This window comes from Lepidochelys kempii, chromosome 24 (genome assembly GCF_965140285.1).
Source record: "Lepidochelys kempii isolate rLepKem1 chromosome 24, rLepKem1.hap1, whole genome shotgun sequence".
NCBI lineage: Eukaryota > Metazoa > Chordata > Testudines > Cheloniidae > Lepidochelys > Lepidochelys kempii.
Window position 1 is genome coordinate 9,889,615 of NC_136403.1, and position 126,937 is coordinate 10,016,551.

General features: G+C 53.5%; 2 protein-coding genes across 4 annotated transcripts; one reads left to right on the top strand and one right to left on the bottom strand.

Moving 5' to 3' along the window:
* Positions 1-35,439: 35,439 nt before the first annotated feature.
* KCNJ9 (potassium inwardly rectifying channel subfamily J member 9) lies at positions 35,440-60,938 on the top strand. Of its 2 annotated transcripts, XM_073323008.2 has the most exons (5): positions 35,440-35,711; positions 44,908-45,048; positions 46,392-47,370; positions 59,593-59,889; positions 60,252-60,938. In XM_073323008.2, exons 3-5 carry the CDS (start codon positions 46,437-46,439, stop codon positions 60,308-60,310), a joined length of 1,290 nt encoding a protein of 429 aa, XP_073179109.1. In that variant the 5' UTR covers positions 35,440-35,711; positions 44,908-45,048; positions 46,392-46,436; the 3' UTR covers positions 60,311-60,938. The 2 variants fall into 2 exon arrangements, with proteins under 2 accessions (XP_073179109.1, XP_073179108.1); XM_073323007.2 differs by lacking the exon at positions 44,908-45,048.
* Positions 60,939-78,917: 17,979 nt separating this feature from the next.
* IGSF8 (immunoglobulin superfamily member 8) lies at positions 78,918-98,602 on the bottom strand. Of its 2 annotated transcripts, none has more exons than XM_073322747.2 (7): positions 98,116-98,602; positions 89,122-89,496; positions 86,151-86,618; positions 85,059-85,472; positions 84,184-84,588; positions 83,478-83,626; positions 78,918-81,915 (listed from the first exon to the last, which is right to left on the bottom strand). In XM_073322747.2, the coding sequence occupies exons 1-6, from the start codon at positions 98,174-98,176 to the stop codon at positions 83,511-83,513; spliced, it is 1,839 nt and encodes a 612-aa protein (XP_073178848.1). In that variant the 5' UTR covers positions 98,177-98,602; the 3' UTR covers positions 78,918-81,915; positions 83,478-83,510. The 2 variants fall into 2 exon arrangements, with proteins under 2 accessions (XP_073178848.1, XP_073178847.1); XM_073322746.2 differs by having other exon boundaries at positions 78,918-82,106; positions 98,116-98,601.
* Positions 98,603-126,937: the final 28,335 nt, after the last annotated feature.

Here is a 126,937-nt window from a genome sequence, read left to right on the forward strand (position 1 = left end):
GCTCCCCAATGTGTTGCCTTGGAAAGACGCAGCAGCAGGTTCCAGGAGAGGCGAGTTCATCCCAGGGGCCCAGCCAGGCAAGGAGGGTGGAAAGCGCCGGGCAGGGAGGGTTGGGTCAGTCGGTCACTCCCCGTGGGAGAGAGGTGTACGGGAGTGTGTGTGTGTGTAACCTCTCCCCGTGGGGGGGGAATAGGGGTGTGTGTATCACCTCTCCCCGTATGAACCCTAAATCCTTAAAGATAAGAAGGTAAATAGAAAGAATCCAATTACGCAGTATTTCTTTTTAACAGGGGCTCAGTCAACTTGATGTTAATTTGAACGTTTGTCCTGCCTAGTTCTGACTGATTGCCGTTGAACTCGCTTGAATACAAGTAATTTTACCAAGTGTCCCATATTCAGCATAGGGAAATGGGGTCACCCTATCAGCGGCCAGCCAATCAAAATCACCCCCCTCCACCCCTGAGCCTGTAGCCCTATGGGGCAGGCTGCCCAGTTTAAGGGGCAAGCGTCATTTTTAAGCCAGTAGATGAGAAACAAATTCCTGCCTTTGGCATAGTGTGGCCAGAATTGCCTCAACTCCCCAGAGCTCAGGGCTCCTCAGTCCTGCTCCCTTTTAAGTCCATAGAGGTTTCATCTCTGCTTTCAGAGGGAGCTGAATTGTGGGCCCTGAGTTGTTACCCCAAATCTGCCAGGACAGCAGGCACATCTCTTGCAATGGCCACAGGATGTAATTCCCCCTCAACCCAGTGCAGATGGTGAGCACAAGGGCTTAAGAGGGATTTAAATGGTGTTTAGGCTTCCTGCAAGCCCCTCTGTAGTGGAGTGGGGCTGCCCTTGCTGTGTGACCTTGGAAACGCCACTGCCCCTCTCTGTGCCTCAGTTTCCCCATCTGTAAAAGGAAAGCAATAATATTTCCTTCCCCCGGCAGGGGGAATTCACCCTAGGAGCTTAACTCTTCTGCAGGGAGATTCGCGTCAGACGTTTATTTCAATGACATTATTGGGCTCTTACCCTGATCACGTCCGTGGCCATATTTCAGCTCAGGTTAGGAGAGGGAGGTGGGGTGTCTGGCTGTAGCACATGGGCTGGCAGTCAGGGGAGAGCTGGGCTTGACTACCTGCTTTCTTACGTACTCCCTGTGTGACCTGAGGCAAACCTTTTGTACTGATGGTTTAGCAACTGGTCTAGTTGGATCACCACCATCCTGTGAGGTGGACATAGTTAGACTGGTGTAAAGGCACTTCGATCGTTAGAGTGTACAGATGGAGACAAAATTAACTGTGTATAGCTACATCTGGAATCTCTCTGGGCCTCCACTGCAGTGCTGGGCTAATACACCTTCCTTTAATGTCTTGTTTATTTAGCTTGGACCAGGCCAGAGACATCTACATCCACCGTGGGCCTGCACAGCACTGCCCAGCTCATACATAGCACTTTGTATCCAGAGAGCTCCAAGCAAATAGCATATCCTGCCCTGTAGTGGGGCAGCTGCCCCACTCCGCTAGGCAGGGGTTAAAAGCAGCCAAGCTAGGCTGATTGGGGAAGCAGCCACAGCTGTGGCCAGCTAAATTTGGGCCCAGCTGGCCCTCATAAGAAGGCTGTGGGCTAGGAGCTGGGAGGAGTCTCACTCTAGCTGTGGAGTGGGAAGGGTTACCTGCCTGGGAGTAAGGCACCTGGACCAGTACAGTGCAGGGGGAGCTCCAGCCTGGTAAACCCCCAGACTGCAGGCCTTGGTGAAGGCCTACAGAGGTACTGGAGATACAGAGATACAGCCTGGGAATAGGCAAAGGCAGCAGGTCCTAACCCCTTGCCAATGATGAGTGGCCATTACAGACAGCAGTCTGCCCCAGTGAGCGTAGGGCTAGATGATGACTGGCAGTAGCCACTGAGGCAAGGTGGGTTTAGAGGGTTGGAGGTTCCCCTGGGAGGGGAGACCCAGACAGTGGGTTACTGCTAGGGGCAGAACCCTGAGGTAAAGGGGCACCAGGGTCTGGGAGGGACATGCGGGGCCTGAGGCGGGTGAGCCACCGGCCTGAAGAGGGTGCTCTGGGCTGGAATTGAGCTAATTCCCAGGACAACTAGCAGGAGGCGCTGTGCCGGTGAGTTTTCACTTTGCTACATGGCCCCATTTTACAGATGGGAATACTGAGGCACATGAGCACACACAGCAGGACAGCAGCAGAGCTGGGATCAGAACCCAGTCTTTTGAGTCCCAGCACCATTCCTTAGGCATAGGACAAGCCTGCCTCTGGAGAGGATTTTGTACCTCTACTACTTCAGGCCTGATGGCTGACTGCCCTCTCGCTCAGTGGAAACCGGCACTGGAGGTGTAAATAGTGCTCAAGGCCATGGGTGAGAGGCAGCCTCCAAACCCATGCGAGGGGTGATGTGAGGTGGAGCCCAGTCAATTGAGAGAGCTGCTCAGGATGGGCTGTGAAGACAAAGGGATGATAGAAAAGGGCTGGAGAAAAGAGTAATGAAACCCAGAGGAGGAAGAAGATGAGAGCAGGGAGCCAAGGGGTCCGTTTCTGTTTCAGGGATAATTAAGTACTTAGGTTCCTGGTACAGTGACAGTTAAGGAAAACAGAGAGCACCAGCTGCAGGAATGAAGAAAACCACAATTCATGCAGCTCCACTCTGCTGAGCGGCTGGCACCCCTTGTAGGGATAGATCCTTTAATAGCAGGATTCTCCCCTTGCTCACATTCAGTGGGGGTAATGCACTCCCCTACGGGCCCAATTTCCTATTGCCCTGCACCTTCTGACCCCACCGGAGCTGGGGTAAATAGTAAATTCATTGCAACACGCATGTTTCGGAGAACTGAAACGATTCCCAAACGTAACACCCGTTTGCCGAATAGTTTCAGCCAGAAAATGATGATGTTGTTTTTTAAAGGACTGAAGCACTGTTCACCAAACAGCTGGAGGATGACAAGATGCCGCGTGCCCAGCCATTAGCACTCGTTTGGGCTGGGGAAAACTGGCCTGGCATGGCCTCACTCTAGCTGGCGTGGAGATGGTGTCTGAGCTCCGCTCTCCTGCTGTGCAGCTGAGGGCTCTGACCTAGGGAATCTCTCTTGAGCTCTCCTGGTGAAGCTAGTCCACTGCCTATAATCATTAAACAGTCATTTGTCCAGCAAGCGACCGAGAGAACAACTCTGCAGCCTAGTGGTTAGAGTGCTCGGGTAGGAGACCTATGTCCCTGCTCCACTGACTAAGTATTTGTGCTCTGAGTGGCTAGTCAAGGTTGGGGGGCGGTCCAGCTGGGTGCAGAAATTGGGGGCAGTCAGGTATGTCTCTGTCCTGGTCTACACTAGGAAAAAATCTACCCCCTGAGTGACACGGTTAAAGTGACCTACCCCCAGTGCAGACAGCGCTAAGTCGACGGGAGAATTCCCCCGTCCACCTACCTACCACCTCTCAGGGAGGTGGAATACCTAGGGCGACAGGAGAAACCCTCCCGTCAGCATGGTCACAGATAGCGGTGCTGCTGCCGCGTTTTAAGGGTAGACAAGCCCCCTTTTGTGTATTTCCAAAGAATGTACCGAGCCCCATGCCTCTGAACACAGAGGGAATCAAAGAGCAGGAACCAGCTTTGTTTGCTCCCAGAACCAAGAGCGCCCTTATCTGCTTGCACCCGATCACCCACTTCCTGCTAGTTTCTGAGCAGATTCGATGAGCCTTAGTTTTAGGGGTGGCCCCTTAACTCGCTCTTACAACTGGCTGAAATGGGGGACTAGTTCACACATCAGTTTAAAGAGGTTTTAACTCAACCCGTAACAAGTTGTCACCCAGCTCATAACACCCTGGGGCAGCTTCAGCCAGAATGACTGAAAAAGCGCCCCTCCCCCACATAGCTGGCAGTCTGGGGCCCCTTTGTATAATGTATGAGACCCAAGTTCCAATCCATTCACTGCATTGGGCAGAGGGGGGAAATGAAGCTGAGTCTCCCCCAGGCCAGCTGAGGCCCCTAAGGAGGCTGGGTCCTCCTCCCCATTGTGTGAATCTAGCTCCTAAGAAATGCCCCAGAACAAAATGTTTCAGGCCGGACAACACATTTTGTTCCCCCTTAAATGGACTGTCACAATTCACCAAAAGGTTTCTGAATTTTCAAATTCAGTTCAACCCAACCAATGTATTATTTATATTTGAACTCCCAGTGAACCAAAATATCAGTTATTCTCCCAGCTCCGACTGCCACCTGTGCAAAGTTGGTTGGGACAGTCCGGCTGGGGTTAAGGAGGCAACGTGCAAACAAAGTGGCAGGAGTGCTCTGGGGTTCGGCCAAGGGAAAACATCCCCTTCTTTTATCTGGGTCATTTATCGACAGGACTGCGCCTTGGTCAGGATCCAAGCTCCCTTCCTTGCCCAAAGAGTCCCCTTGTCCCACATACGCTCTCACTGCTCTAGGCCACTTTCCACATGAGTTCTGCCTTCCTGCGTGGCTGCAATCTCAGTGCTGCTGCCTGCAGGTTTTCTGAGCACTGAGAACACCTGCCAAAGGAAAACACTTGATTGCTCGCTGCCCTGTGTCTTGGGTGGATATTTAATTTTATTTTACACAGTGAGCCAGATCCCCAGGTGGAGTATTTCAGCCTAAATTCACTGAGATCACTGGGTCTGATTGTCATTCGCGCTAAGGCCCCTTGACCCTGCCAGAGGGGTGTAACGAACAGGGTCTTACTGTGACTGGGAGTCAGGCCCGATGGGCTGATGCTGATTTACTCCAGGGGAGGAGCTGGCTCATTTCAGACTAGTGCTTATGTCAGCTAAGCACACAGAAGGGGGAAGGATTCTGTTCTCACTCCACTCCTGGTGATGAAACACAGGTTAAAGGCACCTGGTAGGAGAGCTGAGTAAATAACGATTTTCTTGGTTTAGGGCCCAAACCAAAAAATGAGAAGAAAAAAAAAAACTTGGTTCAGATCAGGTTTTCTCCCCAAAATGAGAAATTCATTCTGGAAATGCCATGTGATGTGGCCAGGGTTAAATTTGCAACCTGGGACAGGCAGCTGCTGAGTGAAATGGAGGCTCTTGGAACAGCAGCCATGAAACTGACAAGAATGTGAATTCCATTCAACACTGCAGGGGCTAACTGGGTCTGCAGCACTGAAACAGCCCAGACCCATGGTCATTAACAGAAGGGTTTTGACTCGTGGGGCAGCCTGGAAGCCCTAGTGTCCCCCGCAGAGCTGCCCCAGGACCACAGACCAGGGAGCTCCGGTCAGGGTGGTTCTTGGTGCTTTCAGGGTCCCTGCTGCAGAATCAGGAGCCAAACCCATTACAGTTGGGACTCCCAGCCAAAAGCCTGAAAGCCCTAGCATGGCAGGGCTGCCTCAGAACCAAGGACCAGTTTTGTTCAATATCTTCATAAATGATCTGGAGGATGGTGTGGATTGCACCCTCAGCAAGTTTGCGGATGACACTAAAGTGGAAGGAGAGGTAGATACACTGGAGGGTAGGGATAGGATACAGAGGGACCTAGACATATTAGAGGATTGGGCCAAAAGAAATCTGATGGGTTCAACAAGGACAAGTGCAGAGTCCTGCACTTAGGACGGAAGAATTCTATGCACTGCTACAGACTAGGGACCAAGTGGCTAGGCAGCAGTTCTGCAGAAAAGGACCTAGGGGTTACAGTGGACAAGAAGCTGGATATGAGTCAACAGTGTGCCCTTGTTGCCAAGAAGGCTAACGGCATGTTGGGCTGTATAAGTAGGAGCACTGCCAATAGATCGAGGGATATGATCGTTCCCCTCTATTCGACATTGGTAAGGCCTCATCTGGAGTACTGTGTCCAGTTTTGGGCCCCATACTACAAGAAGGACGTGGAAAAATTGGAAAATGTCCAGCGGAGGGCAACAAAAATGATTAGGGGACTGGAACACATGACTTATGAGGAGAGGCTGAGGGAACTGGGGATGTTTGGTCTGCGGAAGAGAAGAATGAGGAGGGATTTGATAGCTGCTTTCAACTATCTGAAAGGGGGTTCCCAAGAGGATGGATCTGGACTGTTCTCAGTGGTAGCAGATGACAGAACAAGGAGTAATGGGCTCAAGTTGCAGTGGGGGAGGTTTAGGTTGGATATTAGGAAAAAAATTTTCACTAGGAGGGTGGTGAAACACTGGAATGCATTACCTAGGGAGGTGGTGAAATCTCCTTTCTTAGAAGTTTTTAAGGTCAGGCTTGACATAGCCCTGGCTGGGATGATTTAGTTGGGGATTGGTCCTGCTTTGAGCAGGGGGTTGGACTAGATGACTTCCTGAGGTCCCTTCCAACCCTGATATTCTATGACCCTGGAAGCACTGGGATGCCTGACTCTGGGGCAGTCTGCCTGGCAGGTCAGCCCCAGCCTATCAGCCCCAAGCGACCCAGCTGGAGCCAGGGCTCCAGATCCAGGGGCTAGCAAGTTGCCTGTTACAGAATGTAGAACTTAGCAACCCCAAGAGGCCAGCTCTAGCCAGGACTCCTCGACTGGCAGGCTCCCTGCTGTGGAGCTGCAGACCCTGGAACACATGGGAGACCTGCCTGTGGCTCTGTGAAAGTTTTGTCAAATCTGCAATAGAATCAGCAAGATATTTCAGTTCAGTGAATGGGCATTTTCTGGCTAAACTTAGTTTTGTTATTACCTGATTTCCAGCCCTGCCTCCAGTGGCCAGTCATCCCTTGCTAAGGAAAAGAACTTTGCATGGTTACAGCCAGGCAGCAATAATGATGCCTATTGCACCTTTCATCCAGACTGATACAAACGTAACTTTCTTGATTGTCTGCTATATCTCAAGGGATCACTTCACCCACCACTGAAATGCAGCCACCTCTGAGATGAAAAGCAGCAGCTGTTTAATAGTGTGCAGCAACACCATGAATCACCACCATTCTGCCAGGATGGCTTTTATATGACCTTGCACTGGTGTCGATAACTGCATGAGGGGACGGAGAACAGGTCCGGGCACTTGCTGCCATGCACCGGACCGGCATAAGCCTGGCTTTTCATTGGTGCAGCCACTCTGTGTTAGGAGCCATGGGAGTTTGGTGCCCAGCTCCAGCCAATGCTTTGAAAATCCCAGTGCAGGTCTTTGCACAAGTGCAATGCAGTTTCCCGGATAAAGGCAGGACCCCACACTGCCAGTTGTCCCCAGCTATTGCTGGTATAAGCCAGTGGAGCAGGCTCTGGGTTTTAATCTTTTGCTCTATTAATTAACCCTGCGAGGCCCCCGGATCTGCAGCTGGGATGCCAGCCCCTCCGGCAGAGCCGAGCTGTGTGGTTTGTGGTTTTCCTCATCCTTGAATCGTGGGTGCTGCCTCAGCCCCTCTGGATGGGAACCAAAGAACACAACTGGCCTTGAAACAGGAACAGGGCCCTTGGCTCCCTCCACCTGCCACTTGTGTCTTCTTCCTCCTTGGGGTTTCATGACTCTTTCTCCTTCCCCTCTCTAACCTCCCTTTGTCTCCAGCCCCATGGACTGGGCGCAGGGTATGGTGTGACTCCATGGGAGTGAGGACACTCAGCTAATGCAGCCAAGGGGAGTTAAAACTGAGGAGCCAGACTGCAATAAGGAGGCATCTTCCTGAACCTGGCCCCTAGCCCGACCCTACAGACATTGTTTGCCCTGGGATAGGTAGGGTGTGTGTGACTTTTTACCCCTAGCATGGCTGCAGTTCTACTGGTATAAAGGTGCCTTTTACTGGGATAGCTTATTCTCCTTCGAGCTCAGGGATAGCCATGGCAGCCTAAACACATTTACACCGGTATCACTGCACCCACACCAGGGGGTCGTGCCATTTTAACGGCATTTGGCCATATGATAGTAAAGTTGCAGGCAGCCACCAGAGTCTTGTCTACACTAGGTCTCCCACCATTGCTGCCATAGCGGGAGTTGCAGTGGTGGTAGCAATAGCAGGGAAGTTTAGGGCCAAATCCTGTAGTAAGAGGAGGCTGGTTCTGTGGCTCTCACCCTCAGCTGGGACGCAGGAGATCAGCTTCCCTTCCTGGCTTTGCTACAGACTGCTGAGCGACCTGAGACCAGTCACTTCTAGCCGGACCACTCAGTTTTCACTCGACCCTGAAAGGAGCAAAATGGGTTAATGAACTATAAGTTCAAGGCACCTGTCACCACCTGGTTTCTAGCCCTGTCCCCAGTGGCCAAACATCCCTGGCTCAGGACAGGAACTTGCGGCCAGGCAGCAATAACAATAGTATTTGTATCTTTCATCCAGATGGATACAAATGTTTCTCTCTCAGTTGTTCACTATATCTCAAGGGATCACTTCACCCACCACTGAAATGCTGCCACCTCTGAGATGACAGGCAGCAGCTGTTTAACAGTGTGCAGCAACACCACAGAGCAGTTCAGGACAGGAGGTGAAGAATTCTGTGTCGTCTTGTGCCTGTCAGGGTCTGCTACAGTTTGGCAGAGATACTAAGGGTAACACTCTGGCTCTTTGGAGGAAAATGCATTGGGATCTTCAGAGACCAAAAATGCCTGAGACCTCGATTTATAACGCAGCTGAAAAGTATCCCCTGCAGCGCCCCCTATCAGCATGCTGGGGCATGGATTCAGTGTTGTGTCAGCTCCGTGCTAGGACATCGCCCGAGCCCTGTTGGTGGAGAATCATTTGACCCTGGGTGTGAGGAACAAGTGCCAACTCCCTGACAGGGTCGCAGGGGTGAGAGTGAGCATGGCCGCAAAGGACTGGAAAGAGAAGCGAAGCCATTTTCCAAACTAGTTTCGTTTTCAGCCACAGCAGTGAGGGCTCCGCTGGGGGTCGGGACCCTGCACCGGGCACAAAAGAGAAGGGGAATCACATCACTACGTGAGCTCTGCACAGAGAGCAGAGCACAGGCGGGAGCTGAGGGGTCATGTCCCAGGCGAGGTAGCACAGGGTTCATGTCCCACCTGTTTCTTGCATAGGCCCCCAGGCTTGCCAGTGCAGGGATCTTAAAGGAGTCATCCTGGGAGCCTATCCCTGTGACTTTTATCACCCCACATCCCGGCTCCTTAAAGGGGAGGGTTCCAAGCTTACACACTGCAGAAACCAGCATCCCCAGGAGGCATCCACCTCACCTGTTTTTATTACAGTAGTTCCGAGCTGCCTCAGCTGAGATTGGGGCCACAGGGAGAGGCAGTGCCGGCTTCCCAGAGCTACCCATAGAATCATAGAATCATAGAATATCAGGGTTGGAAGGGACCCCAGAAGGTCATCTAGTCCAACCCCCTGCTCAAAGCAGGACCAATTCCCAGTTAAATCATCCCAGCCAGGGCTTTGTCAAGCCTGACCTTAAAAACCTCTAAGGAAGGAGATTCTACCACCTCCCTAGGTAAAACATTCCAGTGTTTCACCACCCTCCTAGTGAAAAAGTTTTTCCTAATATCCAATCTAAACCTCCCCCACTGCAACTTGAGACCATTACTCCTCGTTCTGTCATCTGCTACCATTGAGAACAGTCTAGAGCCATCCTCTTTGGCCCATCCACCTAGACGAGACGGACAAAGGGGGAGGGGTAGACAGGGAGTGTTAAACGGTGACCTGGGTGCAGCAGGACTAGATGACTGTCCAAGGGCATGCAGGGAGGGGAGGCTGTGGTGAGCCGGGAAGGGAACTGAGCCACATGCCCAGCCTTCCTGGTAAAGGGAGGTTCCCATGCCCGCCTACCACCTGCGGCTCCCCTGTGCCATTTGTAACCTCTGTGTGTGTTGTGGGGGGTGGACGCATTCGCCTTTAGGCAACAGCTGCCCTGCTTGACATGCTAGATAAGGGCTTCACTGTGCCTGGGAACTGGTTCCTGCAGGATTCCAGTGACATGAGAATTTATTGTCTGCACAGAAGAGAGAGACACGGTGCTTTTAACTGGCTGGAGTTGCTAGGACAGAGATGGAAAGGGCTTAGGGATCAGGGCTAGCCTCCCCCGCAGGTCAGCGCTAGGACAAGGCATCCAGGCCAACAGGGTCAAACCTGGTTGCTTACAGGTAGACACATAAAAGTGACCGCAAGTCCGGCAGATGGTGGCCTCATGGTTAAGGGCTCAACTGGTGATCTAGAGCTCTGGCTTCCACTTCTAGCTCTCCTTGGGCAAGTCATTTCACCCCGCAGCTTCCCCCTTTGTACCAAGGGCCTAGTAACCCTTCAGCTGTCATTTCTGTGTCGACTCAGGCAATGGTCCTGCTTTGAGCAGGGGGTTGGACTAGATGACCTCCTGAGGCCCCTTCCAACCCTGATATTCTATTATTAGAATCATAGAATCATAGAATAGCAGGGTTGAAAGGGACCTCAGGAGGTCATCTAGTTCAATACCCTGCTCAAAGCAGGACCAATCCCCAACTAAATCATCCCAGCCAGGGCTTTGTCAAGCCTGACCTTAAAAACTTCTAAGGAAGGAAATTCCACCACCTCCCTAGGTAATGCATTCCAGTGTTTCACCACCCTCCTTGTGAAAAAGTTTTTCCTAATATCCAACCTAAACCTCCCCAACTGCAACTTGAGACCACTACTCCTTGTTCTGTCATCTGCTACCACTGAGAACAGTCTAGATCCATCCACTTTGGAACCCCCTTTCAGGTAGTTGAAAGCAGCTATCAAATCCCCCCTCATTCTTCTCTTCCGTAGACTAAACATCCCCAGTTCCCTCAGCCTCTCCTCATAAGTCATGCGTTCCAGTCCTCTAATAATTTTTGTTGCCCTCCGCTGGACTCTTTCCAATTTTTCCACATCCTTCTTGTAGTGTGGGGCCCAAAACTGGACACAGTACTCCAGATGAGGCCTCACCAGTGTCGAATAGAGGGGAACGATCACGTCCCTCTATCTGCTGGCAATGCCCCCTATTTATACATCCCAAAATGCCATTGGCCTTCTTGGCAACGAGGCCACACTGTTGACTCATATCCAGCTTCTCGTCCACTGTCACCCCTAGGTCCTTCTCTGCAGAACTGCTGCCGAACCATTCTAATGACCGTTTCTCTCTGGGCACCTGTGCAGCAGCCAGCATAACAGTGCTTCGGCTGGGGTGCTGCCGTACCGCGTGTAATAATGATCCCTTTCAAAGGTGACGAGCTCCTGCAGCTTGGTCCATGGGAGCCGCAGATGCTGACAATCAGGGTGTCTAAGCGTCGCTTTAGACACCTGCCCTAATAGTCTATGACAGTGGTCTCCAAAGTGGGGTGCGCCAGAGGATCCCAGGGGGTGCGCGGCAGGAGGAGTGTCACCGGAAGGCACTCCACCTTCTCTTTTCTTTGGCGGCAGCTCTGCACGCCGGCGGCAGGTCTTCGCTCCTTCTTTCTTCGGCAGCACCATGGAGGTGCACGATCCAAAAACTTTGGAGACCATTGGTCTATGAGACTTGCAACGTTTCTAAAATTCCTGGGATTGTCTTAGTCCTGGGGGCAACAATCATCGCTCAGCTACTGAGGAAGGGCGAAGCACTTGACCAAGGTTACACACTGTAGCAGGTCAGTGGTGGATGTAGGAACAGAACTTTGCCACTACAAGCTCCGGCATGAGCAGCTGGCTGTTCTAACCACTAGACCACACTACCGCAGCCGCGAACCATGCTTGCTTTAAACAAGTGACCATTATAGTACAACTCCGAGTGCAGATAAGAGTGAGACGACCAGGCGTATCGAGTGACTTTGGGCTGGACGCAGCTTCTCCATCCATTTGCCCGTGGGCCCAGGGGGATCGCAGGAGATGCTTTCAGAGACGCGTCTGTCTGGGACCCTTTAGTTGATCCAACCCTGAAACCCGAGTCCCTTTCAGTGAAAGAGATGAGAAGAGATGGCCTAAAAAGCAGGAGTCCCTGTGAGAAAAGTGACAGTACAACAGAAAGAAGGGGCCATTTTTCACCAAAAGAAAAGAGGACAAATGGATCACTCCTGAGCTATGTCTGCTCGGATGGCACCTTTTCCTGGGAACCCTTCATGCCAATTCACTCGGATACAGGATCCTTTCTTTCCCCCAACTCTTGTGCAGTGTTGCTGTGTAGCTTTTAAGCAGCTGTCCTGTTCCACCCCAGAGGCAGCTGCATTTCCTTGCTGGCTGAGTGATCCTTGTAGTGTTATGCAGCCTTGTAGTGTTATGCAGCTGTCAAGAAGTTATATGAAACATGCTCATTAGTGCTATGTCAGGTTGCTGGTTCTACTCCCATCCCTCACTCCTTGCATTAAGTGCTTAAGGGAGTTTGCATTTACCCCTAATTTTTCAATGCATCGCAGCAGCCATAGCCTGGGGCAGGTACAGTGACGGCTGGCTCAAGAGGGACGGAGCCAGAGCAGTCTCCAGTGCAGGCCCTGCCCCACTCCTATGGTCCTGGGAGTCCTCTCACTGAGGCAGGAGCATGAGCTAAATCCTGACTGCCTGCGAGACTGAGGTCAATGGGGTTGTGACAAGAAGAGCAGAATCGGAGCTGTGAAATCTCCATGTGTGGGAAACAGGGTGGTTGAGGCTGTAGCCATGGCTCCTACAGATGTAGGTTCAATTCCCTCTCCTCCAAGCTGTCTGTGTGACCTTGGCCAGTCACTTTGCCCTGGTGTTCCACGGGGGGATTGCTCTGCCCCACAGGGGGGGCTGTCAAGAGACACAGTAAAGGTGGTGAGGTGCTTGGGTACCTCAGGGAGGGGGCCAGGTAAGTACTTAGATAGAAAGTGACCTGTTGTCTCTACTAGACACAAAGCTGGACAGCGCTTCAGCTCTGATGCACCAGTCAGGCTGTGCCGGCCGAGGGGAGGAGCCACATGCTGGGACGGAGAAGAATGGCACAGACGAGGTTTGTCCCTGGAATGGAGTCCTTGTTTGCTAATGGGCTGCTCGGGGAAACCTGGGCAGAGAGGCCAAGGCCTGACTGAACCCCCATGTCACCCCCCCCCCCCCGGGAGACCCTCTGGTCTAGTTGGGGGAGGTGTGCTGGCTCTGGAACTGCTGGAGCTGTACCCCCCCCACATGTAAACAGTGAGTGCCTGCCCATCGCCACAGCTGTCAGGCAGCTGCCTCCCCTGCCACCCAGAGAAATAAGAAACCCAGAACGGTGGCTGCGTCTCTCTCTGGCCAGGCCGGTGGGAGACAAAGAACAGCTGGGTACCGCTGCCACACACATGGATCTGCTGCCAATTTGTCCCTACCTCCCTGTGCCTCAGTTTCCTCATCATTACGAACACGGGTGGTGCTACCAGCTCCCCAGTGAAGCTGCGAGGGTTAACTCAGTGAGGTCTGTGAGGCACTTTGAGCAGAAGGTGGTAGATCCTTATTGTCGTCACTGTCCGGTTCTGGGCCCCATTGTGCAAAGACATAGTGAGTGTCAGGGAGCCCACAGGCTGAACAAAGGCAGGGGACAGGGAAGTAACTCTCCCTGTTATGGGAATAGACCTGAGATCCCCTGAATCCCAGTCCAGTGCCCCAATCATTGGGCCTCCTGACCCCAGAGAGATGGGCAGTGTTATTATTCCAGTTGATGGATGGATAACCACGTGGGAGAAAATATTCCTTGATTCCAGCACCAGAAGGGACATTGGAATCATGTTGTCTGATCTCCTGGCTAACGCAGGCCAGAGCAAGGCCCAGCAATCTGGCGCGAACCTGATGGGACCCAATAAAAAGTGCAGCCTCCGGGTCAGCCAGATCTTCTCAGGCTCGGGTTGGCTCTCCAACTCCTGCCCCTGGGGTCGTGCCCTGCTCCTGCCGGCTGCCACCTCCTGCCCCCCTCATGTGCTGAGGAGTCTTTGGGCCTCCCCTGCTGCAGCACACAGAGCGCAGCCCGGGGGTGGCAGGTGGCAGGAGCAGGGTACGCAGCCATCGGTGAATGCAGCTTCCACCAAGCCACGGGCAGGAGGAGAAGAGATGACGCCACTGGCAGGAGGCATCGTTTGACTTCTCTATTTGGGGTGTGTGTGTGTGTGCAAGGAGCCTAATACTATTAATCACAGGGATAGGTCCAACCGACCTGGACGCACGGAGCGCCTGACATCACTGCTCGCCCCCCAAATGTTCCTCCACAAGGAGGAAGCAGGACCAAATAGAAGGGAGAAATCTGGGCATCCCACCAAGCGTTGCCTCTGCGCTGTATCCAGTTTTGGGGGGGCAATGTTGCCCTATGACCCCCCCAATCTCCACCCGTGGCAGGAGATGTTGGCACTAACTAAGGTATGGGAGGAAGAGCCAGGTCAGAAAATGACTCAACCCTTGGGTCGAGTGAGCCTGGGTCCAGTTCAAGTCTGGGTCCCGAGCAGACCTCTCAGCCCTAGGACTTCCCTGAATTAATTCCCGGTTGAACTGGAGTAGATCTGTTAGAGAAACATCCCATCTTGATTGACAAATGGCCAGTCATGGAGAATCCCCCACCGCCCTGGGGACGTTGTTCCAGTTGTTCCCCTCACTGTTAAAACTGCACACGTGATTTCCAGTCTGAACCTGTCTTGCTCCAGCTTCCAGACCTTTGATCTTGTCCCGCCCTTGTCTGCTAGACTGAAGAGCCCGTCACCCAGTTTTTGTTCCCTGTCTAGGTACTTCCAGCCACCCCGCAACCTTCTCTTTGTTCATCTAAATAGACTGAGCTCCAAGTGTCTGTCGCTCTCAGGCAGGTTTTCTCATCCTTTCATCATTCGCGTGGCTCTTCTCTGACCCCACTCCAATCTAACACCATCCTCCTTGAATTGTGGGCACCAGAACTGGACACAGGGATTCCAGCAGCAGCTACACCAGTGCTAGATATGGAGGTAAAATCACCTCTCTGCTCCTACTCCTGATTCCCCTGTTTGTCTCCCAGGATCCCATTAGATCTTTTGGCCAGAGCGCCGCGCTCATGCTCAGCTGATCGTCCACCACACGCCCCAAATCTTTTCCAGAGTCATTGCTTCCCAGGATAGAGTCCCCATCCTTATGGCTCCATTCTTTGTTCCTAGCTGTGTACATTTACATATAGCCATGTTAAAACACATATTCTTTGCCTGAGCCCAGTTTACCAAGCCAGCCAGATCTCTCTGTGCCCATAGGCGCCGACTCTGTGGGTGCTCCGGGGCTGGAACACCCACGGGGAAAAAATGGTGGATGCTGAGCACCCACTAGCAGCCCCCGCATGAGCTCCCACCCCACCCCCTGCGCCTTACGGCCACCGGTGGACCCCGCTGATCAGTGCCTCTCCCTCCTTCCCCGCGCCTCCTGCCTGGCGCAATCAGCTGTTTCGTGGCATTCAGGAGGCTCTGGGAGGCAGGGGGAGGAGCGAGGATGCGGCCCGCTCGGGGGAGGGGATGGAACTGGGCGGGAAAAGGCAGGGCAGGGATGGAGCGGGGCCGGGAAGAGGCAGGGCAGGGGTGGGGCCTTGGGGGAAGGGCTGGAGTGGGGGCGGGGCCTGGGGCAGAGCCGGGGCTCAAGCCCCACCCCCGGCACTTTGAAAAGTCGGCGTCTGTGTCACTGACCTGTCCTCTTCGTTATCTACCCCCCCACTCCCCCTCCAAATCTTTGTGTCACCTGCAAACTTTATCAGCGACAGTTTTATGTTTTCTTCCAGGTCATTCATAAAAATGTTGAATATCGTGGGGCCAGGAACCGATCCTTGTGGGACCCCTCTTGATGGTGAGTCTGAATTTACAGTTACATTTTGAGACCTAACCGCCAGCCAGCGTTTAACTCACTGAACATGGGCCCTGTTCATCTGATCCCGTTCTGGGTTTTTCATGAAGATGCCTTGCGGTACCGACTCGAAGTCTGCCTATGGGCAGCAGTCCCAGAGTGCAGCCGAACAAGCAGCCCTCCATAATTTAGCGGGGTGGACACAAAACCACTGTTGTTCCCAGTGCTTGGATTGATCCCAGGGCCTGAGCATTTGAGAAAGGGCCTCGGCTAGGCTTTGCTGCTTTTTGTCCCGCTCAGGAGGATCTCACCCGACATGGCTTTGAGTTTGATCTGGAGGGTTGAAAAGGAGGAAATCGCCCTCCTGTTGCAGCATGTGAAGCGAGAAACATAAACAGCCTTTCTGTGTACTGAGCTGGCCGGGGCCCATGCCTGGCGGGAGGCTGTCAGCCCCAGTCATCTCGTCGGCTCCCCTTGGAGCTGGCCAGAAAAGCCATCCCTTACCCTCCCTCCCCCAGCCCCATCAGCCCCCTGCCCGGCCCCTGGGAACCGATTCCACTCTCTCCTCTCAAGGCTCACTACCTTGGATCTCTGTGGATCAAACTCTACAACCCTCAGGGGAAGGATTCCCCAGCTGGCACTTGCCCCTGGGCCAGAATCGGGCATGGGGCTGGCGCTGCTCAGGGGCTCACTGCCTGAACCCATGACTCTGGGTGGGCGGAGCTGCCCTGAGTGTAACCGATGCTGCGACACTGCCTGAGTCTGCAGAGAGCCTGAGCCCGTCGTTCTAGGGAGCAAGGACTTTTCTGCATGTAAATGACGCAGCAACACTGCCTGAGTCTGCAGGCAGCCTCCACTGGCGGGAGGAGCAGCAGCTGCTACAGCCAGGGAGGAAGCCACCTGGTCCCACACCTGCCACCTGTCAGATCAGGCCTCTCTTGTTCTTTGGTGGGGACCCTGCTGTCACTTTTGCTGCTGCTGGGCGTGGGGGGCAGTATTCTAGGTTCAGAGGGGAGGGAAACCTCCCAGCCGCTCCAGGCATCAGTGTGGGGGAGGGGGAGGCTTCTGGACACAGCGACTGCCATTGCTGGGTGTGGGGAGCTTGTGTAGGGGGATCTATCTGTCTGTTGTATCAGGACCAGTCATGGTATGTTGGCCCGGAAATGTAGTATCATAAAAGTCATCTCCCCCTGGGCTCTGCGTACCTATGGGTCCAGCAAGGCCTGCCCTGGTTTGGACAATGAATCCTCTTCTCCATATTTCAGAGCAAAGAGTGTTATTGTGGCAGGAACGTGCTCGGTATTTCACACCTGCCCAGTGCCTGTTGTGAGGAGGAGCTGGGGCTGATACCTTCCCATTGGAGGGCTGCTCAGTGCAGTGAGCTTTGACAGATCTCAACACCGTTTCTTTCTCTGAAGCTGCGCTGACCCCTGGTGGCACCTCCTGGGCAGTGAATGCACAGGGGGGACCTCGGCCTCACACACCCTCTGCTGCAGGTGGGCGTCCTGGTTCTGCTTGCACCGGCTTCTTTCTGCCAGGAGTCGATCACACTCAGCCTCTCTCTGTGTCTATCTCCCCCTGCAGCTCTCCCACCATTGGCTTCAGCAGGGCTTTGCTGGAGGCACTAGCTGCAGGATCTGGCCCCCCGTGAAAGCCCCTTTGCTCTCACGCAGCGTCGGCTTTATCGTAACTTCTCCCCAACCGAAATTTGCTGGGTCTGTTTCTCGAAACAAAATCAAAGGGGCTTTAATGGCAAGAAACAAACGTCCCTTTCAGAGCCCTGGGAGCTCAGCGCCTGACAGATTAAATCAGGCTGCTTGCTTTCTATCTCGCCTTCTTTCCTTCTTTCCTCTCTTTGTGTCTTTATCTTTTTTTCCTCTCTGTCGTTCTGTTTCTTTTTTCTTTTCTTATTCTAGCTCCCTTTTTCACTCTCCTTCTTTTCTCTCGTTTCATCTTTTGGATTCTTTTTCCCTATTTTATCGTGCTTTTTCTTTCTTGTTTTGTCTTTCTTTTTTCTTCTCTCTTGCTTTTTCATTCTCAGGCTTTTACTTTGCTGCTTCTGTTTTGTCTTTATTTGTTTCTTGTTCTATCTGGCTAACCCCTATTTCCTTCCTTCCTTCCTCATGGCCAGCAAGGGGAAGTTGCGCCCGGTGGGGCAGTCCAGTGAATCCTGGTTCCTTCTCATCCTTATGCAATTCTCCCTTCTGCGACTTGGCCTGTCCCCTACCCGCCTGCCTGCTGAGCTGACAGCCGTCCTCTGCACTTTTATGCTAAGCAGCAAGATGCACTGGTGAACGGAGAGCGGGCCAGAGATGATCAATATTGTCCATTCCTAGGTATGGGCAAGACATGGCTGCAATGCAACCACCTCTGGGGTGGGACACAGCCACTGTTTAATAGCAACATTGCACAGCTGCTGAGAACACCACATCCAGCTGGAGCTGAGGGATTTTGGGGGGACAGGTTGGGAAAGGAGACAGCAAGGTGCTGTGGGGTGGGTCACCCAACCAGTTCTAAAGGAACAGGGAGAAAGCCCAGTGCAGCCCCCTGGGATACCAGGGCTACTCCTCAGACGTGCCGGGGACAAAAGGAGGTGGCGACAGCAGGAGGCACTCTCATCTTACCAGACAAGGAGGAGGGGGAGCTGTGGGAAGCCCTGCTGCCCCAAGCTGGGGGCTCTCCCTGTGCTTTTAGCTGGGCTTCCCCGTTACTGTACCAACTGGGTGAGCCCACCGAGGGCTCACCTGCCGACGCTGGCCTGGAACGGACACCTGGGAAGCACGGAACGGAGTGATGGGGTAGGCTTGTTTTGTGGACTCTGCCCTGGGCAAGGGTGGGCAGGGGGGTGGCTGAGCTGAGACCCCCCTAACTCATTTCACTTAGGACAATCACCCAGCAGCCTTGCATGGGAGTTGCCAGAGGTGAATGGTCACAGCTCAGCCACCTCCAACAGGATGCTGTGGGTGACAGGGATGTCTAGTTGCTGCCCGCAGGGAGGCAAAGGGGTCTCCCATTGCTGCCAACTGAAGATCTCCTTTAGCTCAAGGGTACTTGTGGAGTTGAACCCCCCTGGGTCCTGGTCCCAGTTCCCCAGGTGTGACGATGCTGCCCATGGGAGCCAGCTGAGGTCACTCAATCAGGGTGAACTGCAAACAGAACGGGGCAGACAAACCCCAAAAGCTGGTGGATATTCCAATATTTAGATTTACCAAGCCCTCACAAAACAGCTTCTATAGTACCTCCCTGGTTACTTGGAAGTCCAGATAATGCAGTTTCCTTAAAGTACCCAGACTCAGGCCTCTATCCAGACACACATGTCAAATAGGATGATGATTACAGATGATGATTACATATGATAAATATGATGATTACATATTTCACCATATAAAAGAAAAGGTTCTCCTGATCCCAAAGGACCAAGCCCCAGACCCAGGTCAAATGATAACTTAGATTTTACCGAAAATACACGATTATAGTCAATTCTTATTAACTAAACTAAAATTTATTAAAAAAGAAAAAAGAGAGAGTGTTGGTTAAAAGATCAATATTCATACAAACACAAATTCAATTCTTGAGGTTCAGATACCTGGCAGAGATGACAGGTTTCTGAGTAGCAGCCGTGTTAGTCTGTATCTGCAAAAAGTAAAGGAGGACTTGTGGCACCTTAGAGACTAATAAATTTATCTGAGCATAAACTTTTGTGAGCTACAGCTCACTGCATCGGATGCATGCAGTGGAAAATACAGTGGGGCGATTTATATACATAGAGAACATGAAACAATGGGTGTTACCATACACACTGTAACGAGAGTGATCAGGTAAGGTGAGCTATTACCAGCAGGAGGGTGGAGTGAACCTTTTGTAGTGATAATCAAGGTGGGCCATTTCCAGCAGTTGACAAGAACATCTGAGAAACAGTGGGGGGGGGAAAGCGGGAAATAGTTTTACTTTGTGTAATGACCCATCCACTCCCGGTCTTTATTTAAGCCTAAATTAACTGTATCCAGTTTGCAAATTAATTCCAATTCAGCCGTCTCTCATTGGAGTCTGTTTCTGAAGTTTTTTTGTTGAAGAATTGCAACTTTTAGGTCTGTAATCGAGTGACCAAAGAGATTGAAGTGTTCTCCGACTGGTTTTTGAATGTTATAATTCTTGACGTCTGATTTGTATCCATTTATTCTTTTACATAGACACTGTCCAGTCTGGCCAATGGACATGGCAGAGGGGCACTGCTGGCACATGATGGCATATATCACATTGGTAGATGTGCAGATGAACGAGCCTCTGATAGTGTGGCTGATGTGATTAGGCCCTATGATGGTGTCCCCTGAATAGATATGTGGACACAGTTGGCAACGGGCTTTGTTGCAAGGATAGGTTCCTGGGTTAGTGGTTCTGTTGTGTGGTGTGTATGCTTGCTGGTGAGTATTTGCTTCAGGTTGAGGGGCTGTCTGTAAGCAAGGACTGGCCTGTCTCCCAAGATCTGTGAGAGTGATGGGTCGTCCTTCAGGATAGGTTGTAGATCTTTGTTGATGCGTTGGAGAGGTTTTAGTTGGGGGCTGAAGGTGATGGCTAGTGCGTTCTATTATTTTCTTTGTTGGGCCTGTCCTGTAGTAGGTAACTTCTGGGTACTCTTCTGGCTTTGTCAGTCTGTTTCTTCACTTCAGCAGGTGGGTATTTTAGTTGTAAGAAAGCTTGACGGAGATCTTGTAGGTGTTTTTCTCTGTCTGAGGTGTTGGCGCAAATGCGGTTGTATCGTAGAGCTTGGCTGTAGACAATGGATCGTGTGGTGTGGTCTGGATGAAAGCTGGAGGCATGTAGGTAGGAATAGCAGTCAGTAGGTTTCCGGTATAGGGTGGTGTTTATGTGACCATCACTTATTAGCACCCTAGTGTCCAAGAAGTGGATCTCTTGTGTGGACTGGTCCAGGCTGAGGTTGATGGTGGGATGGAAATTGTTGAAATCATGGTGGAATTCCTCAAGGGCTTCTTTTCCATGGGTCCACCTACTTCCCACAACCAGCCCAACCCCTTCCTCCATTCCCTGTCCTCACTGCCCCACCCCTCTCCCTCACTGCCCCAAAACACCCCTCCCTGCCCCCCCAGACCTGTCACTGTCATGTTTGGGGCGTTATCCATGAGGGACTGTGCCATCACTTGCCCTGTGATCCCGTGTGATCTGCTGCTGTAGCTCCCTTGTCTGGAGGCCCCCAGCCAGCCGGCTGCAGGCACTGAGTGTCCGTGCAATAAGCCGCCCTGGACCGCCTCTCTGACTTCAGCAGCCTGCTTGCTACACCCCAGCCACCCTCTGGCCTCCTGGTTACACCTGGCAAGAACCCAGCACCTCCAGGCCCCGAATGCCCCCAATCCATGTGCTCTGCAATGTCCAGTCCTGCCCTGGACCATTGAGAGGAATAATAAGGTTTGTTTGCTTCTCTAAACAACAAGGACAAGTGTAGAGTCCTGCACTTAGGATGGAAGAATCCCATGTACCGCTACAGACTAGGGACCAAATGGCTCGGCAGCAGTTCTGCAGAAAAGGACCTAGGGGTGACAGTGGACGAGAAGCTGGATATGAGTCAACAGTGTGGCCTCGTTGCCAAGAAGGCCAATGGAATTTTGGAATGTATAAATAGGGGGCATTGCCAGCAGATCGAGGGACGTGATCGTTCCCCTCTATTCGACATTGGTGAGGCCTCATCTGGAGTACTGTGTCCAGTTTTGGGCCCCACACTACAAGAAGGATGTGGAAAAATTGGAAAGAGTCCAGTGGAGGGCAACAAAAATGATTAGGAGACTGGAACACCTGAGTTATGAGGAGAGGCTGAGGGAACTGGGGAAGTTTAGTCTACGGAAGAGAAGAATGAGCGGGGATTTGATAGCTGCTTTCAACTACCTGAAAGGGGGTTCCAAAGAGGATGGCTCTAGACTGTTCTCAGTGGTAGCAGATGACAGAACAAGGAGGTCTCAAGTTGCAGTGGGGGAGATTTAGGTTGGATATTAGGAAAAGCTTTTTCACTAGGAGGGTGATGAAACACTGGAATGCATTACCTAGGGAGGTGGTGGAATCTCCTTCCTTAGAAGTTTTTAAGGTCAGGCTTGACAAAGCCCTGGCTGGGATGATTTAATTGGGGATCGGTCCTGCTTTGAGCAGGGGGTTGGACTAGATGACCTTCTGAGAGGTCAACCCTGATATTGTATGATTCTAAAGGGACCCACTGCACAGCTTATCACCTTAACCAGCGTTAGCGAGCATTTCAGTTCAAACACAGCCCCCAGTGGGTTTAGATTACAAGGAAAACAAGTTTATTCACACAAGGAGAGAGGATTATCAGTGAGTTCAAAGACAGAGTTAGAAATGGGGGCAAGCCATAAAAGCGAGACTAAGACGTAACAAAGCTGCAGCCTTTGTTCAAGAAGCTTCCTTACCAGTCCACCTTCCAGCCAGATGGCTGATCGCCCATCTGCGCAGGTCTCCCATGGAGTCCAGAGTGCTCCTTTGTCATTTTTTGGTGAAAGATGGCTTGGGGTTCCCTCTCTTTCGAGTCATAAGACCATAAGAACGGCTATATTGGGTCAGACCAAAGGTCCATCTAGCCCAGTATCCCGTCTTCCGACAGTGGCCAATGCCAGGTGCCCCAGAAGGAATGAACAGAACAGGTAATCATCAAGTGATCCATCCCCCGTCGCCCATTCCCAGCTTCTGGCAAACAGAGGCTAGGGATACCATCCCTGCCCATCCTGGCTAATAGCCACTGATGGACCTATCCTCCATTAATTTATCTAGTTCTTTTTTTAATCCTGTTATAGTCTTGGCCTTCACAAAGAGGCCATTCACAAAGAGGCCATTGGCAAAAGAGTTCCATAGGTTGACTGTGCATTTTGTGAAGAAATACTTCCTTTTGTTTGTTTTAAATCTGCTGCCTATTAATTTCATTTGGTGACCCCTGGTTCTTGTGTTATGAGAAGTAGTAAATAACACTTTCTTATCTACTTTCTCCCCACCAGTCATGATTTTATAGACCTCTCTCATATCTGTCCTTAGCTGTCTCTTTTCCAAGCTGTGAAGTCTCAGTCTTATTAAATGCTCCTCATATGGAAGCTGTTTCCATATCCCTAATCATTTTTGTTGCCCTTTTCTGAACCTTGTCCAATTCCAATACATCTTTTTTGAGATGGGGCAACCACATCTGCATGCAGTATTCAAGATGAGGGTGTACCTTGGATTTATATAGAGGCAACATGATATTTTATGTCTTATTAGCTATTCCTTTCTTAATGATTCCCAATATTCTGTTTGCATTTTTGACTGCCGCTGCACATTAAGTGGATGTTTTCAGAGAACTATCACAAGGACTCCAAGATCTTTCTCTTGAGTGGTAACAGCTAATTTAGACCCCATCATTTTCTATGTAGAGTTGGGATTACGTTTTCCAATGTGTATTACTTTGCATTTATCAACATTGAATTTCATCTGCCATTTTGCTGCCCAGTCACCCAGTTTTGTGAGATCCTTTTGTAGCTCTTCGCAGTCTGCCTGGGACTTAATGAACTTGAGTAGTTTTGTATCATCTGCAAATCTACAAAACTGTTTACCCCTTTTTCCAGATTATTTATAAATATGTTGAATAGGACTGGTCCCAGTACAGACTCCTGAGGGACACTACTATTTACCTCTCTCCATTTTGAAAGCTGACCATTTATTTCTACCCTTTGTTTCCTATCTTTTAACCAGTTACCAATCCATGAGAAGACCTTCCCTCTTATCCCATGACTGCTTACTTTGCTTAAGAGTCTTTGGTGAGGGACCTTGTCAAAGGCTTTCTGAAAATCTAAGTACACTATATCCACTTGTCCACATGCTTGTTAACCCCCCTCATCAATTCTAGTAGATAGGTGAGGTGTGATTTCCCTTTACAAAAACTGATGGAAGCAGAGTTAGGATGAGCTCTACCCTGACATCTGGTGGCGAGTTGTGGCGGGTTATGGAAAAGCACTTCAGGGGCTGATCTCATTTGCATAGGCACACCCACACCGCCTAGATGGTCACTTTGGCTGCTGTAGGAGCCCCAGTTTCTCTTTTATTGGAGTAGGAAGAACAAACTTTTATTATCCTGATTATGTGAATCAAGGACAGTGGAACTGTAGCTGACCTTCTGTTATGATGGAGGGACTCTCCATCAAGAAAGTAGCACTCGCTAGGCAAAGGTCATGGGTTCCAAATCCTAGTGAATTGAAAGAGGCTGGGGGAGGTATGGGCTGGTTGTAAGAGCCTAAAACACCATTTGCACTGTCTTCCCTTTCCACTGTGGAATATCAGAGCTAATTTTGATTCTATAGGAGTCTAGTTACAGGCTGCTGAGCTGAATCCATTTTGGGCCAATGGTGCACCAGCACTCAGGCTCTGCTGCTGCAAGCTGAAATCACTGAAGAGCTAAAGTTACTAAGAGCTGAAGTCACTGAGTGCTGTGTTAAGTAGTGGGGGTGGGGCATGAAGATCTATTGTGGGGTGGCTGACGGAGCGGAGTGGCTCGTGGGATGGCTGGTGGAGCAGAGCGGAGCCCCATGAAGAGGCAGGGCAGTTGGCTTTGGACCATGTAAGGTGCCCCTTAACCCCTCCCCCCAATTTCCACCCAGGCTGGGAGTTAAAACTCTGCAGATAAACTTTCGAACTCAGGGGCTGCACTGACCAGGGACAGAGACTTTTGGGTTGTTGGACTTTTGGGACTTTGGGTGACTTTTGGGTTGCTGGTCTCAAGAACCAAAGGCCCAATTTGCTTGGGGTGGGTTTTTGCTCATGGGCTGTGTTCTGAATCCTGTTGGTGGTGTTTCCCCAACATAATGCCACCTTGTCTCTCTCTGTTATTAAGAGGCTTTTGCTACACTCAGACTCTGTGCTTGCGAGAGGGGGAGTATTGCCTCTTGGAGGCGCCCAGCGGGGGTGGTATATATTTGTCCCAGGTCACTGGGTGGGGGCTCGAGCCGGTTTGCATTGTGTTATTGGAACGGAACCCCTAGATATTGAACCCGGCCCTTGTTGCTGCCAACTCTGACCGACAGAAGGGTTACACCATGATAAAAAACTACTCCAGATAGTTAAGTCCCAGACAGACTGCAAAGAACTACAAAAGGATCTCTGGTTCCCACAGGCAGACGAAGCTTTCTGATGCCCCCTGATGCTGCCTACACAGACTGGGGGCAGCAGCTTCTTTGATGGCTGTGCACTTCTCTGCTCAGGCTGGCACAGGGCACAGAGTTGGGGGGACCACCCCACCCATGGCGTGACCATTTTTGACTGGCCACAGCCCAGTTTGGGACAGGTGATCCAGCAGCTCCAGGGAGGGGGCAGGGCTCTATAAGGGGAGATGCCCGCCTGCGTGCTGGGCCGAGAGCCAACGGGAGAGCGTGTGGAGCCAGACCAGCCCCACAGGACAGGAACTGCTGCAGGGAGAGTGCAGGGTGGGTTTGCTTGTCACCGCCCCCTCAGGCCTTCCATCCTCCCTTGAGCAGGACCCGACACCCCTGTCCTCTGGGCATCCCCCTGAGACAAGACCCTCCTCCCCATGTCACACACCCTAGGGCAGGACCTGACCCCCCCGCCCTGGGGCCTCCCTCCACCCCATTCCCCCCCACACATCCACTCACTTCCTGATTGACTGCAGACTATATATATGCATCCGATGAAGTGAGCTGTAGCTCACGAAAGCTTATGCTCAAATAAATTGGTTAGTCTCTAAGGTGCCACAAATCCTCCTTTTCTTTAGACTATATAGTAAAACTTGAGTTCTGCTTAGCTATACCTTAACCAATCATTTTCCTGAAATTTAACTAACCAATCCTAACATATTGTAACATGATTATGTAACCAATTATATCCCACCACCTTAATTAGTTTATACCCAGCAAAATTAATTATACAGCAGACAGGAACAATCACAGAACCAGACAGAGATTATACAGACAAACGATAGCAAAGTGGGAACTATAATGACAAAACAATACAGAAGTGAGGATTTCACATCCCAGCTATTGATAAGTGAGTTCTTGCCAGACAGGATGCTATCAAGCTAAGTTTCCTTTTACATCTTCTAGGCACTTCCCTTTCTCTGGAGGCGACAGGCATTATCAGGACAGGATTGTATCCTAACAGCCCAATAGCACCTTCTTTCAATGTGACTGGTTTGGGATGTGAGGAGGTGACCGGTCGCTTCCCCACTTATGGCTGCCTCTGTTGCTTAGCCAAAGCCCTTAGCCTAAGACCAGGGCCTCAGACTGTCACAGTAAGAGAAGGCCCTTACACTGGCAGACAGTGATTTTGATTCTTTCTTTTATACCTCTAACTAGCCAAGTGATAAGAATACACCTAAATCCTTAGCGTACTGGCCTTTGCCGACAGGCCTGAATATCTGTATCCTAACAGGCGTGTCTCAGAAATACTGCTCCAGGCACTGTGCCGAGAGGCAGGCGTCCTTCCTCAGGGGTCAGACGTGCCCATGGCTCTGCTGGCATAATGAGATGGGGGGGGCAACTGTCACTGCCTGAGCCTGAGGCTTTGCCACCCCCTCCCCTCCCTCCCGAGCGGTGATTGGCAGCCATCCAGGGCACCTGGTGATTCATCTTCATCTCTGACAAATTGCAGCCTTAACAGGGTCCTTAGCTGGCTGTGTTGCATGTACAATGGGGGGGGGGCAGCTCTGCACCCCCTCCCCCAGGTATGGGGATGAACCCACTGGGAGATCTGGGGGCATCAAGCTCTGGTTTGTCCTGGTGAGGGGTATGGGGGATGGGAGAGGGGTGGCGTGACAGACTTTGCAGGAGAGAGTTGGGTCTGGGGCGGTTGGTGGGAGTGGGGTAGCTGGGTCCTGTGAGAGCAGAGGAGATGGGAATGGAGTGCATGAGGCAGTGGGGTTGGTGTCAGGGAGGGGTTGGGATGGGTGTGGGGCAGTGGGGGTAGGTATGGGAAGTATGGGCTGGATGAATGCACCATAAGGTGGGTAGAAAGCTGGCTAAATTGTCGGGCTCAACGGGTAGTGATCAATGGCTCCATGTCTAGTTGGCAGTCGGTATCAAGTGGAGTGCCCCAGGGGTCGGTCCTGGGGCCGGTTTTATTCAATATCTTCATAAATGATCTGGAGGATGGTGTGGATTGCACTCTCAGCAAATTTGCGGATGATACTAAACTGGGAGGAGTGGTAGATACGCTGGAGGGGAGGGATAGGATACAGAAGGACCTAGACCAATTGGAAGATTGGGCCAAAAGGAATCTGATGAGGTTCAATAAGGATAAGTGCAGGGTCCTGCACTTAGGACGGAAGAACCCAATGCACAGCTACAGACTAGGGACCGAATGGCTAGGCAGCAGTTCTGCAGAAAAGGACCTAGGGGTGACAGTGGACGAGAAGCTGGATATGAGTCAGCAGTGTGCCCTTGTTGCCAAGAAGGCCAATGGCATTTTGGGATGTATAAGTAGGGGCATAGCGAGCAGATCGAGGGACGTGATCGTTCCCCTCTATTCGACATTGGTGAGGCCTCATCTGGAGTACTGTGTCCAGTTTTGGGCCCCACACTTCAAGAAGGATGTGGATAAATTGGAGAGAGTCCAGCGAAGGGCAACAAAAATGATTAGGGGACTGGAACACATGAGTTATAAGGAGAGGCTGAGGGAGCTGGGATTGTTTAGCCTGCAGAAGAGAAGAATGAGGGGGGATTTGATAGCTGCTTTCAACTACCTGAAAGGGGGTTCCAAAGAGGATGGCTCTAGACTGTTCTCAATGGTAGCAGATGACAGAACGAGGAGTAATGGTCTCAAGTTGCAGTGGGGGAGGTTTAGATTGGATATTAGGAAAAACTTTTTCACTAAGAGGGTGGTGAAACACTGGAATGCGTTACCTAGGGAGGTGGTAGAATCTCCTTCCTTAGAGGTTTTTAAGGTCAGGCTTGACAAAGCCCTGGCTGGGATGATTTAACTGGGAATTGGTCCTGCTTTGAGCAGGGGGTTGGACTAGATGACCTTCTGGGGTCCCTTCCAACCCTGATATTCTATGATTCTATGATTCTATGGGGAAGGGGTTGGAGTGGTTTTGGGACAGTGGGGGTAAGTGTGGGTGGGGATTGGGATGGGTATGGGGCAGTGAGGGTAGAGGTTGGTGACATTAGGGGTGGGAGTCAGAGTGGGTGTGGGGCAATGGGGGTATGTTTGAGGGGGAGGTGTTGAGCAGTTGGGGCAGGTGTGGAAGAAGGGTTTAGAAGGGGGTGGGGCAAGGGGTGGGGGTGGTTTGGGGGAGTAGGTGTGGCGGGCTTTTCCGATTTTCCAACTTCCACCCAATGTCAATAGGGTCCTGCCCATGGATGCCTAGAACGTTCCCTCAGATTGTGGAATTGATCAGATGTGGCTTTCACATGTCACAGACACCAACAAGATGAGCACCAAGGCTGCACTGTGCTTGGTCGGCTAAAGGCCCCAGCCAAGAGTGTGTTCCATTGTGCTGGGCGCTGTATGTATGTCTGTTATTATTTGTACTGCGGTAGTACCTGGGAGCTGGTTATTGAGCAGAACCCAAGCCCCCGGCACAGTACATAGTGAGAGACAGCCTGTGCCCCAGAGAGTTTCTCATGTTACCAGACAGAGGGAGGGAAGTGAAGTGGAAAAGCAGCTTGCCCCCGTTTCATTCAGCAGGGCGGTGGCAGAACAGGGAACAGGACCCCCGCCCTGACCCTAGTGCAGTGCAGCGTGTCCCAGACCATGCTCTGTCCCTGGTAGGTGCATCTATGCAGCCATCATTTTCCAGCTGATTGCTTTGCATTCCCTAGCTGAAAGGTGCCCTGCATTGTGCTCTGATGAGGATCGGCATTGCCCACGGCAAGGGCGGGGGAGTGTCACCTGTGCCCACTCAGCACTGCTAAAGACTTTAGAGAGCTGCCTGGAGAGGGCTGGGCAAGGCAGGCTGTGGGGGTTATTCTTAGCTTCTGTGGAAAGAGCAGGTCTAATCAGCCCCGAGAGAAGGGAAGGGACTCTCCCAAGGTCACACAGTCAGACAGTGGCAGAGCTGGGGCCAGCATGCAAGGGCATGATTCTCATCTCACAGGGCACAAGCAGGATACAACGTCCAGGGAAGCCAATGGGTGACACCTGTAAGGAGCAGGTGAGGAGAATCAGGCTCCAGGTTCCCAGCCTCACTGTTACCCTCTAACCAGTGGCCTCCACTCCTTTCCCAGAGTCTGGAATAAGACGCAGGAGGCCTGATTCCTAGGTTCCCCCTTCTCTAGCCCACCAACCCCAACTACCTCCCCGCACTGGGAATAGAACCCAGGAGTTTTGACTCCTACGCCCCCCTTGCTCGGCAGCACTTTCCCCCACACCCAACCTCTGCGACAGGCTGCGCAATTAATCGGAGCCATTTTCTTTTCTGAGTGAGCTGCCAACACCTCAGATTCTCCCCCCCCCCCCGCCTTCCCTCAGGAAAGTTCCTTTGTGGCACACGGATTCTGAACTCTCCTGTATTTAACACGGCAGCTTTATGCAATGCCTGGCACCTCCCGCCAGGCAGCAACAAGAAAATCAAACTGCTAAAGCCAGCAGGAGCCCTGTGCCAAACGCATCCCCCAGGGGCCAGTGCTGAGGCAGCGGGGAAGGGTTATTTATACACCCAGCCTTAACCAGGCCAGGCCTATTTTAGTAGCTGGATTCATCACCTGTTATCCCTGCCTGTCTCCTGTGATGCTCCGTGCTAGCAAGCTCCTTCTCATTAGAGCAGTGGGGCGGGGAGCGGCTCCCGCTGCTAAAGGCTGGCTCTGCCGCTCACCCCTCTGCCCCCTGGGCAGTGCACAGAGCTTTCTTTTCTCGTTTGCTCTCCCCAGGGTGCCTAGATTATTGTGCTGCCTCCACTGGGCAAAGGACGGGCAAAGGGGAATGTTTCGATTCAGACTCGTACGTGCTGGAGGCGGTGGGTGGGGAGCCTGGACACCGGGGTTCTCTTCCAAGCTCTGTGTGACCTTGGGCAAGTTACCCTGACACAATCGCCCCATAAGACCATAGAACATAAGAACGGCCCACACTGGGTCAGACCAAAGGTCCATCTCGCGCAGCATCCTGTCTTCCAACAGTGGCCAGTGCCAGGTGCCCCAGAGGGAATGAACAGAACAGGAAATCCTCAAGTGATCCATCTCCTGTTGCCCAGTCCTAGCTTCTGGCAAACAGAGGCTAGGGACACCATCCCTGCCCATCAGATGACATCTGTGAAATGGGAACGACTCATAGACTGTAAGGCCAGAAGGGCCTGTTCTGGTCTCCTAGACTGAGCTCCTGTATAACCCAGTGCAGAGAATCTCCCCCAGGGATTCCTGCATCCAGCCCATCATGTCCCGTGGAGCTAGAGCCAACCTCTTGGGAAGAGACACCCACCTTGAGTTAGAGACTCCAGGTGATGACAGTCCTTAGCCAGCTACCCCAATGGTTAATTCCCCTCACAAGTAAAAATCTGCACCTTATTTCCAGTCTGAGTGTCTGGCACCAGCTACCAGCCACTGGCCCTTGCTCAGCCTCTATCTGCTAGGTTAAAGAGATCTCCACGCTCAGAAATCTCCTCCCTCCAGAGGGGTGAACAACCACGAGCAAGTCACGCCGTGGCCTTCTTTTCAATCAGCAGCATAGACTGAATCACTTGCTCTCAGGCAGGCTTGGCAAGCCTTGAATCATCCTTGGGCTCTTCCCTGGCTGCCTCTGCATTTCACCCTGGCTAAGGATACTGGCCTTTCTCTGCCAAGCATGTGGAGAGTTGGGGTGAAAAGCACTATGTGCCAAATAGACGCAGAGTTGGCTGCAGCGTACCCAGCCCTATAGAAATGGCTGGAGATTTCCCCCTGACACCAGGGACAAATTTGGCCAGTTTCACCATTGACATGATCCTTGTATTGCCAGTAAAAAGGGGATGTCAATCAGATTGGTTCACTCTTGTGGGTAGGACCCTGGGTGGGGACACAGGATACCTGGTTCTATTCCCAGCTCTACCACTTCCCTGCTGGGTGACCTTGGGTCTCTGTTTCCTCTCCCACTCTGGGTCTGTCTGGTTTATTTAGCCTGGGAGCTCTTTGGGGAAGAGACCATCTCTCACTCCATGCAATGCCTGGCACAATGGGGGTCTGGTTTCCGATGAGTCTGTGGTAATACAGAGAATTATTACTCCATGTGAGATGACATGGATGTAGCTAAAATGTTCACCTCCTGATGAGCATTGGGCCCTAGCTGGTGTTGTGCCATTAGATGCTGTGTGTCTTGTCCCAGGCAAACAATAAACAAGCATCTTCAGTGCTGGTTACTTTTATTTTAAACAGAAGGAAAATCAAAGAAAGAACTAATGTAAAGTCCCCAGGAGTTGAGAGCCCAGTGTGGGACTCGCCCCACAGCAGCGGCAGCTGTCTTGAACTAACCAAGATTCTGCAAGAGCCAGTGCCCTGAGTGCCGCATGGGGCTCCAGAGCCGGAGGCTGAGTCTTGCTAGCATATCCCCAGCGATGATTCATAGAATCATAGAATCATAGAATATCAGGGTTGGAAGGGACCCCAGAAGGTCATCTAGTCCAACCCCCTGCTCAAAGCAGGACCAATTCCCAGTTAAATCATCCCAGCCAGGGCTTTGTCAAGCCTGACCTTAAAAACCTCTAAGGAAGGAGATTCTACCACCTCCCTAGGTAACGCATTCCAGTGTTTCACCACCCTCTTAGTGAAAAAGTTTTTCCTAATATCCAATCTAAACCTCCCCCACTGCAACTTGAGACCATTACTCCTCGTTCTGTCATCTGCTACCATTGAGAACAGTCTAGAGCCATCCTCTTTGGAACCCCCTTTCAGGTAGTTGAAAGCAGCTATCAAATCCCCCCTCATTCTTCTCTTCTGCAGGCTAAACAATCCCAGCTCCCTCAGCCTCTCCTCATAACTCATGTGTTCCAGTCCCCTAATCATTTTTGTTGCCCTTCGCTGGACTCTCTCCAATTTATCCACATCCTTCTTGAAGTGTGGGGCCCAAAACTGGACACAGTACTCCAGATGAGGCCTCACCAATGTCGAATAGAGGGGAACGATCACGTCCCTCGATCTGCTCGCTATGCCCCTACTTATACATCCCAAAATGCCATTGGCCTTCTTGGCAACAAGGGCACACTGCTGACTCATATCCAGCTTCTCGTCCACTGTCACCCCTAGGTCCTTTTCCGCAGAACTGCTGCCTAGCCATTCGGTCCCTAGTCTGTAGCTGTGCATTGGCTCTGCCCCCTCCAGGCCCAGCAGCGTGTGCTGGGATCCATGTAGGATCCTGCAGTGCTCAGCAGTGGGAGGGCAATGGCATGCAGTCCTGTCCACCACAGCTGCCGGACCTTTGGTCTTCTCCTGACAGAGGCTGTCATCCAGGCAGTGCCCCTTTGCCACTCGGCTCACAGGTCGGGGAGCAGCAGCCGCTGCCTGGGAGGGAACCAGCACCTCAGCCTACAACACAACAGCCGGTGATGGGATAACCGGGATTGTTACTCACGAGGGACAGGGAGATGGCACTGGGCATGGGGCCTCTGCTCCAAAAGGCTCAGCTGTGAGACTCCCCGCAGGGTACCAGAGACCTCCTCACCCATCCCCAGAAATCTGGGGAGTGGGGACCCCAAAAGTGTCCTGGGAGCTTCAGCCCCAGCCCACTCCAGCTCGGAGCAAGTGGAGAGAGCCTGGGGGAGAGGGAGGGAATGGGGGCAGGAGAAGGAGAGAGGGAGAGGGAGAGGAGTAGAGAAACAGAGCAAGATGTGGGAGGGGGCAGAGCCAGGCTCAGGTGCTTGGATGTCTCAGGACCCTGCCCCACTTGCCAATCAACCCCTGCTGCTCTCTTGCTCTCTGTTTTGGAGGGTGGGATGATAACCCCTCTGACCCTCTCAGATCTGGGCACAGCCCACACCCTCCACATGGGCACATGCCAGCCTGCGTCTCATGGAGCCCCAATGCCACCCTGGCCTGGCACTGAGGAGATATTTATAGAAACCAGGCCAGAAGGAAGATGCTATTGGCGATGACCATGAAGTGCACCCGTCTCCTCTTACCAGGTGGAAGGGAAGAGACCCCCCAGGCCTATGCTGGCAGATAACTCTGCTCCTGACCCGCTCCCCCAAATCCACGTGTGCTTTGCCAAACTGCTCGTTCAGTGAAAGAGGCTGCCCCTTGTTAACCCCTCAATCACACTGTCCTCACCTTGGGAGCAAATCTCTCACCCTTCCCCCTCTGCCCAGCCTTCCCTGGAAAGACCCCCAAACGGCTGAGCCTGTCGCATTTTCCCTTCGTTTCTATATATAGTGGCTGCTGGAGGGGAGGCTGTGGATCAAATGCTGTATGAAGAGAGCAGCACAGGGAGAGCTCTATAAATAGTCACTGCTCCTGTAGGAGGGTGTGGATAATGCACTGGGTATAGAGAGGAGAGAAAGCTTTGTAAATAGTGGGACTGTGGGAAGGTGTGTGTGTCTTTGTCTGTGTGTAGAAAGACAGGCAGAGACACAGCGAAACTGAGAGACTCACTGGAGATACTGAAGATCTTTTTTAGAAACACGGTTCAGACATTTGACTTTGTAGAAAGAGACATATAGGAACTTGGGAGATTGACACTGAAAATTGTGGTGGATGGAGGCTTATAAGGAGAGAAATTATAGATAGATGGAAAGTGATAGAAAGATGCTGGAGAGATTGATAGAGGGAGAAATGGACTGAGAGAGAGAGAGAGAGAGATGGGGTGTATAGGGATAGATAGAGAGATGATGCATGCATGGATGGATGGATGGATGGATAGAGGAGGTATATGGGGATAGACGGATGAATGGATGGAGGCAGTGTATGAGGACAGATACATGGATGGATGGATAGAGGAGGTGTATGGGGACAGATCGATAGATGGATGGATAGAGGACAAGGTATATGAAGATGAGTGGATGGATGGATAGAGGAGGAGGTGTATGTGGATGGATGGATGTATAGGTGCAGACTTAGTGGGTGCTCTGGGGCTGGAGCACCCATGGAAAAAATAGCAGATGCTCAACACCCACCAGCCACCTGCCCATGAGCTGTTCAGCGGTCCCCTGATCAGCTGTTCCACAGGCCCCCACCGATCAGCTGTTCTGTGGCTGGTCCTGATCAGCTGTTTGGTGGTGGGTGGTAGGTGGAGGCGCACATGGGAGGAGGAGGAGCTGGGGCAGGAAGAGGCAGAGTGAGCACAGGGCCTCAGTGGGCGGGGATGGATGGATGGAGAAGGTGTATGGGCAGATGGATGGATGGAGGAGGTGTATGGGTATGGATGGATGAATGGAAGAAGTGGATAGAAGAGGTGGATGGATGGAGGTGTCTGGAGGGATGGATGGATGGATGGAGGAGGTGTATGGATGGATGGACGGAGGTGTATGGGTAAAGAAGGATGGATGGAGGAGGTGGATGGATGGATGGAGGGAAGGATGGATGGATGGAGAAGGTGTGTGGGTATGGATGGATGGATGGATGGATGGATGGATGAGGTGTATGGATGGAGGTGTCTGGAGGGATGGAGGGATGGATGGATGGATGGAGAAGGTGTATGGAGATAGATGGATGGATGGAGGAGATGTATGGATGGATGGACGGAGGTGTATGGGTATACAAGGATGGATGGATGGATGGATGGATGGGTGGATGGAGAAGGTGGATGGATGGATGGAAGGAGGTGTATGGGTATAAATGGATGGATGGATGGATGGATGTGTCTGGATGGATAGATGGAGAAGGTGGATGGATGGATGGACGGAGGTGGATGGGTATGAATGGATGGATAGATGAATGGATGGAAGAGGTGGATGGATGGAGGTGGATGGATGGAAGAGGTGGATGGATGGAGGTGTCTGGAGGAATGGATGGAGAAGGTGTATGGGGATAGATGGATGGAGGAGGTGTATGGATGGATGGACGGAGGTGTATGAGTATAGAAGGATGGATGGATGGATGAGGTGGATGGATGGAGGTGTCTGGAGGGAGCGAGGGAGGGAGGGATGGAAGAGGTGGATGGAAGGAGGTGTCTGGAGGGAGGGATGGATGGATGGATGGAAGAGATGGATGACAGAACGAGGAGTAATGGTCTCAAGTTGCAGTGGGGGAGGTTTAGGTTGGATATTAGGAAAAACATTTTCACGAGGAGGGTGGAGAAACACTGGAATGCGTTACCTAGGGAGGTGGTGGAATCTCCTTCCTTAGAAGTTTTTAAGGTCAGGCTTGACAAAGCCCTGGCTGGGATGATTTAATTGGGGATTGGTCCTGCTTTGAGCAGGGGGTTGGACTAGATGACCTCCTGAGGTCCCTTCCAACCCTGATATTCTATGATTCTATGATGGAAGGAGGTGTCTGGAGGGAGGGATGGATGGAGAAGGCGTATGGGGATAGATGGCTGGGTGGCTGAATGAGGTGTCTTGAGGGATGGATGGATGGAAGAGGTGGATGGATGGAGGTGTCTGGAGGGAGGGAGGGATGGATGGAAGAGGTGGATGGATGGAGGTGTCTGGAGGGAGGGAGGGATGGATGGAAGAGGCGGATGGATGGAGGTGTCTGGAGGGAGGGAGGGATGGATGGAAGAGGTGGATGGATGGAGGTGTCTGGAGGGAGGGAGGGAGGGAGGGATGGAAGAGGTGGATGGAAGGAGGTGGATGGAGGCAGGGAGGGAGGGATGGAGAAGGTGTATGGGGATAGATGGCTGGGTGGCTGGATGGAGGAGGACTAGGGGTATGGGGACAGACAGCCCGTCTGTCAGTCTATGGCTCCGTGGCTATGGAACGTTCTCCGGGCTCGCACGCGGCTCTGCCCGGGGCCGGGCGGCTCCAGGCTCGGCTCAGCGCCGTGCGCGGGAGCGGGGCGCTGCCGGGATCCGGGGCTGGGGCGGACCCCAGCGGGCCCGAGATCCCGGGCCGGGGGGAGCGGATCACCCGGCAGCCCAGCCCAGCCCAGGGAGGTCCGGCGCGGTTGCCGTGGCAACGGCCGGGAAGCGGGGGTGCCTGGGAAGGGGAGGACACAGACACACAGACACGCACAGACAGACACACGCACAGCTCCGGCTGCAGTGGCGGCCGGCTCCCGGGCGCTCCCGGGTTGGCCGCGCTGCGGACCATGGGCGGGCTGCGGGCGCCCGGCCGCGGTAAGTGATCAGCACCCGGGAGCCGGACAGCTCCGTGCGCCGCCTGCCGGGGCGGGCATTGGCCGGGGAGGAGGGGCCCGATCCCGCCCTGGGGCCCTTCGCCCGGCCCCGCTAGCCCCGGGGGCTGCTCGCTGCAGCCTGGCTTCCTCGGGCGCTGCTGGAGCTGGGCTCCCCCGGGCTCCATGGCGGCTCCCCCCCGGCCCCAGGGGCTGCTCACACTTTGCGGGGCGGGGTGGGGGGTGGGGGGCAGCCCTGCGGGAGGGGGGATGTTTGCACCGGGCCCTGGGCAGTGGGGTCCCGGGGGGAGGGTCTGAAGAGAAACCAATGGGGTGGGCGGGTTCATTTCTCAAACGCGCTGCCCGCCCCCTTCCTCCGGTCCCGACTCGCCCTGACTTCAAGGGTCACCCAGCGAGCGGGCCCACCCGGACTTCGGATCCGGTCGCTGCCGTTTACACCTGGGGGTGGGGGGCGGGAACTCGGATCCGGTGGCGTTTTGTTCCCACCGTGCTGGTAAGTGACGAGGCAATGGAGGGTCAGATCCCCCCAATCCCCGCCCCTGAAATCTGGGGACGCTCTGATCCGGAGCCCAACTTTGGAAGCAATTCTGGGGGTGGGGGGCAAGGATAGGCTGAATTTATCCCCTCCCCCCTTGTGGAGGCTCAGGGAGAGGATCCAGGAGGGCGCTCAGGGCTAGGAAGTGGGACTGGCAGAAGCACCAGGCGAAATCCCGCCCCCGTCAGGCAGCGGGCGGCCAAGGACACATCTGGGTCAGGGGAGAGCCGCGGGGGCAGCCTGGAGCTATGGCTTTGCATCACTCCCAGCTGGATGGTGACTGGGTGGGGTCAGTCTGGATGGGGCCAGAGTCCCTCTGGTGGAAGCTGCAGCTGGATCAGCCTGCAGGAGCCTGAGCAGGGCTTTTCTGAGAGCCCCAGGCCTGTCGAAGGGAGGGAGGGCCCAGCAGTGAGGGAGCTAGCCTGGCCTGCGGGCATCCTGGGTCCAGGTCCCCACTCTGTCACAGACTCCCTGTGTGACCTTGGGTAAGTCTCTGTGCCTCGGTTTCCCAGCTGTGAAATGGGGATGATGGCCATGTCCTGCTGCGGGGGTAGAGGTGGGGGGGGGGGGGCAAGATGAGGCTAAATACATTAGAGATTGTGAGATGCCCAGATACTAGGGTGACAGGGCCAGCTATGTACCTAAGATTGGGAGCCTGAGGGTGAGATGCATGGCCTTTGCTGAGTGCTCCGTGGGCAGGCAGTGGGGGGGGGGGGCTCTCTGCCCCTCACAGGCCCAGGACACAGCAGTGGGATATGCTGTTACAGGTCCCACTCTGATGATGCAGCATAGAGCTTCTGGGGCCAAGCAGGGGAGGAAAGTGCCCAGGCTTCAGGTTCGGTGTGGGCAGGGATGGGGTAAAGCTCCTCTCTGCCCTCCCCGGTCCTGGCACAGCTGGTTCCTTGCTCCAGTCATTTGGAGCAGCCTGGGAGCTGCTCTAATCTCTGCTGGCTGCACACAGCAGAGATCAGCAACATCCCAGTTGTGGCCCTGTGCCCGCATGGCTGCTTCCTAATGGGTGATTAGGAATAATGACTCCCTGAAATGTAGGTCCTGGTCCAAAGCTCCTTGAAATCCACAGAGAGACTGTGGGGTAGCCTTATGGGGTCAGATTTTCCAAGGCTCAGCTCCCACAAGGAGCCCCCAGCACCAGGCATGCCGAGCGCCTCGGATCATCTCCTCTCTGTGCTGGACTTTCCTTCATAACAAATCATTGCACTTTGAATCCCCAGCTGGCAGCTCTGCGATTTGTCTTTAATTACCCAGGAGACTTTGCTCTTTATAAGTCAACTGAGCCTATACTGGGCAGAAAAAGTCCCCCAACTCCCTGAGGTCAAAGGGCGGGATGGCACCTCCTGGCTTTGTAGGCTAGCAGCAGGCTATGGTCTGGCAGTCATGTCTGGGGAGGACACCCCACTCCCAGTGGGGCTCTGCACTGGAGCCTGGATCCCACTGCAGGATTGGGGACTGGATTTGTAGCTCTGAGTCCCCCTGCTAGGGTTGACTCATCCTGCCTTCTTTCCTAGCTAGATAAACTGACTAATCCCAGGCATGCTACAAAGGGCCTTTTCCAGTAGGCCATCAGCATCCCCACTTCTGTCTGCTGCTCAGCCTTATTATTAATAATCCCAGCACATGCTTCACAGTCCTAACTCTGAGTGCTCCCTGCCTGTCACTCTCAAATTGTGGGATGCTACATCATCCCAGGAGGGGTGGTGGAACTAAAACACCAGAGAGGGGAAGACGTCACAGGGCGAGTCAATGACAGAATCAGGAATAGAACCCAGGCATCCTGATTACCAGGGCACTGATCTGGAGCAAGTGAAATTCACCAGGCTGTTGCTCTGCATCTCCCCAGTAGCTAGCCTCTGACTGCTACTAGCTGGTGGAGTTGCTTCTTTAGCTTAAGTGATAAGGGGCAATGAAGCTGGGGTGGCATTTTCAGAAGTGCCCAGTCGTGGCCCAGTTCTGCTCCACAAAATTAATGGTAAAACTCCCACTGACTGCCGAGAGAGCAGCATGAAGCCAGTGCCATGTGCTTTTGAAATTCCCCCTCCCCATTACAGCTAAAGGTCCTGGTTCTAATCCCCCCAGGGACGAATAAGGAGGGTCCTTACTCAAGGACTTATGTTTTTCTCTGTGGCCAAATTGTCAATTTCCCTGGTGCACTGGCAGCTGTCTCATACCCCTCCCATAGGGCTGGGTCGTGTACTGCCTCTATGTACAGTACAGAGAAGGGTTTTGCAACTCAAATGTATGGTAAGATCTTATCATCTGTCCCGTGATTGGTTCAGAGCCCACTGTGGGTAAAATTGCCAGTTATGTCTCTGGCAGACGCTGCTTTCCAGCCGCCAACCCCCAGAAAAAGACACATGGGGTTGAATAATATTGATACAACACAGCAAGCCTCAGACATACCTAGGGAAAGCTCCATCATGGGCTAGAGCTGGGCTGGGGGGCATGAGTCACGGGGATGGGTGTGAGATCAGTCACCAGAACATTTCATGAGGCCCAAATTGGTAAACCTGTCTTTATTCTGTGAGATTTCGGGATGCTGAGCCTTTTCCCATGGAAGTCTGTGAAAATAGTGACAGGATGTTTGTGCTAAAAAATTAATGCTCACAAGTAAGGGTGTGCGTGTTTGGGTATGTTTGTGTGTGTGTGTGTGTTTTGTGTGTGTATATACATACCGTGTGTGTGTTTGTGCTATTGTTTGAGTATGTGCATGTCTGAGTGCTGTGTGTGTGTTTATTGTGTGTGTTTATTGTGTGTGTGTGTGTGTGCATTTTATCTTTCTTTGTATGTGTCTGTATATTTTTGATTGTGTATGTTTTGCTCATATGTGTGTGTTTTGGTTTTGTGTGGTATGTATGATGTGTGTGTGTTGTATGTCAGTGTATGTGTGTGTGCACCCTAGCGGTAACCAATTCTACTGCATTTAGCACGAGGTTGAATATTTTACCAGTGGGGGAAACTGAGGCACAGAGTGGTTGTGAGTGGCAGCACATGAGACCTGACTCTGGCCCTGACATACTTGCCCGAGGCCAAGATCCAGGGAGTCTCCAAGCTAGGACCAGGGCCTAGCACAGTGCTCTGGGCTGCCTCACTGCTGGAGGCACCATCTATTGGATGAGGGACACAGACCTGGACACTATGGGGTGCTGACTTCCGTGGGAATTGCAGGTCCCAGCATGTCAGAGGGGCACCCCCTAAAAGATCTCATTGCTCCAGGGCTTGGCAGATGGTTTTCCTGCTCAGACTCTTCTTTGCTGCTCCACCACACCCAAGTTTCAGTTGGAGAAGTTACCCCTCAACTTTTTCCTGCCAGATATCCAGCTTTCAGGCAGCGTTGCTGTGCGCTGTTTTGCAGCTTCCGCTGCACTCCCCAAAGGTGGCTGCATGTCACTGTTGGGCAAATTGTTCTAGCTGATACTCAGTGTGTCTAAACCAACTCTCGGTGTGTGTGTGTCTAATGGAAGCTGCACTTCGCAAAGTTCTGCTGTCTTTGTCAGGACCGGAGCCGCTTTAGAAATGCTACCAGGTGGTTTTTAGGCTGGGCCAGTAGCAGCCACTGTGTGGGTTTTTTGCAACGGAATTGGTTGCATGTAATCGACACTGGGAAAGCCCAGTGGCAGGAACCTCCCAAGGACTAACCGAGGGTGAGAAGTAATGTGCGGGGGGACAAATGCTGAGGCAGTGGCATGGTGCCTGGGTGCTTTTGCAGCATAAGAAGCACAAACAGCCCCATTATCTTCATATGCAAAGTCAATATTTATTACCAAGGCCCCAGGCCAAGCTTCCCCAGCTGGACTCTCCTCGTTATGAAAAGCGTGGAATGAATGTTCGATGCCGTGTCCCAGAGCTGAGTTCACTGCACCACAGAGCACGCCGGGCAACCTGTGGTCATCCCCTTTCCCCTTCCAGCAGGGGGTGCTGCTGAGTATCATGTACCTGGGCAGAGGTCAGCATTGAGATGCGTGGATGGAGAGCCCAGGACAGGCATAGTGAGGGGGCCAGGGCTCAGGATTGAGGGGGGCCGGCAGAGCTCTGTGTATATGGAGCTTAGGGCTAAGATTGCAGGGGTGGGGCTTGAGTTGGGATTGAGGGGCACCAGCAAAGCTGTTGGCAGGAACCCAAGACGGGAACAGCAGGGGTTCTGCAAACCTGGATTTTGGAGCATCAGCCGAGCAGGAGTGGGGGGTCAGGACAGGAATAGCCAGGGTACTGGGCGTCAATACCATGAGGCACCCACAGTATTCCCCAGCTCTAGCCAGCGATACGAGTCCTTTGTTGTCATGAGTGTATAAAGATTCCCCAGCGCCCGAGTCTGGAGGATTTGACTGACATTTGCTCCTTCTCAGCCCCCCATCACTAACTTGCCCACGCTGTGCCCGGCGCACTGGGGCACGGTCCCAGACCAGACCTGGGGGAGCCATGTCTCGAATGCTAGAGGTCAGGATGCTCTGCAGGGGGCAGAGGGGCTTATGGCCCTCCAGTGAGGCTTATGGGTCTGTACTTCACTGTCATCAGAAGAGACTGGGAGGTGTGGCTGGATCACTGCATCACACCAGAGAGTGGGGACGTGGAGGGTGGCTGGTGGGGTGTTCCATGGAGCCCTGGATGGGAGTGGAGGAGCGAGTCCCCCAGCTCTAGTAGCTTTTGTAGCCTGCACGGTGGCAGCTCTCCCCCTGCAGGGGACTTGGAGACTAGACAGGTGTCCCACCCCCCTGCAAAGTCCCTGCCTGTAAGTCCCCCTGCCCTGCCCCTCTGCACGGTGGGCTCTTGCTGCGCCCTGCAGCTCAGAGAGAGAGGGGAGACTTTGCCCCGCAGTGGTGACCCCTAGGCAGTTCGAGGGTTGGGTTCGCTTCTGTCTCCAAAGCACTTTGGCCTGGAAAAGGGGTTGGAAATGGCATGAGGTTCATGCTGAGATGGGGTGACCTCTCCAGGGTAAGGACAGGGGGCATCAAGGCCAAGTGGGAATTGACTGAAAATAGAAAGGGGTTGGGATCTGGGCCAAAGCTGCAGCTGGCTCTGAGTCCATCTGAGCAGCTGCCTCCGCACAGAGCAGTAAGCTGCAGCCTTGAGCCCTGTTGCCATCCGTGAGGCAGCAGCTTCCCTCATCGCTGACCCCAAGAGGATAAAGGCTCTACTACTGCTGCTGCTGGTGACTCAGGGAGCCCTCCATTAGCTCAAGCAGTGGAGGCCTGGGCTTTTGGAGATGCGGAGCCACTGTTCTAACCCTAGCTCCTATTGTTTGTTACAGTGCAGATGGGGGCGCTGAGCCAGGCTTACAATGAGGAGTGGGGCAAGGTGGCTCCAGGTGTGAGCTCTGGGTCCAGGCAAGGCTGAATTGGCTTCAGGCAGGTGGGAGATGTTAGCAGGGAGGGAAGTGGGGGTGCATCTGCTCAGCATGCACCTCTCCTGAGGGAAGCCCCCTCTCCAGAGGATGGCCAGTGAAGAACACCCCTGAGCTCATGCTGAGGAGAGGGGGGGCTGGGAGGACAGACTCACAGCCAGCTAGTGGCCCCTGGCTGTTTGTGACCATGGCTCACTCCAACCATGCAGCCTAGCGGTGCCTGCAATCAAGTTGCCTGGGTCCTTGTCACAGGGTTGAGATCTCCAGGCCTCCCTCCCTGCAGAGAGGTTGTCATCCTCCCTTCTCCCCACCCCCTCCCACCGCTGCTCTCAGCTCCCTGCGGGTTGAAGGGAGTCCAGCTGCAGCTCATCTCTCCAATGAGGCACTCAGCCGGTGAGGAGAGACAAGGAGGGTGCCTGAGCTGTGTCTGGGGTGGGGTGGGATGGGAGGGCTCTGGACCTGGATGTGCAGCTGACAACCCCCTCACCTGTGTAGCCCAGCTACTTGGGCTTTGCCCAGGCCCCTCCCAGTCTTCAGCTTCCTCCACTCAGGCATATGAAGAGGCTCATTCAGTGAGGCTTACAAGACCCTGCAAAGATCCATCCAGTTGTAGCCTGGTTAGTTCTCCAGCTAAGCAGCCTTGTCACTGTGTGGAGGGGAGACCGCTGGAAGACCTCAGGAACTGCAGGAATTGGTGCTGGTGATACAGTAGGGGGCGCCCTCCCCTCTGAGCCCCTGCTGATCCCAGTGCAGTGAGAGGGGACATTGTGCTGCAGACAGCAGGGGGAAGGCACGGGGGAGGGATGCTGTGTAGCAACACTGGGGAATCAGTGTGTTGCAGGGAGCAATTGTGGGGGTTGCTAAGCAGCAGTTCAGAGGGGCCCAAACCTCACCACTGTGTTACTGACATTGGCGGTTATTAAAACAGAAAGGTCTTAATTCTCCCCTCCCTTGCACCCAGCGTGGCTAGTGGACAGAGCTCTAGACGGACACTCTGAAGATATTTGCTTTATTCCTGGCTCTGTCACTGGCTTGCTCAGTGATCTTGGGCAAGCCACTTGGCCTCCCTGTGTCTCAGTTTCCCCACCTGTAAAATGAGGAGAATCATAGAATCATAGAATATCAGGGTTGGAAGGGACCCCAGAAGGTCATCTAGTCCAACCCCCTGCTCGAAGCAGGACCAATTCCCAGTTAAATCATCCCAGCCAGGGCTTTGTCAAGCCTGACCTTAAAAACTTCTAAGAAAGGAGATTCTACCACCTCCCTAGGTAACGCATTCCAGTGTTTCACCACCCTCTTAGTGAAAAAGTTTTTCCTAATATCCAATCTAAACCTCCCCCACTGCAACTTGAGACCATTACTCCTCATTCTGTCATCTGCTACCACTGAGAACAGTCTAGAGCCATCCTCTTTGGAACCTCCTTTCAGGTAGTTGAAAGCAGCTATCAAATCAGTAATGATACTGACCTCTTCTGTAAAGTGCCTTGAGACTACTGGAGAAAAGCACTATGTAAGAATTAGGTGTTATTATTACACCTGGGCAAACTTTATGTAAAACATCATCAGCTCATCAGTATGCAGGGCCGGGGAGAGTCAAGGCGATACCGCTTGTGAACGCTCCCATTCACTGTTCGCTGTGGATGCTGTTTGGTTGATTTCATAGAATATAGAATCATAGAATATCAGGGTTGGAAGGGACCCCAGAAGGTCATCTAGTCCAACCCCCTGCTCAAAGCAGGACCAATTCCCAGTTAAATCATCCCAGCCAGGGCTTTGTCAAGCCTGACCTTAAAAACCTCTAAGGAAGGAGATTCTACCACCTCCCTAGGTAACGCATTCCAGTGTTTCACCACCCTCTTAGTGAAAAAGTTTTCACTAAGTTTTCACTTAGTGAAAAAGATTTTCTGCAGGTCATTCAGCTGAGGGCATCCTAGTCAGTTTCACGGTTGTCTTTCTGGTCAGTTGCACATCCTGGTTCTGTGGCACACCAGCCTAGAGATGCTGTGCTCGGGATCATAGAATCATAAAATATCAGGGTTGGAAGGGACCTCAGGAGGTCATCTAGTCCAACACCCTGCTCAAAGCAGGACCAATTCCCAGTTAAATCATCCCAGCCAGGGCTTTGTCAAGCCTGACCTTAAAAACCTCTAAGGAAGGAGATTCTACCACCTCCCTAGGTAACGCATTCCAGTGTTTCACCACCCTCTTAGTGAAAAAGTTTTCACTAAGTTTTCACTTAGTGAAAAAGATTTTCTGCAGGTCATTCAGCTGAGGGCATCCTAGTCAGTTTCACGGTTGTCTTTCTGGTCAGTTGCACATCCTGGTTCTGTGGCACACCAGCCTAGAGATGCTGTGCTCGGGATCATAGAATCATAAAATATCAGGGTTGGAAGGGACCTCAGGAGGTCATCTAGTCCAACACCCTGCTCAAAGCAGGACCAACCCCCAACTAAATCATCCCAGCCAGGGCTTTGTCAAGCCTGACCTTAAAAACCTCAAAGGAAGGAGATTCCACCACCTCCCTAGGTAACCCATTCCAGTGCTTCACCACCCTCCTCGTGAAAACATTTTTCCTAATATCCAACCTAAACCTCCCCCACTGAAACTTGAGACCATTACTCCTTGTTCTGTCATCTGCTACCACTGAGAACAGTCTAGATCCATCCTCTCTGGAACCCCCTTTCAGGTAGTTGAAAGCAGCCATCAAATCCCACCTCATTCTTCTCTTCCGCATACTAAACAATCCCAGTTCCCTCAGCCTCTCCTCATAAGTCATGTGTTCCAGTCCCCTAATCATTTTTGTTGCCCTCTGCTGGACGCTTTCCAATTTTTCCACATCCTTCTTATCGTGTGGGGCCCAAAACTGGACACAGACTCCCAGATGAGGATCTGACATTTCTGTTTGTGCTGAGCTAAATCCTGAAGTTTTGGTCCAGTTCTGATGCAGGTTTTTTTTTTTTTAAATCACTGTAGCTCAACAGGAGTTTTGCCTGTGAAGAGACTAAAAACTGGATCCCCAAAATCTAGCTCATTAAAACTCATTTCCCCCCCTTTACAATATCTAAATTTTGGGCCTAATCCCAGTGGACACACTCCAAAGCATTTTCAGTCAGTGGTTTACGTGCTCTCTAATGACTGAAAGTCACCTGAGCCTCACGGCTGCTCCATGGGCTCAGTGCAATGAGTTTGTAGGTCTCAGTTCAGTCCCCAGAGCTCGGTGATGGGAGGCGCCATGCACTGGAGCCTCTTCACATCAGAGTTTTATTTTGATCCGTATCCACATCACAGAAACTACTGTGATAAATGACCCCCCTCGTCTGAGCTCTGCAGAGGGTGCTTCAGGAAGCAGGACTCCAGGGGCCCTGGAGATGCTCTCCAGCAGTCCGAGAGGAGATCAGCCTTGCCCCAGCCCTTCAGAAGTGAGGTGGGGTAAGTGGGTAAATGACGTGTACCTCTGCTGTGCAGAAACCCAGACAGTGCTAGAGGATCTTAGGATGGAACCCCACCCCCTGCTAGTCTGCATGCTGAACAATGCCAATTCTGCTGCAATGCCGGCTACCCCCTGGTGAGCTCCTGAGTACATTAGCCAGCTCAGCCACGGGCGCTGGGGAGGGGCTGTTGGGGACGGCCACTGGCTTCTTCCTCCCGTCAAGGCTCTGCTAATCATAGAATCATAGAATATCAGGGTTGGAAGGGACCTCAGGAGGTCATCTAGTCCAACCCCCTGCTCAAAGCAGGACCAATCCCCAACTAAATCATCCCTAAATGTCTCTGCTCTGTTCACTCCTCCCTCTACCCCAGAGTGCCCTGAGCAGCAGGATGAGTGCTATCACCCTCCGTTGCACAGAGGGAGGGGGAAACTGAGGCACAGGGACTTTACCCAAGGCCAGGCAGCCAATCAGTGGCAGAGCCTGAGGCCCTCACCACTGAGCCATGCTGGCAGCCCATAGCCCAGGAGGGGTGGCACAGGGCAAGTGTGGGGGCAGCTCAGGGAAGGGAGCTGGCAGGAAGCCAGGCCCATGGAAGGGGAGCGGGAGCCAGGTTGGGGCTCTGAGGGGCTGTATTTTGAGTGGGGGCTAGAAGGCAAGATCAGAAGTTGGGAGGGATTTAGGGGGCTATGGGGAGTGGGGGGCACCATGGAGATAATCAGGAATTGGGGGTGGACCTGGAAGGGTGGTTATGTGGAGTTGGAGTCACTGGGGGCAATCAGGGGTTAGGGGTTGGTCTGGGGTTGAGTGGAGTCAGGGGGCACCAGGAAGGCAATCAGGAGTTGGGAGGTAAGCCTGAGGGGGTTTAGAGGAGTTGGGGGTTGCAAGAGGGAAGTCTGGAGTTGGGGTTGGGTTCGGGGGTGATGGGGTTGAGGGGAGTTGAGGGTCACTGGGGGGCAGTCAGGAGTTGGAGTTGGATTTGGGATGGTTGAGGAGAGTTGGGGAACATCCAGGAGAGCAATCAGGAGTTGGGGTTGGGTCTGGGGGGTTGAGGGGAGTTTGGGAGCTGCTGGGGGGCAGTCAGGGTTGGGTCTGGGGTTCAGGGAAGTTGGGGGGCACCAGGGGAGCAATCAGGAGTTGAGGGAAAGCCTGAGGAGTAAGGGGAGTTAGGGGTCACCAGGGAGATAATCAAGAGTTGATCGAAGAGCTGGGACACCATAGTGGGGGGTAGAGGGAGCACTGGAGGTGGGTCTGTAGGTCCTCAGCGCTATAAGAGTTAAGTGTCCTTACTGGGAAAGTGGGGGGTGCATCTATTTATCCCCAGTGTCCTGCTTGCTCCCTCAGACTCTAAGGAGCTTGGCCAGGGCAGCTAGCCTCCAGGGTGCTAAGATGGCGAAGGAGAACTCTGGCTTCTCCACCATCCCCGAGACTCCGGTGAGTGAGGCAAAGCCCCCGCTCTGTTCCCGCCCGTCCAAGGCCTCAGCGCGGCTCCGCAGGGATAACGAGCGGGAGAAGGCCGAGAAGAAGAAAAGGCGCCAGCGGTATGTGGAGAAGGGCGGCAAGTGCAACGTGCAGCACGGCAACGTGCGGGAGACCTACCGCTACCTCACGGACATCTTCACCACCCTGGTGGACCTCAAGTGGCGCTTCAGCCTGTTGGTCTTCACCCTGGCCTATGCCATCACCTGGCTCTTCTTTGGCCTCATCTGGTGGTTCATTGCCTATTGCCGTGGCGACCTGGACCACCTGGAGGACCACACCTGGACGCCCTGTGTCAACAACCTCAATGGGTTCGTCTCGGCCTTCCTCTTCTCCATCGAGACAGAGACCACCATTGGCTATGGTCACCGGGTCATTACAGACAAGTGTCCTGAAGGCATCATCCTCTTGTTGCTGCAGGCCATCCTGGGCTCCATGGTCAACGCCTTCATGGTGGGCTGCATGTTCGTCAAGATCTCCCAGCCCAACAAGCGGGCCGAGACCCTCGTCTTCTCCTCCCACGCCGTGGTCTCGCTGCGCGACGACCACCTGTGCCTCATGTTCCGGGTTGGGGACCTGCGCAGCTCCCACATTGTGGAGGCCTCCATCCGGGCCAAGCTGATCAAGTCCAAGCAGACCCAGGAGGGGGAGTTTATCCCCCTCAACCAGACGGACATCAACGTGGGCTTCGAGACGGGCGATGACCGCCTCTTCCTGGTCTCGCCCCTCATCATCAGCCACGAGATCAATGAGCACAGCCCCTTCTGGGAGGTCTCCAGGGAGCAGCTGGCGAAGGACGAGTTTGAGATTGTCGTCATTTTGGAAGGGATGGTGGAGGCCACAGGTAAGATGTTTTGCCTGGGGTCCCCCAGGATCATACTGGACTAGGATGGGTTTTGGGCCTAACCCAGGCTAATGCTGGTTTGGGGACAGGGTTTACCTTGAATCTGCCCCAGTCTTGCCCTGGATCTAGTCCAGATTTGGGCCTAATCCAGACTCTCACTAGTTCTTGTTCAGTTTTGGGACCATATTTGGACTGAGTCCGTTCTAGTCTCACACAAACTCCAGTCCAGGTTTTGAGCCTATCCTAGGTTCACACTTTCCCAGCCAGTTTAGGGACAAGGTTCAGAGTGAGTTCCTCCTAGGCTCAGGCTGGATCCAATCCAGGTCTTGGGCAGCATTTAACTTGGGAGGTGAGCATGTGGCTGCTCCACTTGCACCCCTGAGCAGCTGCACTGGGTCAGAACACATCACTTACAGGGGCGGGGTGTGTCCTTTTTTGCCCATAGGAATCCAGACCAAGACTTTTCCCCAGGCTGGGCTCACCTGGGATTCTACCTCAGGACTGCTCAGCCCACACCCTAGGTGCTCCCTCCCCAGACAGCCTGCTCCTATTTGTCTTGTTTCTGGGCGGGCAGTGCCTCCTAGCTTCAGTGAGTTGAGAAAGCTCACTTGCCATTCCCCAGCTGGATCCACAGTGGGGAGTGTGCCAGCCTATTACATTCCTCCCCATGCCGTCTGGTTTCCTCCCCAGATATGTAGCCTCTTTGCGATCCAACTCCAAAGAAGCCTGTGGTTGTCTGGTGCTCTGCCATCTCTGTCAGCCGCACTCCTGATCTCCCCTGGAGCTCACCTTCTGCCTCATTCCTGGTCACATCTCATCCATATAGCAATGGAAGCAACAGAGCCACTTAAAGGATAACAACCTACTACTCCTGACAGCTAATGGAATTATTCCTTTTGCTCAAGAGGTTGAGAGAGGTCTGTGCTGCAATGCTAAAAGTGGGATCCAGGCCACTGGTACAAAACCCTCTGATAACCCATGAAGGTAGAGGTAAAATGCTTACACAGATCATGGGTACAAGGCACTGGCTCAGAGCTATGTGATCTGGGTTCAGTTCTGGCTCTGCCACTTACTCCCTTTGATTTTTGGGTTGGTCACGATCTCTCACTGGGCATCAGGTTCCCCAGCTGTAAAATGGGAATTTACACTGTGAGCTCTTTCAGGCAGGAACTGTCTATCCCTGTCTGTGCAGTGCCTGGCACGATGGGGCACTGATTTCGGGGAAGGACTGTGTGCAGCGCCTGGCACAGTGGGGCCCCACTCTCAGTCTGATCTTGGTTATGTTCTGTAAGCACGACCTTTATCCAAATAATATGTTGGGTGCATTTGAGTTAGTTAATTAAAAACGAAAAAGAAAAAAAAAGGGCAGCTGGAAGAAATAGGAACCCTAAGAGAAGATCATTAAATAAACAGCAATTCCTGTTTGATTCAATCAGTAGGGAATGAATCACCATTACTCTGAAGAAGCTAAAAACAATTCTCCTTTATTCTGAAGCTTCATGTCAAGTACAGGCAATAAACCATCACACCATTGACAGAAGCTGGTGGTAGGAATGCGTCATTTATTCCCTGTTAATGACCTGGAGCCTTTGTGTAAATGAAATCTGTGCTACTCAGGGTGCTGGAGGCCTTCTGCTCTGACGCGGGCACTTCTGTGCTGCAGTGCTAGCTAGCTGTTCTCTTCGCTGTTACGCACCAGTTCCATTGGCCGCTGATCGATGTAATCGAACAGGACGTGCTCTGTAGTGAAGAGGGCTCTTCGGGTGGCAGTGGCTGTGTGATTAAGGCACTGGACAGGGGCTCGGGGGATCGGGATTCAATTTCTGGGGCTCCCACAGGCTCCCTGCGTGACCCTTAAAGACACATAGCTCTTAGTTTTCAGCTGTGACTAATGGCTTTGAGTGCTGACCCCCCCCACCCCCGCAACTGAAAATCCAGCTCCTGTCACGAATTCAGCCCCCTTCCCCCACCAGATCACTTCTCCCTTTCAAAAATGTAAACCCTGACCTTTCCGCACCTCAGATTCCCCATCTGTCACACTGTGACGATTATTATTTATAGTAGGGTAGTGCCTAGAAGCCCCACTAAGGTCGTGGCACCATCATGCCGGATGCGGCACAGACACATAGAGGCAGTCCCTGCCCCCAAACAGTTCCTGATTTAGATTAGACAGGCAAAGAACCCAAGGCCCCAAGAGTGGAAATGACTTGCCCAAGGTCATGCAGCAGGTCAGTGGCAGAGATGGGACTAAAACCCAGGTCTCCTGAGCGCCAGGTCAGTGCTTTATTCACTCGACCACACTACCCTTTAAAGCCGGGCTAATAATGCTGCCCCCCATGGGTGATGTGAGGCTACATTCATTGAGGTTTGTGAGGCACTCAGGGTCTGCCATGATGGGGCCAGATAAGCAGCGGCAGATAGCCGGGGAGTGCCGCAGCCTTTCCTTTTGCAGGTCCATAGCGACAGCAGCCCCTGGGCCCTCCTTTTGTGAACCTCAGAGACGTGGCGTTCTGGGAGAGATACAGAGTGGGCACAGGTTTTATTCTAGCTGTCTGTTGGCACAATCTAGCATCCGGAGCAAGTGTTACAGCAGCCAGCACCTTGTGCCCAGCCATCTGCCCACAGACCACGAGGCCTTCCCAGAACACAGTTTGAGAACTGCTGGGCTTCGCATTTCAGTATGGGGGTTGTATGTTCAAAGCACTTTTCAGACGTCTGTTAACCCTCACAGAACTGCTATGAAGTAGGTAGCGAACTGTGATTTGTATTGCAGTGGCACATAGAGGCACCAAATGAAGTCAGGGCCCCATTGTGCTGGGCACTACCCAGAGCCTGTCTGAGCTCAGGACCCCCCGAATTGGGCTGGACACTGCAGAGACCCAACTAAGATCAGGGCTCCCATTGCCCCAGGAATTGCACAGACCCCAGCTGAGATCAGGGTCCCCATTGTGCCAAGTGGGGCATAGAGCCCCACCGAGATCAGGGGCCCATTGTGCCAGGTGCAGCCCAGATCCTGACTGAGATTGGGGCCACATTGGGTTTGACACTGCACAAACTCTAACCAAGATCAGGGTCCTATTGTGGAGGGTGCTTCACAGACGCATAATGAGACACAGTCGGTGCTTAATTTGTGCCAGGGCTGAGCCCCGGCACCTCTAGGCTTGGCAGTTCAGAGCCCCGGCACCTCTGGGCTTCCCATGTCAGTTATAAAAGTAAAAAAATTGCTTGAGCCCCCCGCACCTAATTGCTTGAGCCCTGGGACTTCTTTCATTACAAATTAAGTGCTGGATACAGTCCCTGTCTGGAAATGCTCACAGTCTGACTAGACAAGGCAGACACAGTGAGGTAGTAGTCTCACCAGGATACTGGTGTGGAAACTGAGGCACAGTGAGGGGAAGAGATTTGCCTGAAGCGACCCAGTGAGTCAGTAGGACTAGAATCCAAGTCTCTAAACTCTAACCCAGAGACCATGCCCCAGCCATCTAAACACTGATGGAAACAGCCAAAATGGCCGGCAGTGTGTTCTAGCGGACAGAGCACTGGACAGCGACTCAGGAAACCCGGGAACTCTCTCGGCCTCTGTCACTGGCTGGCTGGGTGACTTTGGGCAGCTCACGTCACCCCTCTGCCTCAGTTTGCCCAGCTGCGAAAGGGGGACAAGGATCCTGAGCTGCTCTGAAAGCGACAGAGGAGATGCGCTAGAGAAGTGCGCTAGGTCTCATTCTTATAGTGTCAAATCCCGGGCGTTCTGTGGAAATTTTCCAGTGGCACTTTGGCTAAGAGGGGAGACCAAGCAATGGCCTCAGCCGCAGCCCAGCCTGGCTGCCATGCTCTGGGCAGCACAGAGATGATGAAGGACAGGATCCTGCCTCCTGGGGATTTGTTGAAAAAATTCTCCCCAGGGCCCCATCTTCCCAGGGCTCACGGCCTTCCTGTCCATTCTCTCCCCCTCGTCCCTTGCTCCTGGACATGGGAGCAGCAGCTTTTATTTTTAAACCTGTTCCTCGCCCCGTCACATCACGGGGAGTTATGTAACCCTGCCGTTAAGTGCAACGTTCGTCACCACGGCAACCCAGGCCCATGTCACCAGTGGAGAATTCTGCCTCTTGGCTGGCTCTGAGCGAGGGTAGGAGCAGGTCAAGAGCAGATGCATCCCCTGGGCGAGAGCTACGTGCCTCCCTCATAGGAGGGTTGACTGGGGATCAGCCCCCGACTTCTCCGGCCCTGTGGTCCTTCTGGCAAGGCTACAGCTGCATCAGGACTCTTATGGAACAATGGCGGTAGGCTGCGAGAGAAGCAGTGTGGGTGAGTGGTTAGGCCACTTCCCTGCCTTGGGAATCAGGAGACCCGAGCTATGGCGTGTGACCTTGCGCAGGCCTGTGCCTCTCAGTCCCCTCCCGTCCTGTGTCTGTCTGGTCTATTTGCAGTGTCTTCACAGCAGGGACTGCCTCTTGGTAGGTGGACGCACAGCACGTAGCGGACCAGGGGGCCAGTCTTGGATGTTACAGTGACATTACAGCACCATCATCATAACGATCCTACAAAATTGTCCCTGAAGTTTCTGCTCAAAACAGGGCATCATTACCCCCCATTTACAGATGGGGAAACTGAGGCACAGAGCAGGGAAGGGGCTTGTGCAAGGTCACACAGTATAGAGCTAGGAGCAGAACCTGGATCTTCAGAGTCCCAGGTCTCTGCTCCATCCTATGGACTATGCTGCCTCTGTGCCCTCTGACATGAGGGCACGATGAAACTGGTGCACTCTGGTGGGATCCAGCCAGATGAACGGAGCTGTGTATGCCTATGCAATGAGCATGACTGTCGAATGGCATCCCGCCCCAGAGTAAGGGTGTTATTTGCTATGGAGCAAGGGGACAGTTGCTCCCCTAAACTTGGTTCCCCCCCCCCCCCCCGCCGACTTTTCATAGGTCTGTATATTCCATTATCTCTTCCACTCCCCACCCTGACTTTGCCAGATACAATATAATCACATGTCATGTTCCATATGCTGACACACAACATGGCCCTACCCCTGAATGTTTCTGAAATGATGCCCCTGCCTCAGAGGTGGTTGCATGTTGCTGGTGGTTGCATATGTACAGGATTTGAATTTCACATGCGGGCGCTTGATTCACCAGCTGGGCACTCAGTTATTATTGCTGATGGTTATCAACTGAGGGGGGAAGAAGAGTCAGACACATGGCAGCTGGATCCTTTCTGAACACTACATTCCCAGGGATTCTCTGTCTCTCTGGCCAGGCTCTGATCTGCCCTTTGAAAGCAAACCAGCAGCCTGTATTTTGACCCTTCCCAGTGGGCAGTGTCACCAGGCAAAGGGCAGCCTCTGCCCCAAATATAAGAGGTCCCAGATACCATGGTGACGGGTGCATTGGAAACACCAGCTAGGCTGGGGACATGGTTGCAGAAGCGAGCTGTAAACAAAGGGGTGCATGGCACATTTGCACCTGTAGGTGGCACCGGTACTTCACTGATGCTCCATGGTGAGCTATGATGCCCTCTCCCTATGTGCCCTGCAACCAGTGTAAGGGGGGACGGGCAGGGGGGTGTTCCTGGGATTGGATGATACTGGCAGTGCCCCAGCAGGATGGGCATGAAGCCCATAAACCCTGGTCACCTGCTGTCATGTGCACTGAGTGTGTCACTGATTCTCTGGCCCTAATTTTGGAAGCTGATAATCTTTTCTTTCCACGTGCTCCCGCCCCACCCTGCCTCCTATTGGGGCACTAGCCCAATGGGAATTTCGCCTCCTTACACCTTGTCTGGGCCCCAACAAGCTCTTCTCTGCGTCCCGAGGGAGCCTGCGCTCTGATCTCCGAGAGGGTGGGCCAGGCTGCCTCTCCCAGGGATTTCAGCATTAGTCAGGATCCATGTATCTTTTATCCAGGCTGAAGCTTAATGCTTTGATTGATCATGATTATACAAGGCTAATCCCTCTGAATGGCTGGAGTGAATGCAAGTGTAAGAGGAATGGATGGCAGCGCCGGGCCATGCCAACTAGCTGAGTACATGATGTGCACACTGCAATATAACCTCCAGTTCCAAACAGCCCCCTCCCCATTCTCCTCTTTCACTGTCACCCTCTCATTTACTCTCTCTTCTCTCACTTATTTTTCGCTCCTTTTGATCAATTTCACTTTCTCTCACTCTTTCACTATCTTTCTCCCATTCTGCTTTCAGACTCTTTCACGATTACCCACTGGTTGTTTCTCTTTTCTCTCACTACTTCTCTTTCCATTCTATCACCTCTGCTGCCCACAATTCAAGAAGGATGTTGATATATTGGAGAGGGTTCAGAGAAGAGCCAAGAGGATGACTGAGGGATTAGAAAACCTGCCTTGTGGTCATAGGCTCTAGGAGCTCAATCTATTCATCTTAACAAAGGGAACGCTAAGGGGTGACTTGATCACTGTCTATAAGTACCTACATGAGGAATAAACATTTGATAATGGGCTCTTCAGTCCAGCAGACAAAGGTATAACAAGATGTAATGGCTGGAAGCTGAAGCTAGATACATTCAGACAGGAAATTAGGTGCACATTTTTAGCAGTGAGGGTAATTACCCATTGGAACAATGTGCCAAGTGCTGTGGGGGATTCTCCATCTCTGGCAATTTCTAAATCAAGACTGGATATTTTTGTAATAGATTTACTCTAGTTCAACTAGGAATTAATCCAGCAAAGTTCTATAGCCTGACTATAGCCTAACTATAGTTCTATAGTTTTTCAGCAGGTCAAGCTAGTCCCTTCTGGGCTCAGAATCTAGGATTGTACAGATCTTTTCTCTCCTCCCAAAGGGTTTATTACAAACCCAAAGCCAGTCCCAGGTTCTCCACAAACACTTCGGGGGCTTGTCTACACAGGAAAGCGTTATCAGTCATATCACTATCATTGGACCTGGACAGTTAAAACCCCCTCGAGTTATACCGGTGTACCTCGCCAAGTGGACATGCAGCACTCCAGTACAAGAGTGGTTGTTGTTTGGTTTATCTTTAACCCCCTTCCCAAGTGACATAAGCTAAACTGAAAAAGACCCTGCTTATACTGAGATAAGTGTCCATATGAAGGTTATACCCATTTAAATTCACCCCTTAGTTTTTCCCCCTGGAGGCAAGTCCTGCTACAGAAGAGGTTATAGCTCAAGTAAATTGATTGTCAATTAACTCAAGATAATTAACACATTTGCACAGGCTGATCTGGACTCTCCCCAAGTGCTCATTCCAGGACACAGATGTTTGTGGTGAGTCCTAGAACCAGGCAGCCTAAGTCCTGCTATGGGAGTTGAGCTGAAACACAGCAGGGCCTCGCAGTTTGGGTTCTATTCTATTCTATTCTATTCTATTCTATTCTATTCTATTCTGTCCTACTTCTTATCCTACCTACATCATTGCTGTATCTAGGTTTTGGACTTTTAAAGGTATTTAGGTGCCTAAAATGCAGATAGGAGCCCAATCCTCTGATGGTGGGCACATTATATTGATATAAATGTGCTTATCCTGGTGAAACTATTCCCACACGAGAAGGTGAAAATGCTATGCTGGTAAAATAATTAATACCTAGCTTTTATATAGCACTTTTCATCTTTAGATCATAAAGCACCTTTATAGCACTCTAAGTCCAGGTCATAGAATCATTGAAGATTAGGGTTGGAAGAGACCTCAGGAGGTCATCTAGTCCAACCCCCTGCTCAAAGCAGGACCAACACCAACCAAATCATCCCAGCCAGGGCTTTGTCAAACCGGGCCTTAAACCTCTAAGGATGGAGATTCCACCACCTCCCTAGGTAACCCGTTCCAGTGTTTCATCACCCTCCTCGTGAAATAGTTTTTCCTAATATCCAACCTAAACCTCCCCCACTGCAACTTGAGACCATTGCTTCTTGTTCTGTCATCTGCCACTGCTGAGAACAGCCGAGCTCCGTCCTCTTTGGAACCCGCTTTAGGTAGTTGAAGGCTGCTATCAAATCCCCCCTCACTCTTCTCTTCTGGAGACTAAATAAGACCAGTTCCCTCAGCCTCTCCTCGTAAGCCATGTGCCCCAGCCCCCTAATCATTTTTGTTGCCTTCCGTTGGACTCTTTCCAATTTGTCCACATCCTTTCTGTAATGGGGGGCCCAAAACTAGACACAATACTCCAGATGTGGACTCACCAGTGCCGAATAGAGGGGAATAATCATTTCCCTCTATCTACTGGCAATGCTTCTACTAATACAGCTCAATATGCCACTAGCCTTCTTGGCAATGGGGCCCACTGCTGACTCATATCCAGCTTCTCGTCCACTTTAATCCCCAGGTCCTTTTCTGCAGAACTGCTGCTGAGCCATTCGGTCCCCAGCCTGTAGCGGTGCCTGGGATTCTTCCATCATAAGTGCAGCACGCTGCACTTGTCCTTGTTGAACCTCGTCAGATTTCTTTTGGCCCAATCCTCCAATAGGTCACTCTGGACCCTATCCCTACCCTCCAGTGTATCTAGCTCTCCCCCCAGCTTAGTGTCATCCATGAACTTGCTGAGGGTGTAATCCTTCCTATCATCTGGATCATTAATGAAGATGTTGAACAAAACCGGCACCAGGACAGACCCCTGGGGCACTCCGCTTGATACCAGCTGCCAGCTAGACATCAAGCTGTTGATCACTACCCATTGAGCCTGATGATCTAGCCAGCTCTCTATCCACCTTATAGTTCATTCATCCAATCCATACTTTTTTAACTTGCTGGCAAGAATACTGTGGGAGACCATATCAAAAGCTTTGCTAAAGTCAAGGTATATCACATCCACCACTTTCCCCATATCCACAGGGCCAGTTATCTCATCATAGAAGGCAATCAGGTTCGTCAGGCATGACTTGCCCTTGGTGAATCTATGTTGCTTGTTCCTGATCACTTTCCTCTCCTCCAAGTGCTTCAAAATGGATTCCTTGAGGACCTGCTCCATGATTTTTCCAGGGACTGAGGTGAGGCTGACCGGTCTATAGTTCCCTGGATTCTCCTTCTTCCCTGTTTTAAAGATGGGCACTATATTTGCCTTTTTCCAATCATCCGGGACCTCCCCCGATCGCAACAAGTTTTCAAAGATAATGGCCAATGGCTCTGCAATCACATCCGCCAACTCCCTCAGCACCCTTGGATGCATTAGAACTGGACCCATGGACTTGTGCATGTCCAGCTTTTCTAAATAGACATTAACCTGTTCTTTCACCTCTGAGGGCTGCTCACCTCCTTCCCATACTGGGATGCCCAGTGTAGCAGTCTGGGAGCTGACCTTGTCTGTGAAGACAGATGCAAAAAAAGCATTGAGTACTTCAGCTTTTCCACATCATCTGTCACTAGGTTGCCTCCCCCTTTCAGTAAGGGTCCCACACTTTCCCTTACCTCCTTCTTGTTGCTAACATACCTGGAGAAACCCTTCTTGTTACCCTTCACATCCCTTGCTAACTGCAACTCCAGTTGTTTCCTGGCCTTCCTGATTACACCCCTGCAGGCTCGAGCAATATTTTTATACTCCTCCCTAGTCATCTGCCCAAGTTTCCACTTCTTGTACGCTTCCTTTTTGAGTTTAAGCTCACCGAAGATTTCTCTGTTAAGCCAAGCTGGTCGCCTGCCATATTTTTTATTCTTTCTGCACATTGGGATGGTTTGTTCCTGTGCCCTCAATAAGGATTCTTTAAAATACAGCCAGCTCTCCTGCACTCCTTTCCCCCTCATATTAGGCTCCCAGGGGATCCTGCCCACCAGTTCCCTGAGGGAGTCAAAGTCTGCTTTTCTGAAGTCCAGGGTCCGTATTCTGCTGCTCTCCTTTCTTCCTTTTGTCAGGATCCTGAACTTGACCATCTCATGGTCACTGCTGCCCAGGTTGCCACCCTCTTCTCCTTCCCCTACCAATTCTTCCCGGTTTGTGAGCAGCAGGTCACGAGGCGCTAGTTGGTTCCTCCAGCACTTGCACCAGGAAATTGTCCCCTACACTTCCCAAAAACTTCCTGGATTGTCTGTGCACCGCTGTATTGCTCTCCCAGCAGATGTCAGGATGATTGAAGTCCCCCATGAGAACCAGAGCCTGTGATCTGGAAACTTCTGTTAGTTGTCCAAAGAAAGCGCCGTCTACCTCATCCCCCTGGTCCGGTGGTCTGTAGCAGATGCCCACCACGACATCACCCTTGTCACTCTCTCCTCTAAACGTAATCCAAAGACTCTCAACAGGCTTTTCTCCAGTTTCATACTGGAGCTGTGAGCAATCAGACCGCTCCACCACAGACTTCTGCCAGCACTGGATCCCTAACCGGCAAAGCTGTGCTGGCAGAAGTCTGCAGCCGCTAGACCAGCAAAACTGAACTTTTACAGCTGTAGCTTGCTCTTGGGGATACAGTTACCTCCACACCGGAAGGTTTCAGAGTAACAGCCGTGTTAGTCTGTATCCGCAAAAAGAAAAGGAGGACTTGTGGCACCTTAGAGACTAACAAACTTATTTGAGCATGAGCTTTCGTGAGCTACAGCTCACTCCATTGGTGAGCTGTAGCTCACGAAAGCTCATGCTCAAATAAATGGGTTAGTCTCCAAGGTGCCACAAGTCCTCCTTTTCTTTCCACACCAGAAGCAAGTTGTGTGTGTAACATACCGGGGTTCCTATACCAGTACGGCGCTCCTAATGTAGCCACAGCCTAACTGGGTTGTACCAGCATAAGTAGAGGGGTAAAAAAATCACCACCCCCCAACCAACCAACATCTTTATACCAAGACAAAAACTGGGTAACCCAGGCCTGAGAATTTATCTGTGTTTCATTAGCAATGACTGAAGCTGGATGCAGGCTCATGTGAACACGTGGAAATGTATTAAATCCTATATACTGCTGTATCCATGTGGCTGAGTTGCTTTCAGCCAAACTCCGCCAGTGCCCTGTTCCCCTAGAGTCCCCTCAATAACAGCCCCTTCAAGGAACATGGGCCCTCTGATTCCCAGTCCACTGATCATGTTACAGTCTGCCCATGAAAATTAACCCAGAATAAGGTTGAGTGCGAATTTAAAATTGATGAACTATTCCAGATCAACTCCATGTCTTCACTGCCAAAACTGGCGTGTTCTTTCAGCGAGATAACGAACATATTGACGTACGTAATTAGCTCTCTCACTGTGAAACCCTAGTGGAGACAAGGCTCTGTAGCTTTTACTTCAGTATAGCTAGGTAGGGTCAACATTATAGGCTCCCCCAGCCAGGTGTGACCTCCTTCAGTGATGGCAAAAACTCCAGAGTCTTGACTCCTGCCTGATTTCCCAGCAAGAGAGCTACAGCAATGGGAAAACTCGCCCTTTCCTGCTGTGAAGACAAAGCCAGAGTTCACTGAGTGCCACTCAACATGTGCTAACTAAACCAGTTGTAAACAGCAATGGGGGCACTTCCCACCTCCTGGCCAATGTTTGCCCCAGGATTGTCTCCTCCTTGTCTCTTGGTCCAGCAGACAGCAGGTGTTCTCCAAGAATGCCCTGACCTCTGCTGGCCCCCTATGTCACTCAATGCAACTCCCAGGGAATAGAACTGAAACCGGTGATGTTTTTCTATGCAGCGCACAATTAGCCTGTGGAACTCACTGCTACATGATATCACTGTGGTCAAAAGCTTAGTAGACTCAGTAAAGGAGCAGGCAGCTCTAGGAACCTGTCTGTCTACCACCAATTGCAGGCGGATGGAGACCCAGACCTTTGTGCCCATGTGCTATGTGCTGGGTTCGTGGAGATGCTTCACTTTAGCCCGTTCTGTTGCAATGCACTGAATAATTATTAGTTTGTCCTCAGCTTTGCTTTCTGTCACTAGCCATTATAATTGTAGGGGGTTTATGGATCGCTGTAGCCCTAAGGAAAGCTAATGATCAACAGGAGCCCTTACTTGGGCTCAGGCTGTGGGACTGTTTCATTGCAGTGTAGATGTTCGCACTGTCCTAGGGTCTGAATGTTTACACTGCAATGAAACAGCCCTGCAGCCAGAGTCGGCTGGCATGGGCCAATCCTGGGTGTCTAGTTGCAGTGTAGATGTACTCTTACAGTCTAAATGGACACTGGTTAGTAGGAGAAATTGAGGCACAGAGAGGGGAAGTGCCTTGCCCAAGGCTGTCCAGCAGCTCAGAGCTGGGAATAGAAGCCTGGTTTCCTGTATCCTAGGCAAGTGCCCTCCCGACTAGGCCTTATTGCCTTATGAGTGCTCCGCTTGTTTCCCTAGGGATGACCTGCCAGGCCCGGAGCTCCTACCTGATGGACGAGGTGCTGTGGGGACATCGCTTCATGTCAGTGCTGAGCTTGGAGGATGGCTTCTACGAGGTGGACTACAACAGCTTTCACCAGACCTTTGAGGTGCCCACGCCCAGCTGCAGCGCCAAGGAACTGGCCGAGGCCACGGCCCGCATGGACGCCCACCTCTACTGGTCCATCCCCAGTCGGCTGGACGAGAAGGTGGAGGAAGGGACAGAGAAAGAAGCAGGGGATAAGGAGAGGAACGGCAGCCTGGCCAACTCGGAGAGTGAGTCCAAGGTGTAGTGGGATGGTTCAGCGGTGGGGAGACGGAGCCAGCCAAGGACAAAGTGTTCAGGTGCAGAATGGAAGATTGGGGGATGGTAGAAGGATGAGAAGAAGGAGACTCATGAAGCGACAGGTGTTTGGGAAGGAGGGATCAACGGAGGAAAGAGTGATAGCTGGCAAAGGAGGTAGAGAGAAGAGTGAATGGGGAAACAAATGGATGGCAGATGTACCCGGTTATTTGGGTCTATAAAACAGGGTAAAATGGATAGTGGTAGAGACTCTGCAGATGTGACGGAGTGGTGTGCAAGGGGTGAATATGCAGGTAATAAATCAGATCTTTATACACATATGTCTATTTTATAGCTGTCCAGATAAATGAACGAGGCCCGCTCCGCGAAGGAGCAGGAGGAGGGTTTTTATAGCAGTGACATCAATTGTATAGACGCATGGGATGGTGTGTCATTTTGGAGCAAACGGGTGGGATGGAAGGATGGAGCAAAGAACAAGATGGATGAGTGAACGGGACAACAGAAGAGGAGTGCATGGTATGAAGCGTTGAAAGAACGGCCTTGCAGAAAGACGACTATGCAAGCAGAAGAGTGTGGAGCAGCTCGATAAGTGTACAGAGGAGCGAGGGACTGGGTGCACAGACCGTGGGGTGGGTGGAAGGGGGCTATGCACTGGTGTATCTGCATAGCTGGAGAGATAGATGGGCAATGTCAAGGAGTTGAATACGTAGGTAGATGAGCTGGAGAAGGACCCATGAGGACAAGCTCTGTGGTCAACATGGCTTTGGGATGGGTAACTCAGTAGGTTGAGGGATTTATGCAAAGATTAAACTCATGGATGGGAAGGGTAGATGGATAAAAAGGAACTGAGGGAGAATTGCAGCAAAGACCAGGACCAGCTACGGGCAGCATGATGTCGGGTGACCTATAGAACCTCCCCAGTGCCCTGCCCTCCCCCGCACTCAGACACACTAGCACCCCCAAAGCTCCCGAGCTTGCTGTCTCTCTTGCTTTCTTTTAATAAAAAAGGTTTTGAAATGGACATGCCGTCTCCCCTCTGCCTTCCAAGGCTTTGGGCCAGATCCTCAATGGGTGTAAATCAGAGTTGCGCCATTATCTGCTATATTACAGCAGTGCTGGCGGACCACTCCTGAGCTCAGGTACCCGTGGCGCTACACACAGACACACCTAGTGACAGGCAGTCCCACAAGAGCTCACAATAGACAAGAGAAAGGGCAGGTGGGGAAACAATTCACCCAAGGCCAGGAATAGAAGCCAGCTCTGCCGGTTCCCAGCCTAGAGTCCACTGACTTCAACAGAGCTGTTTGCCCCAGCTGAGGATCTGGACTTTTGGTCTGTGTACTGAAAAACAAAGAACATAACATAAGAACGGCCCTACTGGGTCAGACCAAAGGTCCATCTAGCCCAGTATCCTGCCTTCCGACAGTGTCCAGTGCCAGGTGCCCCGGGGGAATGAACAGAACAGGTAATCGTCAAGTGATCCGTCCCCTGTTGCTCATTCCCAGCTTCTGGCAAATGGAGGCTAGGGATACCAACCTGGCTAGTAGCCATTGATGGACCTCTCCTCCATGAAAGGGACTTAAATCAAGGGGATGCTGGATTTCAAGAGCCAGGGTCAGCGTGAGGCAAAGGAGCAGACCATGCCTCGGAGACGTGTGTTTAGGGAACAGGTCTCTCATTGCAATGGGACTCATTTTGTCAAAAATGGTCCCTAGTTTTGGGCGCCTCCAGTTTGAGATACCCAGGGTCTGAATTCCAGTGATGCTGCACCCATGGAAACCAGTGCCATGGTGAGTACCCAAAAATGGATGCACCTCAAACCAGTGAGAAATTAACATCTTCCTGGTAAAATGGCCAGAGAAAAAAAGAGGAACTTCTCAGCTCCCTATTCTGCAAACCACTTAAGCCCATGCTTATATGTCTTACTTGGGGCCTGCATGGCTGAGGGCAGAGTTCCCAATAACACCACAGAGTGGAGCTTTTAACCTGAGCAAGAGAGATACGTGGCACTGAACTGTGGTAGCATCCGATGCTGAGAGTGCTTGCGAGAGAGCAGGGAGGTGGCAGAGATCTCACATAGAATCATAGAATCATAGAATATCAGGGTTGGAAGGGACCCCAGAAGGTCATCTAGTCCAACCCCCTGCTCAAAGCAGGACCAATTCCCAGTTAAATCATCCCAGCCAGGGCTTTGTCAAGCCTGACCTTAAAAACCTCTAAGGAAGGAGATTCTACCACCTCCCTAGGTAACGCATTCCAGTGTTTCACCACCCTCTTAGTGAAAAAGTTTTTCCTAATATCCAATCTAAACCTCCCCCACTGCAACTTGAGACCATTACTCCTCGTTCTGTCATCTGCTACCATTGAGAACAGTCTAGAGCCATCCTCTTTGGAACCCCCTTTCAGGTAGTTGAAAGCAGCTATCAAATCCCCCCTCATTCTTCTCTTCTGCAGGCTAAACAATCCCAGCTCCCTCAGCCTCTCCTCATAAGTCATGTGTTCCAGACCCCTAATCATTTTTGTTGCCCTTCGCTGGACTCTCTCCAATTTATCCACATCCTTCTTGAAGTGTGGGGCCCAAAACTGGACACAGTACTCCAGATGAGGCCTCACCAATGTCGAATAGAGGGGAACGATCACGTCCCTCGATCTGCTCGCTATGCCCCTACTTATACATCCCAAAATGCCATTGGCCTTCTTGGCAACAAGGGCACACTGCTGACTCATATCCAGCTTCTCGTCCACTGTCACCCCTAGGTCCTTTTCTGCAGAACTGCTGCCTAGCCATTCGGTCCCTAGTCTGTAGCTGTGCATTGGGTTCTTCCGTCCTAAGTGCAGGACCCTGCACTTATCCTTATTGAACCTCATCAGATTCCTTTTGGCCCAATCTTCCAATTGGTCTAGGTCCTTCTGTATCCTATCCCTCCCCTCCAGCGTATCTACCACTCCTCCCAGTTTAGTATCATCCGCAAATTTGCTGAGAGTGCAATCCACACCATCCTCCAGATCATTTATGAAGATATTGAATAAAACCGGCCCCAGGACCGACCCCTGGGGCACTCCACTTGATACCGGCTGCCAACTAGACATGGAGCCATTGATCACTACCCGTTGAGCCCGACAATTTAGCCAGCTTTCTACCCACCTTATAGTGCATTCATCCAGCCCATACTTCCTTAACTTGCTGACAAGAATACTATGGGAGACCGTGTCAAAAGCTTTGCTAAAGTCAAGAAACAATACATCCACTGCTTTCCCTTCATCCACAGAACCAGTAATCTCATCATAAAAGGCGATTAGATTAGTCAGGCATGACCTTCCCTTGGTGAATCCATGCTGGCTGTTCCTGATCACTTTCCTCTCATGCAAGTGCTTCAGGATTGATTCTTTGAGGACCTGCTCCATGATTTTTCCAGGGACTGAGGTGAGGCTGACTGGCCTGTAGTTCCCAGGATCTTCCTTCTTCCCTTTTTTAAAGATTGGCACTACATTAGCCTTTTTCCAGTCATCCGGGACTTCCCCGGTTCGCCACGAGTTTTCAAAGATAATGGCCAGTGGCTCTGCAATCACAGCCGCCAATTCCTTCAGCACATCAGGCACTCCAGTCCTCAGTTCTGGGAGCCTGGCTTTTAACACTCCATGCCTGGAAGAGCGATTAGAAAGGGTATGAGACAGAAAGACGCCCTGGAAAAAGCTTCCAAATTCCACTTCCTCAGCATCCAGCAATGGAGTCACTGCGGGAACAGATCCGTTCTGTGTGTGCCAAGTGGGAAAAAACCATCCAAAAATGGCGACTCTCTGGGTCTGTCTGGGTGAAGGACAATAATCATTGTTCACGATGCCGTCCGTGTATTTACCATCAGATCTGGGTTCCCCTGCATATGTACTGGCTAACCACTTTGTTCATGAATATCTAGTATGGTGGGGATAATGTTAGACCAGATATTGCACAACGTAGGATATAATTTGCCCTGTGCAGCATGCTAGGATAAATTCCTGCTTCTGCCCAAAGTCAATAACATGCATGATCCAAAACTGTGATTTCTCCAGACACGCCCTCCATTTCTGGAGCAGTCCCACTTTTTTTAGAAAACGCCACGTGTTGCAAAGTGGCCAATCATAAATGTATTTGGAGACAATTAGAAATAATCCATACAGCCACTGAGTGTTAAGGCCAGAAGAGGCCATTAGACCATCTGGTCTGACCTTCTGTATATCACAGGCCATTATATTTCACCCAGATTCCCCTGGGTTAGAGCCCTATAAACTGAGTTTATAAACTGTGTTTGGCTAAAGTGTCTCATCCAGAAAGGCGTTGGCATGACAACGTATCAAACAAAATAGGTTTGTGATGGAAACTAACAAAACAATTTTGGAGGGAAGTTTTCAGAGAAAAACTATGAAAAAATGTCACAAATCTTAGTGGGTTTTTTTCACATGCAGGAAAAATGTGGCATACATTTGTCCAAATCCCTCCCCTCCCCCCGGCAATATTTTACTAATGATCCCTGCATTTGTTTCCATTGCGGAGGGCCAGTCTGTCCCTCCCGCTGCCATTCTGCCATCGCACCCGACCCCCAACCTTTCACCTCGCGGGTAGTGAGCCCGCAAGATGGGTTCCCGTCTCCTTTTCGGGCTGGGCCCAGCCAGGTTACATAGGTGGCCTGACTTGACTCCACCCCCTTCTTGCTTGTTCAAACTGCAATCTCCAACATGCACTCGAAGGTCTCACTGCTGAGTGTGAAAGCAGCTGGGATGAGAATCAGCACCCCCAAATCAGAGGTCATCATGGTCCCCTCCTGGAAGACAGTAGACTGCTCTCTCCAGGTGAGCAGGGAGCAGCTGCCCTTAGTGGAAGAGTTCAAGTATCTAGGGGTCTTGTTCACGAGTGATGACAAGCGTGAGCGTGAGGTCAATTGGCAGATTGGGGCGGTGGCGGCAACGCGGGCGCTGTACCGATCCGTGGTGGTGACACGGGAGCTGAGGTCTTGCATGAAGCTCTTGGTTTACAGGTCACTCTGCGTCCCCATCCTCACCTATGGTCATGAACTTTGGGTAATGACTGAAAGGATGAGATTGCTGGTATAAGCGGCGGAAATGAGGTTTCTCCGCCGGGTGGCTTGGCTTACTCTCCGAGATAGGGCGAGGAGTTCGGCTACTCGGGCGGGCCTTGGAATAGAACCGCTACTCCTCCAGATCAAGAGGAACCAGATGAGGTGGTTCGGGCACCGGATAAGGATGCCCCCTAGGAGGCTTCTGTTGGAACTCTACCGGACATGTCCCTCTGGGCGGAGGCCCCAAGGCCAACCCAGGACACGCTGAGGGATTATATCTCCCGGCTGACCTGGGAATGCTGGTGAATCTTCCCCAAGAGGAGCTGGAACATGCTGCGGAAGAAAAGGGGGTTTGGGCCTCCCTACTCTCCATGCTGCCGCCACGACCCCCATCAGGGAAATTGGCATAAAGGAAGAAGGAAGAAGAAGCAGATCCGAGCTTTAATTCTGATGATACGGCCACTGCACTGTGACACATCACAGGGCAGGGACTGCCTTTTTGTTCTGTGTGCTTACAGATCCTCGCACACTGGTGGTCCGATCTGGATTGAGGCTTTTATACAAATTATCAGTAACAAAGGAAGGATTCTACTCCAGCAGCAGTTTGTCCACCAAAAGGATTATTAAAAGGCTGCTGACAAAGGCACAACTGTTTAGGTGCGTACCCTCCATTGAGACCAATGGGAGTTAGGCACCTAAATATCTGTGAGTATTTGGACAGGCCTCCATACCATTAGCTTGTAAACACTTTGGGGCAGGGGCTGTCTTTTTGGGCTGTGTTTTTACCCCGCCATTTGTGGACATTTCAAAAATCATGAATGCATTTTCCTCCTCTTGGTTTTGGAACTGACCTGAACCAATTTGGCCTCTTTCAAATTTTCGACAGACTTTTAAAAATAAAATTCTTGGTTGTGGTTGTTGTTCCCCGAGTCGGTGCTTTTCACTCCAGGAACACTTTCTATTTGCAGAATCCAATGTTGTTTGAGTGGAGCAGGGTGGAAACCTCCTCCCAGGTGAATAGACCAAATAGCGCAATGTGCTGATGAAAAAACAAAACAAAAAATAAATCAGCCCAGAAACTGAAAGTGGAACAAAAAATGAAAAATTGGAGGTGGGGCGGAGGGGAGGGGAAAGTCCATTGCAAATGCTGTGTCTTTGCTCTTTACACGATACTAAGAATCCAGACGACATGAACATAGCTGGCTTCCAAATAACCGTGTTTTTACGAGCTGTATATAAATCCACAAGGCCTAGCGTATGGATACACTGCTGCTCTGTTAGGTTTTAGTGGCTTCTGCAGTAGCAGCCAGGCAGGCTGCTCACTAGAGAATTCCTGGCCTCCGTAAAGAGACGCTACCCAACTGCTGTAGGCTACAGAAAACTTTCAGAATCTGGCTTTGTTCGGACCAAAAAAATAAAGTCAACCAGTTCCAGTTTTCACTCCAAATCCCTTCTTCCTCGAATGTTAGCCACTGCCTGGCCCTGCCACTAGATGTCATTGTACCAGAGGAAACGCCTCCGTACAATCCCATACACCCACTCAAGAACAAAGGGCACAGAGCAGGATTTCGTTCTGTCTTGCCAGCCCCGGAATCGCGAGCTGAGCCTGCCCTCAGCCTTCCACTAAAGAGGGGCCGTGTTCTCTGCCTGCTCGCTCCATCTGGGCTCTTCTGTGTCTTCAGACCAGAGTCGGCGCCTGCAGGGCCAGCCCCATGGGAACCCCAGAATTGGCACATGCTGGGAACAGCCTGGGCTGCTAGGGAAGATTGGCCCTTAGGATTCTCCCGTCAGGTGTCTGTTGTGCCCTGCTTGGGCCAGGAGCTCACTGACTCTCCAAAGCAAAGCTGGGTCAAAGCTGGCTAGGACCAGGCTGGGAGACCTGCAAGGAAAACTCAGGTGTTGCAGGAAGCTGATGGCTCCAGAGGTGAAGATCTCTTCTGCTCCGTGATGACTGATGGCTCCAATTTGCCAGCTGCAGCGTGTGATGAGCTGTGTTTCAGGGAAAGGTGTGGGGGGCTCAGCTGGGGGTGCTGCACTGCAGGGAGGGGTGTGGGGGGCTCATTAGGTTGCACTGGTGAGGTGCTTGCTGCCTCTCAAATAAAAGGGAAAGCACGGCCTGGGACCACTTGTCATTACTGATCCCATGGTTTCTGTGGCTGGAGAACAGAGATTAGCCCTGGTCTCTGGACAAGTCAGACTAACCCCCTCCTTCCAAGTTCAGCTGCATGCAGAATTCTCCCTCAGGCCCTACCCTGCTGCAGGGGTGCCATGTGGCTGCTGAACTGCTGCCACGCTCTGTCCCAGAGGTGGCTGCAGTTCAGTGGTGGGTTCAGTTCGAATCTATAGCTAGGCTAGCAGGTATTTTAGGAGAGACAGGGCACCGGCATTCCCACGCACCCACTCAAGAACAGGGCTGAATACCCACCCAGCACCCCTGCTCAGTCTAAGAGAGCCCCAGCTACCGTGCGTCACATTTCCAAAGGGGTGTGGCCTGTTGGCATGTGGGCGTGGCCAAACCACAGACTCCTTGCACACTGGGGCTGCTGGAGGCATGATTCGAGCACCTGGCTATTTTTTGGTGATAGCAGTAGCATGTCCTGCTGAGCATGATACCACAGGGCACTGTGGTACTCAGAGCATCCTCTGCCACTGCATCTCTCCTCTGCATCCCAGGGCAATGGCAGGATATTGCAATGCTCCCAGCCCAGCTCTGCTAGCGGGGCATGAGCGAGATCTGGGTGAGCAGAGGAACCTTTCCAGGGCAGCTCTGGTCTCAGGGGCTGTTTTTCCATCAGTGGGGAAGTGCCGTGTGCCAGTTAATTAATTAGCAAGCAAAATTACCCTCTAAATCTGGCAGCAGGTAAAGTTTCTTTGCCCTGCTTTCCTTGTGCCCTACCTCTCCCCGAGCTGTCCCCTCCCTCCCCCAAAGGAAGGGTTGTGGCTTTGTTGTGATACCTATGTCACTTGCTGCTCTGGGCTGATGTCCCACTGCAGGGAGCTGCCTGGTGGCTGGTGCCAGGGCCTGGATGGATACAGTCACCTCGGAGGTAAAGATGTTGGTTTCTAAAGAACATAGGCACAAATGGAAAAATCCAAGGCACTGGGATGCTGGCAATGGAACAACCGATGGGTTTGACTGGAACAGACTTTGGGCAGGACTGAACATGACCCTGCTCCTTCAATCAGACCCACCAGATGGACCCCATGGGGATCAGCATGCCTGGGGAGGAAAACACAGTTCCCTCTAATTTAACAGACACACATCCCGCCCTGTGATTCATAGATTTTAAGGCCAGAAAGGACCATTAGCAGCCTCTAGTCTGACCTCCTGCATGGCCCAGGCCAAAGACCATTAGGGGTCTGATTTTCCCAAGCACTCGCCATGTTGGGTGCATGACTCTCCTGACAATCTAGCTCTGGATGCAGGTGCTGAGTCCTTGGGAATATGGGCTGAGCTCACTGGAGCTGGCTATGTCGGTGCCCAGCGGTGCTCCCATCCCATCAATATTCCAGCAGTTTTTAAGCAACCATCAGTGAGCATTTGCAGAGAGCCAGTTCTGAACTGTTCACTGAGCAACAGCTGACCCTACTCCACCTTGAGTCATTGCAGAGAACTGACCCCGTGGCCTTTATCATAAAGAGTGCCGGAGCCTCTAACTCTTGAGCTAATGGAGCAACTCCATCAACTAGCACCAATGGTAGGCTGTTATCCTCTTATGTGGCCCAGAAGATGGGGGGTATACATGACACACACTTAATTAGTGTCCCATATGAGTGCTGGAAATTGGATATTGGAAATGACCTGAGTGTCCAGTCAAAATGAAACCGACATAGCCGGCACTTTGGGGATGGAACATTTGTAACCGCTGTGCTGAAAGAGCAATGAACCAAGCATGAGTGATGTGGGAGCCTTCAGGGAACAACCAATGAATTGTAGAAAATCAGGGACTGATCACAAATAATTTGCAAGCTGAGAAAGAGGAGAATTCTGCCAAATCAGTGATTCTCTAGGGATTATTCCTAGAGCTCTGGCCGGAAGGGACCACTGAGATCTAGTCTGACCTCTTGCATAACCCCAGGCCAGAGAACCTCGCCCAGTGATTCCTGCATCCAGCCCATATTTGGTGGGTAAGCTAGAGTGTATCTTTTGGAAAAGCATGCAATGACTCCAGGTGATGGGGAATCCATGAACCCATGGTGAGCTGCTCCAGAGGTTAATTCCCCTCCCAGTTAAAAAAGCCTTTGCAGGCTAAATGTGTCTAGTTCGAGTAGCAAGTCTGCAGTGGCCAGATCTAAAAATACACACAATAAATAGCAAGCCCGGTTGTTTCCATGCTGGATTCTTTCCCACCTCAGCCTGGGTCTGGATTTTGCTCTGCACGAACCAGATCTCCTGGGATGGCGAGGAACAGGGACCACATTCCTGAGCTCAGGCTGGTGCAGGCCACTCCAAATAAAGCCTCTGCACACAGAGTTGTCTCTGCCATTTGAAGGCAGGGAGGCCCAGTTCCAGAGAAGAGCAGGGATTCGAGCCAGGCATTCAGTCTGCAGCAGCAAACAAGGGACTTAATTACAGCCCAGTCTGTGCAGGGCAGCCAGCTGCTGCTATGAGACAGCCCTGCAAACTCCCTGGCCACGAGTCAGCGTGTGGCTCTTACATCAGGGCAAAGTGGATGTGAAATGTGACAGTTTTGGTTTATGCTGCTGTAAATGATGGTGCAAGGTGCCAGTCAGGCCAGGGAGGATCAAGCACAAGGCTCAGGGCCATGGAAGATCAGGTCCAGGAAGGAGGGCCATGGAGGATCAGGCCCAAGAAGCAGGGCCATGGAGGATTGGGCCCAGGGAGCAGGGCAAAGGAGAATCAGGCCCACTGAAATCCTTCTCCACTTTCCTCCACTATGTGACCCATGTGGGCTGGCCCCTTAACACAGATTTCTCTGCTGCCTAGGTCCTGACAGACTCTGGGGATTCAGCTCTGTCTGTGGCATGGGGTGCTCAGGCCGGCCATCCCCAGAGCCGATTGCTCCAGCTCTGCTCTGGCTATCTAGACCTTGCTGCGCCACGCCCGCCCTCTACTCACTTCTAAGCACCTCCACGCATGGGAGTGAACATCAAGAGAATGGGCCCTGGTGGGCAATTCCTGGCGCTTCCAGCCTCCCTGGAGGTGCCCAGGGAACAGTCGCTGTAGTTGCACTGTCTCTGATCCCAGCTGGGGCCACGACAGATGATAGATGTCAGTTTGTAGCTGTGACGTGAGATGGAGAGTCAGGACATCTGGGCTCTAGGCCAGGCTCTGATCTGCTGAGTGACTTTGGGTAAGTCGTGTTTCTTCTCTGTGCCTCAGTTTCCCCCACACGCGCACACACACTCTGTGTCTGGCTGGTTTATTTCGATAGTGAGCTCTCTGGGGCAGGGTCGGTCTCTTCCTAGATGCACACACAGCACCCAGCACAGTGTGGCCCCAGTCTCAGTCAGGGCCACTAGGTGCTACCCTAATGCTACTAGTAAGAGCTCTTAGTCAGCCACAAGCACTCCTTGGTTTTGTTTTGTTTTGTTTTTTGTCTGTTTCAGTGATCGTCACACAGGGCCCAAGTGCTGTCGTTAAAGGACCCTGGGAATAAACATAATCCCAAGCGAGAAGAAGAGACCCTTTGAGTCCTCCCTTCCCCCACCCTAATGCTTTGTCCCCCACCCCGAAAGACAAACATTATCCCTGACCTATTTTCCATCCATCCCTTGCAGCAGGAGGCCAGCTGGGGTAGGGGCTGGGAAGCTGTTATAATGTAATAAATAATTACAAAGCGCCAGGGATCAGTGGCAAATTTCCATCTCCCTGCAGACAGGGGGAAGGCAATGGAGGTGGGGGGGAAAAGGGGTACATCGAGGGAGGGGGTTATAAAGGTTTTGAGGTTTGGTGATAGGACATTTTGTTTTTCATTAGGCACCAAATGCTGGGAGATTTGTCCAGGTCAGTGTTTGAGTCCCATTTGCCCCAGCGAAGGCTCTGCCAGCATTCAGCCCGCCCATCCGGCGGAGCTTGGCCCAGGTGGCGTTTGGACGGCAAAGAAAAGCTACCCAGTTTTCCCCTTCGGCTTACGGAGGTGCTGTTAAGGCAGGCAGTGTGGCCTGCTGAGCTGCAGGAGACGTGGGTTCTAGTCCCAGCTTCGCCCTTGGGTAAATCTTCATGACTCGGTTTCTCCATCTGCAAAACGGGTCACTAGACTGACCAGCTTAGAGATCAACGGATGAAAAGCTGCTGTAAAAAGTGCATGGTGATGATAATCGTAACAGCAGCAAGGGATAGCGCCTGGCCACCAGCAGAGACAGACGAGACTCAAGACCTGAGTTTACCCAGGCCAGGCCTGGCCAGCCCTGTGGGTATGGGGACAATCTGTGACAGAAGCTGTTATACTGGCAAATCTGTGCTTTTGCTGGCTCAACTGGTTTCACTCAGGGAGGCTGGTTTAGGGCAACTGCACCCATATTTCCCCTCAGTGGCCCAGCAAGGCCACCCACCCTCAGGAGGCCAGCTCCCCAGCCATTGCTTTTCTGGGTGCAGCCCTTCTGGCTGGGGTTCCTCCAGGCTGCACTGTTCCCTGCCCGGTGTTCAGGTTGCCCAAGGACACCTGCTGGCTTTCTCTTTGGAGATGGCGAATGGGTGCAATTGCCTCTCTCCACCTGCCTGTTCAGTCCTATGACCTGATGTCATTGCTACAGTTATAAGGTACCCCGCAGCATTTCCTAGACAAGTCTGCTTTATTCTCAAGGTGAAAGCGTTACGGAGAAAACACATGCAGGGCAACTAAAGAACCTACACGCCTGCCAATCAGCTCACCAGGATTCCTCCCACCCGTCTCATGGATTCTGGCAGCAGGAGGCCTTCGGACACCCATCCCTTGTTGGTACAAGTTCATCGCCGCTTCAGCTCTGAATAACTGCTCCATCTTATAGGGCCACAGTAGGCCCCGTCCTTCCAACCCTTCCCAAAGGATTGGGGCCCTCTGTGGCCCTGGGGTCCTGTCCGTTTGCTGGATCAGGGAGAAGGCCCTGAATCAGTTTAAAACCAGGCTGTTTATCCAAAACCCCTTTATCTGGCCATTGGTCCCTGGAGAATCCAGTTTGAAACAGTATATGTGACCCATCTCCAGCGGGGTCGGCTTCTCTGGAGATGAATTCGCCTAATCACCCCCTGCTGATCTCCTGTTTACCCTTCCTAAGGAAACGATACATGCAATGCCTCAATCACACAAAGACAATTGCATTTTTAATACAGTGGATCCCAAAGATACTAACCGAATTCAATAAGATTGAACTCATGTTCGTTCAGGAGGTTGCAGGAAGTTGTCAGTCTGTCACAGCCAGGGGAAGCTGTGAGCACTTTGCGGGTACAGTGTACAGTTATAGGTCCTCCGGCCTTAACCTGTGAGCTCCTGGAGGCAGAGGCTGTCTTTCCAGCATCTGGTGCCATGGCGCCCTGATCCTGCCTGGGGCCTGCAGGCAGTGCTGGAATACAGACAATAAATACTAATAACCATTCTGAGCCGTGCATGGGTACTCTTTTTACAAAGGGCCCAAACTAACCCTCAGATTTAAACAGTGCAGTACTCGGGGGTGTTCTGAGCCCATTTGCTGAACTCCGTTTACTGGCAGCAGTGGTAGGCTGTTATCCTCGTACGTGGACCAGGTCACTGGAGGGCTCGACACGGACTTTCCCAGTGTGTTCCATTTGCACACCATCACAATTTGTAGATTCTGTGTCTCGAGCCTTTCTCCACAACCCTGCCATGGCTTCTTTCGGACGGAAGGATTCCAAAGCACGACAGGGATCACCAGGTAGATTCTGAGTGGAGTGTAAATCTGCAGTCACTTCCGTGGCACCCGTGGCCTGTGTCTGCATTGACACGGGGACCACTGAGATTAGACACTGGTCCCGTGTGCAGGGGTTGCACGATCATACTGGAAAAGGCAGGAAGGACCCTTTGGTGTGTTCTCCTGGGCCTTGTCCCACACCAGGGGGCTCCCACCCCTTCCCTGGGGGGGGGCAGTCAGTTTAAATTCTCTCATCCTTCATTCCACCCCATCACTTCTAGATGCGCCCCTTCATGCCAAACTGATTCTTCTCCTTCTCTGGTGTTTACCCACCTCAAATAGAGTCACCCGCCCCAGAAATGCAGCCACCTCTGGAGTGGAGGGTGGCTGCTGATAAAGGAGGTAAAACGAGGGGATTGGGGCATTTACCTAACAAATTCAACAGGGTTTGAACTACTGGAGCTTCAGCCGCACAGCCCAGCCACTGGAACTGAAGGTAGCAATAGTAGGCTGTTATATCCTTCTATGGAGCAGTAACTGGAGAGCGGGGAGGGGGAGGGAGGCTCGACTCACATTTTCCAAGCGGGCTCCGTTTACCCACAATTTGCAGCTGGCTGGCTCTGGCTGGCACTGCAGTGCGCAGGCGGTGCAGAAGGAGGAGAGGTCAGACAGGGACAGAACGTACCTTACAACACACGCTTGGGAGCTGAAGAGCCAGGAGCTGGCAGAGAGCTGTGATGGAGCCGCAGTTTCACCGCCAAAAAAGAGGGGAAGTGAAAACATTTGAAAGAAACCTAGCTGGGCGGTGGGGGGTGGTGAATGCAAACGGGGGGAATGCAGCCAAAGAACTTTAGAGACATCGCCGCAGGGGTGGGCAGGAAAGCACATACCCACAATCCTTTGGCGCTTGAAGTCTGTGTCCCCTCGGGGGTGGCTAGTCCAAATAAAGAGCTGTGCTCAGAGCGGCCGCAAAATTACGGAAGGAAATGCACATGACAGGGGGGAGGTTGGGAACAGAGGGAGTAAGAAAGGGAAGTGACAGGGCGGCTGGGGGCAGGATGGGGCCAGGCCCTGCTCTGGGGCCACCCCAGTGACCTGCTGTGGGACCTTGGCCAAGTGCCTTCCCATCTCTGTTCCTCCCACCTGTCTTATCTATTTAGATCATGAGCACCTGGCTCTCACTCTGTGTCCGTACAGCGCCTGGTGCCACAGGGCCCTAAACTCAGCTAGAAACTCTAGCTGTGACAGGCGTAAGAAAATTAGCAGCGGTAAAGTGGCTCCCCTTCCACTGCACTTGAAACAAACATCTGCACAAGATTACTTCCCGCTGCTTAGCACTCCGGGGCTGTCTAGCCGAGGATCTCAAAGCACAGCTTCATTTTAGAGACAGGGAAACTGCAGCAAAGAGAGAAGGTGACTTACCCAAGAGCCTACAGAAGGCCAGTGGTGGTGGTGGGCAGAGAACCCCGGAGTCCTGAGAGGTGCGCGATCACCTGCTGCATTTGAGAATGTTTAACTCTTTCCTCGCTGTGCTGTTTACAGTAGCTTCCTGGGAGCCTCACCCTGAAATCTGTTTCCTTCACACATACTTTTCCAATGCAAACAGTGGTTTGTTATTGTAGGGCTCTCATGTGCACGGGCACCATGCACTGTACTGTTGACAAAGGGTTACCCTGGAGAGTTAGCTGTGTGCACTCCTTTGTCATTGTTGGACTTAAGCACAAGTTATACAGACTGGTTTGTTATTGTAGGGCCAATAAAATAACACTCTCTGCCATTTGATTGTAGGGCTGCTAGGGGGCAGTGGGCTGAGACCCTGGGCTACTTTAATACTCGCTTATAGAAATGAAAAGCTTCATTGGAAGCCTGCAAGGAACAAGGGCCCGTGCGCGCTGGAGCTGTTACTTGCAGTGTTCCAAAAAGTCCCTTGAGTTCCATAGGCAAGTCTTGCAGTATTAGTGGAGGGTCACGCGTGAGATGAAGACCCTGGGATCTCAGTGTAGGGTTAGTCAGCTGAGCTGAGGTGGACAGTTTGGCTCAGGAAAAAAAAAATCTAAAATGTTGGGCGGGGTTTTTTTTAATGTAAAAAATTAGCTGGATGGTGCCATCGGGAGGGGGACACATAGGTCACAAGTGAGGCTAATGCCAATTAGAGTCTGAAATGTCCAGCAGCATCAGGCAGAAGCAGGCTGGTGAGAGGGGCTTTGTGTTATTAGTAGCACCCAGGAGCCCCAGCCAAGGACCAGGGCCCCGCTGTGCTGGTCAGAAAGGCAGGCCCTGCTCCTAAGAACTCACTTGCTCCGCTCTTTTCGTTCCCCTCAATGCCTGACTCACTCCCTGCAACAAAGGCTTTCATTCTCTGTGGTCTGGTTGCACCCCAGCTCTGGCTCTCGGAGGGGAGTTGCCCTCTAGGGCCCGTGTCCAGTCAGACAGAGAAAGCCGATGCAGCAAAGCCCACTCCACTCCTAAAACTTCTGGCCATGAGTCCCGTCCCCCCCGTCCTGGCCATGAGTCCTGTCCACGATCCCAGGAGCCATGGTGCTCTGGCTCCGAAATCAATGCAGTTGGGCCATGCTGCAGCTAACATCCCAGGGGCAGCGGAGGAATCCTGCCCTCAGCAGCTCCTGGCACCTTCCTGCCTGCAGGGAGACTGGAACGGCGGAGCACAGGACAACACCGGCCACATCCCCAGCAGCAATAGGCTTAGGGGCAGAGCTTGCAATGGGTTAACCCTTTGGCTGCTGATACGTACACATCGCACCCACCAGCGCTAGGCCAGAGCAGCCCTGCTGCGCCAGGGGCAAGTGAATGGGACTGGAAGGCTCATAGAGCGAGTGCGACCACCTGCCCTCTGATCGCTGGGGCATTTGGAGACGCGTGTGGGCCCAGCGCTCCAGGCACCTCGCGCCGTCACTTACTCCAGGGCATGTGGGAGGCGGAACTGGAACGGGAGAAAGAGGAGAGGCCCGCTTGGGTGGGAGCCCAGGCGTACAAGCTGGTGGCCAGGCTGCTCCATGAAGCTCTCCTCCCTCCAGCGCTGCCTCCCTGCCCACGCCTTGGGGACAGTGTCACGCAGCAGGGCAGCGTTCTGCATGCATTTTGCGCTGGTAAGCGGCTGCCTAAGGTGCAGAGGAGTCAGGCGCAGATTGCAGACGAGACAAGAAGCCCTCTACGCCCCTCGCTGCACTTGCAGCCATGCCTGGGGCGGAACACGGCCCAGCAACAAGACAGCTGATGGCAGGAAGCAGAAAACCATCCATGGCCTGGCTGAATCGGCAGGGGGAATTTAAAGGAGGCAGGATGGAGTTGCCAGTGGTGGGGTAGGGCCAGGTCATGAGGCTCTTTGAAAAAAGTGCCCTGGGATCCTAGGGTGAATCAGGACCACGTCACAGCCAAAAGGCAAAACCCGGAGCAGCATGGCCCCCGCCGGCAGCAGCGGGGGCATTGGAGCCGTCCTTGAGTCCAAGGGGAAAAGGCCCTACATCCTGCTCCCTGCAGCACGGCCCTCCTGAACACCACACTGGCCAGCACTAACTGCCCAGATCTGTGAGAGGAAGGGACGTACCCAGGGCCCTATAGCAAGGCAGTGGCGGAGACAGCCTACAAGCCCAAGGCATGGTGACTCCTAGCCCAGGACGCTGGCCCACTGCCACCCCTCTCTCCGCTTCCTCTCCAGTGTGGACAGCAAAGCTGGGCGGGGCAGGGAATAACGAGGAGGAAACTGACCAATGATTCAAATGCACCAAGGCCCAGGCTTGAAAATTCAGCTTTAATGGGGCAGCATGAGGTCCGTCACTGCCTGCAGAAAAGCGCACACAGAACAGCAGAATCCTGGCTGCCCCCTGACCTCCCCCCATCCCTGCCAGGAAAAATCACCCCCTCCCCCACAGGCTTCCCCCAAGCTGGCCTTGGGAGGCCCAGCTCTGTGGGCACCAGTTCCCGTCCTGTCCTCTCCTGCCTGCCCAACCTTTAACCCTGCATCCAAATCTATCCATGCCCTGGTAGGCGTCCAGCTCTACACCACCTGCCACTGCTGGGCCCAAGTCGCAGGGGGTCCTCTCTGCATCCCCCACTGCTGCCCAACATTGCCGGTACACTGGGTGAAAGCACAGAGCTGGGACAGAGCTACCCACCATATTCAGCTCCTCTTCCTCCTCTGAGGCGGGATCAGCCCCTTGGGCGCATCCCCCAGGCCCTGGGGAGACCCCCTCCACTTTCTGGGGACACATCTCCCCCTACCTTTGTCTTTCTCCATGCCCCTGCCCCGCCCGGTGCACACAAATCCTGCTGCCTCACCCACCCTTCTTGACATTAGGCCTTTCAAGGGTGGGCAGGTTTGGTCCTTCCACCCCCCCATCTATTCTCCAGCCCCCTGACCATTCCCATTCTCTTTGCCGAGTGCCCTGCAGGGGGTGACTCCAGCTTCTCGGAGCCAGGGCAGCTCAGAGCTCAACGAGATGAGCTAGAAGCAGAGAGCTTCCAGGATCAGAAGTGGGGGCCTGGGGTGCTGCTGGCAGCTCCAAAGATGCCATGGCCTCTTCCAGCAGATGAGGGGCTAATGATCCCAGAGGGTGGCACGATCCCCATGGCTAGCAGGAAAGGAATTACAGGGGGACCCTCCGCAGGCTGGTGCGAGTCCCCTCTGTAGTGACACCTTGGGCAAGTTCCAACCCTCCTACTTCCCCACCAGAGAAACACACAAGAGCTCCCGCCACAGCATGCCTAGGTCAGAGGTGCAAGGAGGCCCAGCTGGGTAGCTCAGGCTCCATGCCCCTTATCATCCCCCCTTGGAGCTGCTGGCTAGTGCCCTTGGAGTGAGCCCCCACCGGCTTCCAGGAGCGAGGGGGCAGACAGCTGTAATGGATTCGTGTGGCATTCAAGCGGAAACAACCCCACCCGCTCCAGGCAAAAGAATAAAATAAACTAAAATCCCCCCCAAATCCAAAGTAGAAATAAAAAGCCTAAAACAAACTGCCCCCACCCTGCCTAAGCCAGGCTGCCCACTCCCTAGCGCACCAGAGGGAGCTGGCGTGGGGAGGGACCCCAGACAGAAGGAGCCAGCTCTCTCCTCAGTGACAGCACCTGGTATCCCAAAGGCAGAGACTGGGAGCCAGGGCTCAGTGAGCCCCATTGCCATCTCCCCGCCCAGCCACCCCTGCTGCGACAGGGTCATTCGCTGATTAGAAAACAGAGTTACAAAGTAGATTGCACAAGGTCAGGGCAGAGTGGGTTTGGCCAGCGTCCTGGGAACAGACAGGTCAGAGGCTTAGGGATACGATTTGCTATGGCATGCGCAGCAGCGAGCCCTGCTTCACAAGGGAGCAATTCAGTGCAAGCCCAGGGCTCCCACTCGGAGCAGGTTCCGCCTGGCGGTAGAAGAGTCCTGTCAGCTCCAAAGTGATCCTGAAGATCTAGGCAGGTGGAGTTCCCAGGGGTCTACGTGCCACTGGGCTGAAATGAGATTTGGAGATCTAAATCCTATCCACGTCCAAATTGGCTTACACCTTATGTAGTCACTTGCACTAGTGCAAGCCCCGCCCAGGTCACTGCGGGAGTGTTTCCCTACCCACTGTGAACTAGTCCGTCTAAATGACTGCACAAGGTGCGGGGGTGGGAGAGAGCAGCAACCCTCTGATTCTGTACAATCATTAGAAATCTAGCCCTGGGTTGAGCTGAACCGGTTTAGGCCCGCTCCCAACCTCATTCATGCTGGCGTGACTCCACTGGAGCGTTGCCAGATTTATACAGGTGCAAGAGGAGAAACGGACGAATTTGCCAAGGGTTGTGGTGCATTCTCCATTACCGGCAATTCTTACATCAAGATTGGATGTTTTTCTAAAAGCTCAGCTCTAGGCCTGCACTATCCAGGTCAGACGAGATGATCACAATGGTCCCTTTCAGCCTTCAAAACGATGAATAAAGCCTAGATGTCTTTAAAACAAATCAACATCCCCTCCCCTCCCCTCCTCCCCCACTGCAACCACTTGGAATAGCTGGTGCTTAAAGCCCCAGCTTGCCGGAGGCAGATACCATCCTACCTGAGACTCGTTTTGAAAATAAGGAAGTTTCCAGTCCTCGTAAGTGGAGAGAAAAACTGGAAAACGTGACTCTGAAAGGCTCAAACCAGGATGCAAATAGAAAGAACCTAAATGTATTGTTTTATTATTTTTAAAATGTCATGATTTTTAAGCTAATCTTCTGATTTGTGGGGAATGGAATGCAATTCACCACTGAATGATTAGCAGTTCTGCTCCCCCCACACCGAGTCCCCTGGCAACCCAAAGCTGCAAACCTGAAAGTGAAACGGATTAGCACCCCATATGAAATTGGCATGCCTGTTTCACAGCTGGGAGGGAAAGGGGAGTATCAAGCAGGACGCAATCTGCCTGCGCAGTGACATTGCTGTTTGGACGGTTAAAGTCTCCATTTCCAACAGGTGAGGCTTCACCCACAGCCCTGGCAAAGCCAGCCGTTTGCGATATAGGATTTCCCTCTCAAGTTTTCCCACTCTGAAGCTCTGCTGGCAGATTTTGGCTTGACCCTGGGCTGCTCCCCGAAGACAGTTTCACCGTTTACCTGCCCCATCTACTCCAGCCCTGTGCCCAGAAGCCCAGGCAGCGACTGTAAAAGGCCATTGTGCAGCGCTGTGGAGTTATAGGCAGGCCCTGGGGAACAATACAAGGAAATGCTCTTTGCTAGGACGGGAACCTCCTTGTGACACCACATCACGTTAATGAAAAATGAGTCCAACTCCCCCACCCCTGCTCCCAACATGGGCCAGGATTTCCATGGCAACGGATTAGATCCATGGGAGAGACTTGGGGTCTGCAGGAATCATCAGTCACTAAACCTAAAGGCAAGAGGCCTGGCAAGGCTCTGGGGTTTGCACACGTGAATCCTGACCCGTTAACCCCTCCCTAGGCTCCCTTGAACAGTCAGTCAAGCTGAATTGCGTGTGGATTTGTGACTTAAACCAAATCTGAGCTGTACTCTCCAGAGTGAGAAAAAAAAAACAACCCAACAACCAGGCATTAACCCCTCCCGTGCCCCCCAGCAACACCACAGTTACTACCCAATTTAGCAAGTGAGCCAAAACGGAAATGTTTATAAAATGGACTTTCTAGAAACATTCCACATCGACCCTGAGTTCCGGAAAACGGCTTCCCTCTCTAACATGTAACATAAAATAGTTACAAAGGTTTGGGATGATCTCTAGTGATGTTACACCACACCGTCATTACTAAATCTATCTAGATCTCTGTATAGCACTGTGGATAGACAGGATCAGATCCTCTGCTGGGGTTAGACACCCTCATTCAGCAAAGCGTGTGTTTACCTGTAAACACGGGAGCATTCTCAGTTACTTCAATGGAACAAGTGGCTGATTTCGAGGGCTTTGCTGCATCAGGGCCAGATGGCTCGGGCCCTTACAGCAAGGATTCGATCCTGCCGAGTGGCGTCCTGTTGAAGGAGCTATGTTGATTTACACCAGATAAGGATCTGATCCTATATCTCTAAAAAGAGACTAATAATTTATACATCTATGTACAGTGGTTGTCTCTATTTAGTGCTTATCTGTATAAACGTGTTATTTTCCAACACATACTATACTGTGCTCGTCTGATAGGGTAATTTTGGGGAACACCCCATTGTGCCAAGACCAGTCACAGGAACGACCGTTACGTGGGTAGAGGTTTTTCTAAACCGTGTCAGCAATGTGTACGGCCGATTGCCCTGGTTTTAACAGCGACATTCCAGGCAGCTTTGGAAAATCCTGGCTGTCGTATGCCTGTTACATTAAAACCACAACATCAAAACCAACCGCTCTTTTCTAAAGCCTGGCATTCTAGGCGACTCCCCAGCACCCAGAAGAATAAAGGGCAAGCAACGCCAGCAGCGGTTCTCACCCTCTGCCCAGTGCCTTCGTTTGGCATGTCTCTTGCCAGCCTGGGCACTTTCACTCTTGCAGGGACCTGGGGGAAGGTTTCATTGAAAATCTGCCACCAATTGTTTTAGCCCCTCTCCACAGATATCAGGTTTTAGGATCTATTTAACAAACGCAAACTCCATGGCCACTGATGCATGTGTCCCTTTAAGAGAAATACATGAGCCGGATTCTGCCGTTTACACCACAGCTGGAATCCTGGCTCCACTGCAGATCATGGGGGGTTTTCCATTGACTTCAGTGGGGCCAGGATTTCTCACAGTCAGTGTAAAATGCCACCAGATCAGCCTGAGAGCACAGGTGCAGTGAGCATGAGGGATATACCAGGATCGGACCTGTTGGCTGCAAAGGGACTGCTCTAGGGGCAGGCCCAGCCACTGGTACTGTTTCCAGCCACGGAGTGGCAGGGAGAGGCTGCTCGGCTATTCCTGAAGGCAGAGCTGGGGTGCAATTAAAACCTCAAGTGGGGGGGAGGGGGGACCAAGGAAGGCTGGAGCCCTCAGTCCTTTGGCATTAGAGTCCCTTTCTTCTCTTACACGAAGGCAGACGCCTCTCCCCTCTCAGGTCACCTGAGGTCACATAACCATGACCCGAGCATAGGTCATCAGCATGGTTTGCACCCAGGACCTTCAGCTCTAAAGCACAAGGCTCTACTGCTCCGGCTAGAGGAGTTCCCTCAGCTGGCAACAGTAGCAGGCTGTTGTCCACGTTGTAGGCTACAAGCACGTTACTGACTCTGAGGTCTCCAGTAGATCAAGTCTCAGGTTCCCCAGAGCACAGAGCCACTGGGCCCCTCCCCTAGGGAATGATACACCCTTTCCCTGCGCACAGAGGGCAGAGTCCACACATGTCTAGATCCACAGGACAGCCCAACACATGAGAGGGGAGGGGAGACAAGAGTTACAGACAGAGGGGGTGGAGGATATAGAGTCTCCAGCAGCAACGTCAGCAGTGGGAAAAGCAGCCCCCACACTCCCACCCCAGGTCACAGAGGCCGGGTAGGGAAGGATCAGGGAAGCAGTGAGTCCAGAAGCAGATGAGACAGTGCCGCTGCCCCTCATGTCCTCCGGGGAGGGACGTCTCCAGCCTGGATGTCTCAGACGGATGCATCAACTTCTTGGGAGGGCAAAGTTTGGCCCCGATGCAGGACCCAGGGTCTCTCCCATCTCTCGCCAGGGTCTTGCCTGGATCTGGGTTGAGTTTAGAAAAAAAAAATGGAATGACTCAAATGAAGGAGGAAGCCAGCGTGCAGTCCGAGGAGCTGAGAAGCTGCCCAAGCCGGTCCAGGGAGGTAAGAAGTCAGAAGTCACAAGTGGCGGGAAAAGAAGGGAGCCCAGTGGCCTGAGTGAAGGCTGACAGGAGAGCGAGATGGAGCAGGCACCTGCAGAGAGAGAGAGGGTAGGATCAGGGGCAGCCGGACCAGGAAACCCCAAAGAACCACGGCCAGTTGGCTTAGAACGAGACCTGGACGCAGAAAAAAAGCTTCCGTCCCCTGGAAATATTTCACCTGTTTTTGGTGCTGAATCAGGAGGAGGAGGTCAAAATGTCACAAGTTTCTCACAGAAGTTCAAAGAAATGGCAAAACACTGTTGAGTATTGAACTGATCTGAAACAAACCATCTTCCTGTGCCACCGCGGTGCCTCATGGGAGTTTGTAGTTCCAGTGCCTCACACCCCCATTCTTCCCTCTGGGTGGGCTCGGAGGCTGAACTACAACTCCCATGAGGCACTGCGGCCACACAGGAAGATGCGCTTTAATGTTGAGCGGATTTGGAAGAAAGAACAAAACATTCTGGTTCCGTTCAACAAACCAAGATGTTTCCATTGAGGTGGAACTGGACCCCAAACAAAGGATTTTGCTGAGATTTATGTGACGGGGGAAAAAAAAAACCCAAAAGTTTCAGCAAAATCAAAGTTTTTCCAAACTTTAGAAACATTTGGTTTTGTGGCAACTACATTTTCCATCAGAAAAAACATTCTGATAGAAAATTTCTAACCAGGTCTAGTTCGAACCCAGAACCCTGCCACTGGAACTAAAGGAGAATCTCCATTAGCTGTTTGCAGTACAGGGGTTATGACAAATAGTAGAGTAGATCTGAATCCATCCAGTAGAGGGCAGAAGACACGCACAAATTTAAGGGCCAGCTTTTAACACTCAGACCCACCTTCCCAGCCACACACAGACTAAACCTCTTTAGTCTCCGATTTCTCCTACATGGCCTGTCGTGTGATCCGAAACTATAACACAACAGACCCAAGACTGGCCCCAGGTGCAGCACTTGATGCAAATCATTCATATGCTTTTGATTCACACCCCCTGAAAGCCTGGCTCAAGGGGGCCTGGAGTGGTGCTCCCCTGGGACTTCACACTGTATTTGGCAGGGCTGGGCACAAGTTGGGGGAGGTGGGGAGCAGCGGATCTAGCTGTGTGTCGGGGATCAAAGAACACCCACCAATATGGAGCAGAGCTGCCCCAAGAAGGATCATGGATGCAGCATTTCCCATCGGATCCCCTCTACCCCCATCCCTTCAGAGGGCGCACAGAGTGTGATCCATATGGGCAGTGCCAGTTCTCCCAGCCCCCGGGGGAAGTAAATCTGCTGCCCAAGAACAACCTGGGCACACAGCAAAGCCCCTGGGAGCGAGGAGCCCAGCCTTGCTCTATGGCATCCCCCCAGCAGGAGAGGGTAGGTGAAGGGGCATAATGCAGTTCCCTCCCCCACCCACGCCCCTTGCTCAGAGGCCAACTCACCTGCAGTGCCCTGGGGCCGGTCTCTCGCGTGCTTCACCTCTTGCGGAGCCGCCTCATAAAGCAGCAGGTGATGGTGGCGAGGATGGTGATGCCCGTGAAGAGGGCGCTGGCGACGCCCACGATGAGGGGGATGAACAGGGTGTCCATGACTGGGGGGGGAGAGCAGAGAGGCCCGTCAGACCTGGTGCGGGAGGGGGCTTTGAGCAACCGGGCCCGGGGGCCATCAGCCGGAGAGCTGGCAGAGAAGCCGGGTGGCAGGAGGTGTAGAGGGCTTGGACGGGAGGGGGATTAGCTAGGCTGCCCTCTGGTAGAGGGCACAGAGCCAGCCCCATTTTGCCCAGAGGCACCTCCAAGCCCCACAGCAGCTTCTGCTGTCAGGCTGGACAGACGCATGGCGCATTGGGGGGCAGCACTCAGCAAGGACACGTGGTGGGGGGAGGGGGGCGGGAGGGGAATGCACCAACACTCACCCAGGACTATGGGGGGGTGGCGTCACACCGGCACTCACCCAGGGCGTAGGGATACATGGAGAATGGGCAGCACCGAGTGGCACTCACCCATGGTGGAGGGATAAACCGGGGGATGGGGGAGATGCGGCGCACACAGCACTCACCCCGGGCGTAGGGATACACGGGGAATGGGCAACGCCAAGCGGCACTTGTCCATGGCATAGGGATAAATGTAGGGGGGTGCACGCAGAACTCACCCCGGGCGTAGGGATACACGGCGACGGAGTTGGACTTCACAGCCCCGGCATTGTACCAGCTGCGGTCAGGGTAGCGCACCCAGGAGGTGACGGCGCAGTGGTACCTCCCCTCGTCGGACGGCTGCACCCCGTGGAGCCGCAGCCGGTGGCACTGCGGCCCCACCTTGTCCAGACTCATGTCCCCGCCGGACGCCCGCCTGCCCAGCTCGGCCACGCCCTCGCGGCTCACAGACGCCACCATCCGGCCCTGGGGCTCCTCCTCCCCCACCGTCACCTCCACCCACCAGCTGACGGCCACGTGGACGGCCTGGGTCGACTCCACTGAGATGTTGCACAGCAGCTCGGCCGTGTCCCCGCGGTAGGTGGCGGGGACGGGCAGCCACGCGTAGACCTCCAGCACCACAGCTGCAGGGGAGAGACAAGGGCAGCAGGAGTTAGTGCACCGGAGCTATGGCCCGGGGCCCAGATGCTGAGCCCCCAGGCCCAGCAGGGTCTGAACATCCCCCACCGGCTGAAGCCTGATGCCAGCAGAGGCAGAGGGTCTGGGGCCACACATGGAAATGCAGAGAGGAGGGAACATCTAAAAAACATCACAAAGTTGCCCTTAAGGCATCCCCCAGCAGAGGGCGCTGTAGGGAACAGGGCAGGAGAACTAGCTGTGGGGGGAGCTCCTAAATACTCCAGCCCCGGCCTCCCCCAGCAGGGAGCGGGGCAGGAGCGCTGGCTATGGGGTGCTCACACCCAGGCCAATCACACCCTGTCGGAGCAATAGGAATCAGCATGGCCAGGGGCACAGGGCAGACAGCAGGAGTAGGGGTGCAAAGGGGCCCCCCCCCAAATGCATGCCAGCCCCCCACCCAGTCCAAGCTTTGTACCTTCTGATTTCATGTGCACCTTCAGCCCCTGCGAGCTGCTGCTGGCCACCTCCCGCAACTGGGCATTAGGGGAGCGAATGTAGGCCCGGGCCACGCAGCAGTAGGTGCCCGCGTCCCTTGGCTGGGCTGACTCGATCCGCAGCCGGTAGGAGCCGGGGTCAGGTGTCAGCTTCTGCAGCGAGACTTGGCGCCAGCCCACTTGGCTGTTGGCATAGCTCTCCCCAAGGACGGCCACCCCGTCCGTGTCCAGCTGCGCCACCAGCAGCCTGTCCCCCTCGCCCACCTCCCAGCTCACGGCGTATGCCACGTGGGGCGCAGGCGGCACGGGGCCTGATAGGTTGCAAAGAAGCTCCAGGGCATCTCCAGCGCTGAGCCGGACCCTGGGCGGGCTGGCCGACACTGCCAGCTGGCTCGCTGAAAAGGAACCAAAGAGAGAGCTGGGGGAGTGAGAGCATCCACACAGCCCCATCGGCCCCGCCCCAAACGACCCCGTGCTCAGAGATCATTCCACCTAGCACTGACATGTAGCCACCTCTGGGGTGGAGCATGGCTGCTGTTTAACAGCCACACAGCAGTGCTGCACAGCAGCTGAGGGCAGGGGGTGAAGGAGAATTCTGCATTCACTTTGAAGCTGCCTGGGGGGACGGGGGGGCGCGAATATTTCCCTGCCAAGCTGCTGAGCCCTTCACACAAACCTCAACCTGTGAAGCCAGCCAGGGGAACCACAGAATCCAGCTCCCGCGAGGCCCAAGAGTCTGATTCCCTGCCACCTTGCCCCACTTGGTCACTTGCACGGCAATCGTGCAAACACGAGTGCTCTGATTTGTGCCCACTTTGCACCGGAGCTGCACTTTGCACAATCTCGGGGGACAACAGGCCATGCGGTCCCTGCTGGTGGGGACAGACCAAGAGGCAGGATCCCGACAGGCGCAGGGCTAGCAGCTCACGCAGGGCCGGTGCCCGATCCCCCCCGTGCCTGACAGGCAGCATCAGCAAATGCCCTGCTGCCCCATACTGCCCTCCTCATGGGAGCCCAGCCCAGCAAGCACCAACACAGGACGTGGCTTGGGGGTGGAGCCAGCCAGGACTCACCGATGGACTGGACAGTCACCTGGGCCAGCGCTGCCCGCTTCTCAGCAATCAGCTGCCAGCTGCTGTCGGGGTCCTGGATCCATTCACCTACTGTGCAGTGGTAGGTGCCCGCGTCCCCCGGGCGCACCTGCCCGATCGCCAGCTTGTACTGCTCACTGCCTGCCTTGGCCACAGAGAGCTCCCCAGCCCGGTACCGCTCAGCAAAACTCCCGCCAGCTTCCACGGCAAAGTCGCGGCGCACCCCGACCACCTCCTGCAGCGTCTGGTGCCCCACGGGGGCATCTGGGGCCGACACCCCGAAGGAGACGGAGAGATGGGTGTGCTGCTGCGTCTGGCTCTGGGCCGTGCAGCTCAGCTGCAGCTCCTGGCCCTCCGACAAGCTGAGCTGCAGTGGGGAGGTGCCAGCCATGCGGCTTCGGAGATGGGGCCTGGGTGTGGGGGCCAAGACCCAGAGCATGTCAGGGATCACTGCAGGGGTGCGGAGAGAGAGAGTGAGACATAGATGTGAGCACGGTCAGGCCTGGCTTTGTCTTGCTGGTCACTGAAGTTAGGGAATCAAAATGCCCAGGGATGACCCCTCAGCTCCACCACTCAGGGAAAGCGTGTGGGGAAGGAGAGAGCTGGGGGGTGCCAAGTCAGAGCCAGATTAGTCCATGGTTCCAGAATGAGTTTGGGGCAGAACCAGGAGTCAGGCTCCCATCAACCCTCTCCTGCTCTAACGGCTCTTTCCCTTTGATGTCCGATATCTTCCCCCCACCCCGACCCCCCATAGCTTTAATCCCCTTGGACGCTGCCCCATGGCCATAAATGCCTGTAGGCCACAGGCTGATGGGAGAGAAAACCCCGCAGCCCTAAGGACACCCCAAAGCCACAGCTCGCCCTTTGGTTCCTCAGCACCCCCTGCTGGCTGAAACGGGGGGGTGGAGCTATCCCAACACCAGGCAGAGAGTCCCAGAGCGGCTCAGTCACTAGCCCCTGCAGGACACTGAGATCCCAATGGGCCATGGAGCCCAAACTCCACTCTCACCCCCATGGGGCGACACTGGCCAAACCCTTGGGTTGTAGCCACAAGGGGCCTGATCCTGTTCGGGCCTAAGCACTCAACTCCCAGGGCAGCCACCGAGCCAGGGCGCAGGTTTGCAAGCTGCTCTCTCTGGCCCAGCAGCCTTTGTGGAAGTTGACGATGCCTGGCAGGATTGGGCCCCTAAACCCAGCTGACCCCCCGCAGCTTTGGAGCCCTTTTCCAGAGCCTCTGGATGGCAGAACACAGCCTCTGCTAGCCCAACTCCCCTACCCAGCACTGGGGCTCAGGCTGCCCGGCTCTGGGGCGAGCGCACGGTTGCCTCCTGTCCAAGGGGGCTCCCTCCAGGACAGGGCTGATGCCCATGGCGGGTGGGAGCTGCTCCAGGTCTGTAGATAAGAGCCAGAGCCCTGGGCCTCTCTGAGGTGAAAGACCCTATTGCGCACCTCACTCATGCCAGGCAGGGAGAGCGTGAGGTATAGGTGGGGGGCGGGGGAGATGCCTGGATCTCCTGTGCATCTGCCATGCCCCAGAGACATCCCAACCCACACCCCTCTCACCCAACAAAACGAATCCCCCTGCTGGGGCCTGCTCTGCTCTGCGAAGGCTGCAGCATGTCTCCCAGCCCATCCCGCTCAGGAGCTCGCTGGTCCCCTGGGAAGACCCCAACGAGCGAATCCAAAGAGCCCAATCAAGTGGGAACATCCCAAGGCGCAGCTGGCTCCTGGCCAGGCTGCAGGGTATGAGGAACTGCGGGGTTCCCCATTCTCTGTCCCTGGTCCCCTTTCTGAAGAACAAGCTCCAGAGGGGCGATATGATCTCAGCCATCCATGCTGCGTTGCCTGGCATGCGGGCGCCGGGGATTCCCACAAGTCGCTCCCTTACAGGAAAGGAAAAAGCCCCGAGATTCCCCTCAGGGCGGCAGGGGGACAGAGCGCGTGAGGGTGACTCCACACCTGGGTGCAGTCACTTTTCACCTCCTCAGAGCCAGGCCCAGGCCCCACGAAGGGCCCTAGCACAGACAGGTACCTGCAACACAACACTCCTCTGGCTCCACAGCCGGTGCCGGGAGAGTCAAGCGCATGCCCGTCACTAGGCCCTTTTTGTGTATATAGGAGACTCTCGACTCAGCAGGTGCCCTAGGACTGGGACAGCAGGAGGCTGGGGGTCAGGACTGAGGGGCATCAGCAGAGCTGTTGGGGGGAGTAGCTGAGACAACTGAGGGGGGCAGTGGGTCAGGCTTTGGGATGCCTTGTGCTCCCCATATTCTAGATCATACCAAGCTCTGCGCATGGTATAAATTACGGCAGCCTTGAGGTTGCTCTAACTTGGAACCCTGGGGCAGAGTAAGATAGAGCAATCTCAAGGCTGCTGTAATTTACACTGTGGGCAGGACTTGGTATGATCCAGACTATAGGGAGTGCATAAAACAGAATCCTCCCTGAAGCAACAGACTGAGGGCAGAGAGCATTTGTACAGCGCCTAGCGCAATGAGGCTCTGACCTAGGCCTGGCCCTTGGGCACTACCATGGTACAGAGAACAAGTACAGGGTCAGTCACTATAGCGGCCTGATGCACCGCAGCCACCCACCTCCTCGTGCCTCATTTGCACCAGGCTGCAGGGTATGAGGAACTGCGGGGTTCCCCACGCTCTGTCCCTCTTCCTCTTTCTGAAGAACAAGCTCCAGAGGGGCGATATGATCTCAGCCCTCCTCACTGGCCCTCGTCACTGGTGTAAGTGACACATACAAGGGTCTGGGTGGCAGCAGAGAATTGGGATCTTTATTTTAGGGATTCATCTTGGCACTGGGGGGGTGGGCGATAAGGGGGGTTTACAGCCACCCTCCCTGTCTTGTCCCCAAGGCTGGAATGGGGTAACTGGGAGCCAGGCGGTGTGCATGGGGCAGCCCCCAGCCCTGGAGTCCCCCGAGTTGCACGGCACCCAGGTACCTTTCAGCACCACCTTGCTGCTGTAGTTGCCATGGTACATGGAGTCGGTGGTGGGCGTGTAGCACTCGTAGACGCCGGCGTCCTCGGCCCGCAGCCGGGCCACGCGCAGCTCCACAGCGTCGCCATGCAGCCGCTGCACCGAGACCTCGCCGCTCTGCACGCGGGGGCTGAAGAGGGCGTAGGGGAAGGCGGGGTCCCTGGTGCTGACTATGCCGATGGAGATCTCGGGGGCCGTCGGGCGGTACAGGAACCACTCAAAGTGCTGCAGCGTGGGGCCCTCGTACTCCGAGACGCTGCAGGGGATGGAGATGGCTGTGCCCTCCACGCGGAACAGGGGCCCTGGGGGCAGGTGCACCTCCCGCGCCCCACACAGCCCTGCAGAGAAGGAAGGGGAGGCGTTAGCGATAGGGGGAATTACAGAGCACAGCCCGTCTCATCCCTCAGCGCATAGGGGCCGAGGAGCTCCCATCCCCCACCTCTGTGCCCCCCTGGGGTCTGCGTCCCCACAGTACACTCCTCTTCCCAGGAACCCCACAGTACTTCTCCTGGGGCTCCTCTAGGGGCCCCAACCCCTGCCAAGCACATCCCCAGAGCCCCACCCCCCTCATTGTGCCCCCTATCACTCCATCATCCTTACACGCTCTCCTTCTCAGGCCCCCTATACATCCCCTGGGGGGTCCCATGTCACAACTAGCCATGTACTTCCTCTAGAGTGAACAGCCCCCAACCAATGGGCTCCATCCCCCATGCCTCCAAGACCCCATCCCCCAGGAACATCCCTTGGACCCATCCTCCACCCAAGCAAGTCCAGAGCACCGCTCTCCCCAACAGTCAGTTGTTCTCAGCCCCCAACTAGCAACATGCTGCTTGTCTCCCTCTAGTGGCTGCTCCACAACAGGACAACAGCCTACTGCTGCCAGCAGCATCACTCCTTCAGCTCCAGCAGCGGAGGCCAGGGCCATGGTGCAGGAGGCCTGGGCCATGGTACAGGAGGCCCCGGGTTCAAGTCCTGGCAATGTGGGGGTATATGAACTCCCACTGGAAAGTGGCTTCCTCCACCCTGGCCCTAGGTGCCTTGGCTCCTGGTGCAGAGACCAGGCCAGCTGGCGGCGGAGGGAAGGGAACTGGAGTGGCTTAAGGGGAGGAGGCCCCGGGACATGGATCACAGGTGGGAGCAGATGGGACTTGTGGACAGATAGCATCCATTGAATCCCTTGGTCTTTCCAGCCCTGGATCCCAGACCTCTTCACAGCCCCGACCCCGAGGAGCTAAACCTCCCAGCCCCTGCTGCCGCTGCACAGGGAGGGGGAAGGGGCTGCCCCAGGTCACACATCGAGTGGCTAGGAAAGGAACCCAGGAGTCCAGCTTCTGGATCTGTGCTCTAACCACTAGAGAAGGCTGCCTCAGGTTTGGTTTACAGAAACCATGGGGCAAGTGATGATTTACCCCCTCCCCTGTCATTCAGCCCCATAGCAGGGAAATCCTTTGCACTCCCCCTGTCCCAGCCCCCCTGCACCCACTTGACTCAACCACCTGCTTCCAGCACAACTGCATCCCCCACATCCTCTCTCACCTGTACAGCTCCCAAGCACATCTCAGGACCCAACACCTTCCCAGAGCCAGCTGCACAACTTCCCCCTCTGCTCCCCCAGCATCGGCCACCCTCCTCTTCTGCAGCCATCTCAGCACAGCCTGCCTCTCTGCCCCCACAACTTCTCTAGTCAGCCCCGCCGCTTCAGGCTACCGAGCACCCTCTCCATCGGCCATCACAGAAGTGTCACTTTTGCTGTGTTGCTTTCGTCTGTGAAGTGGTTTCAGATGGGGCCAGATTCCAGGCTGCATCCCCAAAGCGATCCCACACCGGGTGGGGGGAGCAGGTTGCACTGCTACTGCAGGAGCCGAAGCAGCCCCCAGCGTAAGCCAGAGCAGCCCCAAGGCAGCTCTAACTTATGGCAGCTTCCCCAGAAAGTCCGTAGGGCTACATAGCTCAGCTGACTCCCCAGGCCTGCGAGGGGGCCACATAGGTGCTCCTGAACCCAGGGAGGGTGCTTCTCCCCCGGGGGTCTCACAGCCGCTGGAGCTCCACAGAGATGAGGGGTGGGGTTGGTTTGGAGCCTGGCATTGGGGTCAGACTCAGCTCACCAGCCCTTTTCTCCCCCGCCCGGCCCTCTGCCCCATGGCCACTCCCAGTCCGCAGCTGCCGGGAGCACAAACCATGACGCTGCCCGGGATTCCAGACACTGGGCCCGACCCCTTCCTGCTGGGAACTGGGTCAAGGCACAAGGGCCCCAAAGGGCAAGCAAGGAGTCCCATCAGCCCTGGATCCAGTCCTTGCTTTCAATCACAGGTGGCATGAGTGTAGGAATCTCAGACCAATTCCTGGTGAACGTTTGTCTCCATTACAAAGCCACAGGATTAGGCAGCATCTGCCCTGGGCTGGGATAGCTGGGGGTGGGGGGACCTGTAGGCTGGAACTGAGGGGCAGGGAAAGGGGGAGCCCTGGGCTGAGGTAGTGGGGGGGGGGCTGTGGGTCAGAATTGAGGGATGAGATGGGAGCCTTGTGCTGGGATAGCGGGGGGTGGGGCTGTGTGTTGGAATTGAGGAGTGGGAGAGCCCTGGGCTGGGATAGTGGGGGGGGTTGTGGGTTGGAATTGAGGGGCTGGGGGAGCCCTGGGTAGGGAAGGGGGGGCTGTGGGTTAGAACTGAGGGGAACCCTGGGTTGGGATGGCAAGGGGGAGTGGGGTTTGGAATTGAGGGGCAGGGGGAGCCCTGGTGGGACAGTGTGGGGGCATGGGCTGGAATTGAGGGGCATTGGCAGAGCCATGGATCGGGGCGGGGGGGGTGCCCAGTGCGGGGACAGCAGGGGGGGCTATGAGTAGGGACTGACAGGCACTGGAGGAGCTGGGCGGGTGGGAGACTTTGCCCAGCTCAGCCGTTCCCTCGTGAGCAGTAAATTTGCTTCCAGAAGCCAGAACAGTGACTGGCTACATATTTGCTTCCTGCCTTGTGCTGGAGCCGCCTGCCTCGCTGGTGCACCAGCCCCCAAGGGCTAAACCCCTCGCGCGGGAGGAGAGACGCCAACACTCACTTGGCCAGCAGCCAGGAGAACCACACGGGCATCAACTGACTTCCAGGGCGGATGGGGGAGCCGCTGCGATTCCTGGGGCAGTTCAGGGCGAGAGCTTCCCTCACCCTCCCAGCAGACAGACAGCTGCCCTGAGAGGCACCTTCACCTGCAGCTCCCCAGAGGTCACGGCTGGGAAGCAGGGTCGGGAGGCGGGAGCCAAGCCAGGGGTCTGAGCCCCACTGGTATTATGGTAGTGCCTAGAGATCAGAGGGAGGGCCCCCTCGTGCCAGGCACTGCATAGGCGCACAGGGAGAAACTGTCCCTGCCCTTGAGAGCTCACAGGACATAGGAGGGGAAACTGAGGCACCAAGCAGGGAACTGAGGTGCCCAAGGCCAGTGGCAGAGCCAGGAACAGACCTCAAGTCCCAATCCAGTGCTCCGGCCTCGAGCTCACACTGCTACAACCTCAGCTATTTAGCAGCTCCTCAGGAAAAGCTAAGAAAAAACATCTCAGCACAGAACAAATCACAAGCCAGAAAAGGGGCCTAATTCCCAGCAGATTCCCCGATCAAACAGACTGGGGAGTGAGGCAAACCAGCCCCTGCCGGCTCTGCTCTGCAGCCCAACCCAAGGACCTTTGCTCCCGTCCCTGAGCGTTTCCACCCCTGCTCGTCCCCGCCCGAGGACAGCTAGCGCCAGCCTGACATGCCAGCCTTCGTCCCAGCGCAGACCCGGGTCTATTGCCTCATCCTCCACAGGGACAATCGGACTCGGCGCGTGACAGCTCTGGGATGCCGAGGGGACAATAGGGAGGAGGGGGGATGCAGCGCCGTGCTTGCAGCAGGCAGGATGCACAAAAGGCTCCTTCTCTTGCATTTGCACCGTGCAAGGCAAGCTAGCCAGACACACACATGCGCTGCACACCCGGGTCATGCCACCTGGCAGCTAGCTGAGATCCAGGCTGCTCAGACAAAACACAACAGGGACTGGGTCTCAAATGGGTCACGTTTCTCGGTGCACGTTAAAGGGCCGTGCTCGGCACCGATTTCGTTCACTCCGGCACAGACGCTCGTACCTTGATTTCAGCCTGGCTTCTCGCAGTTTCGCTTGTGTCGGCAAATTGACAGGAGCCAGCTAAACCGATCTAGCCATTTCCTGGCTGTGATTTAGTTAGACGGAGGCCGTTTCCGTGCATGGACTAGGTGCCTGAATGGGTGAACTCTTATAAGCCTGGCCCTAAGACTTCAGGCTGGATCACAGATGTCAAAGGACCATCATGCTCCTGCGCGATCCAAGTCAGAGATTATCAAACAGATGCCCACAGCCAGCTCCATAACGACTGCATGAGCCAGAGTGGATCTTACAGACAGACACCCCACATCGCTAGGGCAGCCGTTCCACTAGGTAATTCCCCTCCCTCTTAAAAATGTGCCCTTATTTCCAGCCTGAATTTGCCCAGCTGCCACTCCCCACTGCTGGATCTCATTCTGCCTTTGCCTCCTGGACCAAGGAGCTAATTAACCATTAGGGACAAGACGACTCCTGTTTGTTTACCACACGCAGCAGGGCCTGATTCTCGTTTGCACAAAGGCCCGTTTACACAGACCGCCAGCGGGCGCCGAGGGGCCTTAGAGCCAGCACCGCCGAAACTCACCAGCCAAAATAATTGAAACCAGGTCCTGCCCCGAAGAGCTGACAGAGAAGGCAGAGAGGCAGGGGTGGGGGGTTTGCTGCCGGGTGAGCACCACGGGAGAAACAAGAGGTCCCTGTGTGGTGGCTGAGCAAATAGGAAGGTTTCCACATATAGGGAGCGAGTTGGGGGGGAAGATGCACTTACGGCAGCTGTGCCAAGGGGCCCGACCGGAGGCTCCCATTGGCACCAGAGTGGGGAATAAGCCTTAGTGGAGTCACTAGCTTTGTAACTGGCATCCAGGTACAGGATCACCCATGGGATCCCCGAGACGACATGTCCCTGCCCCTAGGGCGCCCATGGTGACGCTGGTACTGCAGGGCAGACGCAGGTAGGCCAGGAGCGAGCTGGCCAGCCAATGCAATCATGCCAGCCCCTAGCTCTCGCACAGCACAGCCATGATCCCAGCAGTCAGGCACCACCGCCACTTTCAATATGCCGGCCTCGGCCATATCGTCCAAGCACAAATAGGGAAACGGAGGCACAGAGCAGGCAAAGTGACTGGCCCAAGGCCACACACAGAGTCAGTGGCAGAGATGGGGATAGACCCCAGGAGTCCTGATTCTCTAGCCCGGCTCTAACTACTAGACCCCTCCACTTCCTGATAACTCCCAGTCAGACCAGAGCTAAGGCTGAAAATCCAGAGCCAAACACACCTGCCCGCCCCCACCTGGGCCATGTCAAAGAGACGAACAGCCCCTGCTGAGCCTCGGTGCTAACTGCCAGGCCCTGTGTGTGCTTTGAGATGTTCCAGGGTTCCCTATGGGCCCTGGGGGGCAGGGAATAGCTACAGTGTGCTCTGGCCACACCCGCTATGGGCCCTGGGGGGGCAGGGAATAGCCATGGCACCTGTGCTCCGGTCACACCCCCATCTGCCCCTTGTGGGCCAGCGGGTCAATGGCTCATACCCTTCCCCTCGTGCCTTGATCTTAAACCCTCTCTAGAGGCAAACGGGGCTGGCTCTTCAGATCAGGGGCCCTTCCTTAGAGCTGCCTTTCTGCCCATCCCTAGCCGCCCCCACACCCCCCTCACTTGGAGCGGATCACAAGGCCCCGGACTCCAAGGCCCCCTTTTTCCTGGCACAGCCTCTCGTCCAGCAGCCTGGAGCTGCAGCGGAAAAGATTCGAAGGCGGCAGTTCGACACATTCAAGGTTTTTTTGAACCAGGGAGTGAATATTTTGTGGTGAGGAAAGTGACTCACCCTGGCTTTGGTTTCTAAGTAGCATTTCCTGGTTGGGGGGGGTTAAATTCAGCACAGAAAAAAAGATCAGGAGCAGATTCTCCCCCCCACCCCCTTTTTGGAAACTCAGGCTGGAAGGTCTGAAAAGTTTCACTCTTTGGGGGGCTCCTCTGGAACTTCTGGGCTCTGCTCCCGGTTCCCCTTTCCTCCCCTCCTCCCGACTATGAAACTGACCAGGTATGCTGTTAAACAGACCGGGGGGATGACAGCTGAACTTGGGGGTGCCTGTGTCAACTGGGGGCGGGGGCTGTGAGACACAAGGAGAACGCCAGGCTCCAAATCTAATATTTAGCAGTGCATTTGCCTTTCTGCTGCTGGGCTTTCAAAATAATATATTGTGGTTTAAAATCAGAAGTCAGTTTAAGTGAGGATTTTTTGGGGGGTGGGGTGAGGGTAGGGACTGTTTGATATACCTAGACTTGGGATTATTATTGTTTGTTTATATTACAGAAGTGCCTCGACTCCTCCGCTGAGATCAGGGCCCCGCTGTGCCAGGCGCTGCACGGATAGAGAGTCCCTGCCCCAGCTGAGATCCTGAGCCCTGCCCCAATCCCCACCCCTCCCAAAGTCCCAGATCCGTCCATATTCATTGCCCCAGGTGCCGCACAGACACAGCTAGAGACACAGGCCCTGCCCTGAAGCGCTCAGTCTGCACAAAGGGTTTAGGGAACGGCAGATTTAAATCTTGATTTAAAATCTGCCGGTGATGGAGAATCCTCCCCAGCCCTGGGGTAAATTGTTCCAGTGCTTAATTACCGTCACTGTTAAAAATCTATGTCTCATTTCCAGCCTCAATTTGTCTAGCTTCAATTTGCAGCCACTGGCTTGAACCCAGATGCCCTGGGTCCCAATCCCATGCCACAGCGCCTGTTTTCCTCTCTAAGGCATGGGGCTGAAATGCAGCGCGCGGGGGGCAGGGCGGGGGGCTGGCTCCTTCATGATGCCGAGAGAGCATAACAACTCCTCTCCTTTGTTGTCATCAAGGTGCAAACTGGGAACCTCAGCGTCACTGAGCCCCATCTCTCCAGCGGTAGCAGTCCTAGGCCGTTATCTTCCAGCAGTCTGGAATGGAATATGACTCACACAGCGCTGGCATGCTCGACTAATTCCTTGGGGTGTTGCAGGAGGAAAGCAGGGTCCCCAGAGCTTGAGTCTCACAAGGTTCAATTACTCTGCCCGGTCACCAGGGCAGAGGGTGGGTGCTGCAGGGAAGAGACGGGTCTGGGAGCTGGGATGGAGCAGCCTGGGCGGTGGATCAGTGGTGTGGCCAGAGCACCCTGCAGTTATTTGCAGCTCCCCGGGGGAAGAAGGGGGTGAATTAGAGCAACCCTAAGGCTGTTCTAATTTACACCAGGGGCAGGCCAGGGCCTGGAATATAAGAAGTGCCAAGGTGGTTTAAAGCCCCTCCCTGCCCAGTGTCCCCAGGGCAGAAGGTTAATGAAAAATCAGGCCCATGACTTCTAGCTGTGATCGTTAAAAGGGCCCGCAGGGCCCGCAGAGCACCTCACCCTTCCGCAGGGGAATTGAGGGAGATTTATGCTGCTTCGCCACTGAAATTCCTTTGGGGGTGGGCAAAGCTCTGACCATGCGGTGCAACCAGCAAGCGCTCGGGCCTGGAACAGGGACCACGATGTCCCAGCTGGGGAGCCGTGGGGTGTGCAGACCTGGGGGCAGAGACTCCTCCTGAGCCCTGCCCCAATCCCCACCCCTCCCAAAGTCCCAGATCCGTCCATATTCACAACTTGGGGCCTGGCCAGCCAGCCCCAGGCAGGACAGATGGAGTCGCCTCCTGGGCCTGACCTGATCTTGCCAGGGCCTCATTTGAAGCGTCCAGAGCCTGTTCTTAGCATGTGGCACAAGGACGACATAACCCCCCCCCACCCCCAACCCAGGAGCCAGCCAATGATCAAAGCCCAACGGATCAGAGGGAAGCAACAACAACAAATGAGGATCAGACTAAATAAATGGAGAGAGACAGAAAAGACAACCCCCCTCCCACACACATACACCCAGCTGCTCGCAGAGGGCTGGGACCATGCCAACAGGCAGGTGCTGCGGTAAATGGGGGTCAGGCCCCATTGCTCTGGGGTGGGCTCTGGGTGGGAAAGGTAGCCCTGGAGGTGTGATCTGCAGGGGTAAGTGCCATGGGCACACATTTCATGGGGGGGGGGTGATAAGTGGGACAAAGGAGTGGGCCAGTCTCTAGGCAGATGCAAGGCAAAGGGTTGTGGGGAGACTGGAGAAGGAGGGATCAGGTAGGGCCCTGTTTCCTTGGATTGGCAGGGGAAATCAAGGGATGTGAACCTTCATCCCCCACCATGGTCCAAGGGGGCTCCCCCCCACCTCCGCACTGCGCCCCCAGCCGCCAAGGGGGCAGGGCTCCCCTCCCCCCCTCGCACTGCGCCCCCCGGTCCCCAGCCGCCAAGGGGGCAGGGCTCCCCTCCCCCCCTCGCACTGCGCCCCGCCCCGGTCCCCAGCCGCCAAGGGGGCAGGGCTCCCCTCCCCCCCTCGCACTGCGCCCCCCCCGGTCCCCAGCCGCCAAGGGGGCAGGGCTCCCCTCCCCCCTTCGCACTGCGCCCCCCGGTCCCCAGCCGCCAAGGGGGCAGGGCTCCCCTCCCCCCCTCGCACTGCGCCCCCCGGTCCCCAGCCGCCAAGGCTCCCCTCCCCCCTTCGCACTGCGCCCCCCGGTCCCCAGCCGCCAAGGGGGCAGGGCTCCCCTCCCCCCTTCGCACTGCGCCCCCCGGTCCCCAGCCGCCAAGGGGGCAGGGCTCCCCTCCCCCCTTCGCACTGCGCCCCCCGGTCCCCAGCCGCCAAGGGGGCAGGGCTCCCCTCCCCCCTTCGCACTGCGCCCCCCGGTCCCCAGCCGCCAAGGGGGCAGGGCTGCCCCATCTCCAGGAGCACACATGCCAGAGGCCCCCCACACCCCCCCCACACATGCCAAGCAACCCGGGCTCCCCGCGCCCCATGCCCCCAGCAGCCCGCGCCCCGGCGACTCACCCAGCAGCAGCAGCAAGGAGCCCAGCACGCCCCGGCGCAGCGGCTCCCTCACGGCTCCCATGGTGGCGAGCACCGGCCGGGGGCTAGGAGCCTTCGCCGGGGACGCGCCGCCCGAGGCAAGACAGCCCGCGGCCCCCTGCGCCGCCTCGGTCGCGTTCGGCCTCCCCCGGCGCCGCCCGATTGCAGCGGGCGCGCAGCGCGGCTCGCCGAGCTGGGAACAGCCGCTGGGCTGCCGAGATCGATCCCCCGGCCCGGCCCCCGCCCCAGCCTGCGCGCCGCCACGTCCCGCGCCTGGGCTCAGGGCTACAGTCGGGGCGGGAAACCCCCCCTCAATTTTCTGCGTCTCGGCTGCGGCCTCCCCGTGGGAGGGGTGGGGGTTGCGCTGAGCGTCCGTGTGCAGCTGTTGCACGTGTCCCACCCCAGAGGCGGCTGCATGTCAGTGCCGGGTGTGGTAAGGGGTCCTTGTGGACCATTACTGCCCGGCTGCTAAACAGCTGCCTTCTTCCACCTCAGAGGTGGCTGCCTTTGAGTGCTGGCTGAGCAATCCTTGGCCCTTTGCACAGTGCTGCCCAACAGGGTGTAGGGGAGCTGCCCTTGGCAGGATGGAGGGTCCCTGGGAGAAGAGGAAATCTGGAGACTTCCCCACCCCCCTCGTGAAATAAGATACCTTAAACTCTGAGAGAGAGTGAGGTCTAGGGAGCCAGGACTCCTGGGTTCTATTCCTTGCTCAGGGAGGGGACTGGGGCCTAGTGATTAGCTCAGAATCCTGCCTGTGGAGCAGAACTCCTGGGTTCTGTTCCCTGCTCTGTCACTGACTTGTGTGACCCTGTGTGAGCCTCAGTTTCCCCTATGTATAATGCAGGTGGCCCTGACCTACCTTGCAGGACTGGAGGCAGCTGGGATTGTTGGGAGGGTTAATTCATCATCTGGCTGTGGAATCAGACTTTCCTATAGCAGTTCAGGAGAAGGTGAAGGACCATTATTGTTAGGGCAGGTGGCGCTGTTGCACCCAGTCATATAAGGTCTGTTTGGTCTCAAGGGAGCAGTGTCAGTCTTTGCTGAAGTGCTGCCTTGTTGTTACTTTTTTGGGGATACAATTGCTTTTGGGGGAGCTGTTGCAAGCAGTTTGCTCCCTGCTGGAATATCTTGAAGGAGAGTCAGTTCTTGGGGCAGAGCTGCCCCCTGGGAACGAGGTGTGGCTGTGTGGGCTGAGATGTCAGAGAGGGGGGCGTTGCCTGCCTGTGGTCTGGGGTGCCACTGTTCTGGGACTGGTGCATACAGTGTAAATAAACAAGTGGTGCTAAGAATACACAGGGGCTCCATGTCACAGGTTTCTCCTCCAATGGAAAACTGACTTGCTAGGCCCCAAAATCTGCTACTGTTTGGCAAAGGGGTGACAACATTAACCCTACTGCCCCTCTTATCATACAACGGTCTCCTGAACACAAGACTTATCTAGCTGCTTTTTCAAATGCAGCTCAGCTGTATTGTTGGGAAACTCCCCCAGAAGCCAAGAACACCCCACCCCTCCCCAGACACACACACTCTCACCCTTGGGCATGGACTAAGTGCTGGATCTGAGCGGGGAGACATGCAGGACCAGCTTGGGGCTTTGTAGCTCAGGCCCAGGCCTGCTGTGAAAGTGTTTGATGCTGGCTCCTTACTGCCACGCCTGTGCCTGCTGTGGGAAACCCTCAGGCTGTGGGAAATCCTTCTCCCTGGGATCTGGTAAGAATCTGCCTGAATCTCGAGCCCCAGACCTCATGCCCAGCTCAGGGGAGTTTCCAGAGTCCATGGACATGATTGTTCCTCTTCACCCTGCTCCTGAGGGGACCTGATGCGGGGGGGGGGGGGGCGGGGTGTGGAAGGGACCCAGAATCGAACCACCCAGCTCACGGAGCTCCGTGCTAGGCCCTTTGGTGATCAGCACAGAGCAGCCTGGACGCTACCCTGAAAGGCGCATTGAGGGTTCTCCACCTGGCCCCGACACAGGGTGGCACCAAACTGGCCTTACCCCTCCTGCCATCCTCACCTCGGCAAAGGGGGCAAGACGCCGTTTCCCTGTGAGATCCCTGGTCACTGCAGCAGCAGGCAGCGTGAGTTACAGCAGCCTTAGCTTTGCTCTAAGTTACCCCAGGACCAGTTCAGAGCCCAGGAGCAGAGAGCCACCATGCCCCTGCTAACCAGGCATCAGCTGAGGATCGAGACCACGTCCCGTCCACTTGGGTATCTCATGGAACCTGATTCCCCGTCCCCTGCCCCTGGTGTGTCATTCACATTGAGATGGTGAACTTGCTCTTAAACAAGGGGGCCAGCCTGAGCACGTGTGACAAGAAGGAGCGACAGCCCATCCATTGGGCAGCCTTCCTAGGTACATCTCCCTCTTGCCTTGCCCCTCTCTCCCTTTGTTAGCTGGCCCTGTTCTGATACAGGTACTTTCCAGTTCCCCAGCATCCCCTTTTTGGACTCTTCTGCAGGTACAGCTAGTGACACAGGCAATGAGTCTGGGGGGTCTCACGGCTGTGGGTGTTCTCCCTTTCCCCCCATCTCACCAATTCTGCACATAGTACCCCAAAACTGTTCCCTCCTCCTGCAGCTGCGAGCTCTTCGGGTGTCATTCCGCACCTGGGCTGGCATACTCGGGCCTGACTCCGTGTGACTGTTCGTTCGGCAGCCAGGGCTCCAGATCGCTCTTGTCCCGGGCCTGGGTGCGTTTGGCATCACATGGCTTGCCATGTGGCTTGGGATGATTTAACTGGGGATTGGTCCTGCTTTGAGCAGGGGGTTGGACTAGATGACCTCCTGAGGTCCCTTCCAACCCTGATATTCTATATTCTATGATTCACATCAGAGCAGGTGTGAACCCCTCCTGGGTGTGTTTCAGTCCCCTTTGCATGGGAGCCAATGGCTGCACAAACAGCAGGAGACAAAAAATGGCCCCGATGGGTTCAAATGACAGGATAAAAGGTTCATGAACTTGAACGAAGGATCCAGCCCGCTCTCTCCAGAGAAATCATTCAGGATCCACCCTCAGCCACCCCCTACTCCCTGCTGCTACTACCAGCTGCTGCCCTGCTGGGGCTGCTTGTAGAAGCAATTGTCAGCAGCGGGCCTGTCCCGGTCAATATTCCCTGCTCAGCTTGTTAGATGCGATTGATCTTGCCCTGGTCGATGCAGATTAATCTCCCCAGCACCTCCCCAGAGGAAACCACAGACAAGCTGTCAAAGCAGCCACCTACTAATGGATTCTTGGAGTCCAGAGCAACAGGTGTTGGCCCCCAGCAGTGCAGAATCCAAACAGCCTGTGGGCAGAGAGCAAAGGGCCTGGACTGCGCTGCGGTGAGTCTAGCAGTGAATGGAGGCCGCACCCCCGCTTGACTAAGGCATCAGGGGGAGTTGTTATCCAAGGGTAAGCCATGGAGAGAAGGTCTAATGAGGCAGGGAAGTGGTGTCACCCCAACACTGAGAGCAAGAGAGTGTCCATTGACTGCAGAGGGACAGAGGAGTGGGGGGTGATATTCTGCAGATGAAAAGACAGGCAGCTGGAGAGCTGTGGCTGGTGATAAATAAGTGGGGGTAAGCATTGGATGTATGGATAGGTAGATAGATGAGTGTGTATGGTAGTGGATGGATAGATGCGTGTACAGTGGTGGATGGACGGAGGGGTGTGGATGGTGGGTGGATAGATGTGTGTGGTGGTGGATGAAGGGGTGTGAATAGACATATGTGGTGGATGGAGGGGTGTGGATGGTGGGGGGGTAGATGTGTGGTGGATGGAGGGGTGTGGATGGGGATGGATAGATGGGTGGTGGTGGATGGAGGGGTGGGATGGTGGGTGGATAGATGGGTGTGGGGGTGGATGGAGGGGTGGGATGGTGGGGGGATAGATGGGTGTGGTGGTGGATGGAGGGGTGGGATGGTGGGGGGATAGATGGGTGTGGTGGTGGATGGAGGGGTGGGATGGTGGGGGGATAGATGTGTGTGGTGGTGGATGAAGGGGTGTGAATAGACATATGTGGTGGATGGAGGGGTGTGGATGGTGGGGGGGTAGATGTGTGGTGGATGGAGGGGTGTGGATGGTGGGTGGATAGATGGGTGGTGGTGGATGGAGGGGTGGGATGGTGGGGGGATAGATGGGTGGTGGTGGATGGAGGGGGGTGGATGGTGGCTGGATAGATGGGTGTGGTGGTGGATGGAGGGGTGGGATGGTGGGGGGATAGATGGGTGTGGTGGTGGATGGAGGGGTGGGATGGTGGGGGGATAGATGGGTGTGGTGGATGGAGGGGGGTGGATGGTGGCTGGATAGATGGGTGTGGTGGTGGATGGAGGGGTGGGATGGTGGGGGGATAGATGGGTGTGGTGGTGGATGGAGGGGTGGGATGGTGGGGGGATAGATGGGTGTGGTGGTGGATGGAGGGATCCGCTTGGTTTCCAGTCAGGTGCCACTGACATGTGCCTGAGTGCGTCTTTACCTCCATTTCCCATCCCAAATGCTGCTGCTGGCTGCAGAGCTGCAGCCTTGTCACAGCCCTCGGCAGGGTGGGAAGGGGTGGGTCTGTTCAGCAGGTGCGTTTACAGCTTACGCAGTTCTGAGAAAGTCTCTATAAAGTAAATGACTGTGCAAATTATCACAAGTGAGATCAGAATCCAGTTCAGACCCCATTGCAGTAAGTGGGTGAGTCCCAATTTTTGCTGCTGTCTTCAGGATTTGAATCCAGCCTGCTATCCAGATTGATGGGCTGGATAATCAGCCTGGTTTCATATCCAACCTATTTGTATGTAAATTTCCTCCAGAGGAGAAGCATCCATCTCCTTCCAAACAGGAGCTGCAACCTAGATAACAGACCAGAGAGCGCATTACACTTGCAGCATCCTGCCAGGCCTTCTGTCGGATGGACTGAATATAAGAACGGCCATGCTGGGTCAGACCAAAGGTCCATCCAGCCCAGTATTCTGTCTACCGACAGTGGCTAATGCCAGGTGCCCCAGAGGGAGTAAACCTAACAGGTAATGATCAAATAATCTCTCTCCTGCCATCCATCTCCACCCTCTGACAAACAGAGGCTAGGGACACCATTTCTTGCCCATCCTGGCTAATAGCCATTAATGGACTTAACCTCCATGAATTTATCCAGTTCTATTTTAAACCCTGTTATAGTCCTAGTCTTCACAATCTCCTGAGGCAAGGAGTTCCACAGGTTGACTGTGCACTGAGTGAAGAAGAACTTCCTTTTATTTGTTTTAAACCCCAAGTAACAAGAAGTAACAAGAAGGGTTTCTTCAGATATGTTGGCAATAAGAAGAAAGCCAAGGAAAGTGTGGGCCCCTTACTAAATGAGGGAGGCAACCTAGTGACAGAGGATGTGGAAAAAGCTAATGTACTCAGTGCTTTTTTTGCCTCTGTCTTCACGAACAAGGTCAGCTCCCAGACTACTGCACTGGGCAGCACAGCATGGGGAGGAGGTGGCCAGCCCTCTGTGAAGGAAGAAATGGTTCTGGACTACTTAGAAAAACTGGACATACACAAGTCCATGGGGCCGGATGCGTTGCATCCAAGAGTGCTAAAGGAATTGGCGGATGTGATTGCAGAGCCATTGGCCATTATCTTTGAAAACTCATGGCGATAGGGGGAAGTCCCAGAAGATTGAAAAAAGGCTAATGTAGTGCCCATCTTTAAAAAACGGAAGAAGGAGGATCCTGGGAACCTCAGGCCGGTCAGCCTTACTTCAGTCCCCGGAAAAATCAAGAAGCAGGTCCTCAAGGAATCAATTCTGAAGCACTTAGAGGAGAGGAAAGTGATCAGGAACAGTCAGCATGGATTCACCAAGGGAAAGTCATGCCTGACTAATCTAATTGCCTTCTATGATGAGATAACTTGTTCTGTGGATGAAGGGAAAGCAGTGGACGTGTTATTGCTCGACTTTAGCAAAGCTTTTGACACGGTCTCCCACAGTATTCTTGTCAGCAAGTTAAAGAAGTATGGGCTGGATGGATGCACTACAAGGTGCGTAGAAAGTTGGCTAGATTGTCGGGCTCAACGGGTAGTGATCAATGGCTCCATGTCTAGTTGGCAGCCGGTATCTAGCGGAGTGCCCCAAGGGTCGGTCCTGGGGCCGGTTTTGTTCAATATCTTCATTAATGATCTGGAGGATGGCATGGATTGCACCCTCAGCAAGTTTGCAGATGACACTAAACTGGGAGGAGAGGTAGATACACTGGAGGGTAGGGATAGGATACGGAGGGACATAGACAAATTGAAGGATTGGGCCAAAAGAAATCTGATGAGGTTCAACAAGGACAAGTGCAGAGTCCTGCACTTAGGATGGAAGAATCCAATGCACCGCTACAGACTAGGGACCGAATGGCTAGGCAGCAGTTCTGCAGAGAAGGACCTAGGGGTGACAGTGGACGAGAAGCTGGATATGAGTCAACAGTGTGCCCTTGTTGCCAAGAGGGTCAATGGCATTTTGGGATGAATAAGTAGGGGCATTGCCAGCAGATCGAGGGATGTGATCGTTCCCCCCTATTCGACATGAGGCCTCATCTGGAGTACTGTGTCCAGATTTGGGCCCCACACTACAAGAAGGATGTGGAAAAATTGGAGAGAGTCCAGGGAAGGGCAACAAAAATGATTAGGGGTCTGGAACACATGACTTATGAGGAGAGGATGAGGGAACTGGGCTTGTTTAGTCTACGGAAGAGAAGAATGAGGGGGGATTTGATAGCTGCTTTTAACTACCTGAAAGGTGGATCCAAAGAGGATGGATCTAGACTATTCTCAGTGATAGCAGATGACAGGACAAGGAGTAATGGTCTCAAGTTGCAGTGGGGGAGGTTTAGGTTGGATATTAGGAAAAACTTTTTCACTAGGAGGGTGGTGAAACACTGGAATGCGTTACCTAGGGAGGTGGTGGAATCCCCCTCCTCAGAAGTTTTTAAGGTCAGGCTTGACAAAGCCCTGGCTGGGATGATTTAGTTGGGATTGGTCCTGCTCTGGGCAGGGGGTTGGACTAGATGGCCTCCAGAGATCCCTTCCAACTCTGTTATTCTATGAGTCTATGAAACCTGCTACCCATTAATTTCGTTTGGTGGCCCCTAGTTCTTATATTATGGGAACAAGTAAATAACTTTTCCTTATTCACTTTCTCCACACCACTGATGATTTTACAGACCTCTATCATCCCCCCTTAGTCTCCTCTTTTCCAAGCTGAAAACGTCTTTAATCTCTCCTCATATGGGACCTGTTCCAAACCCCTAATCATTTTAGTTGCCCTTTTCTGAACCTTTTCTAATGCCAGTATATCTTTTTTGAGTTGAGGGGACCACATCTGTACGCAGTATTCAAGATGTGGGCGTACCCTGGATTTATATAAGGGCAATAAGATATTCTCCATCTTATTCTCTATCCCTTTTTTAATGATTCCTAACATCCTGTTTGCTTTTTTGACTAGCGCTGCACACTGCGTGGACGTCTTCAGAGAACTAGCCACGATGACTCCAAGCTCTTTCTCCTGATTAGTTGTAGCTAAATTAGTCCCCATCATATTGTATGTATAGTTGGGGTTATTTTTTCCAATGTGCATTACTTTGCATTTATCCACATTAAATTTCATTTGCCGTTTTGTTGCCCAATCACTTAGTTTTGTGAGACCTTTTTGAAGTTCTTCACAGTCTGCTTTGGTCTTGACTATCTTGAGCAGTTTAGTATCATCTGCAAACTTTGCCACCTCGCTGTTTACCCCTTTCTCCAGATCATTTATGAATAAGTTGAATAGGATTGGTCCTAGGACTGACCCTTACACCACTAGTTACCCCTCTCCATGAAATGGACTGAAATGAAGCTGGAGAAAGATTTCGCCCAGCCATGCATTACAGGGGCCATTCCTGAAATGCAGCCCCTCCCAACCCCCCGGAGTAGGACACACCACCTAGTCACCATACAGAAACACCTATTCATACAGCAAAACCACACAAGGTTTGCCCACCCAGCACTGACATGCAGCCACCTCTGGGATGGGACCCAGCAGCTGTGCAGCAGCATGTATGGAATTGCCAGGGTAACTGTAGGTAGTGGAAGCAGAATATTACTATTGTGCTGGGATGCAGGCAGAACACCAGGGTTAACTGTCTCTTGAGGGAAAAAATGACATGGGACTTTTATAACAATCACACCCTAAATTGTAGAGCATCGCATCTACAGCAGCACAGCACCCCCTAGTGCCAAGGGACAATATTGGCTCATTGACAGCATCACCAACACTACCTCCCCAGCTCCTATGGCCTCCAGTGTTAGGCGCCTATGTCTGTGTTAGGCCTGATTTCCGGAAGGGCTGAGAGCCCAGTGGCTCCCAGTGATTTTACGGCATCGTGAGCGCAGTTCTATGGACAGAAAGACACCCTGTGCTACTATGGGGAGAAAACCTGGATTTGTGCTGGAAATGGCCCACCTTGATTATCATACACATTGTAAGTATCATACACATCCGATGAAGTGAGCTGTAGCTCACGAAAGCTCATGCTCAAATAAATTGGTTAGTCTCTAAGGTGCCACAAGTACTCCTTTTCTTTTTGCGAATACAGACTAACACGGCTGTTACTCTGAAAATTGTAAGGAGAGTGATCACTTTACATAAGCTATTACCAGCAGGAGAGTGGGGTGAGGGGAGAGAAAACCTTTTGTAGTGATAAACACCCATTTTTTCATGATTTGTGTGTATAAAAACATCTTCTGTATTTTCCACAGTATGCATCCGATGAAGGGAGCTGTAGCTCACGAAAGCTTATGCTCAAATAAATTGGTTAGTCTCTAAGGTGCCACAAGTCCTCCTTTTCTTATAGCTGAGAAACAGTTCCTATGTCATCCCAGAGCAGAAAAAGCGCCATCTAGGGGTTAAAGCAAATTACTGGGGGTGAGGACACCTGGGTTCTATTCCCAGTTCTGCAACTGACTTGTTGCATGGCCATGAGCAAAAGACACACTCTGCCTCACTTCCCCTGCTGCCTGACTTCCCCCACTGTATAGTACCTGGCTGGTGTAACCCGTGCTGCAGAGTGGGGGGATCTGTCCCCTCTTGTGGCTCACCAGCATTGAGAGGTTTATCCATCTGGTACTGACTGGTACAGACCTGCAGCCTGGCTACAGCTGGCTTGGATCAGCCAACTCGGGCTTACGGTGCTTGGGCTGCGGGTCTAAAAATTGTGATGTAGACGTTTGGGCTTGGGTTGGAGCCTAGGCTCTGAGACCCCAGGAGCAGGGAGGGTCCCAGAGTCTGGGCTGCAGCCCCAGGCCAAACGCCGACGTTGCTATTTTTAGTCCCACAGTCCAAGCACCGTGAGACAAGTCAGCTGACTCAGGCTCTGAGACTCAATGCCATCGGGGTTTTATCCCAGTCTGGTTGTAGTCTTAGAGCCAGAGGGGCTGGGTTCGATCCCCAGGTGTAATGGATGCTAAACTGTATTGGACAGTTCAGCTGTGAGGTGGCAGTGTTTGTACAATAACTTATTCACATGGACCTCAGCCAGACCTGGGAATGAAAGGATCTTACGATGAACACAACTGGGGTGGATAAGCGATCTCTGTAGCCAGGCCAGATCTGGTACAGAAGGCCATGACATGGTGTCAGGAGTAAACTAAGAACAGAAACAGAAGGAAAACAGCAACAAAGGTTGCCGGATCTCATCAACATGCCGCTCTTCAATGCCCCAGAGAACTTCAGCTTTGACAAACCTTCACAATGGACACAGTATTTTGCAAGATTTTGCATTGCTACCAAGCTGCATAAGAAACCGGAGCTATACACATATCTTCTTTAATTTATGCTATGGGGAAGCAGGCAGAGCATGTTTTAAAATCCTTTGACTTTGCTGCAGTCACAAAAATGACCATGAAATGGTTCTGGCTATTTTTGATGCTTGCTCAGAGAAGTGTGGTTTACAAAAGAGCAGGTTTTCACCAGAGAATTCAAGGACCAGGGAAAATGTTCAATGTTTTATAAGAGCTCTGCAGACATTGGCTGTCATTTTGGGAATGCAAAACATGAAAATATCAGAGACAGGCGGGTTATTGGGTTAACAGATACAAACCTTCCACAACAGCTACCAGTGAAGAGAGATTTAACCTTACCCACAGCTATTCAAATAACAAAGCAGTCTGAGCTGGTGACACAGCAAACCAAGAGCAATTCGCCAAACTTGAAAAACAAGAAACTAGCTTAGAAGCTGTTAACAGATGCAGCCTGAGTGCACAGTCATTCCTATAAAACCCCTGAGGCCAGGAGAGAGAACTCCCAGGCTAAGAGGGGCAAATTCTAGCCTATAGGTACAAGGTGAGGAAAAAGTTATATCCCAAGAGATGATGCATGTCCAGCCAGCCAAAGGTGCATGGTGTAATACAGGCATGAAATATGGACATTTTACAGCTGTTTGCCTCACCAAAGCAGTCAGGGAGTCAACTCATATTACAGATCATCAAGAGCCATTGTTTCTGGGATCTATCACTTATGATAACACAGAGCCTGCCTGGAGAGTGAAATTGAATATTCCTGGCAATACTATTGACTTTGAAATTGACTCAAGAGCTGACCTCACAGTCACCTAGGAATGGCTTATAATCACCTTCAACCCCTCCCCAAAGCTGAAGCCACCTAACAAAGCTCTGAGTAGCCCTGGAGGGATTCTGAACTGCAGGGGCCAGTTCACTACCTACAAAGACAAAAGCTTTGCATTCAGAGTGCATGTGATTGAAGAATCAAAGACCAACAACCTTCTCAGCTGCAGTGTGGGAGCCATGATGGGCCTAGTGAGAAAGGTGGAAGAACTTGATGGAGGATTTGATGATATTGGACTTCTGAAAGGAGATCCAGTACAAACCAACTTGAGACAATGCTGAGACATACCGTATACAAACACCCCTACCAGAGAGACCTTGGAAGCCACTAGCTGCAGACATATGGAAATTCAGAGGACATCATTACCTGGTCACCGTGGATTATTTTTCCAGGTATATAAAAATAATGTACTCAGCAGACATAACATGTCAGTGTTACTGAGAAACTGAAGTGCACTTTTGCTCACTTTGGTATTCCAGACAGTGATAGACAGCTGACTACAATTCACTGCAGCAGAATTTAGGTCTTTCCGAACGAAATATGATTTTGATCATATTACTAGCAGCCCACATTACCCACAAACGAATGGAGAGGCTGATAGAACTGTACAGACAGCCAAGAAAATCCTACAGCAAGAAGATCCATTCCTTACCCTTCTGAGTATAGCGGCTATTGGTTATAGTCCAGCACAACTCCTGATGGGAAGACACCTCAGAACTACTGCTCCAACCTTTGAAAAGAATCTGTCTCCAAAGTGGCAAGACATGAAGAGAGTAGCCAAATTGGATAAAAAGGCTAAAAGAGCTTATACAACAGACGTCACTCAGTTAGAGAACTGCTGGGTCTAGAACCTGGTGAACATGTTCATGTCGAATTGTTTGGAGAACGCCAGCTGTCATAAAGAAAAAAAATCAGTGCCCAGATCTTATGTGATCAAGACTGACAGTGGAGAGTTCAGCAAAAACCATCAACACCACTCTTTGTTCCTCAGCAGGAACAATCAACAGAGTAAACTCTACAGGTGGCAGATGCAGAACACGAAGAAGACTCAAGGATTCCAAACCAAGCCAGTCATAACTAACGGACAGCCAGATGACCAAGTTGTTGTGTGTTCGGGTCATGTAATTAAGAAACTAGCACAATTCAGAGACACTCAATAGACTGATTCATATTGAATTTCAAAGACAGCATGACAATGTAAATACTGTAAATGGTGGGAATGTAGAACTTAAAGGGGGAGACGTAATGGAATGTTAAACTGTATTAAATTCGTCAGCCACTAGGTAGCGCTATGTGCACATTACCATATTTAAACTAGCCTCAGCCATTGTGGGCAGAGCATTAAAGGACCTGACACTGAGCACAACTGGGGAGGTTTCAGAGTAACAGCCGTGTTAGTCTGTATTCGCAAAAAGAAAAGGAGTACTTGTGACACCTTAGAGACTAACCAATTTATTTGAGCATGAGCTTTCGTGAGCTACAGCTCACTTCATCGGATGCATACCGTGGAAACTGCAGCAGACATTATATACACACAGAGACCATGAAACAATACCTCCTCCCGCCCCACTGTCCTGCTGGTAATAGCTTATCTAAAGTGATCATCAAGTTGGGCCATTTCCAGCACAAATCCAGGTTTTCTCACCTTCCACCCCCCACACACAAACTCACTTTCCTGCTGGTTTCAGAGTAACAGCCGTGTTAGTCTGTATTCCCAAAAAGAAAAGGAGTAGGGAGAGTGGTCACTTTGGATGAGCTATTACCAGCAGGATAGTGAGTTTGTGTGTGTGGTTTTTGGAGGGGGGTGAAGGGGTGAGAGAACCTGGATTTGTGCAGGAAATGGCCCACCTTGATTATCATGCACATTGTGAAGAGAGTTGTCACTTTGGATGGGCTATTACCAGCAGGAGAGTGAGTTTGTGTGTGGGAGGGGTGGAGGGTGAGAAAACCTGGATTTGTGCTGGAAATGGCCCAACTTGATGATCACTTTAGATAAGCTTCAGAGTAACAGCCGTGTTAGTCTGTATTCGCAAAAAGAAAAGGAGTACTTGTGGCACCTTAGAGACTAACCAATTTATTTGAGCATGAGCTTTATGAAGTGAGCTGTAGCTCACGAAAGCTCATGCTCAAATAAATTGGTTAGTCTCTAAGGTGCCACAAGTACTCCTTTTCTTTCTCCTGCTGGTAATAGCCCATCCAAAGTGACAACTCTCTTCACAATGTGCATGATAATCAAGGTGGGCCATTTCCTGCACAAATCCAGGTTCTCTCACCCCCTCACCCCCCTCCAAAAACCACACACACAAACTCACTCTCCTGCTGGTAATAGCTCATCCAAAGTGACCACTCTCCCTACAATGTGCATGGTAATCAAGGTGGGCCATGTCCAGCACAAATCCAGGTTTTCTCACCCCCCCCTTTTTTTTCCCGGGGACACACACACACACACACTCACTCTCCTGCTGGCAATACCTCATCCAAACTGACCACTCTCCAAGTTTAAATCCAAGTTTAACCAGAACATCTGGGGGGGGGGGGGAACAAGAGGAAACAGGCTACCTTGCATAATGACTTAGCCACTCCAAGTCTCTATTTAAGCCTAAATTAATAGTATCCAATTTGCAAATGAATTCCAATTCAGCAGTTTCTCGCTGGAGTCTGGATTTGAAGTTTTTTTGTTTTAAGATAGCGACCTTCATGTCTGTGATTGCATGACAGAGAGATTGAAGTGTTCTCCGACTGGTTTATGAATGTTATAATTCTTGACATCTGATTTGTGTCCATTTATTCTTTTACGTAGAGACTGTCCAGTTTGACCAATGTACATGGCAGAGGGGCATTGCTGGCACATGATGGCATATATCACATTGGTGGATGTGCAGGTGAACGAGCCTCTGATAGTGTGGCTGATGTTATTAGGCCCTGTGATGGTGTCCCCTGAATAGATATGTGGGCACAATTGGCAACGGGCTTTGTTGCAAGGATAAGTTCCTGGGTTAGTGGTTCTGTTGTGTGGTATGTGGTTGTTGGTGAGTATTTGCTTCAGGTTGCGGGGCTGTCTGTAGGCAAGGACTGGCCTGTCTCCCAAGATTTGTGAGAGTGTTGGGTCATCCTTTAGGATAGGTTGTAGATCCTTAATAATGCGTTGGAGGGGTTTTAGTTGGGGGCTGAAGGTGACGGCTAGTGGCGTTCTGTTATTTTCTTTGTTAGGCCTGTCCTGTAGTAGGTAACTTCTGGGAACTCTTCTGGCTCTATCAATCTGTTTCTTTACTTCTGCAGGTGGGTATTGTAGTTGTAAGAAAGCTTGACAGAGATCTTGTAGGTGTTTGTCTCTGTCTGAGGGGTTGGAGCAAATGCGGTTGTATCGCAGAGCTTGGCTGTAGACGATGGATCGTGTGGTGTGGTCAGGGTGAAAGCTGGAGGCATGCAGGTAGGAATAGCGGTCAGTAGGTTTCCGGTATAGGGTGGTGTTTATGTGACCATTGTTTATTAGCACTGTAGTGTCCAGGAAGTGGATCTCTTGTGTGGACTGGACCAGGCTGAGGTTGGTGGTGGGATGGAAATTGTTGAAATCATGGTGGAATTCCTCAAGGGCTTCTTTTCCATGGGTCCAGATGATGAAGATGTCATCAATATAGCGCAAGTAGAGTAGGGGCTTTAGGGGACGAGAGCTGAGGAAGCGTTGTTCTAAATCAGCCATAAAAATGTTGGCATACTGTGGGGCCATGCGGGTACCCATAGCAGTGCCGCTGATCTGAAGGTATACATTGTCCCCAAATGTGAAGTAGTTATGGGTAAGGACAAAGTCACATAGTTCAGCCACCAGGTTAGCCGTGACATTATCGGGGATAGTGTTCTTGACGGCTTGTAGTCCATCTTTGTGTGGAATGTTGGTGTAGAGGGCTTCTACATCCATAGTGGCCAGGATGGTGTTATCAGGAAGATCACCGATGGATTGAAGTTTCCTCAGGAAGTCAGTGGTGTCTCGAAGGTAGCTGGGAGTGCTGGTAGCGTAGGGCCTGAGGAGGGAGTCTACATAGCCAGACAATCCTGCTGTCAGGGTGCCAATGCCTGAGATGATGGGGCGCCCAGGATTTCCAGGTTTATGGATCTTGGGTAGTAGATAGAATATCCCAGGTCGGGGTTCCAGGGTTGTGTCTGTGCGGATTTGATCTTGTGCTTTTTCAGGAAGTTTCTTGAGCAAATGCTGTAGTTGCTTTGGTAACTCTCAGTGGGATCATAGGGTAATGGCTTGTAGAAAGTGGGGAGAAACTGGGGAGGATAAGCAAGCTCTGTAGCCAGGCCGGCTCTGGTACAATAGAACATGACACCGCGTGTACCGAGTTATTTGAGAGCTGCAGGTGGAAGGGGCTGAGGGAACAGTGTATGATCAATCTGGGGGGGTGGGGGTAGGGGTGGGGAGTCTTTCATCTCAGTCCCCGCTGTCTCTCACCCGCAGCCTGGCTGGGATCTTTTGCTCTCCAGATGTTCAGGTCAAACAGTTTGGGAAGCACAGAGCGTCCTGTTTCCTACATGCAGTGGGCAGCAGGGGCTCTCAGCCGGGGTGACTTGTTATTTCAGAGTAAGGAAAACAACCAAGAAAGAACATAGTTAAAGTCGCAGCAGGAGAGCCAATTCCCCACACCATCCAGCCCCCGCTGCAGACAGGCCTCTGCCATTTAAAGGGACAGACCCGGTGCCTGCTCCCCAACTGGCAGGTTGAAGAAGCAAACAGAAAAGAATTGCCCAGAGATCCGGCCATCGGGCCATGGAGGGCCCTGTTCTCTCTAGGGACCAGCTTTTCCCAAGGGTTCAGTTAGTTCCCCTTGAGGCAGCCATATAAGGGACCAGAGCTTCAGGTATATGGCTGGGTGGGAGGGGGCATTGGGCTGTTCTGACAACACAGGGTGGGGGATGCTGAGACTGGGAGCTGAGTACTTTGGAAAACCTGGAGTGAATCCTCCCCAATGGAGCAACACTGACTGAAGATCTGCGCCTTGGCTATTATGGGTGCCTTAATAGTCACTGAGGGGAAATCCAGACCTGACTGTGGGAGTGGGGTGCTGAGCCCCTGGAAATCTGAGCACTGAGCACTTTGGAAAATCCAGCTCAAACCGCAGCACCCAGTCCCAGCGCCAAGAAGAGTGGCCAGAGTAGTGGACAGGAATTGGATCTGGCATGCCTTGGAACAGCTAGCGAGCTCTCTTTCCGTGGCCTGCGTTTAGAGCCCTGCCCGCCCAGTGCTGCGTGTGGAGCCAGGCCTGGCACAGGGGGTGTCGTTAGTAAACGTGGACCCTCCGCTGTGCCCGGGTGGTTCCATTATGGGATGTCTGTCATGCACAACAGTTGGTTTGGCCCCCATCCTGCAGTTGTGCCCCGCAGATCCCAGGGGGTTTGCCCTGGAGGGACTCACTGCAGGCCCGGGGTCCTGTACGCACCCCATGAGTGTTGAGTGCAAAGCCGTGGTGTGCCTTCACCACACAGGAAGATGCAGCAGGGCCCTGCTGTCCTGTGAGTGCTGGGCTCTTCCGAGGGTGCACAGACCCGTGTGTGGAGGGGGAAGCGGGGAGCACTGTCAGGAATCCAGGCTGCTGCATGGAATCTGCCAGCCGGGGGGGCGCTCACCTGCCTTCACCATACAATAGGTGGGGGTGTAGAAGCTGCTGCTCCTGAATGCACATGCTCGTGTGCAGGGATGCAGTTGGGGTCTCTGGGGCTGGGGCTGGCTGACCCCTGGGGGCTATTGGGCCTGTGGGGGAGGGGATTTTCACTCGCATCCTGGTTAGTGGGAGATCCTACCCGGGGGAGAATAGCGAGGTGCTGAGTCCGTGCGGGAGTGCCTGCCTCAGGCTCTGACGCTCTCCTCACAGCTGTCTGGTGACTTTATCGCAGGTCACAGAACAAATTGAGGAACCGCACGGGCTGGGCTGGTGCCCTAGTGGCCACGATTCCTAACTGCACGTGCCTGGAGACGCACATGCGCCACGGCGCTGCCTGGCTTTGGCCCACGGAACACCGGGAGCGCCTCACGAGGACTCACAGATTGTTTAAAGGGACACTGCCCTGTTCCTCTACTCTGCACTGTCAAAAAAGGGGTAATTTTGTGACAATTCCCCCCACCCCCATCAATTTTTTCCAGTCCCCCCCCACCACCACCACACACTTTCTCTACCTTTTATAAAAAGAACAGGAGGACTTGTGGCACCTTAGAGACCAACAAATTTATTAGATCATAAGCTTTCGTGGGCTACAGCTCACTTCATCAGATGCATAGAATGGAACATATAGTAAGAAGATAGATATATACATACAGAGAAGGTGGAAGTTGCCATACAAACTGTTAGAGGCTAATTATTTAAGATGAGCTATTATCAGCAGGAGAAAAAAAAAAAACGTTTGTAGTGATAATCAAGATGGCCCACTTAGACAGTTGACAAGAAGGTGTGAGGATACTTAACATGGGGAAATAGATTCAATATGTGGAATGACCCAGCCACTCCCAGGCTCTATTCAAACCCAAGTTAATGGTATCTAGTTTGCATATAATTCAAGCTCAGCAGTTTCTCGTTGGAGTCTGTTTTTGAAGCTTTTCTGCTGCAAAACTGCCACCCTTAAGTCTCTTACTGAGTGGCCAGAGAGGTTGAAGTGTTCTCCTACCGGTTTTTGAATGTTATGATTTCTGATGTCAGATTTGTGTCCATTTATCCTTTTACGTAGAGACTGTCCGGTTTGGCCAATGTACATGGCAGAGGGGCATTGCTGGCACATGATGGCATATATCACATTGGTAGATGTGCAGGTGAACGAGCCCCTGATGGGCCAGTGGAAAAAGAGGGGAGGGGGAGTGAGTGAGAAGGAGCATGGGTTTGCTACCAAAATGATAGGAAAACACTTGAAATGTGACATAGAAAAATATGGTGAAAATGGGAGGACAATGAAAAGGATTAGTTGTCATTATGACAACAATAATAACAAACAATCGTTTGCATTGGAGCCCTAGTCACGGAGCAGAATCCCAATGCGCCAGGCGCTGTACAAACACAGAACAAACAGCCCCTGCCTCAAAGAGCTCAAGGTCTAAGAAGCCGTTTTCAGCTGGAAACCCCTTTGGATGAACATTTCCCAGTTCTGAAACTCAGCATCAAGGAGGGGAGGACCAACACACCCCTGCTCTGCTAGTCCAGCGATCGGGCCTCGGGTGGGAACCAGGCCTGGCTGGAGCAGGCTGTGGGGAGGAAGGTGGGGGCTGCTTGGAGAGCCAGAGCCACCGGGGTGGATACAAGACGACTACATCTTAAAACGCTGCACAGGCACAACTGGCTCAGTGTAGACACTCACGACAGCGACGGACAGGGTTCTCCACCTCCCAAGAGGCAGTAGCTGGGTTGGCAGAAGAACTCCCTGGTCCATCTAGTGCTGTCTACACCGGGGTTGGGTTGCCATTTTGCTACGTGGCACAGCAGGGTGGATTTTTCACAGCCCTGAGAGACGTAGCGATGCCAGTGTCACTTTTCAGTGTAGACCAGCCATGAGAAAGCAGCTCGGCCTGATCCCCCGCTCCCACCCCTCTTAGCCCAGCTGCTGTGCCGAGATGGACAGGGAATGGGGGAGAGAGACTGATGGGGCAGGTAGTGCCCCCATGGAGCCGGGTGCATTCCTCCACCCACCCACGCCAGTTGCAGAATGCAGATGCCATGTGCCATGCAGATGCTCAGGCAGCCACCTGGGATTCCAGCAGCTCGCCCAGCATGGCCACCCCTTCCTGTAGCACGTCAGGGCCCCGTTTCCACTCCGCTCCAGTGGGCACTGGGGCGTGAGCAAGGGGAGGCAGACAGGGCGGGGAGCTGGCAAGGCCGTGAGACATTTGGCAGCCATGCCTGGTGGGAGAGTCCCCAGTGCAGCTAAAGCCCCTCCCGAGGAGGCCGGGACCCGGGGCCCTTTGACAAGTGTCTTCAGCTCAGGGAGGGCAAAGGGCAGGCTGGGAACCAGGGAAGCTAGGCCTAATCCTGCCCTTACGCCAGTCGTGTGACTGGAGTTGGCCCCTGATCTGGGCCTCGATTCAGCAAGGTTTTAGGGGCTGGCTTCAGTCAGACCAAGCCGAGGCCCCCTGACTCACGCGGCATCAGCGCTGGTCCCTCTCACCAGCCTCTCTGCTCCAGGGCTCCAGTCGTGCTTGGGTGGGCCCCTGGCTCCTGGGGGCAGCATGGAGGTAGGATGGCCTGTGGCAAGGTCAGGAAAGAATTTGGTCCCTCTCTGAGTGATTCCTGAGGGGGGTTATAACCCACTGACCCAACTTGCTGCTGAAATGTCTGACTGGGAAGCTAAAACCAGCCTCCTCTCTCAGCCCTCTCACCTGGGGTCTCAACATGCTACACAAAGGGTGTAAGCCTCCCAGCAGCCCTGAGAGCTAAATGGGGAAACTGAGGCAGAGAGTGGTGGCAGGGCTTGCAGTGAGAGAGCTAGGAATAAAGCCCAGTTAAATCCTGAGGGGGCTGTGTGTCAGGATGTCTGAGCCCAGTCCTGACTCTGCCACTGACTTGCTGTGTGGTCTTGGGTGAGTCCCTTCCCCAGCCTATCCCTGTTTGCCCATCTGCAATAACTACCTGCCCCTCCCTCCTCACAGGGATGCTGCAAGGCATGAGCATTTGCAAAGGGTGCTGTGAGCCCCAGGGTGCATGGGGCGATGGATCATTTCGGCCGAGGGCAGGGATCCCAGCACCCTGCTAACGGCCTGGCCACTCAGGGGGCCAGGGCTGGTTTGCTCTGACTGGCTGGCCGGCTGCTTGTTTAGCTGCCCTGAGGGCAGAGTCGTCTGTTTGCTCAGCTTGGGCAGAACGGCCAGGTGCCTCCGACACACACAGCGAGCGAGGGGCAGGGGGACTCCCACCAGCCCCTTGGCCTTACTGGGGCTTGAGCTCTTTGCAGTTGTGTGTCCACACAGGACAGGTCTCTACAGAGCCCCAGCGCTTTGCACCCACCCTGGCAGTGCTCATCCTGGGCTGGGACATTATGGGAGGCTGCCACATGTCCGCCCTTCTTTGCGGTGGGAGCGGGGGAAAGGCCCATGTGGGCCAAATATGCAGGATCCCAGGACCCCACCACCCCTGCCTCCAAGTGGTCAATCGCAGCAAAGGTTGTTCTGAAAGCTGCCTCTGTTCTGTCTCCTTCATGCCCCGAAACCGGCCCCGGCTCCTCAGGGAGGAGGAGCACTGTGGGGGGGAGGGCGGGGGGAGAAGAGGGGCCACGAAGCAGAGCTCCCCAAGGGCGAGGGCATGCGTGGGACCCAGTCAGAGCAGGACTTAGGGCCCAACAGTCTCTGAGTTTTGGGGGGCCATTAACTCAGGAAATGGGATAAATCCAAAAGGATCCTTCACTAGGTGCTTATTGTCCATCTATCTATCACCATAGCCCCCCATCCACCCTATCTATCTATCTATCTATCCATCTATCTATCTATCTATCCCCCATCACTCCAGTATCTCAGTCCCTCCTCTTCCCTCTATATCCCCGTCTCTGCCTGTGGTCTGCTCTCCCCCCCTCATCCCTTCTGGGCCCTGCAACCTTGAGACGCCCTTGAGCTCCAGTGCTCTGGGGCCAGTTTCCATGGAAACTAAACCAGCTGCACTCCACAGGGAGTAGGGCAGCCAGGAAATAAAGGAGGCCGACAGCCATGATGAGACGCACAAAGGGAAACCTCCTCCCAGCCACGATTTGGAGGGGGTCATTTGACCCCTTCAGCCCCATTGCTAGGTGCTCTAAAAGGGCCATGTGGACTGGGAGCCAGGGACTCTGGGTTTCATTCCTAGCTCTGGGTGGGAAATGGTGCCTAGTGGTTAGAGCAGGGGAATGTGGGTCCTAAGCCCAGCTCTGATGCGGACTCTCTGGGTGACCTTGGGCTGGTCTCTACCCATCCCTGTGCCATGTGGGAAGAGCCTGTGAGCACCCCACTCTGCCGGGGGCCTGCCTGGATGCTGGCACAGAGCCAGGAAGGTGGCCTTAGCTCGTGGATGGGGCTGGCCCTTTTTGAAGGCCTCTGAGCTGTTGGCGTTTGTCCACCCCACCCACGGGGACCTTGCGGAGAACTGGGCTTTCCTGACAGCCAGGGCCTGTTCTCACAACCAGAGCTGAGGCCTCTCTAAGGAGGGATTTTTTCCTATTCAAGCTCAGCGAACCTGACGAGCATGAGGATCTGGGTTCAGGGGAGGGATGGGGAGCTGCCCCCTCAATCCTGCCCCTCTCCAACTCTTCGTCTTCTGAGCCCCTTCCCTCCCACCCCCCGGATGGCTTGCCCCTGCCCACGCCTGTGAATGCAGCCGGCTGCCCGCTGTCCTTTGCAATGGGCAGGGTAGGGCTGAGAGCAGCTCTCCCCAACTGGAATATGGGGAGCCGAGCACCAGCTCCAGCCTCCCCAGGATTTGTGATCGGCTCAGGAATGGGGGGTTGGGAGCCTCCCTGCCCATAACTGGAGCTGCCAGGGCTGCCATGTCCCTGACAAGGTGTTTAAATGGCCGGGATGAAAATGGCCTCATCTCCCAGAACATTGGCCCTCACTGCCTGGGTGTCTCTTAGACTCACCAGGGACAAACCTCCTGCTTCAAGGCCACTATTAACTGGGGGTCAGGAGGGAACTGCCTGGGGCAGGTTCTCCCATTCCCAGAGGTTTTGGCATCTTGCCCTGAAGTGGCTAGTACTCGGTTACAGTCAGAGATGGTATCCTGGGCTGGATGGAGCCCTGCTCTGATCCAGTCTAGCATTCCCTGTGCCCCTTGATCTCCAGTCTTCCATTGAGTCCTTTGGCCTCGACGAGCCCTCCATTTCAGGGGCCAGATCATGCACAGATACAGCACAGGGGTCACGGTCCAAGGAGGGGGGGCAAAGGGGGCTTTGGATTGTGGGTTACTGCAGAATGCCCCGCAGTGTAAATTAGAGCGACCCCAGAGCTGCCTATGGGCTGTGCAGCCTCCCAGAAGCCCCTTAGCACTGAATGCTTTGACTACTCCCCCTCCTGGCCCCACAGGGTGGCTTACGTCTGCCCTCTACTTCTACCTGGAAGGATTTCCCCGGCCCCTAGGGGCTCAAAGATGGGCGCCATACACCTTCAGGGCTGCCCATAGGAGCCTGAATCAACACCCTAGACTATAAAATACCAGCTGCCCTTTATATCTCTGAGGTAAGCACAAAAGGGTCTGAGCACGACTGGTTTCCCCGCGGCAGACAAGTGGGTTTGAAATCCCCTGAAGCAAACCCATGATCTGCACCCAGCTTGCACCTGTCTAGCAGGCCCAGCCTCCTCAGGTCACTGGCAGGGTTTGATCCCACGATCCCACACACCAGCCTCTACTGCTCCAGCTAAGGTAGTAACCCCCCCAGCTAGCAGCTGGAGTAGGCTCTTATCCTCTGCTGGAGTGCAGCCTCTAGAGGGGGACATGGTGCTGCTGGTGCGTCTGAGAGTCATGGGGTACTTGAGTCCCATCAGCAGGTCACAGTACCTACATGACATGAACATCACCCTTACCCCTGAGGCTCCTTTTCACCTGTGACCTGAGAACCCCTTAACGCCAACTAGCCAGGGCCTCCCAGAAACTCCCTGGTTCTGGCGCGTAGGTGCTAGGTCACCAGAGAATGTCTCGTGAGGGCTAACGTGAAAGCCGGGGTCTCCCTGGCCATTAGTACCAGTGTGAAATGTCCCAGAGATCCTGTGTCGGGAGTTGTGTGTACAGCCTAGAAATGTGTTCCTAGAGTCTGCGTCAGGGCACGCCTCACCAGCGGAGGTGAAGAAACAGGTTTTCTGTCGGACAAGAGATTTAGCCATCTCGCTCTCTCTCTGCCGGATGTCAGTGAAGCATTGCAAGTGAACGCAACGGATACCCATCTCCGTAGGGCAAAGGGCAAAGGGAAACCTCCTCCCAGCCACGATTTGGAGGGGGTCATTTGACCCCTTCAGCCCCACTGCAAGGTGCTCTAATATGGCTGTGTGACTGGGAGCCAGGACCCCTGGGTTCCATTCCTGGCTCATGTAGGGCGTGAGCAAATAGATGTGAAGGCAGCACTCAAGGAACAAGCCGTGGGGGATTATCCCATCTCTGAGGACAGACAACTGCTGCAGAGAACAGATGCAATGATGAATAACCCCCATGATCCTGGGGAGCGGCAACTGTCACCCTCTGCCTACCCCTCCCACAGCCCAGGCCGGCCTCTGCCACTAAAGGAGAGCTTAGGGGGGCAGCAATACCAGCTCCAGACGTCACACATGTGGTCTGACTCACCTCTTGCTTGTTCCAGCTCCTTTTCACTAGGGCTGATCAAAATAAGCGACACTTTTTTACCCCAAGAGAATTGGAATGAAATAGTTTAATGAAAAATGTTGATATTTTTCCATTGAAAAATTGTAGCTGGAACAACTCATGGTTTTTGTCTTGGTTTTTGAGCACCAAAAAATAATAATCAATCAGTTTTTGATTTTGGGGGGTTTATTTCCCTCCCTTTCTTCCCCTTTTTAATTTTTGCTTATTTTTGCTAGTTGTGTGTGTGGCCGGAGGGAATAGAAAAGGCACAAAAAGTGTGGAGGGGAAAAGATTTTGGGGGGGACAATGGGGGTCCCCCATTTTACCTTCTTTTTATTTTATTTTTTTTACTTTTTTTAACCAAAAAAACCCCCCCAAAAACAAATGTCACTTTTTTCCTTTGGATTTTGCACTTCTGAAAAAGGAAACAAAAATTGTAGCTCAAAACAAAACTTTTGTCCAATCTGAACGTTTCATGAAACATTTAGATTTGGAGGAAACGGCGCTTTTTCAAGGGTGAAAAAAGTTGCCCATCAAATATTTTCCACCGATTCAAATTCTCACCCGCTCTCCTGTCCCCAGTGGGGCTGGTGGGTGACTCTGCCAGCAAGACCAGTGACCAACCTGGGGGATCGCAGCACCGCCCCTGCACCTGGTACACTGACCTCTGGTGAAAACCTGGTGCTTTTATAGCAGGAGGTGAGATGAACGGGGAAGCTGAGCCACAAAGGTGACGTTTCCTATGGGTTTGTCAAGTGACTTAAGTTCAGTTCTCAAAAATGAACCTAAATCCCATTGGCTTTCAAAGAGATGTAGACTCCTAAATCACTTCAAAGCTTTTGAAAATGTTACCCACACTGCTCTAGAAGGGGCTTGTGGGCACTGGGAGTGGGTGGAGGGGACTGAATACAGGGAACCTTTAAAAGAAAAAGTTGGCATGGGGGGGAGGTTGGAAAACGATAAACCAGACCTACACAAAGAATATAGGAAATGACCTTTCTACCCTTCTCTTGCTGCATGGCACATCAGCCTGGGCTCGCGACCCCTGGAGTGTCTCAACCAGGCGTTTGGGGTTGTGCCCCCCCACCCTGCCTCCTGGACGGGACTCGTTTTCATCATGGAGGAGGACGTTCTGGAAGCTCAGCCAGCGCCCACCAAGGGCTGGGTTTTTAAAATGATTCTTTCCAGGTGGGATCTGGACCGGAAGAGGCCATCGGTCAGGCCATGAGAGTTTTCGTGGGCTACACACTGCTCACCCGCTGATGCACACTTTGCCGTGGCTCATTACTGCTGTGTTAATCATCAGACAGAAAGCTGCCATCTTCATATAGCTATCAGTGACAATGCCTATGGCAAACCTGGGACAACAAGGGGCTTCGGCTCAGGATCCCGGGCATCAGGAGAGCTGGGGATGGGGGAGCCCAGGGCTGGGCTAGCAGGAGGCTGTAGGTCGGGATTGAGGGGCACAGACAGAGCCGAGTGGGTGGAAATCAGGGCTGGGATAGCAGGGGGCTGCATATTGGGGTTGAGGGGCACCAGCAGAGCTGGACAAGTGGGAGCCTAGGGCTGTGATAGCAGGGAGCTGTGGGTTAGGATTGAGGGGCACGGAGAGCCATGTGGGTGGTGCTCAGGGCTGGGATAGCAGGGGCTGTTGGTTGGGATTGAGGGGCACCAGGAGAGCTGCATGTGGGGAGCTCAGGGCTGGACTAGCAGGGGGCTGCAGGTTGAGATTGAGGGGCACTAGCAGAGCTGTATGGGCAGATCCTGCCCAGCACCTCTCTGTGCAATACCTGGGTCTGCGAAGGGCTTGTGGCCTTTCTGACAGTTCCCAAGGCTGGGTACACGTCCCTCCCTCCCGCTACTGTGACTGGGCTGCAGGCTTCCGTGAAGGGCCGGGGCCGGGTAAATAGACACTCCCTGCCCCAGGAAGCCTCCAGTGCTAATTATAGACCCTGCCACATTTAGATTTGCTCTTTAGTGGTGCACACAGAGTCTGGCTGCACGATGCCCCCTTCCAAGGACAGTCTATGTCACCAGCAATTCTTGTGCTGAGATCCCGCTACCCTTCCTGGGTGTGTGCGGGTGGGAGGGGTCTGTCGATCAGTCCCATGATAAAGGCAGTACCCCAAGTACCTGTGCCCCTGCAAGGTCCAGGCAGTCTCCTGAGGCCCCGAGCCCACCACGGCCAGAAGGCAATCGAGAGACAATGATGAGCTGGGAAAGTCCTGGTGAGCCAGGGAGCTCCTGGGGAGCTGGGGAGGGTGGAACAAAGGACGGGGGGTTCTCACCCTTGCCTTCTGGCTGCCCCTTGCAGCCTGCCCCTTGTACTGTAGCTCTCTGCCCCCCAGACCCTGAAGCCCCCACATGCGATGTGGCCCCAACTGCTCCTGCTCCACCAGGAAGGCCCCGTTATGCGGGATGCCAAAGCAGGAGGGCCTGGATCGGGCTCAGACAAAGGTAAGGCCTGGATTTGGGTGACAGAGCAGGGTGGGGAAAACCACAGACTGTGGCCCCAGCCAAGGCCCCCCGTCCCAGCCCTTGGGGGAGACACAGCAGAGACTGCAGGCCCTGCCCAGAGGCTCCTGTGTCACCCCCTCACACACAGACCTTCGCTCCCCACGCACAACCTCACCAAGACCTACACACCACACACACATGGGCACCCCTCTGTGCACCATATACACACCCACAAACATTCACTACACACCCAATACCCCTTCCACGCTCACCACACACTCATGTACCCCCTGTGCATTTCACACTCCCCACACATCCACCATCACCCTACACACACACACACCACTTGCCCCACCCCAGCCCGCAAAGTACAGCCAACAACCCAAGCGCCAGACACCCCATCCCCAGTGCCAGGAACCCTCACACATGCACCACACACCCATACCTCGCACCCACCCCCCACATCAGACACTTTCCAGCTTCTACACGCACCCACACAGCTTAGGAGAGAGCCCTAGCCAGTCCCCTGGGGGTGAAATACGCCTCCTGCTGTCTCCGCCATGCAAAGCATTTGCAGACTAGGAGCCACGTGGCGACTCCTCTAGCAGTGGGGAGGGCAGCCTGTGGGGCTGCAATACAGCCCCCACCCTCCCAAGTGTCACTATGAGCTCCTTCTACTCACCCCCCTCCCCCAGGCAAAGGAGCCCTGTGAGCCAGTCCATAGGAGATGATCACACCTCACCCTTTGTGAAGCACTTCCAGATCCTGGCACGGGGGCCTTGAGGCTGGGGTTTCCCATCAGACCCCTTTGGAAATCTCATTATAATCAAGTGGGTAGCAGGTTTCAGAGCCCATTGGAGGAGACGCAAAGTCTGGGTGTCTTGTTAGTATCATTTGTTTACATAGACCAGTTCTGGAATAGAGGTGGGCACTGGCTGCAGATAGGCCCAATCTCAGCCCCCAACCAATGCCCAGTTCCCAAGGAGCAGCTCTGCCCCTACAACAGATTCTAGTTTGAGAGATTCCAGCAGGGAGCAAACTGCCCAGATGCTGCTTGCAACAGTTCCCCCCAAAGAGCCATCATCACAAACTAACCACACAGCGTTTCTGCAAAGGCTAAACCCTTGCTCATACACCAAAAGAAAGAACTTGTATGATTGTGTGCAACAGCGCCACCTGGTGCCTCCTGCCATAACAATACATAGCCTCTTTCTCTAGTTTCTTTTATCCAAAGCTCTCACCATGATTCACAAACATTAATAACTTTATCCCACATGGCAGACAGGTCTGTACATTCCCAGTGACACAGATGGGGAATCCGAGGCTCCACAGCCACACAGCAAGCCCACGGCAGAGCTGGGAAGAGACACCAGGCAGGTGCTCTAACCACTAGCCCAGACCATCTCCTTATAGCCTTCGGACTGAATGTATCCACCACATGGACCTGACCATCAGGCCCCAATCCTCAGCAGTGTAAATTGGTGTAGCTCCATTGAAGTGAGTGCTAGTTTGCACCAGCTGAGGGTCTGGCCCCCAAATCCCTCAGCTGCTTGAACCCCAAGCAACTGGCCCCATGGGTGGAAAGGACTCTGCCATGAGACCCACACCCCATGCTCTGGGCTGGCTCGCAACCTGCGGCTGGGGAACCTGATCCTGCAGCCACTCAAATGGGTCTCTCTGATCTGGGTTGGAGACCTCATTGGAAACGCTCCAGACAACAGCCTGATTCTCCTGCCCATGCTGGTGTAGATCAGGAGTAACCCACCGAAGTCACCGGCTTGACCACAGTGTGAACCTGGCATGGTGTGAAACAGTCTGAAGCCCAGTCTGCAGACACCTCTGCTCTGTGCCTTTGACATTAACTCTTCGTTTTCTGGTTTCCTTCTGCTGCTCTCACACGGGCCCCACACCTGCTGCTTTTCATGAGAGACCTGCCCTGGTACCAGGCTGACAGCGGGCAGAGCTGGGCAAGCCTTGTGCCCAGAGACTGAACTAGTCATGCTAATGCCCCTCAAATCCTGCATCCCCACACAACTCTGTAGGCCTCCCTCCCTCGCTATCCCAGCCCTGGGCTCCCCCACCCAGCTCTGCCAGTGCCCCTTAGTCGCAGCCTGCACACACCCACCCCCCCACCCCGCGATCCCAGCCCAGATAGACACAAAGAGGCCTTGTCTGTACTAGGGACACTTTCCTCAAATTTCCCACTGTTGCTGATCTCACCCAGAGTTAGGGGCGCTGGGAGACTGCGTGCAGATGGGCTGCCATTGTTTTAAACACCAGGGGGTTTCAAAAGCTTATGTGACATAGGAGCCTCCGGTGCTAATGATGTCCCCAGGACTCAGTCTCCCACGTCACTGATGAAAATGACAATTAGCCCAGCTTGGAGCAGGGTGTGACGACACCACAGAGAACCCAGGAGAGCCTGGGCAGGCTCTAACCACTAGCCCACACCATCTCCATGCAGATTTGGGACTGAATCCCCCATCTCGTCAGGTGATCATTGCAAAATGTTCCTAGTGGAAATCCAGGCCAGAGAGTCCGGAAGAGAAAAAACCCAGAGAGAAAAGGAAACACAGAGCCAGCGAGAGGAGGAGAGAGACCCAGAAAGAGACGACCAGTGACAGATGGGGCCGGAGAGTGGACGGTAAGGCCCACTGAGGCTGCTGGTTTTCATCCATCCATTACTTTCCCTCCTCTCTGTGTTTCATCCTTTGGCCAGTTCTCCTGTCCCTCGCAGACCTTGAACCAACCTTGGGCCAAGCGGCTCCTGCGTAGGAGACGAGGCCCTGGATTTCCATAACGTAGGAAACCAAACTGTCCCTGGGAAGCGTCACACACGCTCTCCCCCACTCCCGCACTCCGATCTCTAGCTCTGGCTCCTCCCTAGACAGTGTCCAGCACCCAGAGCTGTCCCACTCATGGTCCCAGGCCCTGCTCCTGAGGGGTCTGGATTCGTTCCCTGTCTGGGGGAGGGGGGCCGGGTACTACTGACTTTGGGAATGAGTCCCCCAGTCTGGAATTGCTGGTTCCTGGTTGGGGGAAGGGAGGGATTCAAACCCGGACCCCAGATCCAATGTCCCAGGCTTTGGGATGGGCTATCCCCGGCTCCGGACCACCCCACTGGCTGCTCTCTCTGGAATGGGCTGATACTTCCCCCATGGACACCAGGGAGCTGGGAATAGGGCCATGCCAGGGGGAGGGGTGGACCCCGTGGGCACTCGGGGAAGCAAGGCCATATTTGCTAGCCTCTGTTGGACGGAGCCCTGGGCCCAGCTTCATGGGGAGATGGCTAAGAGGTCCCCTGCCCAGGCTCAGCTGAGGGGGCAGGAGGCCTGCTGCCCCCCATGGAGAAGCCTGGAGGAAAGGGGAGCCATCGAGGGGGAGAGGAGGTGGGGGATCTGCTGAGGTTGGAGTGTGAGCGCTAGAGGACACCCCAAACCAGAACTCCTGCAGGACCCCAAAATATGGGGAAAG

Excerpts from the sequence above, each read along its gene's own strand:
- IGSF8 (XM_073322747.2), bottom strand. The coding sequence starts at position 98,176 with ATGGGAGCCGTGAGGGAGCCGCTGCGCCGGGGCGTGCTGGGCTCCTTG. Across the intron at positions 89,497-98,115 it reads CTCCTTGCTGCTGCTGCTGG|GGCTGTGTGGGGCGCGGGAG; the intron begins GTGAGTCGCCGG and ends CCTTCTCTGCAG. Across the intron at positions 83,627-84,183 it reads CGTGTATCCCTACGCCCGGG|TCATGGACACCCTGTTCATC; the intron begins GTGAGTTCTGCG and ends CTCCCCCCCCAG.
- KCNJ9 (XM_073323008.2), top strand. The coding sequence starts at position 46,437 with ATGGCGAAGGAGAACTCTGGCTTCTCCACCATCCCCGAGACTCCGGTG. Across the intron at positions 47,371-59,592 it reads AGGGATGGTGGAGGCCACAG|GGATGACCTGCCAGGCCCGG; the intron begins GTAAGATGTTTT and ends TTGTTTCCCTAG. Across the intron at positions 59,890-60,251 it reads CAGCCTGGCCAACTCGGAGA|CTGTCCAGATAAATGAACGA; the intron begins GTGAGTCCAAGG and ends TCTATTTTATAG.